The 122,108-nt window shown below is 40.7% G+C and overlaps 6 protein-coding genes across 13 annotated transcripts; 2 read left to right on the forward strand and 4 right to left on the reverse strand.

The window, feature by feature from the left end:
* Positions 1-32,454: 32,454 nt before the first annotated feature.
* On the reverse strand, positions 32,455-69,394 carry LOC144529471 (CCR4-NOT transcription complex subunit 3-like). Of its 6 annotated transcripts, none has more exons than XM_078268585.1 (20): positions 69,236-69,394; positions 65,654-65,716; positions 60,181-60,248; positions 59,299-59,322; positions 58,263-58,337; positions 56,402-56,491; positions 52,387-52,515; positions 51,433-51,528; positions 48,892-49,014; positions 48,582-48,672; positions 47,548-47,681; positions 45,622-45,678; positions 43,428-44,433; positions 43,223-43,328; positions 42,371-42,518; positions 40,422-40,518; positions 39,877-40,078; positions 35,817-35,949; positions 35,098-35,223; positions 32,455-32,892 (listed from the first exon to the last, which is right to left on the reverse strand). In XM_078268585.1, the coding sequence occupies exons 2-20, from the start codon at positions 65,676-65,678 to the stop codon at positions 32,794-32,796; spliced, it is 2,829 nt and encodes a 942-aa protein (XP_078124711.1). In that variant the 5' UTR covers positions 65,679-65,716; positions 69,236-69,394; the 3' UTR covers positions 32,455-32,793. The 6 variants fall into 6 exon arrangements, with proteins under 6 accessions (XP_078124711.1, XP_078124709.1, XP_078124710.1 ...); XM_078268583.1 differs by having other exon boundaries at positions 39,877-40,102; XM_078268584.1 differs by having other exon boundaries at positions 39,877-40,102; positions 69,213-69,394.
* Positions 69,395-70,877: 1,483 nt separating this feature from the next.
* Positions 70,878-79,457, reverse strand: LOC144529420 (coiled-coil domain-containing protein 106-like). 2 transcript variants are annotated; one of them, XM_078268500.1, is made up of 7 exons: positions 79,270-79,457; positions 77,574-77,690; positions 76,581-76,772; positions 74,740-74,892; positions 73,757-73,960; positions 72,242-72,402; positions 70,878-71,697 (listed from the first exon to the last, which is right to left on the reverse strand). In XM_078268500.1, the coding sequence occupies exons 2-7, from the start codon at positions 77,680-77,682 to the stop codon at positions 71,542-71,544; spliced, it is 975 nt and encodes a 324-aa protein (XP_078124626.1). In that variant the 5' UTR covers positions 77,683-77,690; positions 79,270-79,457; the 3' UTR covers positions 70,878-71,541. The 2 variants fall into 2 exon arrangements, with proteins under 2 accessions (XP_078124626.1, XP_078124625.1); XM_078268499.1 differs by having other exon boundaries at positions 79,064-79,457.
* Positions 79,458-79,492: 35 nt separating this feature from the next.
* tmem238a (transmembrane protein 238a) lies at positions 79,493-83,293 on the forward strand. The gene is made up of 3 exons (XM_078268501.1): positions 79,493-79,627; positions 81,904-82,061; positions 82,827-83,293. Exons 2-3 carry the CDS (start codon positions 81,911-81,913, stop codon positions 82,994-82,996), a joined length of 321 nt encoding a protein of 106 aa, XP_078124627.1. The 5' UTR covers positions 79,493-79,627; positions 81,904-81,910; the 3' UTR covers positions 82,997-83,293.
* Positions 83,294-85,550: 2,257 nt separating this feature from the next.
* Positions 85,551-91,118, reverse strand: LOC144529419 (major histocompatibility complex class I-related protein 1-like). Of its 2 annotated transcripts, XM_078268497.1 has the most exons (7): positions 90,983-91,118; positions 90,378-90,647; positions 90,021-90,299; positions 89,192-89,494; positions 88,686-88,787; positions 88,504-88,521; positions 85,551-87,551 (listed from the first exon to the last, which is right to left on the reverse strand). In XM_078268497.1, the coding sequence occupies exons 1-7, from the start codon at positions 91,068-91,070 to the stop codon at positions 87,502-87,504; spliced, it is 1,110 nt and encodes a 369-aa protein (XP_078124623.1). In that variant the 5' UTR covers positions 91,071-91,118; the 3' UTR covers positions 85,551-87,501. The 2 variants fall into 2 exon arrangements, with proteins under 2 accessions (XP_078124623.1, XP_078124624.1); XM_078268498.1 differs by lacking the exon at positions 88,504-88,521.
* Positions 91,119-97,611: 6,493 nt separating this feature from the next.
* Positions 97,612-102,096, forward strand: LOC144528973 (recoverin-like). Its single transcript, XM_078267880.1, has 3 exons — positions 97,612-97,992; positions 100,159-100,270; positions 102,011-102,096. Exons 1-3 carry the CDS (start codon positions 97,612-97,614, stop codon positions 102,094-102,096), a joined length of 579 nt encoding a protein of 192 aa, XP_078124006.1.
* A 6,326-nt stretch (positions 102,097-108,422) lies between these two features.
* On the reverse strand, positions 108,423-116,638 carry LOC144528810 (germ cell-specific gene 1-like protein). Its single transcript, XM_078267650.1, has 7 exons — positions 116,443-116,638; positions 112,871-113,065; positions 111,211-111,270; positions 110,898-111,056; positions 109,547-109,658; positions 108,857-109,095; positions 108,423-108,592 (listed from the first exon to the last, which is right to left on the reverse strand). The coding sequence occupies exons 1-7, from the start codon at positions 116,636-116,638 to the stop codon at positions 108,423-108,425; spliced, it is 1,131 nt and encodes a 376-aa protein (XP_078123776.1).
* Between the last annotated feature and the right edge of the window lie 5,470 nt (positions 116,639-122,108).

Raw genomic sequence — 122,108 nt, forward strand, 5'->3', positions numbered from 1 at the left:
CTGTAAAATACCCTTTTGCCATCTAGTGTTTCTTCTTTGTCCCTGTCATTTAATAAAAAGGGTCAATTTATGCTTAACATCAACTACGAGATGATTGTGTCTGCAGTCTGCAACCCGACCCAAAGATCTTAACAAATCTGACCTGAATGTGTCAGGCTGAACACAGCTGAATGATTAAATGGTCATATAAGGTATTACTTGCACACAGCTACATCCCCATTTACACACACACACACACACACACACACACACACGCAACAGGAGCGATACCAATAGATTCCTGTGTTAAAGGAGTACTGCTGCGTTAAGTTGGCAGACTTGCAAAACACAGATTTGTTTAAAGAATGGTTGAAATCAATGCAGCAGAGGCTGGGGCTACATTTCCCATAATGCAATATGATAGAATATTTTGTTAAATCATTCCTGTCTGTTAAATGTCCAAATGTCTATGCTCTGTTCCCTACTCCTCATGGCAAGTAAACTGATTAATTGTTGTTTAATCTGTGGTATGTCCCTTTAACATCTTCAGTTCACCAGTTACAGGCATGGTTGGTAATTATTTCCAATGTTCAATTTTTTATATATCGTTTGAATTGGTCTTTACACCCGGACAGCAATAAATAAGTTTTCGGCACTAAAAAAGGAGCGAAAAACATCTGTCATCTGAAGCTGCTGTAATCCTGTAAAAAACACCCACCAATCGCTGCCTCGCGGTCCGCTTGGAAAGAACCAATGAAATGCCTCCTTGCCCTGCTACGCATACTCTATCCCTCCCGTGTACGAGCCTGAGTTTAATGGCCGTTACAGACCAACCAGACGGCCGACCGTTGGCAGAAAAGGCAGTTGGACTGATCAGTCTCCCCGAGTTGGTCAAAAAAAAAGTGCCTCGGAACACACCAAAGCAACGAGACGTAATACGTCTCCATGACAGCGGGCGGCGCTAATCTGTATTGTTGCCCAAAAAATGAAAACTCATTCGACTCATTCAGAATACGATCTCATATTGTACTAAAATAGTTCACCGAAACGTGTTTCTGAAAACACAACAAAACACAACAAACAGAAATAGGCCGTGCAGTTGCTGAATCTGTCTTCATTTCAGATCGACAAAGGTCAGTTTAAAAGATTTTCGGCAGATTTTGAGAGGCTTAGTCACGGTCATCCCGCTCGCCATTCCCGGGTGAGGCCAAAATGAAGGCCGACAGCTCCTCCAACGGATGACAGCACGGAACACGCACCGAACAGACTGGAGTCACTGACCTCGCCAGAATGTCCAACGGCCGATTATCGGCCTGGCGTGTAGCTGCCTTGATGCGCGCCGTCGCTGCCAGAGTTACTGCATTACAATGTCACAAACATTCGGTATGATAATATTAGGTGTGTGCTTACCGGTGAATGAGACATGAAGTCAAATTGTGGTGCTCTCTCCGCTCTGCTCTGAGGCAGCGGTGCTCGTGCACGTCTGTGTGTGGCTCGGAGCCCCGGGGACAGGGGGAGGGGTAAGACCGAGATGAGCTGCTACTTTAAAATCTTCCTAGCATTTCAACATTTCCAACCCTGCCTTTAACACTGCTTCATCCTGGTGGGCCATTTCTTTTTCTACCCAACAAACATAAATGGCAAGCATTTCCTACTAAAACTGAAACTAGTGAGGAGATGAGGTCCCCATTTCATTGTGGTTACTAAATGTCTCGGCTTGTGCTAAATATAATATAATGCTTGCTTCCATAGTACGTTTACGAAATTAAAAACAGCAGCAGGTAAAACTCTTAGCATTATTCAGCAGTATTCAGTCCTTCCAGAGAAAACATGATTATGCGATTGCATAATTCAATGCATAATCAGCCAAAGTCCGCATATTTATGCGGGGGGGCCGCATTTTTTCAAATACGCCGCACTTTCACCGCATAAATTGCCGATTTCCGCGCAAAATATGCAGGGCTTGCATGATTTCATAATCCCCGCATTTTCGCTGCAAAAAAAGTCACATATATCTTAGCAGATGTTGAAAAATGTTGCGTTTACTTCACACAAGAGCAGCCATTTCCCCGTTGCCATGGGAACGTTATGCGGTGATGTAATTACGCGACGTGAACATCATCGAAAAGCTGCAAACCCCGCGATGAAGCCATGATGACACCGGTTTTTGCAAGTTCCCGCAATTTCATCGCATAAAACTGCATAAATATCCCGCATATTCCATCGCATGTTTTAAGAAAACGTGCCGCATAATCAAGGATTTTTGCCCGCAACAATCACAAAAAAAATACGCATTTTTCTGGAAGGACTGAGCATTAGCAACCAGACAAAGCCTCACAAATACCAATACCAAGTATGAACTGAATTGTGAATTCTTCCTCAAACCTAACTAAAACTGGTTTGTGAAAAACTGGCACTTACGCTTGGTTGTACAGCGACAAAGTAGCACTGCAATAAAATAACAGGGCAAACACAATGTGCAAAAAAAAAAAAAAAAGCTAATCATTACTCTGTAAAATAAAGCAACTATGAAAAAGAAATGTTAAATCAATAAGAACAAGGTGAATCACTGTTCGTGTGATATGTAAATGTTATTGACAGAATCATGCACTCTCAGTTTATTACACCATATGCTCTCAATCATAACTGTGAAGCAGATAGTGACAGTCACTGTGAATGACGACAATTGTGAGATATCACACAGATTTATTTGCCGTTAGTCGGCCTGCGAAACCACTTTGAATATTTCTCTGAAAGATTATCGACTATATCATTTGCCAATCTGATCTGGGCGATAATTATTCCCCTGCCATGGAAACAGTGGTGTCATTTTTCTTAGCGACAGCTTCAGAAGGTATAAATAAAACAAAAACGTTTTGCTGGAATGTATGTGCAGCAGTGGGATGTTGTCCCATCTGTTGGAAGTGGTAAATATGAGTGGGGGGAGGAGAAAGGCCTCACAGAGCTGCACCTCCCTCACAGCAAGAGGAAGGTGTCGGTCCAGCTCTCATCGCACTGGGCGTACACAACGCCAGGCCTGAGAGCGATGACTAACCGCTTGGTAAATACTTTTGGTTTGAACAGAGGGCACTTGGTGGCCGCTCTGCTTTGCCGAGACAGTGACACTGGCAAGCAGAATCAACAAAACAAGTCAACAAAAACAATCTTTGTAACAACAATCACTCCTGCCAAGAGTCTTCCCAGGAAAAGAAAAAGAAGTAGTGGCACTGTGTGTGTGTGTGTGTGTGAGTGGATCGGAAAAGGTTTTTAAACTAGCAATAAGGACACTGCACAGTGTTTCCTCTTATTGTACAAGCAAATTTTTAACATTCATAGAGTTTCCCCTATATTTATTCTGCAGTGATGCACCGCTGTGAGTCCATGAACAAGGTAACTGTCTGTGGTTAGTGTACATCTGTAAAAGCAGCACAGTCGAGTGTGTTATCTAAACTGTCTCAGAAATAATTGCGATAAACAATATAATTGTCTCTTTCCAGACTGATCTCATGAAGTTGCGTATGTATGACACGCCAATTGGTATGCCGTTATTGGCGTGTTATGAAGACGCACGCTTTTCAGCGTGTTTATCAACGCCGTTTGGCCTCCATTGACTTACATTACCTTGACTTCGATATACACGCGGATAGCTCAAAATGCGTGCAGATCACACAGGAAGTGGCGTGTATGTTTACGCATAAGTCATGATATCATATCGCTCTTGTTTAAACTAATGAAAGTTTTGAATGAATCCTAGGATACATCTTTTGGTTATATATCCCTGTTATGTGACCCAGGTAATGTAATAACACAAATACACAGCCCAAGTAATCCACGTCTCTTTATTATCATAAAACATTATTTTCCGACCATATATAGTCCGACCAATTATCACTTGTATAATTACAATTTGGCATATCTAAACAAAATCAACAATTACCAGTAATACGCCTTATGACCTTAGCTAAAGTTAGCAATTAATTGCGGTTAAACAAAGAAACCGTGATTATGTAAAAGAATTGACAAGTAGACACTTATATGTAATAATGGTTACAGGCCGATACAGGATGGCCTAATAGACTCACATGTGTTAAAGTGATAATCTCATACTATATGTTGTCATATCAAAGAAGCTGAAGCTACCTTCATGTCCCCTTCGACTTCTCCTGAATAACGATTATCAGAGGTGAGGCTGATGATTGGTGCTGCAGCTAATTAGCTTATTTCACAAGTCTAACTTAAAAGTCCAATAAACTGACTTTATCTTTTCCCTTTACTGTTAAGGTGCTTAATTTGTAGGTGTTGGTAACTCTTCTTGCGTTTTAATTGTTAGATTCAACAAGTATATAGTCTTAGTTGTCATTGTTTGTTTACATCCTGCTGCTGTAAAGATGACTTCTTCTTTGGTATGTTACAGCCATAGATGGTACTACTACTGCCCCTAGCGGTTAATTTGAAATACTGCATATAAAGTAGACAACTTTATTTTTCTGTTCTTTTTTCTTATTAATGCAGACTGGGTCCTGAGTTCAATAGATGGACTTTACCATCATATTTTGGTTTACTCACGGAAATGCTCCGGAATTGGTGTCTGGGGCTGCTGGGTTGTTTTGGAACGGTGTGGCTGTTTTGTGTTTTTTTGTTGGTTTCTTTTGTATGTCTATGTGCTATGTGTGTACCTGTGCTGCTCAAACTTGTGCATTATGGAACCGTTACAACCCTGTATTGCATCAGTGTATTCAATCACTTTCATATTTATGTTTGATAAGTGACAGAAGGCCTACTACTGGTCATTTTTGCACTTTCAATGGATGATGCTAAAGGATTAAAAGTTATTCACTTAAACATTAGGAGTCTTTTGCCAAAAATTGATTTACTTCGTGCATGGGTTGTACTTCATAAACCTAACATTATTACATTGTCTGAATCATGGCTTAACAGTAACATCTCAGATAACGAAATAAACCTTACAAATGATGTCTTATATAGATCTGACAGGTGCTCCAGGGGTGGAGGTGTGGCGATTTACGTCTCCTCTGATCTCGTTTCTGAGTTAATTATACCCACAATTGAGCCCCTTCATTTTGAATGTGTTTGTGTTGAGTTAATCTCTCACGCAAATAAATGTTTATTTATTTATCTATAGGCCACCCTCTTCACCTGTAGAGTCCTTTAATTGCCTAACCACTACTATTAATTCCATTTCATGTAGAAATGAATTTATAATACTGGGTGATCTTAATATAAATTGGTTAGTCTTCTAACAAAGAAAAACATATACTTAATAGTTTAAATTTTACTAAGGTCTGGTGTTATGTCTGACTGCTTTAGTGATCACTCAATTGTCTACTGCATATGGAAAATCAAACTTCCTAAATTGCCACCAAGACTTATTAAAATTAGACAACATAGGAAATTAAATTTAGATGTATTTATTAATGATTTGATTGCTATTAATTGGGATAGATACCAATTAATACCTGATGTACAAGATGCTTGGGACTTTCTGCATTCTGAGTTTATTGATGTTGTGGACAAACATGCTCCCTGGAGAATTACAAAGGTCAAGGGTAAACATCTTCCTTGGATCAGCCCCGAACTAATAAGTCTGTTTAGGCAGAGGGACAAAGCATGGTCAACATTCCGTCAGACAAGGGATGGTGCTGATTGGGAAATATACAGGCAGTTGAGAAATTTGAGCAAGACAAAAACTCGTAATGCTAAATCAAACTACTATAGAGAAAGTCTCACTAGTGATTTTAAGAATCCTAAGCAATTTTGGAAAACCATTATTAATACATCAGATAAACACTGTATTAATCGAATGAGAGTGGCTGATACAGTACTTCATGACTCTTTTTCTGTTGCTCAAGCATTCAATCAGCATTTCTCCTCGGTTTGTTCTAACTTATTACCTAACACTCATTTGACTACAAGTTCCTTTGGTAATACATCACCCCGCTGCAGTTCTTTTTCATTTAGGAACATTTTACCAACTGAAGTTCAGAATGCAATTAATGATCTAAATGTTAACAGTGGTGCTGGACTCGATGGAATAGAAAATAGGTTTATTAAACTAGCTTCCCATATTCTTATGTATCCACTTGCTGATTTATTCAACATGTCTTCGTCTACTTGTGAGTTACCAGCTGTTTGGAAATGTGCACGCATCACTCCACTCTTTAAAACTGGTGATGTACTTGACCCAAACAATTATACAATTATATGTTCTACTGCTAAAGTCTTTGAAAAATTAATTTATAATCAACTACTCCCCTACTTAAATTCACTAATGATGTATTTTGTGCTGCAGATAATGGTGAACTCACAAGTGCCATCTTTATTGATTTAACTAAAGCTTTTGATTTTGTTGATCGTTATCTCCTTTTAGTTAAGCTCCATGATATCAGCCTTTCTGAAAATGCAGTTTTGTGGTTTAATTCATACTTGCATAACAGAAACAATTTGTAGTCCTACAGGGAAGTAAATCAAATTTTTTGATTCAAGATAGAAGAGTGCCTCAGGGCTCAACATTGGGTCCACTTCTTTATTCTATTTAAATAAATGATTTACCATCAATTTTTAATAACTGCTCTGTTCAACTTTATGCCAATGACACTGTCATATATATATCTAAAGATAATCTACCACAAATTCAAGCTTCTCTTCAGTCTGACTTCATTATCCTTCAAGATTGGCTTTTACATAATAAATTACTGCTTAACAAAACAAAGTCCTATTATATTATCTTTGGTACCAGACAAAAACTCAAATCAAAACCTGGTTCCTGCATAAAGTTGATAAGATTAAATATCTTGGTGTATGGCTTGATACTGAACTCTCATTCAATTTACATATCGAGCAAGTGTTACGTAAAGTGAACTTTGGAATCAACGTTTTATATCGAGCTCGGAATTGCTTTATGTGCAGTGTTCGTATAAAACTTGCCTCTCAACTTATACTTCCAATTATTGACTATTGTGATGTTGTATATCAAAATGCATTTAACTCACACCTTGTTCCACTTAACACAATATATAATAGATTTTGCAGATTTGTCCTTGGATGTCCTTATCTCACTCATCACTGTATAATGTATAATGCTCTTAATTGGTCATGGCTAAGTAGTAGAAGACACACACACACTGGCTTCAACTTATATTTAAATGTATTTATTTCAATTAGCCTCCTTATTTAAAACAGTATCTTGTATTTTATACATCAAACTATGAAGTTCCTGAGAATTAAAAAAAAACAATTGGCAAAAGAGCTTTTAAGTTTAAGGCTCCAGCAGATTGGAATAATCTATCTCTGGAAATAAGATTTCTTTAGTTGGTTTGTTTAAACATGCCCTGTCTGCTCGCTTTAAGATAAACTGCCTCTGTTATTAAAAATGCATGCAATCCTTATATCTACTGTCTATACCTAATGTTTATATTTGACTGTAGTTAGAAATTCACTCATACTCTACTGTTTACTTGTTTACTTATTTACTTTTTATTGGCCATTTTGGCCTTTTGGTGGTTGTAATGTATTGATGAATATATGCAGGTGGTGTGGTTGTTGTTTAGTTTTTTGTCTTGTCGTTTTTTGTTTGTTTTTTGTTGAGATTTTATACTTCTCTGTTGTTATGTAATTACTGTGTTATATGTTGGGACCCCCTTGAAAACGAGATGATACATCTCAAGGGGTTTATCCTAATAAAGACATTTTAAACAATATCACATAACACTATTAGATGTCTTTGGTTGTTGTTAGAGACGTCTTGAGCTGATCAGATCGCTATATCTTGATTGGGACATTCCTACTTGTGCTTGACAGTCCCAGTTTAATTATGTACTACAGAGACTCAGTGTTTTTAAAACGGTCCTGGTTACAGAAGTGATTTTCCCCATTTCATTGCTCCATTTACGTTTCAGAAAATGCTTGTATTGGAGTAGGGCTGCACGATATTAGGAAAATATCTAATTGTGATTATTTTGACTGATATTGCGATATGATTCACAATATTGGAGGGAATGATAATTGTTGTATCATTATTTTCATTTTCATAAAAAATTATTGAAGTGTGAATTTTTTTGCGAGGATCTGTACCAAACAAAGATTTTTTTCTTTAGTCTGTAGGATACAATTTGTAGGCCGGGACGTCTCTGCAGCACCACAATACTTTATTTTAGAATGATTTGACACATATTTTGCCTTTAACAAATATCGCGCCCCCCCCCTGCGATTTGGATATTGCACTAGTCCATATTGCGATTTTGATAAAATTGCCATTAATTGTGCAGCCCTACATTGGAGTTTTAAGCCTGGAACCAAGCCAACCAGCTACAAGATAAATCGTGACCATAAAACATTTGATTCAGCGCAATAATTTTGAAAGCAGAAAAAAAAAGTCAAAAGATACAGGACTGTGTACATAAACGATCGTAGGCTTCAATGATAAAACATGTTTTTCTTAAAGCAAGGGTGACTTCATACGGGCTTGTGGCTTCTACAGGGACAATAAACCATCCTTTCACAATCTCATAGTTAGCGGTTAAGTCAAACCACTACCAGCTAATCGTGATTTATTATCCTGGACACAATAGCAGGAGTTTTTCTTATTCGCAGGAAATTACAGGCGCCATTGGCACAGGAGCAATGTGCCAGATTCAAACAATAGAAATCCACATATTCTGAAGCTGAGAGAGATTGGCTGAAAGCTTGTTTTTTTCCATTCAGTAGTGAGGTCGTCCAAAAATACAAACAAACCTACAGAGTCACTTAAATCCCAGGCAGTGAAAATAAATATTCTACTTTGCCTTTGCATAAGGCATGCGATTGACTCCGTCTATATAGCTTTAAGTCCAGTCATGCAGGCTCTGAATGTGCTCCACTGTTAATTGTCTACATTCCCAGCTGACATGGAGACAGCCAGCATTGAGCCCAACCAGGTCAGCCATATGTCATCAATAAAAAACGTCTGCTACAAATGGGTCATTTAAAAAAATGAGACAAGAAAAAAAGCATTTACTTTTTGCAGAATAACGAACGTTGCACATATCGTGTCACTTTGTGGAGCAGGTGAGCAAACGGCTTTGGCACTTTTTAGCAAGCATCGTCTAAAAGACACACAGGTGTTGGATGAGGCTTTTTCCACATCAAACAGACACACAATGAATGTCTCTCTCACATCAACGATGCCGTGGGGGAGTTCCAGGAAGAGGAGTCACTGTACAGTACAAATACAATTGTGTTTGTTCCTGAAGGTTCTTTGTGAGTGCCGAGAATACCGTCAGCCATTTGTACCCACGTCCCCGGTGATGACGTGAACACCTCAGACTCTCCACAAGCCGGCGGTAAAATCTCCCAACATCCGGGGCGGGGGTGCATCCAAGGCCATTTGTCCATGTGTGCAGCCCATTTCCAGCTCGTTCTCAGGGGTGCAGTAAAAGCCTGACCACCACCGATCAGATTAATCACAGCTGACTCATGAAACAACCCTGATGGATGGTGAAGCTGCGGACGATTCCACCTCCTCCACCAGATTGGGAATAAGCAAAGCGGGCCCCGCGTCGACTTCACCCATCAGGCAACAAGGTAACATCAAAGAATAGACTACACTGCTGACTTTAAAAACCAGAGTGTTGAGTACTTTGCTGAGATTTTAAAGAAGCAACCCCGCTCTGAGACTCTTACATCATCCACCTGTGATGTGCAATGCCTTTGTCATCAACTTAGTGTATACTTTTATTCCCCGTCTGCTTCCACTTCAGTCAGTGATTCCCTGCGTTCCCAGAATGCCTTTCAACAGCCCCCAGAGAGTGGGCGTGAACTTGTTGATTTTACTCAAAAGGTAGGCGTACACAGAAACACAAACAGCTTGAAAGTGTGATCATTCAGCTGTAGGGTTATACGTATCTATAATCGCAGCAATGCCCCTCACTCAAACACAGCATGTCCTGTGGCTGCACTGCAGTCTGGTCTATCGAGGCTACTTGTGGGTGTACAGAGTTCTCTCTCTTCCTCTTCTGTAAAGGGTGTTTACCCTCATGTTCATGTTAAACGTTGGTGTTGAAAGAGCTGCTCTCGGAAGAAGCTTCTGCTCTTTGACTTTGAGGAATTGACATAGAAATCGTACATTCAGAGTTGATTTATTCGATTAATCAAAAGGAAATCAATGTACAACAATCCTGACAACCGATTACGTCATTTATCAACAGAATGTGCAAAGTTGTAATTGGTTTCATTTGCTGCTTTACTCTCTCTCTCTCTCTCTCTATATATATATATATATATATATCTATATATATATATATATATATATATATATATATATCTGTTAATTGAAAATCGTTGGGATTTTGACTGTTGGTCGGACAAAATAAGCAATTTAAAGACCATGTTTCTTTTTTACAACATCTTATAGACGGAACCACTTTTACAGCTATAAAAGTGTTTGAGGCTGGATTTCAATGATAATTAGTCACTTTGCTGCAAGTGAAGTATCACACCAGAATTGTTTTGATGTAGCCAATTGTAGCTGATTCTAAGTGTGTTAATTATGGAGGACAGGAAGCACTTCTCCAATGTACCCTGACTACAGTAACCCGGTGAGGCAGGTGTAGGTGTGCAGCTCTAAAAATCCTGGTTAAAACACATCCTTAACCACACAAGTCCCTGCAACCATAATGCAAGGTGATATCATCCGCAAACACGCACCTACACAGACACCTACACACATGCATGCCCAAAACACACACACACACACACACACACACACACACACACACACACACAACAGCAAGTTAGGTAAGGCTAGCCTGAGCACCTGTGAGCCCATGAGGCAGCAGTGCAGAAGGGGTGCAGTTAGTTTGCATTGTTTCTCTGCATTAGCGTGATACATTAGCATGCATGAGGCAATTCTTCATGACTCTAATGAAACACACAAACACACACACACACACACACACACACACACACACACACACACACACACTGTTTTACATCCATACATGTACAGCTGCATGTATGGATGCAGCTGCTGCTGCTGCATTCAGGGCATTACAGTGAGACATATAATGGGAGGGTTTTGTTGCATTATGCCGAGGCGTTAATGTATTGTAGGCTACGTATATGGCACCAGATGAGACAACGTCCTCATGATAAAAACCTGTTCGCCTGTCTTAACACACTGCAGCACCACAACACCGACGAAATTAAGGCAGCAAAAAATACCTGTTTTTCTTTTACGCAGGGGCTCCACTGAGAGGATGCTGATCCTATAGATGCGGCACCCGTCACCATTTTCCCCCTTTTGAAGAAACCGACAAGAAAATAGTGCCTCGTATTAATTTAACTCAAATGCGGTGGAGATAGCAGTCCCCCCCCCTCAATAAATCAATGGAGGCTCAACAATAAAGCGCAAACATTGCAGTGCCACACATGCGCTCTAGCAGTGAAAATGTGGCATCAATGACGCTTCTAAGTTAACATTATCCGTCAGGTATTATAACAATAAAAAAGCATAGGGTCGACTGAGGATGTCATGATGTAAATACGACACTCGCCGACAATCTTTCCTCCTACAAATGTGACTATCTTTGAAGTTACGCACGGTTAATAACACATCACTTAAATTCACAATGTGTAACGTTACAGCTCTGCAACAAGCAGGGCTGAGAGAGGTTGTTTTTACCTGCTTTCTTCTTCGCCGTCTTCGCTATTGTGATTCCTGGATTGTGAGAGAAAATGTGTCACCTACATTTTTCATTGTAATTCCCAGGTCTGGAAGAGGAAAATTGATTAGCCGCAGTGAAGCTCCGTTCGTCGTTCCCCTCCAGTACAAAAAATATCATTAAAACAAAAGCGTATAAAACCGGTGAGAGGACGCCTTTAAAAAAATTATCTTTCGAGTATTGTCACGTTATTTCAGTTTTATCGTTGCGGTGAATGTCTGTGATGCTCAAACGCTCCACGTACGGCGTTGATGTTGCTCCCTCTGTCTCTCCGTCACAAACTGCTCTCACACAGGTCCGCTGTGCTCCGTGGCTAAGTCATTGATTGGACAATATGGCACTAGCCCACGTTTGCATTCTTCAAGAACTGGAAACGATTAACCAATCATGGAGCGGGTGAGAATCTAATCGTCAGTTCCGATTGGCTGAGTCGCGTTCGAAACCGTTGGTAATTTCCTGATACACGCGCACCTGTGACTGCTCACAGTTAATGCAAATATTAATGCGCAGACCAAAAGTATTAGTCATCCTTGTTAGCTAAGGAGCTACTTATATTGCACATCTTTTTTTTCTTCTTTTTTACATTTGACTGAACATAGCCTATATATTTTATTATAGGCTATATTTGCATTCTTATTAACAAGACCAAACCCTATGCTTTTCACTTGCTACCTGTTTGGTTGTTTAGCTAGCTACTATGCTAATTGTGTTTGCTTTGGCTGGTCGTTTTTAATTTTTGTTTTTCAGAAATTGCCCTAGCAACCTTACAAAATTCAGGATTCAACATTGGAGTTAACATTACATGGGTTCTTGTGATATTAACATTAGGAGAAGTTGATTGCTAGCTAACGACTAATAGGCTACAGTTTGTAGCTACAGCAGCAAGGCTAGACGATAACAGTTATTTTTTACAATTTGCTTCAGTAGCCCTTACTACTCTTAACATTTGTATTGTAGTAAACAAATAACATTGGGACTTGTGAGGCAGGCCTACATGAGATAAATGCATTTCCACAAATACAGTAAGGTCAGAATTTATTGGAACTACCAAAGAGTCTCTATGAAAAATGAGTTCTGTGGTTTAAAGCGGACACTGTTTTTCTGGAAAGACATGATTCTGTTACAATTTCTAAATGTATGTTTTAATGCTGTGAAAACCAGGCAGATGACTGGATGAACCATCTATCTATCAGGTCCACCTTCACACCTAAACCACGCTCGTAGCTGCCAGTGGCTCCTCACCGGACGCTAATTGGGTTGGGTTACTGTTGTTCGGACATAAACCAGGCCCCCACATACAGCGCTCAGCCCCTCTGCTAATTTTGTCTTGTGGCCACTCAAGGAATTGCAATGAACAATCCCTCTGCGACCAACCTGTGACGTCACAACACTGTAAAGTCTATAGCAGGAACTTGCGGGGTGGGGCCAGCGAGACAAACACTACTGTGCATAGTCGGTGGTCACATGTTACAGAAGTAAACTCGGAAGCTTTTTTTGGCAGATGCGCCACTGAGCAACTCTCATAGGAATGAACAGGGCTCCGCCATTAACATTGCATCTAGGTCTAATAATACATCCATGACACAAACACATTACTTGACAGCCTGACAAGACGGATTTTCGTGTGATATGAGAATCCAGCTGCCGTGCAAGGTAAGTGAACCGACCCTTTAAAAGAGAATACAGCGTACAGCGATAAAAGTATGGTAAATGCAATAACACATTATTTTCCAGGCCCACTACTCCCCATTGTAATGTGTAATCATCTGTTATGCTACAGTAATTGACTTTCCAAGATTAATGCAGACTAATAACGGTGTGTGAACTCTCTTCTGTGAATAAATCAGAGTTTAATATGAGTTTAGGTAGGGTTTAGAAGCTGTTCAATGTCTGCTTGATGAGCGGGAGGAAAGAAGGGAGGGTTGAGGATGCAGAAGCGCCAAGTGATAATGCAGTGTCATCAGTAACCTTGACAACCGCAGCCTCTACATCTAACGTGTTAATTATGATGTTTGGGTTTTTTTGCCAGGAAATTAGCAGAGGCTTGTTCCCTGTTCTTGGCCCAGCCTCTGTGGCTCAGGCCTTTTGCCTCCATCACTTACTGCTGAGAGATAATATAATATGCAGATCTCTACAGCGCTCTGCCTCAAGCCCTGGCTCATATTACTTGGCAATGAATAGGTCCTGATGCAAAAGCTACAGGCAGCACCATCTTAACTCTGCAAAAGCAACATTAGCTACAGTGTGAGAGGTGAAAATGCATGTTGTGTTCACATTGTAGCAGCGGCACGCCTGTCGGTTTTATAATATGCATATTCAGTGGAAAATAACATGGTGACATAGGTGACCTCACAGGTCAGCAGGCAGTAAAATAAAGTGTAAGATAAAGTGTCAGTGTTTCAGCCTCTTCAATGCCACGTGGGTTGGAAAGGTTCGGAGGGAATGGGATTTTAATGGTCCTCTATATGATTTTGTCCCTTAATGATATGACAAAGGTTCCTATCTGGCCTATTCTGTTCCTATCTTTGAGCATTTTATTTATTCATGTTTATGCAAATAAATTATTTATGTTGAGGCTTAATGTGTCCCTGAGTTTCTCTTGCAGTTGAATTGGTCTAACCTGGGATGTAGCAAGGAGTTTAAAATACTGTGGTCATAAGTACGACAGTACATGCTTTTTTTTTTGGTGGTGGTGGTGGTGGTGGTGGTGGGGGGGGGGGTTGTTATATAAAATATAAATTGATACAATCTGTCATTATTATACCGGCAGACTATTTCCACACATTATTTTATTACAAAAAGTTGAATTATTCTATTATTATTCCTAGTAGCAAGTTGCAAAAACCTCCACATCTCCAAAAATACCGAGGACATGACATGAGTGTCCTCAGTGGTTACTGCTATGCCCCGAACGCCTGTTAACCTGCCCAAAAAATGTCATCATGGTGGGAACATTTTGTATCCTGTGGTCTCTGTTTAAGAGGTTTTTTGACCCTGAATACTTCAGCATTTCTGGCATGAAAATCATAGGATTTAAATAAAGTATACTATGAACCTTCTGAAATATGTACTGCTGAAGAAATGGCAGTATGTGCGCATGTATAAAGATACATTTTCAGCCTGAAAAGTGAATGAACTCAGTGTTTACAGGTTCACGGCTGATGTTTTCTATCGAACCTCTCCAGTTGGACTCTTCAAGTTATCCTTCATTTCCATGCAGATGAACATTTTATTCCAAGTCTGTAGGTTTCAGCGGAAAGAGCGGCGCTGACCGAAGTTCAGCAGAAACACTGTGGAGGAACCGCAGATGCAGAAGCTACATGTTGGTCTCTGCAGAAATAGCCAGAGGAGTTGGCACACATCCACCCAATGTTTTCCAGCTGTTCCCTCTAACAAACTAAAGACAGCTCTGATAATCCTTTAATATATCTCACAGTATTATACACATATCACAGCTCATAGCAAGAATACATGACAGATTATAGTACGACATTAACATTAATTTCACTGTAAAGTCAGAAGGTCCCTGCAGGTGTTTATTGCAGTGATTCAGCTTTAGCTCGCCTGCAGTGGATTTTCATAACATGAGCTTCAAGTATCAATAGATCAATACCTTCACTAAACTTGCAATCATTGCACAGCTGGAGATCAATTCTGTGCAAGCACACTGAATTAAACGTGTGTGTGTGTGTGTGTGTGTGTGTGTGTGTGTGTGTGTGTGTTCAGATCTCACTACAGGGTGCACATAGGGAGATTTAAAGTCATTTAAAAGAAACCATTTCGGCAGATTTGGTTTCAGTTGTCAGCATTAATCATTCATGATTATTTATGAATAATTAATTATGGACTATATTTTCATTGGTGCATTGTATGGAAACAAAGCAGTCACCAAACCACAGAATGACTGGAAACCTTAAACTTAAAAACGATTAAAAATCTTTAAAGGTCAGCAGATCACTGAGTGTTTGCGTCCGCTTACTTCCAGAGGGAATAAAACATGGCAGCTGTCGAAGAGAAATGAACCAAATTAAAGCTGATTCAGGAAATCCATTCGTTCACCTTAAATGGTAAAAAAAGGCACTCAGATTACAGAAAACAAACGTTTTTGATTCTAAAAGAGAAGCTTTTCAAACTTTCAGTTATAAATACCTGTGCTATCAACCTGTAGGCTATCACCAAATGGCGTATGAATAACTTGTCATAAAGCATTTTTTTGCTTTTTTCGCGCCATTGAGTCACTACTTCAGGTCTAAGTAAGTTCAGGTTTTCTCTCTTTATTCACTGCAAGTCCAAACTGTTATAAAACAGCTTAATTCTACAGTTAGGCTCTTCAGTCTGTATATTCAAATTACAGAACTATAGAGCAACTATAGGTCCAGACTTTGGTCTTAAAAGTGGCTGGGGCATCTGTTTTTCCTCAAACGCTTCCTTAAAGCTATAGTGTGTAGTTTCTGCCTGAGGAATTCTAAGTAATGACAACAACACTGTCGGCGCGTCCACATGATACAAGCCTTCCGTGATCGCGCACCGCCCCCACTCCTCCTCTGCGCAGTTGCTAGTAGCCAAGGAGGACACGGAGGATTAAAAAAACATGATGGACTCTTCAGAGGAGGTCATTATCTTCACTCGGGTTTCTGCGCGGGGAAGTCACCGGACGACACAATCTTCTGGACACAGCCATTAGGGGTGGTACGGTTCATGAAAAAACATCCGAATCGCTCGGTTCACTTGTCTTGGTTCGGAGCGCGTGTGTGTCGCACGGTCCGACGCATGCGCAATGTAGCCTCGTGCCCGTATGTGACCTCAGACAGTGTGGCCCAATCCCAAAGTGAGCCCTGAGGACTAAGGACTAAAGACTCACAGACTTAATTGATCTCAGATGCTAAGTGAGTGAGTGTGTGAGGCCACATGGGCTCAGATAGGTACAAATGGGATTGGGACAGCACTTCACGAGATCACATGTTACCTTGGCGACGTTTAATAGCAAAGATGTTGCTGACACTTGCCGGTTTGGGAATTTTCATTTTAAATTTGTTGCTTTCCACACGGCCAAGGCACAGGAGACAGGAGAAGAAAAAAAAGTCAAACTCTTGTTTTACAAGCTGGACAACAGGTCCGTTGTGTTCCGTGGTCGTGTGTCGTGCTGTTGTCTATGCTGTTGTCTACCTCATAGACAGTATGGTTTACCTTTGTAATTTCCGGATTTCCCTTTGGTCTCTGCGGTAAACGTCACAACGCTTTGAACTGTGGGTAATTCCCTTCGGTGAAGTCTGCATCGATGCAGACTCACGGAAAGGGCTCGGTAAGTGTGTACTCAAACCCTCACGCCCTTTGAAATTCGACAATGGGACAACCCTAAGCCCTTACGAATTTCGCGAGAACGCGCACCAAAGTCCGTGAGTCTGTGAGTCCGGACTTTGGGATTGGGCCATTGTTTCCCTTTTGTGCGAAAGAAGAGGTGTGGAGGAGTTACCAACAAAACATAGAGCGAAAGACGGTGCAAAACATTTCAGACCGTCCTGCCAACCTGTATATATTTTAACATCAATGTACTGTAACGTGTTTTCACTCTAAAGCCGCTGAAGCGGCTGCTGTTTCAATCCTGTCGGCTCTCTGCAGCGGGCGGGGGCCGGGCTGCTCAGTTCCCCCCGCGACTGACGCGCGCACATGGTCTTTGGTGTTTTTTGCCCCCAATGGCTCCTTCCAGGCAGCGCGGCAATGGTTATGTTTAGGGTTAAGGTTAGGGTTAGCTGCCTGGAAGGCGCCATTGGAGGCAAAAAACACCATTGAGCCGCGCACACACACAAACACACACACACACACACACACACACACACACACACACACACACAAACACACAGGGTAGATGCAGGAAAAACCGGAGATGAGACGACATGATGACCTAAATTGAGGACAGTTATGCTCGTTATTGTAAGTGCAATGATAAGTTAAAGTCCAATAAGTACTTTATCAAACCGTATGAATGTGTGTCCCAGCCCAGGATAGGAAAATAACTAACAATGTAAAGATCAACAAGCCACTGACACATATGTTCAGATTTGATTCATTCAATAAATTATTATTTTTTGTCTTAAATCCACCAGCCATTTTCATATTATACCAACATTTGCAGCATCCTGAGCTTCTTTGGTTACTAATACTACTACTACTTTGGTAAGGTTACTAGGAAAACTCAGCCTAGAGTAATTTTATTCTCCCCAAAACAAGTTTCCTTTTAAAGAACTATACAATACTATAACGATAGTATTACTACTATAACAACTCTTTTTATTTTAAAGGATACAATTTTTGTAAGAGCTACACTGAAGTTGGCAGTTTGATAAATGTTATTTCAATTGCTATTCTGTAATATTTTAATCTTTGTGTGCTAAAAAGGCACATAAGTTCTCCTTGTTTTTGCCGAATAAATGAAAAGCATGTTGAAATCATCAATGTCTTCCCTCTTGCTGTATCAACATCTCACCTAGCTTTCCTCAGAGATGGCCCCAATAATTTTTTAATACGGTATCCTACATTGTGGATAATTAAGTTATATATCATACGCTGAAGTATATTTCTGGAGTGTTAAAGATTAAAAGAAAAAATAACAACAAGAACCGAAAACTGTGACCCTAAAACCGTGATAGGAACTGAACCGTGGGTTTTGTGAACCGTACCACCCCTAACAGTCATACTGAGAAACACAGAGAGAGCTGTGTGGAGCTGATCGTCTTAATTAGCTTTGTAGCAACTCATTTGGCAATGGCTTGAATGTAACGGACGTTCATTAATATCAAAAAGTTACACACTAAAGCTTTAAAATATCGATATTTGGCACCATCATCGATTCTCGTCCTCGTAAGGACAACAATTTATTGCCCTATCGATATTTTGTCCCCTCTATATGTCACCCCTATATGGAACATACAACAACATGTTTATAGATCGTCATCAGTAAAGAATTGTGGTTGAAAAAGATGATTCTTCTGTGGATAAAAATGCAATAACAGAAAACTGGAAAAGAAAGAAAAAGCTCAACAGAGAGAGAGAGAGAGAGATCTCTTCTTTTTTTTTTTTTTTCAAGAGCAAAATTAGAGCATGTGGAGGAGGAAGATATGGCCGAGCAGATATGATTCAGAGGGGGCAGCGTGATGTGAGGTAGCCTACTTCTTGAAGAAATGAACCTTTAATGATCCCCTTGGGGATTCAGTCTGCCCGTCAGCAGAGGATGAGGTGTTCTCAGGTCTCATGCAGCCGACAACAGGGCGTTAGTGGACCCCTGATTTGTTTGCTCTGGCCTTTCTCAACCCCCCCCCCTCTGTCTCCCCAACTCTCCCCTCTGGACCTCTGGACAGGAAATCAGTAAAACTCCCCAGAGGGTTTCTGCACTCAACATGGCTGCTGTCGGGTGTGTGTGGGAGAGAAAGCGCCGTTGTCTGCTAGATAAGTCCAAAGATAAGGGGATGTGATCTGGACTTAATGAGGCTCGTATTAGACTGTAATTAAATAACAGTCGTCAATCATAATGGAGGCTTTCTTTCTGAACACAAAAACTATGAACTATGACATGAGAGATTGTAGTTTACAGCAGTCCCAGACTATATTACTAGAAAGAATAGTTCGACATTATGGGAAATACGCACATTCACTTCTTTTGCCGAGAGTTAGACATGAAGATCGATGTTACTCTTATGTCAGTACGTTAAGTAGGCCTATTAAGATAGAGCCAAGATGCGATTAGCTTAGCTTAGCATAAAGACTCGGAGTAAAGGCCCGCAACCATCTGGGTCTTTTTTTGTGTGCGATTAATCCAAAAATTACGAGTATGTTAAAGCAGAACGCAAATGTATGATGATAAAGCGTCATTTCTTTTGCCGAAAAAAGGGAGTTTTCTAAACTTTTCTTCTCAAATATAAAACAACAACATGGAGGCTCCGATCCAAGACGGAAAACTTTATTACTCCTTTTAACCTTGACAAAGGCAATGTATGCCAGATCCATTCCTTTTGTTTTTACATTTCACAATAAAAGCCCAAGACATACACTACAATACTCTAACTCAAATTCAGTCAGAGCATTGTGCTAAAGGAAACTCAATAATAACTGCTGCTTTTCTGGAGAATTAATGTGCATTAAGACACGGCATTTACACAGAAAACAACAGGTGCTGCTATGCTTCCTTGAAAATTAAACCATAGAAAATGAATATGATTCTAAACTAGGCTTTGCCATGCACCACTTTAAATTATTCGCTGCTGTCGCTTGGTCAAACAAAGCTAAAGTTAGCTCAAGTTGAGTGAGCTTACATTCTGTAGCTCAGTTAAACAGCAACATTTCAAGTGACAGCAACCGAAATGTTGGTGGGACTTTTCCACCACGAAGCAAGTTCTGTAGTTAACATAGATTATTATGTAATTTTTTTCATATTTTTTTGGAATAAAACTAGTAGACGTGAAAGATACAATGCCAGTGTCACATATTTATTAGTGTTGGTATTAGCCATATTAGTTCTTAGTTCCCTGATGGGAAACCGAATGAAAAATGGGAAAACCAAGGGAAACCTGCCAGAGTTTATTCCAGAAAAAAAGCCATTATTTCAAAACCGCAAAACAATTTAAACAACTTTGCCAGCCAAGTCTTCAGAAGACTCAACTTGAACAAGATATACCACGTGTTTTTTATTTTGTGCTCATGTTGTCAGTGTACGTGTTTTTTAGAAATGGTGGAACCACACTCGGTGTATCTCAGATGTTGGACACATTAGTAGAAAAAGTTCTAATAATAATAATGGTGACGTAAATCTCGTCTTTGATCCGACAGATGTTTCATCTCTTGTACATGTTGTTGTTCGCAAAATCAATCAAGACAATAAATGAGTCGTGTTATCGAAGCGTCAGGACACTGTTGATTGTGGGACAGCTTGTTGCTGTCTCTGCTGTCCTGCTCTGAGGTGATGTTCTGTGATTGAGTCATAGTTTAGATTCCCCTGCAGGCTGTTTTCATGTCCTCCCTCCAATCAGAGGCCAGAGACTGGAATAACACAGTACGAGCTGCCATGGAGCCTTGGCGGTCTGAGGTGTAGACTGACTCTCTACCTGATCTTATACTTCTATCCCAGTGATTACCAACAAGGGGTTCTTGTACCCCAGGGAATACTACTGCAGTTGCCAGGGGTACGTGCAAATATTGTTAGAGTTGCTCAACTTATTTGTAAAAAATATAAATTATGATTTGAATAAAAGAATATATCCACATATTAACATTAAGTCAACTGTAACACCTGAACACCACATGTTGCAGTTATGTAGCCTAAGTGTGTAAAAAAACTAGTTAGAAAGCAAGCACAGAAGTTTAGCTAAAAGTAATGAAATAAATGGTAGAAATAACTAGCTAAAAGTAAGGACTGAACTGTTTGAATTATTAGCTACAGGAATAGAGAAATGGATAAAATAGCTAAAAGTTAAAATAGTTAGCTAACCGGTGAAATAGTTAGTTAAAAGTAATGGATACATGGTAGAAATAACTAGCTAAAAGTAAGGACTGAACTGTTTGAATTATTAGCTACAGGAATAGAGAAACGGATAAAATAGCTAAAAGTTGAAATAGTTAGCTAAAAGTAATGGATAAATGGTAGAAATAAATAGTTAAAAGTAATGGCTAAACAGTTCAAAAGATTAGCTAAAAAGTAATGAAGAAACTGATAAAATACCTAAAAGCTGAAATAGTTAGCTAATGATTGAAATAGTTAGCTAATGGTTGAAATATATTCAGCTAATAGTTGAAATAGTTAGCTAATGGTTGAAATATATTCAGCTAATGGTTGAAATAGTTAGCTAAAAGTAATGGACATATGGTTGAAACATTCAGCATTACTCAAAGGAGTAGCCCTAGGGTAGTAGTAGTACAATTGCTGAACAAACCGACCTTATTGTCAGTTCAATTGTATGAAAATAATAACAATATCCACTTTTATATAATGAATAGTGTTATACATTTGGAAAATACATTGGGAATCGATCTGGCTGTTGGGGTACCCTGGACCAAAAAGGTTGGAAACCACTGTTCTATCCCATTCCATCTCATCTCCATCCTGTCTCATAATATATAAAGCTATACGTACATTAAAACCTAAGTGAGAGGCTGCTGAGAGGATTTCTGGAGCTGTGGTTTTCGCAGTAAAAGCAACTATGCAGAGCCTCCGGCAGCTCAGAATGAAATCGCAGGGCTGGGAAACTTTCTCAGGGCATTTTCCAGTGTCTGCTTCAGCACCACCACCTCCAATGCTCATCTCTATAGTAACATGTATGAATGGATGAGTGTCAAGGCGGTAGAATGTAGGTCAAAGCAAAGATGGAGTCCTTTAGCATGCAGGAAGGTATGCATAAGAGAAATACTCTTGAAAATTAAGAGTTAAAGAGATTTCTTGAGGTGGTGTTTCATATTTTAAGACAACACAACATCTGATTATCTTTGTGTGGAAGGAGGAAAATAAATAGGTCTTTGTTTCCTTATTTTCTCATCTTTTTCTCATTATGGTCAGCCTTTACATCACTTCCTCCGGGGCAGGATGGATGGATGGAGAGGGTGTTTGGCGCTGCAGTCGGCGCAGCCCTGCTCTCAGTGGTGGACCTGCCAGACCTCAGTACAGTCAACAGACAGGGATGAGTCAAAGTGTCCTCTGGCCAGCAAAGAGTGCGTCACTCATACACATGAGCAAACACATGGAGACACACATACACACTCTTCCACTCACACTCACACTCACACGTACAACCCATATGCAAAGGTGCCAATATCGCCCAGCGAAAACCCTGTATCTCCAAAATGTCAAATATGAGAAACAAAAATGCTGCTGAGCATCATGTGAGTTCATCCTGTTGGTTTTATACTATACATTTCCCCTTAAGAACAGCAAATAGCCTAAACTTAAATTGAAGTAAAGAGATCTTTGCTTCTTATTTTTAGCTTTACCCACATTTCTAAGAACGTTAACATTTGACTTTGTCTCTGACTTTATAGCCAAAAGCTGACTGAAAGTTCTTTGACAACATTCAACACAACATACATCATGTCGGGGGACAAAGACAAATAACCAAGACTGTATTTGAAGCCATCGCTACTACCAACAATATGTACTGATTTGGCCAAAATGTAGCATGTAGTGTGCAAACAAAAGCCAAAATCCGCAGTATGCCAAAAATACCCGGATGTTGTAATGATTTGGAAAAAATCTCCAGTATGCATCGGACCAATATCTCGCCTACCATGTCCCACAATGCAAAGTAAATAAGTAAGTAGCAGTGTTGTAGTAGGCTACTCGAGATCGGCCTTGGGCTCTCTGAAGACCACTTTTTGAAGGTCTCTGTCTCGTCTCAGAATCAACCGCATTTTCTCAGTCTCAGATAAACAGGACTCTGGATTTTATTTCAAGACCGGTCAAGACTACAACTGCCTTTTGATTATTTTATCATGGCATTTGTCATTATGCACATATGGCAATAAAAGAGGTGAATGAAGAAGAATCCTAATTTGTTTTCTGTGGGTGGTTTTTATGGAAATTTGGATCTTTCAGATCAATTTGAGAACTCCCTATGGTTAGCATTGTTCACATTTCATCGTGCCATGCAGTGTGGGACTCGCACTGGTCTAGTCTTGGTCTTGACTCGGTCTCTACCCCTCAAAGTCTTTGTCTTGACTCGGTCTCTACCCCTCAAAGTCTTTGTCTTGACCCGGTCTCAACCCCTCAAAGTCTTTGTCTTGACTCGGTCTCAACCCCTCAAAGTCTTTGTCTTGACTCGGTCTCAACCCCTCAAAGTCTTTGTCTTGACCCTGTCTCAACCCCTTAAAGTCTTGGTCTTGACTCGGTCTCAACCCCTCAAAGTCTTTGTCTTGACTCGGTCTCTACCGCTCAAAGTCTTTGTCTTGACCCGGTCTCAACCCCTCAAAGTCTTTGTCTTGACTCGGTCTCAACCCCTCAAAGTCTTTGTCTTGACTCGGTCTCAACCCCTCAAAGTCTTTGTCTTGACTCGGTCTCAACCCCTCAAAGTCTTTGTCTTGACTCGGTCTCAACCCCTCAAAGTCTTTGTCTTGACCCGGTCTCAACCCCTCAAAGTCTTGGTCCTGCCTCGGTCTCTACCCCTCAAAGTCTTTGTCTTGACCCGGTCTCAACCCCTCAAAGTCTTTGTCTTGACCCGGTCTCAACCCCTCAAAGTCTTTGTCTTGACTCGGTCTCAACCCCTCAAAGTCTTTGTCTTGACTCGGTCTCAACCCCTCAAAGTCTTGGTCTTGACTCGGTCTCAACCCCCTTTAAAGTTTCGGGCTTGTCTCGGTCTTCATTCACTCTGGTCTTGGTGATGACTTGGTTTCGGTGGTCTTTCTTGCCTTCAAAGCTGAGTATTGCTTTATAACCCCGGTAACATTACAACAACATATGCATTGCAACAGCAGTGCACCTACTGTGTTCTTGCACACACCCCTACAATTTCTCACACCCACTCTCCTGCTTGACGATCACTTGAACCCATTCACACATTTACACAAACACGCTTCCAAAAAGCATGCATACAAAACTGCCAACTCCCCTTATAACCCCTCTTCCAAAAAAAAAAGAAGTAATAAAAACATCTGCAGGCAGTGACCCTGGGTCATGTTGTTATGATGCGGCATACATGCAGCCAGTCATCCAAGAAAAAGCGAGCGAGCGAGGGAGGGTGAGTCTCTGCAGCAAAACACGGCCATATGGCAACAACATCTCCATATGCCGCGGTTTACACGAGGTAAAACTGTGTGAGGAGTAAACAAGCGTGGCTCAGCCACATGAAAGCAGCCAGGGTGTAAATAAGTGGGGCGGTAGAGGCCCAGGGAGGGGGCAGCTCACCACCGAGATGCCCTTTAGCAACACAGCTAACTCCTGGTAGCTGTGAAGGAGCCACTCAGTGGACGACAGGGAAGCTGCAATGTGTTCTGGGAAAAAAAAGGAAGGTGTGAATGTGTGACTGTGTGAGGAAGAGTAACATCTCTTCAATGAATGATCCAAAAAAAATGATCAGAGTATCACTTTAATATTATTATTTAGTTGTTTTTTTTAAAATGATCATTATTAGCACTTTAATTGTTATCATTTATAAGCAGTGTAACGTTTAATTAATGGTTTAAAGCACTTCATATTTATCGATTTATCGATTAGTTAGTGTATTAGTGTGACATTAAACTGAATATCTTTGAGTTGTGGACAAAAACAAGACATTTGAGGACGTCATCTTGGGCTTTGGGAGACACTAATCGTCATTTTTCATCATTTTATTTGACATTTTAGAGTAAACAATGATCCACAGATTAATCAACAATGAAAATAATTGTTAGTTGCATATTTGTCAACAATTACAAAGACATATTTTACATAAATACAATTGTGTTTTACTGTGTTGTTATTCATTATCTGTTTACACAGCAGCCTCCATTTGTGGGTGTTGACAACTGCAATGACAAACACTTATATTTGCATTATATTATAGTGCGTTGTAAACCCTTTAGCAAATGTTAATGTGATGCATATACATGCTAAATTAGCAGGTTAAGTTAAGTGTGAGCATTATTATTTATATATTTATTTAGTTATGAATTTAGGAGCGTTTCCTCCTGTAGTTGGCTTCACTTAGCCAGGTGAGGATCATGGAATTTGAACTTAGATAAGACACGTCAAGATAAGTCTTTGCAGTGTTAGTCTATAGAGCTTTTTCACAGCAGACATGTTGACATGTCATTGTAGGAAAAGCACAGGTGTGTTCAAAACCATTAATGATGGCTGCATTCCACTTAGGAGAGGCCCTGGTGTTGTGCATGCTGACTCACTGAAATAGCTCACTGGGACACTTGATGGAATTGAGCCATCATTAAGGTTATCAATCTCAGCTGTGCTTTTCCTACTATGACAAGTCAAAATGTCTGCTGTGAAAAAGGTCATATCCACGACGTTGCACTTCCGGGATTGCTCTCGTTCTGCCAGAAATTCCGCCACGGATGTCCGTTTTGGGGTGTCCCGTCACCTTCCGCTTCCTTTGTGTTGGCGTTCTAACCTCCGGTGGATTTGTGAGGACTATGGTTAACTTCTCCTCAGATCTCTGCAGGGTAAATCCAGACAGCTAGCTAGACTATCTGTCCAATCTGAGTTTTCTGTTGCACGACTAAAACAACTTTTAAATGTACACGTTCCACCAAAACAAGTTCCTTCCCGAGGCTATATTGCAGCGCACCGGGGCTCCGCTCGGCGCTTAGTGCCGCCAAGACGATTGTGATTGGTTTTGAAACTCCTGTGCGTTTCAGAATCGATTTAAAGATTTTATTTGTTTTCAAGGCCTTAAATGGCTTGGCCCCGGAGAATTTGTCCGAGATCTTAACCCTGCGTGAGCACAACCGGTCCTTGCGGTCCTCAAATCAACTGGTTTTAGAAGCTGGCAACTGGCAATTTGAATGTTTTTAGATTCGAAAAAACAACCTCTGTTATGCTGTAACATTGTTTTCTGTGAGCTTTAAACATTCAACACAATTTTTATGGTTGTAAGATGAAATCAAAAGTCCAACGTGATGGAGTAAAAAATGACTTAAAGCCAGTATATGTGTAGAACTTTAATGTGATTTTAAATTTCTACATATTCTTTATTGGCTTCAAGTGAAATTATAGATTTAGAAACGTGTGCTTAAACTGTCAAAAGTAAAAGTAGCCAGTATGAAAAATGGTCTTTTAATGAGCGTTACATTGACATGAATGCATAACATCCTGTATAAGCACATTTACTGTACATTTTAATAATGTAGCAGGAGCAAGTGGAGCTGATTATATCTACTTTATATATATATAAATATTTTATTAAATATGTTTTAATGTAAATGTTTTACAATATCTGTAAAAGAACTAGTACCTACAGCCATCAAACAAATTGTCGCCGTCGGGTGAAAACCCTGTATGTCCAAAACCGTCCAAAAGCTTATTTGAAAACATTTTATTGAGCTATTTTCCTTAAGTTGAAGTAAGACGAAATCGCCTCGTCACTGTTTTAACATAAAGGGGGACCAATAGCATTGACTTGTGAAAAAAAAGAACTGTAATGATGAAATATGGAGATACGAGGTTTGGTAAGAAATAGAGTGTAGAATAGAATACAATGTTATTGTCCACAGAAATGGAGCAAAAGTATAAAGTTGCACGAAGTTAAAATACTCCGGTGGAATTCAAGTTTTTCCAAATTGTGCAATATTTACGTGAATGTAAATAAACTGTGAATGCACTTACTAATGTAACTTTCCCCCCCCCTCTGCTGACAGGTCATCTGTGCAGCAAAGATGGAAACATCTCCAACCAAACGCAGCTCCTGCTAATGTGTTTCCCTGAGCACAAGCGGTACGTTGCCACATTCTCCCACTAAAGCTTCATTAAAGCTTTATTGTTCCATACAGCACCGCATAATGCAGTCACACTTCCAGTGTGAAAGGTGCAGCGTAGCGCTCTGCCCTCCCTGCATGCTGCTCAGTGAAGTGACAGGTGCAGCAGAAATGTGCTGCTGCGGCAGCAGGACCACAGCTAACCAGTATCGGATATATTATCTACAAACTTCACACTTTAATTGGGACACTTTTGCTTTTGCATGCTCAGGCTTGCTAACAGCATCCTTAAAGTGCTCATATTATGCTCCTTTTCAGGTTCATAATTGTATTTAGAGGTTATACCAGAATAGGTTTACATGGTTTCATGTTCAAAAAACACCATATTTTAGTTGTATGTGTGTTGAGCTCTCTGTTTTAGCTACAGAGTGAGACATCTCACTTCTATTCCATCTTTGTTGGGAGTCGCACATGCTCAGTAGCTAGATAAGGACTACTAGCCAGTCAGAAGCAGAGTATGAGGGCGTGCCACGCTAACAGCTAGGTGAGCATTATTACAAAGTGTACGCACGTTCCTCACGGAAGTAAAGGCTGGACTACAATAGAGCTGTTTGGAGCAGTTTGTGAACAGTGTTTTCTGTTGGAGATGGTAAGTCCCTTTGGGGTGGACTTTGGGCTTTTTCACTTTGTAAACCTATAACATGGGTGCGAACTACGGGGGAGCTAGATAATAGAATATAAATAGAAACATAAACGTTGGAGGCCATTAATCGGCAAACAACGTCCTTAAAATCCATTCTGCAGTTAGCATCATATAGCCATGGCAAAAACAAAACAAGGCAGTTTCATTCATTTTTGGTTTTACTAAGAAATTGTGTAGCGATGACGTTAATAGTGCGACCGATTCACCTCCCGCCGGCGGGGGGGCAACACCAGAAGAAGCTGGAGGAATAACGTCATCTCTGGCTGGAGATGGTGGTGGCAACAGCTCGTCAGAGCCCGGACACCATCCTAACCCCTCTCGCTCCTCTCTCCCGTTAAACTGGAACAGCCAGCAGTGGAGAGACCGGTCTGTTAAGGATGGAAGCTTGGGGTGCGTCGCTTAGGCCTAATTGAACAGAGGAATAATGGTATTCTTTGGTAGCCTGAGTAACTTTAACCGTTGTTCAGTTCTAACCTTCGGAACAGACAGAAGGAAAAGATCCTGGGAACCAAGATTGGAACTCCCGATACTATTTACACTGATATAGGTCAGAAGGTAGGATGGAAGAAGACCTAAATATGCGAGTGTTTAAGTCTGTGTTGATAGAGAAGGCCGTCCAACACGTTCATACAGTTCATAATGGTGAGGGGTTTAAAACCAGTGATGAACCTCAGAGCTCCATGGGATACGGTGTCCAGTGCATGCAAACTGATTATTATTATATTATACTTCTGTATTTGGAAACTGATCACAAACCACAACAGTTTTCTGAAAAGTACTTTTTTTTTATTAATATTTTACAATCCTTTATTCATGGTTATGTCATTATTTACTTTTTCAGCGCCACTTTGCAAGTGTCATTATTCCATGCTGTCTGACGACAACAACAACAACAAAAAAAACAAAAAAAACAAAGGAGGTTTGAAGAATGAGAGTCTATACAACACTTGTCAAGGGGCAGAGAGAGATTCACATTTCGGCTCTCGGATTGACCTCTCATCCCTTCCGCTTGTCAAAAAAAAAGAAAGTAAACGAATCAGGTTAAAAGCAGGACTGTCAGTCAAGTGAATAAGTGTAGAGTTGTCTGTCTGTCTGTCTGTCTGTCTGTCTGTCTGGCTATAAAAAAAAACACCCCATACTTCTCTTGAAAAGTTACTGATCTTAAAAAAAAAAAAAAAAAAGAACAGGGGTCCTCGTTCCCCTCTGGGATTTCAAAATGCTTTCCCTAATTAATCTCTAAAAAAAAAAAAAAAAAAGAATAATAAACTAGAATAAATCCACCAAACACAAAATATAAAAATCGTCTCTCTTCCAGGTGCTGCTCCAAACATTGGAGGATAATATTTGCATTTCCAAAGAAAAGGGGCCACTGGCAGGTCTAGAGAGACATTCTCAAATGATTGATACAAATTAAATTTTTGGTGCGAATGTGTCGGGAGGGGGGAGGGGGGCAATTATTTATTTTGTTGCTGTTGTGCTGTGGCTGGTGGATACATTTCCTCATAAAATGATCTATCAAATACTTCCTGAGAAATAAAGGAAATATCTACCTGGCGGGGGGGCTGTGAGAGAGAGAGAGAGAGAGAGAGAGAGAGAGAGAGTGAGAGGGGGGGGAGACAGAAAAAGATAAAGCCAGTCCAAAAACTGAATCAAAATCAAAATGTTTGGGTGATTTAAAAAAATATATAACAAAATTAGGAAACAAAAATAAGCTGTGCGTTGGCAGCAGGATGTGGAAAAAGCTAAAGTCATGACTTGCCGGTAGTGAGACGCGGGCAGTGTGTGTGTGTGTGTGTGTGTTTACTGTGTGACCGGTCCGAGCCCTCGGTGTGTAAACATGCAGCAGAGAGCTGGAGGACAGAGGAGATGTGGGCAGCAGTGCTGGTGTTGCTCAGTTTGTGCTCTTGGGCACCGAGAGAAGAGGAGGAAGGAAGAGAGGGAGGAAGAGGGAGGCTGGTGGGAGACTTAACACACTGTCCATCCAGCCTGCTGGTAGCGTCCAACACCCACGACGCTCACGGGGGTCACTGCTGGAGCCTTTTTAGTGTTAAACCCATCGGTCCACCAAAAAACAAACCCAACTAAAAAAACATCTTCAACATTCTGGTGAAATGCCTTCATTTGCGTTCTTGCCGAGAGTTAGATGAGAAGAAGGTGGATACCGCTGTCTCATGTCTGTACGGGTAAAGATGCTAGCTTAGATTAGCAACAAAGACTGGAAACAAGCGGGGTAGATGGTACAGAGGGGGAAATCACGTTGGGTTAAAACGTGATTTTGACGACTATTTACAGGGAGTTATGTGTGGGACATTTTTTCCAGGAAGCTACTGCTGAGAAATAGCCTGACATATAACCACCCCCCCCGACACACACACCATAAAACGGCAAGCTCCTGTTTTAACACTGGATTAAACAACGATGTATAAGACGTGTACATTCACCTTGGACAGAGCCAGGCAAGGTGTTTCACCTGTTTCCGGTCGTTATGCTAAGCTAAGCTAAATGGAGCTCAATATCACTACATCGACAGATCGATATGTAATATGTCATCGATCTTCTCATCTACCTCGCTTGGCAAGAAAGCAATTCATCGCATTTTCCCCAAAAAATGACCTCCATTGTGTTGTAGTAAATACCTCATTCAATCTCTTGAATACCTCAAAATACGGGCAAATGAAACCAAATCTATATGTAAGACTGGATACCACATTTTGTTTTTCTTCAATAATACTTGGGTGAACTGACCCTTTAATTTAAAGTAACAACGCCTTGTGAACCACGGAGACTTATGAAAGCTCCAGGGCCAAAACAAAGAATTTGAAACACAATTCCGACATATATTCTAATGTTCCATGTATGATCCCTGTCCTCCCAAAGTGCTGTGACATAACACAGCCCACCAGGTAAAAAAAAGAAAAAAAAGTTAGTTACTACCGACACCGCGGCTCGATGGGAGGAGGCAGGGCAGGATATTTTTACACCACAGCAGCTGGAGGATTCACACAAATCAACCAGCGGCTGTTACCACTCCGCCAGAGTACAAACGAGAGGAGCTCTGCCACCCACGACCAAACATTTACCCACATTTTGGCTGCTGGCGCTGTTTATTTTCCACCCTGGTGGACAGACGGACGCGTCTACGGTGTTTGCGTCTACGGTGTTTACGTCTACGGCAGTCAGGTTAAAGCTGCAGTTGGTAACTTTCATAGAAAATAACGTTTTGTCATATTTGCCCAAACTGTCACTATATCCAGACAGTACTACGTGAATAAAAAAAAAATTCATTCCCTAAAAATCATTTTAGGGCACGGTGGAAACTTGCAAATGCCGTCAGTAGCAGTAGGTGGAGTCAGAGGAGACATCATTTTTTTCTCCAAGATTATCTGTCTAACGTGCTACTATCAGGATATAGCGACAGTTTCAGGAAATATGACCAAAAAAAAAAGTTGTTTTTTTTATTTTATAAAAGTTACCCACTGAACCTTAAAAGTCCAGTCGGAGCCACTGCACGCCAGAGGCAGCTTCACTGCTCCGAGGGTCAGCTGGTAAGGCTCGTCGGTGTTGAGGCGATGGAGCAGCAGCACCAGGAGGGCAGGAGAACAACAGGATTTAGCTACCAGAAACTCACATTTACCGGCCAAAACGGTGACGTCAGAGCCATCACGTTTGGAGTCTCGCAAAAACTCTCATTCCATTTGTGGACGATTTTGTGTAGAGGTGAAATAAAAAAAAATAAAAAACAACACTTACAAGAAGTTAACGACCCGTGGTTGAAATTGTAGCCCGTCGTCACAGGCCCTGCTTTTGTTTCCAGCGCTTTGGGGAGCCAGTTCCTGGAGCTACACTTCTGCACTGCTCGGGGAGGCGACGGTAAACCCGAGTTCAGGTACTCCCGAGGGCAGGGAACGTGTTTGTAACACGGCAAACGCTACAAAATAAATACCGGGAGGACACGTGTTTAGAGGTGGACGTTTAGGGGCGTTGCAGTTAAGGTCTTTTGCTTGCCTGGGGGGGGATGGGGCTCTTCTATTAACTGAATGAAACAGACTTTTAACAGTCACCAAACGTAAATGCAAAAGAAAGCTCATACCAGCGACTCTATCGTCACTGGGAAAAAACTCAGACTCGTGTCACTTTTTTAATAACGGGCACTCAGGTACTAGTTAATCAGCTAGTTGTACCTATAAACTGGCTGCTGAATGTATATCCAAAGGGTTGTAAAATATATATATATATATATTTATATAAATATAGAAAGTGGAAAAACAAGGCAGAGCCCAGAAACTCAGCATTTCTTACAGGTTCTGGTTCCGGGTCGTTAAGCTCCTGTACCGATCTCGAGTCAGCTCACATCCCCTCTGACCGCCGCCTCCGTCGACTTGGCTTCTCGCTGGATTTAAAACACTTAGGTCCGATTTCTCACTTGAATCCTGCCCTGCTGCTGGATCACTGCTCCAGACATGTTGCAGCACTGACACGACACGTGTTGCGGTTGAGGTCTACACTTGCTCCCTCTTCTAAGTCCGTTTTAGAGAGGGGACAAAGCCTGTACTGTGTGTGATTAACCAATTCTCTTTGGTTCTTAAAGGGGCCGATATATGCAAACATTTTTAAAGCCAACATAAGAAGATAACACAGAGGGGGAAAAGCACACGATAGTCTGATTATTAGGTGACATTATTTTTTTTTTTTTTTTTTTTTTGTCTTATGGGCCAAAACAAACCAAAGCCTTGTTGTTTTAAAGAGAGTTCCAGTTCAGGAAAAGATGGAAATAAAAGACCTGATGGGTGGAGGAGGAGGAAGAAGAAGGGATGACAGGGTGGGAGGAGTAATCACTGCTGGGGTGAGGATGCTGAGGCGTGGTTGGAGGCTCACGCCCCCGAGCTGAGGTCAATCAAAGGAATGTCAGCAGGTGGAGCACCCTTCTTCATGCGTTTGTTCTTCATCCGTCTGTCCCTCTCTCACGTCCTCAGCTGTCTGTCCGTCCGTCCGTCTGTCTGTCTTCCTCTCTGCGGGTCACTGGAGGTCTCGGTCTTCTAGGTACCGGTACTCAAACGTGAAGCCTTCCTTCTTCCGCTGGCCCCATTTCTCATAGTCAAAGTAAATGTATGTTCCCTGAAGAAGGATAACATGCAAAAGGCATTATTTAAAGACAAGAGGACGACCTGGCTGCCTCGACAACTGAACCTGCTCTGGGAAAAAAAAAAAAAGGTTTTAGTGTGTGCACGAATGCATCTTTTCCGAGCCCCTCCCAGCATGCTTTTGTGTAAAAAGCAGGGAAACATCCATAACCCCCCGGAAAGCCACCAGGCGCAGATGTGCCTCGGTCCTTTTGTTCTGTTGCCCGCCAGGCGTCGTACCAACCCCCAGGAGCGTCTCAGAAGCAGAGCGGTTTGCCTGCCCGACTCTCAGATTTTGTTGCTTTGGTCCTTTTTCCTGGACAGTTTCGCTTCTACCATAAAAAGTAAGTGGTCTACAGGGGTAAATGGTTTCTCCCATTTAGTCCAGTTCTAAACGACATGGGTCAAAGATTTGTGGCTGTGTCGTGGTTGTTAAAATGCAACTTTGTACAGCACTTTGGTCAGCTTGAGCGGTGTTAAAATGTGCTCTACAAATAAACTTCACTTGCTTACTAGTGGTGGGATATTTGACCGGGAAGTTTCCACAGGGCGTTTTATTTTGAAAATTGTCTGGATGCTCCACTTCCTGCCCGGCCTATTTTTAGCGGAGAGCCGCTTCTGGGTAGGGATCGACCCATACTGGGTTTTCAAGGCCGATATCGATACTGATTATTAGTAGTTAATAAAACCAATAACCGATTTAAACATTATTTAATAAAATTAGAATCTTTCAACATAATGCACAGTAAAAAGGTCCGATAGTGTTGTGGGATAGCCTAGAAATCTAGACGCACCCTAGCGGCAGCAAATGTAATTTGCAGCCAGGGTCGTCTAGCAACTCTCCGTTGGCTTGCGAGCTGGAAAAACCAAACTCTAGTCCGGCCAATCACATCGTGTATAGAGTCGGTGGGCGGGCTTAACATAATGACGGCAGAGTTGCGACGGTTCCGCGTGAATTCCCTGCTACTTGAAAACAAAGAAGATGGCTGCTGCTGCCGGTGAACAGCGGTCTTTGGAATCGGCTTTGGCCGCGACTCTGGAAGACTTAGAGTTAAGATTTTCATTGAGAAAAGAACAAAGAACGGCACTGAAGTCATTCTTAAAAAAGGAAGAAGTGTTCAGTGTTTGGCTGACCGGATACGGCAAAAGTTTAATCTATCAACTAGCGTTGCTCTGGTTGGTTGTAGCGCTATCCTATTGCGTGCAGAGGGAATTTGAAAAACAACCGTTTATCCCCGCCCCTCGGATTGAGCCCTGCCAATGGGGAGTTCCCAGACCCAACATCTGGATGTGGGTCTGGCTTGTCAGGCTACTTGTGGGCGGGACATTAAGTCAGACTCCGTGGTGAGTGAAATCGAAGCAGAGGGACGGACACAGAGCTGTAGCGGAGCCAACGTAGCACACTTCTTAGTCAACTAACTATTGGTTCTCAGGCAAATAAAACGCTGATGCAGATAATCTGCAAGCTGCCAAAAAACGGCCCGATAATATGCCAGGGCCGATAATCGGTCTATCCCTACTTCTGGGACGTGCTGCTGGTGGAATCACAAGCGTTGTGCCGGAACGCACGGCCAGAACGCAGCGCAGATGAGCCTGGTGGAATTTAAAGATGATTTTTTTGGGGCATTTTTGCTCATCTTAAAAATGTATCAGGACCCCGAACTGTATATCAAATACGGACTGAGGAACAAGATCCCTGTCCCAAAACTTGCCAAGCAAGTTGTCGTTTCTGGGTTAAAGCAGACATCATGACTACTGTACTGCAGATTACAAATCGGTTCTTTACAGGTTTAAGATCCTTCAATATAAAATCACGCATTTACATATTTCTGCTGATTATTTTCGACGTGACGCTGTGCAGGTTTAGGACGCATTTCTTTCTACAGTTTCAGGCAGTGCCTGGTTTCCATTCATGACCGCAGGGCATAGAAATCAATCAGCAGACTCTGGAAACTTCCCCTGAGATGTTGTTATTCATCTCAGTGAATATCAAGTCTGCATGAATTGTTAATTCATTCATTCTTGTTCTACCGAGAACAGCAGAAAGACGTCATTCGGATCTCTTAATAACTGCAGTATGCTTTTTCAAAAAGGGTTAGAAAAAGGCTAAAACATGCAGAACCACTGGTATGGGCCTTCAATCATCTTTCTCCTCTAAGATGTTAAAAAAAAAAAAAAAAAAAAAAAATGTGAAGCTGACCTGCTCAAACTCATCCGTGATGGTTTTGGGTTCTTCGTGCCTCTGAAACCACATCATGTACTTTGTGTGGAACCTCCACGACTGCTTCTTCAGGGCTTTGGCTGCCAGATACTGGGCCTTTGTGCCCTGCAGAGAAGAAAATAATGAATTAGCAGGAACACGTGCAGAAAATACAGTTGGTGCAGACTTCCATTGAGTTATTTGGAGATAGGATTGGGCATCGAGAACCTGTTCCAACTTGGAATCATTTAAAAAATTACAATTACAACTGAATCGTTTTTTTTGTTTTTTTTTTAAATTGGAATCTGATCATCGGTTTCAAATTTAACATCCGCAAGATTTGGTTTCCGTAGCGGCCAGGCGCACGGAGCACAGTAAGCGGCTCGCTAAAGTGTGGCTGAAAAAGGCCGGTAAAACTGTAAAACACCATTTGAATTAAAATAAAAAATCCTCTTATCTGTGAAAATAAGCATGTGACCCGTTTCAACTCCACCCCTCAAAGAATCGATAAGAACCGGAATCTAAAGGAAGAATTGGAGTCAGAATTGTTCAAATCAAAACGATGCCCGACCCTATTTGGAGATTAACCGTTGTATTGTACACCTTCGCCGTTTCTTTGACTGTGAATAGTTCTCTTTTTAAACTGGCAGATAAGACGATCGACATGTATCTACGGAACAAGAAAACGTGTGTTTCAGACACCGAATCCCACAGCCTACCTCCAGGTAGTAAAAGATGAAGAAGAGGGTTTCGGTGGAAAGCCTCTGGTAAAACTCTACAGTGTCGGAGTGGGGCGGTGGCACCTGGTGGTGGAAAGGCAGGGTGGGGCACGGGTTCCTCATCAGGTACTGCCTGTAACATCCACACAGAGGGAGGATTAGTAAGACAAAACGGATGCAAAGAAGGCACTTAGGGCTGAACCATTTTGGGGGGTATTTTTTCACCAAATCGTTCAACCCTAGTTCTCCTGCCAGATACTGCGATTACAACTCGCAATGTATTATTTTTAAACTACATATTGCACCTTTTACAATCATGTTAAATAAAGTAATACAACCTAAATGTAAGGTCCACTGAAAAATAAGTCTAAATCTGTGATTTGTAACATTATTCCAGCATTTATCTTATGAAGAAAAACGGTTAATATGATAATGAAAAGATGAATGAAAGAAATGTTAAATCGGTTACTGCGTATTATGTTGAAAGATTCTAATTCATTAGTCTCGCTTTGCCAGACCATCCACACGCTGCGGGGCGGAGGAGGGTCTGGTGAGTCCACACAGCCTTCCGGGATGGCAGAAAAACGTGCTCTGGTTTATTGCCATTTCTTTAAACCAATCGCAATCGCCTAGGGCGGCGCTAAGCGCCGGACGCAGCCGCTGTAAAATAGTCGTGCGAGAGAAAACTCAGATTGGACAGATAGTCTAGCTAGCTGTCTGGATTTACCCTGCAGAGATCTGAGGAGCAGTTAACCATAGTCCTCAGAAATCCACCGGAGGTTAAAATTACAACACAAAGAAAGCGGAAGGAAACGGACATCGGCGAAAAAACATTCGCCGGAAATTCCTGCGTCACCTGAGCAATCCCGGAAGTGGAACGCCAATGATACTGACTACTAATTCATTATATAAATGCTTAAGGCATTTAAACAAAGTTTTGTGTTGGCGTTTGTAACATTCCAAAATCTCAATTTTGACAAAGATTTTCATTTTCACTGTAAATGCATATTGGTTCCAAATATCGGTTATCAGTTTTATTAACTACTACTAATAATAATAATAATCGGTATTGAAAAACCAGTACGGGTCGATCCCTACTGTTAACATTCTGCATTTGCTGAATGCAAGAGACCTTGTTCCAATAACAATAAATATATAATAACTCTTGTATGTTGGAAAATGTTTATAACTTTGGACACCGTGATCATGGAGAGAGCTACAAGGTTGTGATTTCTGGCTGTCATTCAGAAATTGATCTTTCAGTTTTACGATGTAATCACGGGTTCGAAAATATAATTGAAAAAATAGACTACCGGTATTTATCAACACACTGACCTCTCATCTGAAGTAAAACAGAAACATTTAGTAATCGAAAGCCAAACGCTCATTAAATATCGGTCACGTTTTCGGGACCAACTGACTGATCCATCAGTCAGACCGTGCATTTTTAGATCCGTGACAGACCCAGTTTGTCTCCATTAGGCTGTTAGCCGGCTCAGTGTGTAATGATCATGTCCCCACTAACAAGCAGGAGGTTTGAGACTGGTAACTCATGAGTTAAAGTATCTGACTAACACACTACTCATGTACTTATATGATTACTCAAAGTGCTCATATTATGCTTTTTGGCTTTCCCCCCCCCCTTTCTTTTTATTGTGTTACATATCTATTTGTGCACGTTATAGGTTTACAAAGTGGAAAAAGCCCAAAGTCCAGCCCAAAGGGACTTACCATCTCCAACAGAGAATTTGCCTAGCTGCTAGCGTGGCACGCCCTCATACTCTGCTTCTGACTGGCTAGTAGTCCTTACCTAGCTACTGAGCATGTGCGACTCCCAACAAAGATGGAACAGAAGTGAGATGTCTCACTCTGTAGCTAAAACAGAGAGCTCAACACACAGGGTGAAAAGAGGAATCAAAACAATATAAATAATGTGTGTGGGTGCTGGAAATGAATTCTAGTTTCTAAAACACGCCGAACAATAGACTTTCCTGTCGTGTTTATTTCACTTGACTGGCGACGTCACACTCTTGTTTTAAACAGAAAAAGAAGTATATATTTAAAATAGTGTGATCAGAGGGAGCCGTTTCCAGTCTTTATGCTAAGCTAACCGTCCCCTGGCTCTAGCTTAGTACTGCACAGATATAAGAGGGCTACAAGTCTTCTCCTCCAACTCTCCACTAAAAAGACAATCGTTTTTGCTAAAACGTCAAACTATTCCTTGAATGCTTTACGACAACTTTTTAAGGCAAAATAAGTAAAAAATAAAAATAAAAATAAAAAAAAGAAGTCACCTCACATTCTCACCCAGAGACTTCCACAAAGCTTTAAACTCATTCCTTCGTAGCTGACGTAACTGTTGCAGAAATAGCTTCCCAACCACAGTGAGGAGTGATTAGGTGAACCCACATTCTGGCCTGTGTGTGTGTGTGTGTGTGTGTGTGTGTGTCGCTGTCCTCGGACTGTAAAACAACAGGTACTGTGAGAGTTTGAGTGTTTGGATTTAAATGTCAATTGTGCCTGTGTGGGCTGACTGCACTGTGGATAGAGAACCAGCATAATCTGCTCTCTAATTGTGCGTGTAGATATGCTACATTACTGCATACTGGGGTATTTTGAATACATATCAAAAACAGCGGTGTGAGTTCCATTACGTCCACGTTATTCCGTGCGAGCTGCAGCGTGATTAGCACAGCTGATTGTTAGATAATAAAGAAAAGCTGCAGAATTTGGACCAAGTTCTTCCAAATCTTTTTCTTTATAAAAGAACGACGGAAATGTAACTATTAAATGCAAACGTTTCTGCTCAGATCAGTGATTGAGGTCCCTTTGTGCTCTTTGATTTTATCTTATTTTCATAGATTTACAAGTAGAGGATAAATGTTTTGATTTATTATCTGCAACAAAATGGTATTGTATAAATAAAGCTCTCAGTAACAAAAAGGGCGGAGACTAATCGGAAAAAAATGCAACTAGGATATATTTTGAGAAAACAATCCACTTTTAGACTAGAGACAGTGTTTAAGCTACTAGTTTTGTTTTTAGAAGCTTTTCATCTGTATTTTGGAATTGAGATTATATATATATATAGATTCATATGTACTGTACTTAGAGTAAGTACCGTTTTGACGTATTTGTACTTGTGCTTTTCCATTATATGTCAATTTATACTACTGAAAACAAAGTGTAGTGGATTGAAAAGTACAATATTTTTCTCTACAATGTAGTAGAGGAGACTTACATTTTGCATACAAAATATTGGTATACATCAATCAATAGTATGTGAAATAGCTTTTTACTTATTAATGCATCAATAGTCCCAATAGTAAGATCGACGAAGAAGACGAGCCAGATCTGGATAGTCCACACAGCATTCCAGGATGGGAGAAAAACATGCCCTGGTTTATTGGCATTTCTTTAAACCAATCACAATCGTCTTGGGCGGTGCTAAGCGTCGGATGCAATAATGGCGGCGCTGCAAAATAGCCTCGGGAAGGAACTTGTTTTGGTGGAACTTGTGTACGTTCAAAGGTTGTTTTAGTCGTGCAACAGAAAACTCCGATTGGACAGATAGTCTAGCTAGCTGTCTGGATTTACCCTGCAGAGATCTGAGGAGCAGTTAACCACAGTCCTCAGAAATCCATGAACGGCAACACAAAAAAACGGAAGGAGACGTACAGAATTTGCGGCGGCACCGGAGCAATCCCGGAAGTGGATACGGACTAATGCATCAACAACATCCATCCAATAATATATATATATAATAATAAATACATTATACACTGAAAGGTCATCAGAGATATTAGTTCTTTTACTTTTGGTTCACTCTTTCTGATAAAACTTCTATACTTTTTTTGAACGGATCATGGCATCAATACTTTTAAGTAAAGAATCTGAGTACTTCTTTCCACCACTGCTGGCCAAAAAAGTACTAAAGGAAGTACGACGACTGATTTCTTCAACTATGCTGACTGGAGTGCAGAATGAAGGTTTATTATATATTGTATTATTGTTATTTCATTATCTGCGTGGTGGAAGAATGGAAAATGGTTCACTGCACCTGATCCTCTCGGAGTCGGACGGGTGGGGCATGTGCGTCCACGCCGCCTCTTCCATGGCCTGTTGGTAGAGCTGGTCTTTGGACAGGGGAACCGGCCCCAGCGGGCAGACGCCCAGTGACGGGGGGATGCTGACCTCTGACAGCGAGAGCTGAGGTGCCGACGGCGGGCCCGAGGGGGCCGTAGTGCTGCTGGGGAAGATGTCTGAAGGGAGACAGGAGACGGAGACTTGAAGTCGGAGGACAAAGAAGCAACAGAGAGAGATGAAAGGGCGACGGTGAAGGAAATTGAAGGATGTAGGGGAGTGAGAGAGGATGTGCGAAGGGGGGGGATTCGAAGTCAGAGAGACAAAGAGAGAGAAGTTGAGTCAGGGCTGATAATATCATCAGCACTTTTTTTGTTCAGGGGAGGCTGAGAGTGGGAGGCGAGATGACATTCTGTTCTGTTAAACTACAGCTTTTCTATTTCTGCACTGTGGCAACCCTCTATCTCCTTTTATTAAGGTAGTGTGTGTTAGAGTGTGTGTGTGTTAGTGTGTGTGTGTTACCTGGGGTGAGGTGCAGGGAGGACACGTCACTCTCCATCCCTGAGCCGAGTGCAGCTCGCTCGGCCATGGACTTCAGGCTGCTCAGAGGCTCCTGGGTCTGATGGGGACAGACAAGGAGACTCATGGGAAAACTTGTGTGTGCGCGCCCTTTATTGCACCTGCCCCTACGGAGCAGCTCGCACCAGTGATAATGCTGTCATGGAAATCACTTTGGCTTGGCTTTTTGTTGTTGCCGTTTGTGTACTCTTCTCCTCAAAAGATGCTTTCTTTATTATTTTGGGGCATTTTAGGCCTTTATTTGATAGGACAGCTGAAGACATGGAAGGGGGTAGAGAGAGAGACAGAGGGGGAATGACATGCAGCAAATGGCCTCAGGATGGAGTCGAAACCACGGCACAGGCGCCCCTCAAAGATGGTTGTGATGTGGGCGCCTGGGTAGCTCACCTGGTAGAGCGCACGCCCATATGCAGAGGCTCAGTCCTTGATGCAGTGGCCGTGGGTTCGGTTCCGACCTGCGGCCGTTTGCTGCATGTCATTCCCCTCTCTCGCTCCCATTTCATGTCTAAGGTGTCCTGTCAAAAATAAAGGCCTAAAATGCCCCAAAAAAAAAATAAAGATGCTTTTAACGGCGCTGCGGAGGAGCAAATTCCAGTCCCGAATGACAAGGGGATCAAAATAACTACACTGTATGGCCAAAAGCCTACAGCAAACAATTAAATTTTGGACAATATTGGGCTTCCAACTTTGTGTCCAAGTGTTTGGGGAGGGTCCTTTCCTGTTTTAACATCACAATGCTCCGGCTTCCCTAGTTTGGTGTGAAAGAACTTGACTGGCCTGCACAGAGCCCCGACTGTGAGTCAGACTGTATCACCCAACATCAGTGTTGGACCTAACTAATGCTCCCGTGGCTGAATGGGAACAGATCCCTGCAGCCAGGTTCCAACATCTTAAAAAAGTCATTCCCAGGAGAGTGGAGGCTGTTAGAGCAGCAGATTAATCCTCGTGGTTTCATAGTGAGGGGCTCAACATTCACACAGGAGTGTAATGTTCAGGTGTCCACATACTTTCTGTTCATGTGCTGTACCTGAATGTTAAACGTGCCAAATGCACAATTAACTCAACCTATGTCTAAAATGTTTTGAAATAGAGTTAAGCTGTCAGAGCTGCAAGAAACAACGTTAGTAGTTTGAAAAAAGTATTTAAGTATTGAGCTGCAGAAATGCAGAAATAAGCCTCTCTATTCCAAAAATGTAATTTGTTCTTTCGACCCCGTGATCTTCTTTGTGCACACATGAGAAGTCAATAGAAACTCTTACATGTCGGTCATATAAAGTGGCTTTAGACTCTTTCAATTTAGTGTGTTAAAGATGTAATTTGAAGATGATTACATTTTCTGTTTTGGGCAATTCATTCTTTACAGAAAAAACACTTTTGGATTTTTGAAAACTGAAATCTTTCATAACATTTACAAGTACTCAGACTCGTTGCTATGGTACTCCAAACTGGGCGTCCTGTTGGCTTTGATTATCCTTGGAGATATCTCTAGATTATCCAATTATTCAATTGATTAAACCGGATTTAGAAAAAAGAAAAAAAAGTCCCACAATTCACAGTCATGGGTTATTGTGTGTAGAACGAATTGCCTAAAAAGTAAATGTCATCGATTTTAAATGAATTCTATAACGCAATAAAGTGAAACGTTCCACCATGAATACCTTCAGACAGCAATGTATTACAAAAAAATCAGTAGAAGAAGTTAAAGGTGCTGTAGGTAGGATTGTGAAGATCCAGGATTTAGCCCAAGAATTTGAACATCAACAACTTCAGGATATTAAATCATACCTTAAATGTGTTACTTAATTTACACCTGCTGTTAAAATGCAATCTGTATGTGAAATATTCAAATATAGAAACATTTAAATAGAGCCTCTGTGTCGCCATATTCTCACCTTCATGCTGTCGGAGGACTGTGAGTAGGACAGCGGCCCGTTCAGCAGGCTGCCGCCGCTCACCGATTTAGCCTCGCTGTAGAAGGCCGGAGACGGGGAGCTGGACGACAGACAAATAGAGCCCAGTAAACTGGAACCAGTGTCCTTACTGGGGAGACAGGAAGAGAACGAGAAAACAAAGACACCCAACATTAAAGGTGCTGTAGGTAGGATTGCGAAGATCCAGGACTTTGAACATCGACAACTTCTCAGTCCCCCCCCCCCCCCCTTTCTGCTGAAGCCCAAAACGGTCTCCTAAGACCCTCCCCCCCCCACAAGGGAGAATGAATGCGTGTGCATGAGCAGTGACTGACACCCCCCCTGGCCCTGATTGGTGCATCTGAACAGGGAGCGGTGGATTTTTGCAAACCTCACTACAGGCTGTAGGTGGAGCCAGATGAGCCGGATTCTTTTTAAATGACCTGCTTCATGTAGTTCTACTGGAACATAGGGTCAGTTTCAGCAAATATCACAGAAAGGTAGTTTTATAAGTCTTACCTACTGCACCTTTAAGGCACCCAAATAAAACCCAAGAAGGGGGGAAAAGGGAAACTCGATAAGGAACGGTTTGTGTTTAGTAGGGCTGCTCGATTATGGAAAAAATAATTGTTTTTCTCGTCGTTCTTTTTTTGTGATCATTAGGAGCCAAAATAAAGCCGTAATCGTGATTAACATTCCGATCATTTGCACAGCCCTAGGGTTTAATTGTTGATGCTTTAGGGATTTGGGCTGTTCACTAGATTTCTTTCAGCATGAGATTTTAATCCCAGTTCCTATCATTCTACATGACAGAACCTGTTCCACCATACTCACGGCTGATTGGCTGCGGAGGTCAAAGACGAGGGTTGGCTGCTTTGTGATTGGCTGGCACTGGTGAGGGCGGAGTCTGTTGTGCTGTCTGCTACCACAGCGCTGTAACCTGTCACGTTAAAAAAATTAAGTAAATAAATGATGTCAAAGGCAAATGGAAAAGAGCATTGATCTTCCGCTCACTGGCTGTTGCCACTCGGATACTCACTGGTGCTACCGTTCTGCTTCTGTTGGCTCGGCGGCCTGACGGAGAGCGACAAGTTCCCTCCCACCACTCCGCTCCCTGCTGATCCAGAGCTGCCTCCGTTGCTCCCGATGACTCCCACTCCGCTACCCGGCGCTAAGCCTCCGACTGGGCTGAGTGACACCAGGGAGGACCCCTGCATCCCCGACTGACCAGAACCCAAACCCAGCATGCCAGAGCCGACGTTGGTCAACCCCGGCGCCGGGCCCAGCAGACCTCCCGTCGAGGACGTCGGCCCGCCGACCGTGATGCTCCCACTGCCGATGGAGCCCACTGTGCTGTGGGTCGTCGTGGGGCTGATGCCGATGCCGCCCAGGGAGCCTGGGAGGCCGGAGCCGATCGCTCCCGACGCGGCTGCCTGGGCGTAGGGGGCCGGGGTGGAGCCAGACAGGAGGCTCGCCATGCTGCTCAGGGACGCCGGCATCCCTGACAGGCCGAGGCTCCCGGACATGGGGCTGGTGGTGATGCAGCCGGACATGCCGCCTTTCCCCAGCGAGAGGCCGAGGCTGAGGCCGAGGCTGTTGGAGGTCGGCGCGGGCCCCGACAGAGACTGGGCCTGGGAGCTGGAAGTGAAGAGCCCCTGCGTGATGGCATTGGGGGGGGAAGGGGCGGAGGACACCAGGTGGCTGTTGGTGGAGGAGTTGGGGATGGAGATAGGAGCCGAGGAGGCGGGGCCAGCTAGGTGTTTGGACTGCTGCTGCTGCGCCGACGGGTGCGGCTGCTGCTGGGTGGCGCTGCTGTAGCTGCCGGCCGAGGTGTTGGAGAGGAGACCCCCCAAGCTGCCGTGAAGACTGTTGGCCCCGGAGCCGCTGAGTCCTCCCCCCGTGATGGTCGCCATAGAGACGAGCGAGGATGAGCTCAGGCCCGGGATGGAGGAAGAAGAAGAGCAGGAGGAGGATGAGGAGGAGGAAGACGAGGAGGAGGAGGAAGAGGATAACGAGGAAGAGGGGTTCCCGTTCTTCACAGGTGACTGGAAAAGAAGGACAAAGACTTTGACACGTTTGTCTTGTTGGAAGTGCTGCTCACGTCGTTACGTAAAAATAGTCGTTTATTGAGAGGAAACACGAGTTAAATATACAGTGTGTTTAACTCAGACTGCAAGTTTGACTAGTTAAAGGCTTTTTACATTGGCGGCTTGTTACAAAAGAGAAGAAAATCGCGAAAAAAAAACAAACAAAAAAAAAAACATGTCAACGTGACCTGGACATAAAATGTAATTTCAATAAAAAATATATACAAGTAGCATACGAAAGAAACAAAGTGTAAAAAAAAAAAAAACAAGCATGTAGGGGTAAAAACCTTCATAACTAATAACTATAAGAAGAATTCCAGTATATTATAGCATATTAGGGCTACTATATTAGGACAAGGATAGGATATTAAGATATTAGGACAATTATGTTTTGCTTAAAAGACCCAGTGAAATTAAAAAACATTTTCCCAGTTTATCAATCCTGTGTCTTCTAAGCCCGTTCACTTTTATTTGGGCCCAACAGCAGTCCAAACCCCCAAATAGATCCTGACACCAAGTAGCTCCCGTTATAATCTTAACATGCATGTATGAGGAAGAGCCTGGTGCTGGAAACACTCGAATCAGCATTACAATCCTAAAGCTACGTGGTGTTAGGGCTGGGCAATATATCAATATCGTGATGCGAGACTAGATATCGTCTTAGATTTCGTAAAATCTTAATATATAAAGTGTGGTCTTTTCCTGGTTTTGAAGACTGCATTAGAGTAGAGTGAATAGAGAATTTTCTGAACTCAACAGACTGTTCTAGCTGTTCTATTATTTGCCTTTACACACTTTGTCATTAAATCGACATTTCTGATGATCATTTATCAAAAATCTCATTGTGTAAATAATATTTTGTTAAAGCACCAATTGTCAATCCAACAATATCGTCGCAATATCGACATCGAGGTATTTGGTCAAGAATATCGTGATATTTGATTTTCTCCATATCGCCCAGCCCTACTTGGTGTGCGGATCTATTTGTTTCAATGTTTTTCAGAACTGACCTAATAAAAAACGATTACCAGACTTGTCGCTAAAACTTATTTAGCGGGATTTCCTGGAGCTTTCTGTATTTCTGGGGGTTGCAGACACGGTGATAAAAAGAGGGACACTAACTTGCAGTGTCTTCTTTAGACTCACCTGACCGACTTCGCTGTCTGTTGAACGTCCCCTCTTCTTGTCATCTTCTGAGTTCTCCTGAAAAAAACAACCAAGACAAATGAAGAACATTAGGCCACAGAAAAAAACCCAAAAGTGAATGGCCAGTGGGTGTGAAAACAAGAAATTAAAATAAAAGAAGACAAGTTCACGCCGATTTAAGATTTTTCAGAAGACTTCTTGTGACCAGAAGGCTGCAGGTCCAAATCGTTGGAATAAAAAGTGAAATCAACCATTTCCTTGGATAATTAAAAGTTGAACAATACCGACTGGAGTTCACATTTCCCAGGATTCACTGCGGCTGACATCCCATCCCTTTACATTCCCTTTCATGCCAACTTCATGTCAGCAGCATTTAATAATACCACGCCTTCTGTTCAGACACATCAGCCCTATAATAACTGCTCTCACTGCATGCTGAATGTGGGCGGAGAGGAAGAACAGATGATATAATGACAGCGGAGCAGAACAATAAGAGCAGATGGCAGCGATAGCACATACAAAAGGCAATTATCTTACATTTATATTTTAGTTATTAACCTGACTTGACTCAACGTGAATGCAACGACCGCTTTCATTTTCAGATACTACCTATATTACATCATTCAGAACACAGCAGCTAGACTTGTCTTCAACCTCCCCAAGTTCTCTCACACCACACCTGCGCTCTCGAAACTGGTTACCAGTTGCTGCCCGCATCCGCTTCAAGGCACAAGTACTTGCATACAGGGCCACGAACGGATCAGCCCCAGCATACATCCAGGACATGGTCAAACCCTGTACCCCAACCCGCCCGCTCCGCTCTGCATCAGCCAACCTGCTTGCTGCCCCCCCTCACAGCGAGGGACAACTAATCACTCGACGAAATCGCGACGGTTTGCTGTCCTGGCTCCTAAATGGTGGAATGAGCTCCCTATTGACATCAAGATGGCCGAAAGCCTACGCATCTCATCCGACTACACCTCGGATAAACATAAAAAAATATATATTTCTTGAAGCTGCACTTTCATATGGCTCTTTGTAGTTTGGCTTATTTAAAGCTAATGTACTTGCACTTACTACTTGTTGTCTGGAGTTTTGCACCTTTAAGGTTGAACGCACTTAATTATAAGTCGCTTTGGATAAAAGCGTCAGCTAAATGACATGTAATGTAATGTGATGTAACATCATTACAACTATAAGTGACAAATTCAGAAGGCCAATGATGAGCTACATAACCTGACAGGTTGTTTGTTTTCGGTGGAAATGCAGTGGGTCAAGGGGTTGTTTCTTTATTGATTTCTAGTATTTTGAGGATTTCTGTTTTTCAGTTAGGAGCGAAGAGAGCCGACGGCAAGACGTGGAAAAGCACAAATGACAAAGTCAAACTATAGTCTGTTGAGCAACCAGAAGGTCCAAATTACTCTTTAATTTGTTGTTTGCATGAAAAACTGTGTGACTCCAAATAAAAAAAATGTTACACCTACAAAATACTTGGGGTGTGCAAAAAAAAAAAAAAATCGATTCATATTCGAATCGTGATTCAAGCTGTACCGATTCAAAATCAATTCACATTTTAAACATTTTTTATAAATTGTATGTCTATTGCAATCACATGATAGATACTTTATTGATCCCCAAGTGGAAATTCAAGGTCCTAGTAGCTTACAGACATCACACACACAACGTACACATTCATAACAGGATGTTAAAATAACAAATCCACATGAATAATATGGACAATAAAAGACACTAAATAAACTAAATAAAAAATCCACATGAATGTACTAAGGGATGTATAAGATCCCGAATCGTACTTTCTGAATCGTACACCCCTACAAAATACACACAAACACTTTCTGAATGTAAGAAGGCAAATTGGCATGCTGATAGCAAGTGGAAAGTAGTTGTGCGTGTTGTTTTTCTTACCGTAGTGCAAGTGGCAGGTGAGGGGGGGATGGGTGAAGATGAGGTGGTGGAGGTGGGTGTGCTGCTGGAATTCTGGAAGATCTCGTCCTCCAAGTTGGAGTTTCCCGGCGGGGAGGTGGCGATCAGCGCCTGAGCTGGAGGTGAGCAGAGACACAGAGAGGGGAGGAGTTCAGGGTTATTATATTACACCTAGTCTATATCCACGACCTTGCACTTCCGGGACTGCTCCATTGCCGCCGGGAAATCCGCCGGATCACGCTCTTTTCCGCCGCGTATCAGTCACCTTCCGCGTTCTTTGTGTTGGCGTTCTAAACTCCTGGTGGATTTCTGAGGACTATGGTTAACTGCTCCTCAGATCTCTGCAGGGTAAATCCAGACAGCTAGCTAGACTATCTGTCCACTCTGAGTTTTCTGTTGCACGACTAAAACAACCTTTGAACGTACACGTTCCACCAAAACACGTTCCTTCCCGAGGCTGTTTTGCAGCGGCACCGTCGCTCTGTCCGGTGCTTTGCGCCACCCAAGACGATTGTCATTGGTTTAAAGAAATGCCAATAAACCAGAGCACGTTTTTCTCCCATCCCGGAATGCTGTGTGGACTAGCCAGACCCTCCTCCGCAGAGCTGTGGAGGACGAAAAAATGGGGTCTCTGCAAAATAGCCTCGGGAAGGAATTTGTTTTGGTGGAACATGTGTACGTTCAGAAGAAGTTTTAATTGTGCAACAAAAAACTCTGATTGGACAGATAGTCTAGCTAGCTGTCTGGATTTACCCTGCAGAGATCTGAGGAGCAGTTAACCATAGTCCTCACAAATCATCTGGAGTTTAGAACACAAAGAAAGCGGAAGGAAACGGACATCCGGGGAATCTTCCGGTGGCACCGGAGCAATGCCGTTAATGAATCGTTGTCGATATAGACTACTTGTGGCTTTACTTGTCAGAACTTTGCTCCAAATTTATACAACTTGTATTTGTAGTGTGTACTGTGCAAACAAACAAATTGAAAAAAAAAAAAACAGCTCATTCTCTACTTACGGATTTCTTCCAGGTCCAGGTCGTCGTACAGAAACTCATTCTCCTCAAAGTCTGGATCCTGCGACGAGTCCAGATAATACTCCACATCGTCCTTTATAAAGACAGAACAAATGAAAGAGGGAGATAATTAATCTGCAAAACACTCCTTGATATCCACAGATACAAGAATTCTTGCAATGTGACAGTGCAAGTGTGCGGTTGCAACAAGAAAGAAAGAAGGCACACATGACATGAGCTTTATGTACGAGTACGGAAACGTCAAAGACTTGGAGTTCCCCTTTAACTTTGTTTCATAAAGACGTAAGCGAACCTTGATCTTCCTGATGGCGTCCACCTGTATGGAGTCGTTGTCCAGCATCCTCAGGATGGTCTCCAGCATCCGGATGTGGTGCCGATGCTTTTCGATGAATGCCTTCAGCTCCTCAATCCGGTCCTGCTTCTTCACAACAAGAGCGGGCAAGGTTTGGGGAAACCAGGGGGAGAAGGGGGGAGAACACAATTCTGGTGTTAGTTAACATTTCCGGTCATACAATGTCTACAATAGAGCTGCACAGTACATTGTTTTTTTTTTTTATCGTTTTTGGAGCGATATCAACTTGGGCAAAAAGCCAGTTGAGGTGGTTTGGGCACCTGGGCGCCTCCCTAGGGAGGTGATCCAGGAACTTCCAGCTGGGAGGAGGCCTCGGGGAAGACCCAGGACTAGGTGGAGGGATTATATCTTCACCCTGGCCTGGGAACGCCTCGAGATCCCCCAGTCCGAGCTGGTTAATGTGGCTCGGGAAAGGGAAGTTTGGGGTCCCCTGCTGGAGCTGCTGCCACCCGCCCCCCCCTAACCCCGGATAAGCGGACGAAGATGGATGGATGGATGGAAGGAACTTGGGGGGAAAGAAAACCATCGCGACAGGCTGCAACATATCGCGAAACTGAGTTAGTTGAAAGGGAGAATCAGTAATAAACGGTCTCCTCTCTGAAACTGTGATATTGAGATACTGTCATAGGCCTATGTAGAGGTTTTGCTTATTGTGACAGGTGCAGATACATTCCTGGAGCTATAGGCTTGGGACCACTTATGGAAACCTGTCTCTCAACTGAGTAAACATATATGACAGCCTGCCATTGGTGAAGAAGACAGTATCTCTAAAGGACCATTTAAGGAAAAGGCTATAAGTAAATTGTATGCAGATACAAAAGTTTGCATTGTTTTGTTTTGTTTCTTTGTTTCAGTTCAGTGCTATATTTGAGCCACGAGGTATTTGGACGAAACTAAAAACATATCTGGATGTTTCTTTTGGAACAAACCTTCAGAAGAGAAACACGTGTAACTCTGTGGGGTCACTGGCTGAGCTGATGTGATTATAAAAACACTAACGGCTGTTAAAACACGCAGGCGGAGCCACTTTAGATGCACGCTGTTCGGCGGCTGCTGCTGGACTGCATGAGTGGAGGCAGCAGAGTGGAACATTTTAATGCGTTTCTTCATAATACATATTAATGCTGCACCAGCACATGTCAGGAACATGAGGACGTTTCTGTGCTGAGGGCATACTGTACAGGCGCTAAAAGGCTAAATGTAAACTCCTAATGTGGGTCCGACGTTAAGTACCGAGGAAAGTATGGAACTGCATTAAATGTCCCATGCAGGCTAAAATGGCATTCAAGGGGTTTGTTTGGACTTCAGGCCAAAACCCGGAAAAAAAAGCTTCTAGGAAAACTAACTTGAGCTCTAGAGATTAATTTCTCGCTGGTGTTGGACTTTTGATCACAAACTTTTTCATCCAGACTGAGCCAGTTCATCTGCTAACTCTAACTATGATTAAAGGTGCTCTAAGCGATGTTGGGTGACGGCACTTCTTGTTGACGTTCGAAGTATTGTCAAACAAAACGAGGCTAGCTCGCCCCTCCCTCCTACTCATCCCCCCCCCCCCCCCTCCCTTCTGTGCACTAACCCCCCCCACCCCCAAATCCATTTTGTCGTTTATTGGCTGGAACGCTGGAAGACTGTTATGTTTGGTGGTGCAGGTTGGCACAGTTTGTTTTTGTTACTGTTTGTGGAGCCTGGGCTGTCTACAGAGACCGCGTTTTTTTTTTTTTTTTTTACAGTGTTCAGGGGCCAAGCAGCTAGCGGATGTATTGGAGATGTTTGCTGTATGTGACAAAAAATGTTGTAGCCTAAAAAACGCTTGACATCGCTTAGAGTACCTTTAACTGACTCTAACTATGATTAACTAAAGGTGTTTAATTGTGAACACATCAGAAACAGCATGCAAGCTAAAACATTTCTCAGAGTCCAGTAAAAAAAAAAAAATCGCATATATCGTTATTTTTTTGTGACGTTTTTAGAAGAGGTGAGGTCAAGACTTTGGTTAACTGGTGCAGGATTTTTTTTTGGGTCCCATTTATAAAAAAAAACGTTCCTTTGCACAGATTTAAAATAAAAGCCAATTACAGAGAAAGTGATCTTGATGCCAGAAAGAAATCGGCTGTAAATACTTTGAGACATAACTATCTTTATAACATTGCAGGTATGAACGGCGTACGTGGGACCTTTTCCTCATGTTCTTTGAATTGACTGCCCTGTCGTCAATGATAAACCCAGAGAGGGGTTTCTATAAGTGAGGTCCCTGGAGAGGGGGAGTGAAAGAAGTGAAAGAAGTAGTGGTCAGCAAGATTAACGTCGTCAGGGCAGAGAGAGATGATGAATGTAGAGCACACTATCTGATCTCTCCAGCGGAGAGAGGGAGATAGAGAGACGAGAGAGGCCCCGGGGCCGACTGACCGACTGATCTGCGTCAGCTATGAACAGAGAAAAACAACGAAACGATGAATGGATCAGAGATGAGGACACACCGACCTCTTTGTCTCCTTTCTTTTTCCTCGTCTGCACTGAAAGAGACTCCACCTCGCTCTCAAACTGGTCCACCTGCATGTTCAACGTGTCGATCGTGTTCTGGAAGGAAAGACGGGGAGAAAAAGTTAACAGTGTGATGGGGTTCTAAAACAACTGTTTAAGTTAGATTTATCAGAAAATCTTTGAGATTTGCCGGTTTTCTTTATCACATGTGAAAGTTAACTGAAGGTTTCTGGCTTTCCGACATGTTGCTTGGACACAAGGGACCCTATCTGGCACCCTTTGTGGCGCAGCGCAAAGCCCGACGACAGTGTCTTTGCTGGTTTAAGACCGATGCAGTTGTCAGTTTCCTGTCCAGCGCCCACGTCATTTAAATAGCAAATCCACCTGCGCCCATGGGCCTGCTGGTCTTACAGGTAGGTGTGTTCAGGTGCATCCTTAGCGTAAGACTACAAAAGCCAAATGTAATCAAATAAGCAGAAATGCAACCAACAATTATTTGCATTGTCATTATTTTTCTGCCGTTTTTTTTTTTTTTTTGGGGTAAATTGATTCAATTTTTAGTCTATAAAACATAAAGGGGAAAACAGAAAAAAAGACACATTTATGCTTTAAAACAAAAAAGTAATTAAGTCCTGACTCTCCCATCACAATGTTTTCTCTCAACATATCACCATGGTCTTAATATTAAGTATACACTTTGTGGAGACAACACACAGCTGTGATGTATTAGTGTAAGTGGCTGCTGGTTAATGAGGTTTTTTTAGTCTTTGTTTTTGTGAAAGTTGAGACAATGTTTTGTCTTCATTTTGGTTTTGGTTCCACGATCACTGCCAGATTTGGTTTCTCAGCACCAAACTCCGTTACGAGTGAAGTCACATCTGATCTCAGACTATTTATAATAAAGTTATTCCAAGTTTACTCGCTTTTAGGTAATTCCGAGAGGATACTACTCACCGTTAACCACGTGCCGACCTCCTCCTTCTCTTTCTGGGCCGGGTCCACCTTTTGGGCCAGACCCAAACCTTCTTTTGAGTACGCCTTCGTCTTGGTTTCTCTCTCCACTATTTTGAACCGCTCCATTTGCTGCAGGCAGGCATATACGTACACAAAAACACAGACAAATCTCATATAAAAACCAGCTGTACTCGTTGATACACCTAGATCACATTATAATAAAAACTCTTATTTTCTACGAGTAGAAAAAAAACCTTCAAATCGCAGCAGATCTTCTGATAGTACAAAGATTCAGACGAATACGAAAGAAATCAACTTTCAATTGAATTTACAAATACCTTTAAAGGCTAAAAAAAAATAAAAGGAAGAACATTTTTTTTTCCTTTTGTCTGTTCTTAAATATTTAACAATGTAGGAGCTGTACTTCTTGATACACGTGGATAACAACAACAATCTTTTATATTCTACGAGTAGGAAAAAAAACTTAAATTAGCAGCAGATCATCTGATTCACATTGAATTTAATTTTAAATACCTTCAGAAAGATAAAGGACGGATGTTTCTCTTTTGTCTGTTCTTAAACAATCTTAACAATGAGGGAGCTGTAAAGTAGGAGAACTCAGCAATAATAAATGGAAGTCGGGCACTAGAGAAGCCATTCAAGCCCACTCAGCAGACCAGAAATAGGACAAGACCAGATAACTGTCTGTTACTGAAGGCAGTTACAGCCTCTTCTCTCCTGTGGAAAAACCACAGCAGTGATTTGGACACTTCCGAGGCCTTTAAGACCCTGAGGGCGAGGCTCATAAATGTTGTTCTAATTGTATATACACCGTATCTGTATCTCAGTGTACACACCCAGTAGATTGGGATATTCCTGTTTTGGTTTTCCTGGTCAAGACTAAATGTTTCTATCAAACCCAGAAATGCTGCACTTTAAACTTCTTATGCATGTCATGTATGCAACAGACTTGGGGGGGGATGTCTCCTCGGGATCTTTTGTCCTTACTCCTTTCCGACCCTTCCAGTTTCAAGATAACTGATGGACAAATGGTGTCCACACAGCTGTTTAAAAAGGAGACTGAATGTGATTAAGAGCGTAACGTTCAATCAGAATTACAACACAGCTATCAATGTGCGGAATATTGAAGTTTAACATTCCCTGCAGGAAGTATAATTTCAGGTCGACTAACTGAACCACAGGTATTCTTGGAGAGCAGCTTTGGGATGGAAAAAAACTCAATCAAGACCAGAGGGAGCTGGCGAGTCGCTCTGGTCTCTCATTGTGCGGGCAGGTGGCTCACATTCAGTCCATCTCAATAACCCTTTAATCAAAAGGCTCCTGTGGCTCTGCGGCCCGACGGGCGGCCAAGCTGCGCTACAGAACAGGTGTTAAGATACCCGACCAGCTCCCGTGTTCACCAGCTCCCTGTGAAGAACGCCATAATGAGCATAATAGCTCTTCATTTAAAAGGGGTAATCTGAGAAACTACTTTGGCGACATTATTGCTACAAAAAAAAAAGGTCTGGATACAAACCCCCCAGGGATTCCAAGCATAGACTTCATTTGATGATGCCTGATGTGTTGGAGCTTTTACAGTGTAATCCCTCTGAGTTTATCCCATTTTAAAACACACAATATGAAAGATTCATTGTATTCGAGTTGGAGTTGTTGATGAAGCTTCCACAGCTTTCGTCTGAGCTACGAGGAGGACAATAGCGTGACTTGGAAGCTGCGCACATAAACATACGGTGGACTATTTGGAGCATTCTGGTAACTAGATTATGCTGTAGGAGTGGTTTGACAGGTTTCTATGGATGTTTTAATATATTTTAGCTGAAAAATCGCTCCACTGATTAACAAAATGACTGATTAAATGAAAGTTTAATTTCTCCGTGAAACAACAAAATTACAGATTTTACAGCGGCCTGTATTCTCTTCATTTTAAGAATTTTCATTTAAATAAATATCTGTTATAGCTTTAGTGAGTAACTTTTTGATATTATTGAACGTCCGTTACATTCAAGCCGTCGCCAAATGAGTTGCTACAAAGCTAATTAAGACCATCAGCTCCACACAACTCTCTCTGTGTTTCTCAGTATGACTGAGTTCAGAAGATTGTGTCGTCCGGTGACTTTCCCGCACAGAAACTCGAGAGAAGATAATGACCTCTTCTGAAGAGTCCATCATGTTTTTTTTAATCCTCCGTGTCCTCCTTGGCTACTAGCAACTGCGTGAAGGGGGCGCGTGTACGGTCACGTAAGGCTAATATCATGTGGATACGTCGACAGTTTTCTCGTCATTACTTAGAATTCCTCATGAGGGCGACAGAAACTACGCACTATAGCTTTAAGTCGTTATCTATTGTCGAATGAGGTAACACAATGGAGATTGAGCCTATGGCCCACTGATGATAGCCCTTGCATTTGTAGTATTATGAACTGGGTGTCTGTGGAGGACATTACTATGGCCTCAGGATTATTTCATATCTCGCGAGCGCGATAAAACACGCTCAGCCCATACATTCTTTCCATCTCCCTATGTTTTGTTTTTGACGCCCCGCAGCTGCCTGTACACTCTCAACTCTTGTTGGGTTGGTGCGCGAAGAGTAATATCTGCGAGTGTGAAATTATAGCATTTGCTCGTGGGAGCATGTTTGTATATGATATAAATCGGATGGCATACATTACCGGGGGAGGGGAAAAATAAAATAAAAATAAATCACAAGCAGCGCAGTTAGTGATGTGTTTTCCATCAGCCAGCAGTGGTTGGTCCACCAGAGAGAGGAGGCGGAGCTAACACAGACAGACCTGGGGCACGTTTAATCTCAAAACGGTGTGCATCGTGTTGCTACGGTTTCCTGGTTAACGACAGGTTTCCTCGGAACGGTGTGCAACAGCTATTCCCGTTTGCTGGGTGTGTCTCTCATTTATTGGCTGTGTCACAGGTGATACCCAATCAGCAGAGAGACGTGTCTGTAAACTCGGGTAATAAAAAGAGCGCTTGCGCACACAACAGGATGTTCAACACCCCCCCGTTTCAGTTAAAAAAAAAAAAAATGTGTTGCTATGTTTTGTCGGGGCCTTTGAACGCAGCCTTGCTCTTCAACTGACTTGTGTGTGACGCACGGTACTGCTTTTTTCCGGTCTCCGCTCCGCTTTTTTCCGGTCTCCGCGAGGAAACGGTTACCGTGGCCGAACAAACGAAGAAAACGAGCGACGACTACAGACCAGGAAATAAAAAATAAAAAAACAACTTTGAACAAATTTCTTAAACCGTGTCTGCATCTTTTAAAAAGTGCAGTGTATGTCGTCATTAATTGTCTTGTGGTGTTTTTAATGCCATCTAGTGAATTCAGAGATCATTTTACACATTATGGCCATCAAAGTTAATAACTAACAATATCCACTGACTTGCATTGTTATTCGTGTATTTAGCTATTACAAATGTTTAGCTTTTGTTCAAAAGGACTTTTTTTTCTGTTCTGGCTGTTGCTACTCTGTCAACTCTGAGGCCTTGATAGAACTAAAACAATTACACACGTGAAAATTGCAGATATTCAGTTAAAAACATCAATAACTTTTATACTGCAAACATACTGTACATGTCGCGGTTTCCAAGATCAAAACTGAACTTCCCAACTCTGCAAAAATATCTTCTACAAAAAAACAAACGTTTCCTGAACATGAAAGAAAACATCAATACAATTAATCAGCGTATTGAGTGATATCAGTGTGTATATACAAAAAAAAAAAAAAAAACATTCAATCCTGGAAGTCAAATATTGGCCAATACATTTTGGTACACTGCTAATCTATAACCTGATATGTCAATGACAGAGATATGTAGAATTTAGACTTCAGTCAGTTATACGACCTGGAATTTGTCAAATACATTTATTCGACTTTTTTTTTTTTTTTTAAAGACTTTCCAGAGTTCGGAACAAACGCAATCCTCCAGCGTGAACACGGGTCCTGGTGGGAGTGTTATAATGAACATGATGTGTCCTACTTACCGTTTCTATGAGTTTGCGGTTCTCTACTAGCTGCCTTTTGTCTTTGATCTCGTTGGATGCCACCCACGTCTTGATCTGGTCTCGAAGACGCTGGGGGATCAGAAGAAGAAGAAGAGGGAGAGAAACAAAGCGGGGGGAGAGAGAGAGAGAGAGAGAGAGATTGAGAGACACAGAAAGGGAGAGGGATGCAGATCCATCAGTGGATACATGCAGAGACTCGTCCTCTACAGTCATGGATGGTCAACTTGGTGTCTACATGCGGCAAACAGGCTTGGCTTGGAGTTTGGTCTTCATGGAAACACCGAGATGAAGCGCACACACACACACACACACACACACACTCTGGCTGACTGTGATGATATTTAATACTCACACAATGCACGCACACACAATGCACACACACACACAATACACACACAATACACAATACAGACACACAATACAATACACACACACCTCTCTATGTGTGGCCAGGGTAAACAATATATCAGATTAGCAAACAATCAATGCCCTTTCATCCAATTTCAGGGCCCAAACTAGAAACACAACAGACCTCATCCTCTCATTTCTGTTTCTGTCTCGCTTGCTAATTGGCTAGAAATTAGACCCTTTATCCACCTGGTGTTAACACGTACTCTGTATGTGGATATCTGACGGGAAAAGAAACACGTTAATCCAGCTGTAAATTCACACAGAGCGCACTGCAGACGGGAGGTGGTCGGATCTCAGCTTGGTGCAAACGCAATCTACAGCTGAAAACAATTCATTTATTTATCGATTAGTCCATCCACAGGCAATGAATCGGCATCGATTTTGATTATTGACTTTTAGTACTCCCCCAAGCATATGAATTATGTAATAATACTATAATAACAATATAACGTGGTTTTCCTACGTAAAAAGTAAAAAAAGAAGGGGGCTGGAAGCACATCTTCACACACAAAAAGTTCAACAGCACATCTACACTTTCTCCTTCAGTGAGAAATGTGGGTTGTGGCCTTGCGCCCCGCCCACCAACGCTGCTTGCGCTAGGTTGACCAGTGAAAGAGCAGCGTGCATCGAGGTGGCTAGAAACAGAGATTCAGCCATATTTGTTTGAGCCTGAAGCCGCATTCAAAACCGGACGCGGAAGCGGCGCCCGCCTCCTTTCTGTGCCGCCCGCCTCCTTTCTGTGCCGCCCGCCTCCTTTCTGCGCCCATGTTAACCAATGGGGCTGTTCAGACAGGGCGTGCCGCAGCTTGTGTCGCTTTTGCGTATTGGACACGGATTGGCTTTCCAATCTGTTGCGTACCGAATCAAGCGTGCCCGGGGTACATTTGAATCTCAGATTTTAGGGAAGTGCACAGAGATCTCCCCCTTGAGGAGGGGAATGTGAAGACACCTTTCTAGTGTCAAACTTTTCACAAATACAAGTCAGTATAGACAAGGCCAGACATTTCTAGGGGACATAAACATAAGACAAACTAATTTTTGAGTGGAGGGGATCTTTCCCATATGCGTCTCTCTCTGTATTTACCTGTAGCTTTTTAATCTCTTTCTTGAGGTCCGCTTCATATTTCGGACCTCAAGAACTCAATATTACTTTGCATTACTGATTGCGTTATCGTGTTCTCACTCTGTATTGTGTTTCTTGCGTTTGTCCCTGTAAAGCACTTAGTGACTTATGTCTGTGAGAAGCGCATTATAAATATATATTTTATTATATTTTACTTACAGTCCTGCAGTAAATCCTTCATGAAGCTTGTAGTGTTTAGTTTGTGTTGAAACGGTTTCAGAGAGGTGTTGATTTAACTGTATGATCGTTTTGGAGGACGCAGGTTGTCGTACAGAGAGGTGTTTCTGTTATTAATCCTGTATTTACCTGTAGCTTTTTAATCTCTTTCTTGAGGTCCGCTTCATATTTCTCTTTCTGGTTGGCGTTGGCTGCATTGTGAAGCTTTGGAGGGGAAAAAAGCAAAGGAGGGTCAAACAAGTTCTGGTCCTAAGACAAAACGGCGCATGTTTCATTCATTCATGCTGTGACTAATGATAATGCAGTCTGTGTTAACAAGTTGCACCAGCCTGTCGAATACGTATTAGCTCATACTTGGTTAGATTAAAATTCTGTCATTTGTTTTTAGCTTTGTGCTTTAATCAATTCATTTCAGGACAATTCCATTGATCTCTGTGGGGAAATTAGGGTTTGTTGCAGCAGCACAGGAAACACAATTCAATTAAGGAACAAAGATAAAACATGAGAGAAAAAATGGATAATAAAAATACACTTTCAAAACAATAAATGTAATACAAATGAAACATGAACATTTGTGGGTTAAAAAACTAGTCTCTTAAGAGTCAAATAGGACTTGTAGTAATCAGTGGAAAACTCTGCCAAATAGAACCACAGCAGCACAATCAGTACAGGATATAATGAAGGAGGGGCAACTGGGATGTCGGGTAACTAAAACACTGACAACTTTCTGCCTCTTTATTAGCAGAACAGATGTACACTCTGGGCCTCTGCGCTGCTGTTAGCTCAGGGCCAAGCACTGTTTTAATAACAGCTCAGTTTATTATCAGTATCAGGAGTACTGTACGGTCTGTTGTGGTGATGGTAGAATATGCCTGCACAGTCAGAGAAGTTAAGCTCAGAGGCAGATAAGGAAATAAATGAAACTAATGCAGCAATAACAAAACGGACTGAAAAACGTTTCCTTCTCGTCGACGTCCTTCACTCCTCTAAATAAATGTTCCATCCACACACTACATTTGACCAGAGTTGTGTCAGCGTTTATTCCCCAATCACAGTGTATAGAATATGTATGTTAGCATTTATTTTACATTTATTGTTTAATTCCTTTCAGTATGTTTATGTATGCACCATCCACCAAGGCAAATTCCATGTAAGTGTTACTTACTTGGCAATAAATCCTTTTCTGATTCTGATAACACAAATAATAACAATTAGGGCTGGAACAATTAAGACGATTGGCAGACAATTAATCAACAACAATTGTGATAATTGTTTTAAATTGGGTTTTTTTTTTTTTTGACGCCACGATTCGCTGGTTCCAGCTTCTCAAAATGTGGACGTTTGCTGGTTCTCCTTACGTCTTCTCCAATTGTTAACTGAATACCTTTAGGTTTTGGACAAAATAAAGACATTTGAAGACGTCGCCTTGGAATACTTTCCTGACATTTTTACAGACTTCTGGGTCCAGTTTCTCTAATGTGATCTGCTTTTCTCGGTTTTAAAACCATTAATAATTGATTCTTTTTTTTTTTTTTTATTATTATTTCGGACTGTGGATCAGACAAAAACTAGAATTACCGCATTACGGTTAGTTGCCTCCGCTAGCCAGTCAAGTGCAGTTTACATCCATGTCTGTTCAGAGTCATAATATATGTAGTGAAGACTTAGACACAATAAAAAAAAAAAAGAGGTATTAAGTGTATTTTCTTAATGATACGTGTCTCCATTTTAGTATCCGACCAAATGTAAGATTGTGGTCAACCTCTCTAATCTCCCCTTCCGTTTCTGAGTTATGGCGTTTAATGATGGCTCCAAAAGTGTTCTTACAGAAGATTAGGATGTCACAGTGAAGTTGACCGTTTGGATATAAAATGTCATCACTTCATCATTTTATCCTATTAGACATCTCTGTGAAATGTATATGTATAATCATAAAAAGGGCTCTGGGAAACAGTGGATATGGGACTATATTTTTTTTTTTACTATGATTAATCAAAGCAATGATCAATGAACAGATAGTCAAGTCCCGATGACGATCCTTCCTCACCTTTTGCCAAATGTCTTCAAACTGTTCGACTCCTTCCGCTACTTTTTTCAGACATCGATCTATTTCCCCTGGAGGAGGAGAGAGGAGCACAACAACGGGAAGGGATTAGAGAAAACCGGGAAATGAAACCGATCATGTGACAGTGAATATAAACATCAACACACTCGGGGGCCGGTTTTAAAAAGCAGATTTAACTGATTATCTGACCCAGAAAAGTAATCCAGGTAACATAGTAAAACCCTGCTACTTATATCTCTCACACACACTCACACACACACACACACACACATTTGACATCCTCATTAAACATGCATATCTTAAAAGGCAACGCACAACACATATCCTGTGCACACCCAGCTGCCAGTTTATTAGGTACACCGAGCTAAAAATAATGTGCTCTAATACAACGGTATGGAGTAAAAACAAACCTGTTTAGACAGGCTGACACCTGGTCGGCACATTCAATATTACTTTGCATTACTGATTGCGTTATCGTGTTCTCACTCTGTATTGTGTTTCTTGCGTTTGTCCCTGTAAAGCACTTAGTGACTTATGTCTGTGAGAAGCGCATTATATATTTTTACTTACTTACAGTCCTGCAGTAAATCCTTCATGAAGCTTGTAGTGTTTAGTTTGTGTTGAAACGGTTTCAGAGAGGTGTTGATTTAACTGTATGATCGTTTTGGAGGACGCAGGTTGTCGTACAGAGAGGTGTTTCTGTTATTAATCCTATCCTTGTTAATATAAATGCTAGGGGGGCACGATTCAGAAAATGTCGCGATTCGTGTAAGTCAAACCAGAGGAGGACAGATCTATGTTTACGCTTTTCATATTACACACTATACATGTTTGCTATTAAATGTATACACGTAAAAGCTAATTTTTGTGTCTTTTTTTTATTTTTATGATTTCCGTCTTGGACCACATCAAGGCTGGAATTTTTTCTCTTTAATTTAAAGTGTGTAACATGGATATAAAAACACATATGGGATGTTAGGAGGTTGATAGGAACCAAGATCATTTTCATTGCCGATTATTGTCTTTAGCGATAAGTTGTTTGTCTATGAAATGTCAGAAAACCGTGAAAAATGTCCATCAGCGTTTCCCAAAGCATCATTGGCAGCAAAACTCTTACGATTATTTATATTATCATTACTATTTAACTAATTCATGAACAGTACAGAAGAAAAAGAAGAGAAAAGAGAAGGAAGACATATCAGCATATGAGAAGGGGAGATCGAAGGAGGGTTTGGTAGAAACTGGGAGTTGTGGGCAATAGAGACAGCGACGACTGGGAGCGTTATAGGAGACATGGAGGACGAAATGAAAGATTTCGGTAACACTTTACTTGAAGGTATCTGCATAAGAGTGACATGACACCGTCATGACACATGAGCCTTAGCCCTACCCATAACTTGTCATGACAAAAACCAAACACTTAATGATGGAAGCGTTCATAAACATTTATGACTTGTTTATAATGTTTGACACGTTCATGACAGTGTCATGTCACTCTTATGTAGATACCTTCAAGTGAAGTGTAACCAAGATTTCTTTCCGATATGCAACTAAAAGACCGAGTTCCTGTTTCGAGACACGGGAAAAACCCTTTCCAACTTACTAAGAACAAGTGAAATACTTCTAATAGGGAATGTTGTTCTGATAGTTAACTGATGGAGGAGCGGGGAGTGAGGAGGAGAGCTGCAGCCGCTGGTGTAGTCGAGAACAGACTAAGTTATGAGAACAGACTCTAGTTTGGCCTTAAACAGCCTTGACGTTAAGATTCTGCTGCGGGGTGTGTTATTTTTAGATGAAAGTCCACCTCAGTAATAATACATTATATAGTCTAGTCGGTGCTTGTGGTTGATCTTTTTCTTTGTGAGGAGTTTTGAGGGGAGATGCGCGTTTTGTTTTTTAAAATGTTGGAGAAGTCACAAGAGCACATATGAAAGGATGAGTGATGCTGGCAGAGACGCATCAATCCTGTCAAGAAAGTCTTTTTTAAAGCCTGCGGTGACAAACTTCAGGTTGGAAATAACATCAAAGTAAAGGAACATCTCTGTGGGACAGCGGAGGTTTTGGACGGGTTTAGGGCCGCACGGTATGAGGAAAATATCCAATTGTGATTCTTTTAACTTATACTGCAATTGCGATATGATATGGGAGGGAATGATCATTTTTGTATCATTATTTTCATTGAACAATATTCAAAATTAAAAACGATTATAGTGTGATTTTTGCGAGGATTCGTCCCAAACAAAGACTTTATGTCTTCAGTCTGTAGGATACGATCTGTAGGCCGGGACATCCATGTTTCGATTTGGATCCCATTTCCTGCATTTCTCCATACATTTAGGGACCAAAATAATACAAAATCCAGAAAATAATTAAATTATTAAAATTAAATTCTTCCAGAAAGATTAGGACTAAACTAGGTTTAAGAAAAGGATGTCTTAAAATAGGGGTCGATTACCGAGACTTATAAATAAAATATCAAACTCATTTGAAAGTAGAGGGGACACAAACGAGATTTTGAAAAGTGTCCCCTTTTTGAATAAAAAGCCTCGAGAAAGGAACAGAAGAGCAGCAGAGGACTCGGATCCTGACGGTTCTCACAAGAAAAAATAAAAGTGAGTCTTTCTGAAGCCTCAACCGAGCTCTGGTGTCTGTGAAAGTCTGTGAACAGGATCATGAGCAGACTTTTGCACAAATGTTTGCCAACACACGCGGACGCAACGTCACCCTGTGTGCACAAAGTGCCACATTTAACAGACCCAAAACGGGGAAAGAAAACAAACAGAATCCTTTGACTAGCAGTGATAGGGAGATATAGATATCATTTATCAAATTCTCATTAGATACTGAAATACTGAGACATACCATCATGTGGTAAATTGTTCACCTGACAATCGAGGTACTCATCACATTAATGCTACAATCCTAAAATGATGTCCCAACACACTCGAGACATCGAAGCGATAGCTATCTCAGTACAGTATCAATTATATAACTAAATGTACCATCGTAAAATAGGGTTACCAGAAAACCTATGCTTGGATCTTGTTGTCACGTTGGTCCAAAATGCTACTGGCTAGCTACCTGCTTAACTGACACACACACACACACACACACACACACACACACACACACACACACACACACACACACACACACACACACACACACACACACACACACACACACACACACACACACACACACACACACACACACACACACACACACACGTTACTAAACATGACATGTAAGTGTAGTTTCAGAGTTGTGCATGGTTGCTTTTCTGTGAGCTACATACAGTTATCTTGAAATTAAAAAAAGCTACAACAATTAGTCAACTAATCGGTAAGTCGATCGACAGAAATTTGATTGGGAACTATTTTTGAGTCATTTTGAAGCAAAACATAGCAAAAAGAGCGATAGTTCCAGGTTCTCAAATGTGAGCATTTGCTGCTTTCTTTGGCGTTATATCATAGTAAGCTGAATATTATTTGGTTTCGGACTGACATACAAAACAGGATGGTGGCCGGGTTGGCTCAGTGGGTAGAGCAGGCGCACATATACTTGGAGGTTTATGCCTCGACGCAGAGGTCCAGGGTCAGAATCCGACCTGTGATGATTTCCTGCATGTCTTCCCCCTCTCTCTCTCTCTCTCCCCTTTCTCATCTAGCTGTCCTGTCAAATAAAAGGCGGAAAAGCCCAAAAAATAATGTAAACAAAAAAAAAAAAAAAACACACAGGACATTGGATGAAGTCACTTTTGGATCTAGGATATTGTGATGGACATTTTTTAACCGTTTAAAGCTCGGCACAATAGACAAAAGTAGCACGAGGCGCAAAATGGGCAGAGTAAAAAGGCTAAAACACATTAAACAAAATGGTATAGACTTAGTCCTTCAAAAGATGCACTGATTGGAGCATCCCCCCCCCCGTAGCTCAGTGGATTTAGCAGGTGAGAACATATGTGGCCCCCTATATTCTAGCACACTGAAAATGCAAATGCAATTCTGACCGCTTCTAAACTAACTATGGTGCATTTTCAGTGTTTTCCCTAGCTTTGTGGAAGACTTAGGTGCAGGTATTTTGCGGGGGGGTTTAGGCATCCTTCCTCAAGAAAATGTTACGTTTTTTTTAAATAATAAAAATAAAAAAATGCTATTTCCCAGTACATGTTGTGTATTTGTGGGTTGTTGCCCCTTTTATGGGTTTTTGCGTCTCTTTGTAGTCGTGTTGTCTCTCTTTTTGGTCATTTTTGTTTTCTTTGGGGTTGTTTCGGGTCTGTGTGGTCATTTGGTGTCTCTTCGTAGTCGGTTTGTGTCCCTTTGTGGTAGTTTTGCGTCTTTCTTTCCACATCATTTTGGACCGTTAACGCCATATCTGTGTCTAAAACGTTTTTAAAACGTTGGAAAAGCTAAAGCAGATAATAAATAAATAAACACTCGAAAAGCTTAAAGACAAAACTCGCGAAAGAAGTCCAACTACAATCATTTGATCTTAGAAAAGTCTTTTAGTTACATCAATTCAGCTCAGGTGCTTCACCTAAACCTTATAATGACGGGGAAACCCCGGATTTTGTTGGGGGGGTTGAATATAATCTATCCAATCCAACTGCTGAAAACAATCCCAGAAGGCAATGTGTCCTCATTTGAGAAGGTAAAATGAGCTCAGGTTCAGGTAAATTCACCATGTTTGAGATGAAGCTACAGAAACCAAAAGCACGTTTGTTTTGATAAACCCTAACCTGGCAGGATGACAGCTTACACGACTCAGGAAACAAGCTACTTGTTGTGTGCATGTGACTTTTGTTTACAAGCCCTGCTCTTACAACCAAGCGTGAAACTAAAAGAACATTTTCCCCCTCTTCAGGTCGCTTAACAAAGCACACAATAACCCAGCAGCAGCAGGTGTGGTCCGGTTTAGCTGTAAACATTTGTTTTTAACCTACTTAAAGTGACAGATGGGTGGAGTTTATCCACAAAGATGCTATCAAGGGACTTTGTGAATTACACAGCGACCATGAAATGCTTCTTTGCGCGCCCCACACACACACACACACACACACACACACACACACACACACACACACACACACACACTCTTTGTGGGGACCCGTCACTGACATAATGCATTCCCTAGCCCCTTTACCTAACCTTAACCATCTCAACTAAATGCCTAATCTTAACCCTTACCCTCACGCTAACCATAACCCAATTCTAACCCTAAAACCAAGTCTTAACCCTCAAACAGCCTTTTAAACTCATTGGGTCCAGCATTTTGGCCCCACAAAGCTGTCGGGACCCCACAAGTATACTGTATTCCTGGTTTTTGGACCCCACAAATACAGTTAAACAAGAACACACACACACGTTTATCAGTGTTTTAAGCCCCCAACGTCTCCTTCTAGGCAGCGCTGCCTGGAAGGCACTAAGATTAGGCAATGGTTAGCCACACTCACCTTGAAGTTTCCTTTTATCGGCCATGACTGATGACTAGGATGATGTCTTCATGCCTTCTTTTACTGCAGAAAACAGAGACAAACAAGTGTATTTGTTGTCTTAATTACACAGGGCCAGTGCACAATAATGAACACTACTGCCAAATAAACAAGTGTTATTTTGCGTAACCCTAAGAATATAAAACGATATGCACTGAAGAAATGTTTACAAAGACAAAACACAGACTGGTGGAAAGATGGGGAAGAGGAGACATACAGGGAGAAATGTGGAGACCTTTTTCATTAATAAGTAGCTGCCCTGCTGAAGTGTCTTTGGGCAACACGCCGAATCCCTGATGACAGAGGTGCAGCTCTGCAGCTGAGCTTGGCCTTCATCCTCCAAAATGTCCTTACAGGGACTCACTGTGACTAAAAGAAACATCCCCCTGTATACCTTAATACTTGTTTTATTAAACTGTGATGTTCAATGTATTCAATGAGTAGTTTCAGGTGTTGCATAGCAACGGATTTGTTACACCTCCTGCTCAATGTCCACATCAGCTGATGATTTCGACATTTTTCTAAAATGTTTTTTTCCAACAACACCCGAGGAACAAGTTGGAACTTGTCGCGTTTAATGCTCTGTTCTCACTGCCTCGGTACAACAGGCTCCGGCTGCACCGGGACGGGCAAAGTTGCGATCGCATGCTGATGAGAATTGCTGATATTTATGGTTGATAACCCCTATTCTGCAATCAAACTCTGCTGTGGCGCCGGGAAATGTCTGAACATGACATACGTTTGACTAGTTTAAGAAAAGACATATCGTCCAACAACAAACTGGACCGAGAAATCAACTGCATGCTGCAAGCAGCAGCTGACGGTGTTTGTGTGGTTATTTTAGGGCTGCCGTTAGAAGAGGTTACACTGTCACCTGATGCTCCGATTCAGAGTAAAATTAGAATTAGGTGAGCAGGTAGGAAAAGGACGACAACTGTGCTTTTCGTGGACTTTTGCAGGATTCATGGCTTCCTTTAATACGTGACATCTAGGCATCAAAGCTCAAGAGTCTGCAGCTTTTTTTCTGACTGTACTTGCCAAAGTGAAACTAAAATCTCACTTCACATTTAGTCAGGGTCTCTTTTAAGATACAAATTCAACCATTTTAGTCTCAATAACTTCACTAGAGCGGATAAGGATAAGGACAAACCTACATGCAGGCCTACTGTACATGTGGCCTGGGTACCGTTACACTGTATACATACATATTTATCTTCTGCACTATTTTGTGTTGTGTTCACTGTGCGTTTTTCTTTTATATATGTTGTAGTAGCATTGTTGGAGGGAACCTGAGAACAAGAATTTCATTGCCAAAGACTGCTCCACTGTAATTGTTGTGCATATTATGACAAAAGACTTAAAAATATGTCAATGCTGGCTGATATGATAACCTGATATGATAACCTAATATCAGCAGATAGTATCATTGGGTTGGATAGATTAAATTGTCGAGTTTTACAAGCTGGACAACAGGTCCGTTGTGTTCCGTGGTCGTGTGTCGTGCTGTTGTCTATGCTGTTGTCTACCTCATAGACAGTATGGTTTACCTTTGTAATTTCCGGATTTCCCTTTGGTCTCTGCGGTAAACGTCACAACGCTTTGAACTGTGGGTAATTCCCTTCGGTGAAGTCTGCATCGATGCAGACTCACGGAAAGGGCTCGGTAAGTGTGTACTCAAACCCTCACGCCCTTTGAAATTCGACAATGGGACAACCCTAAGCCCTTACGAATTTCGCGAGAACGCGCACCAAAGTCCGTGAGTCTGTGAGTCCGGACTTCGGGATTGGACCATTTTGATCATGATCGTGTTCTGATGGACCAAGCTTGCATTTAAGACGCTGACCAGGTAATTGCAATGTCCCCGGTTCAAGTCTGGCCAGGAACTTTTGTTTCATGTCATCTCTCCTCTCTAATCCTTCTTTTTCCTGTTGGCACTTATTACAACCAAGTTAAGCAGAAGAGCATCTCTGAACGCACAACACGGCGGACCTTGAAGCAGCAGAGGACCACACCGGGTGCCACTCCTGTCAGCTGAGAACAGGAAACTGAGGCAAGAATTGGCACGGGCTCTCCAGAGGTGGACAACAGAAGAATTGGAAAACGTTGCCCGTTCTGAGGAGTCGGACTGGGGGTGGAAAGGGGACGGAGTACACAAGGCCGGTCTTTGGTGTTTTTTGCCCTCAGCGTCTCCTCCCAGGCAGCGCGGCAATGGCTATGTTTAGGGTTCGCTTCCTGGAAGGTGCCGTTGGAGGCAAAAAAAAGCACCGCTTTTTTTTTTTTTTTTTGCTTTGTACACTTGGGTCCCTTAGTACTAATTGAGCATTGCTTAAACGCGGCCTGCCCGAGGATTGTTGTTGCTGACGATGTTCAAATCGTCTCAAAATGGTTTCTTGAACATGACAATAACTCTACTGTTCTCAAATTAACTCCAGTCACCACATCTCAATCCAATAGATCCCTTTTTGGGATGTGGTGGAACGGGAGATTTGCATCATGGACGCACAGCCGACTAATCTGCAGCAACTGAGTGTTACTATCATGTCAATATGGACCAAAAGCAGAATTAAAGCCGTATTAAAAAGGGGGCTCAACCAAGTATTAGAAAGGTGTACCTAATAAAGTGGCCAGTGAGTGTATATAAATATATATATTTTTTTTTTTTTAAATGTGACATATAGTATCATTGTGATCTATAAAATCGATAACATTGCAATATATGATAAAGGAATGTATTCCACTATCAAGTACTTACTTTAAATATTTGACCTAGATAAAACCTCGGCCTAAACTAACGTTACCTTTATATTGCACCCATGCACTTGTGTTTCTGTGTTGATTATTTATGGTTTAACTGATGTTTAACTGACTAAATGCACTTGCCCTAAAAGACACATTATTTCAGCTTAACTATATTTTGGAGAAATAAAACTTAAAATTGAAACTAAAGACACAATTTTGTAATTAAAAGTATAACACGACTTAAATACAGAAGAAGAAAAAAAAAATAAAGTTAGCTTTAGCATTACTTTCCCAAACAGGTGCAGTGCACACAACTGTACACAGGCCCTTGTGTCCTGCTAACACACGTTCACACTGGCCAGTTGAGTTAGGACATACTGAAGACACTTCTACCCTCTGAGCATGTTATAGTCAAATTTAAAAACTAAACCGTTGTCGGGGCTAACGTTAGCTAAACCGAAGGTCCATGCCGTGTTCTCGGACCGAGGGACAAACATTTGTTAGCCCGGGATGTTTATAAACAATGCGGGCATCATTTGTGCCAGCAGCAGTCTGTGGGCACCAACATCCGAGCAGATACACTTTAAAACTAAGTTTACACACCGCGACTCAGTGGAGGGAGTTGTGCGTTTTCGCTTTAGCAGCAAAAACACAAGTTGATGTCTTGTCAGTGTGGAGAGCTGCAGCTTCCCACCGGCTACGCTGTTTGATGTGGGAGACACAATTTGGAAAGGAGAGAGGCAAAGAGAGAAAGGGGTGAGAAGGCACATAAATGCATCACCTTTGAGCCTGCGACCAATTTACCTGGATCTTTCCGAGTTACGATTTCTTGCCTCAGTCGATCCACTCCCGTAAATCTTCAACGATTCAGTATAAAGGCTATTTTTCTAAAATAAAAAATGTCAATTCTTCTCGCTAAACAATCACTCCGCACATCCAAGATGGCCACCAGGAACACCTCCTCCTCCGATGCCGTGTTGGACAGGAGTCCCGCCTACCTCTTCTGTGATTGGTTCGCTGTGGTCGCTCCTGTACTACTATTCGCCGAATCACGCTGTCGGTCACGAGTGGCTGATTTTACTACATCCGGAATAACTCCCGCTCTGATTGGACTGTTTGGAAAGGTCAAAGTGTACGTTTGGTTTCACGCCCCCCTCCACTACTCCACCCCCACTCCCTCTGTCAGACGCAGGGTGTTCTGGGAAATTGAGTTCACCTAAGCCTTTTCTTAGCAGCTAAATAACACCAAGGATTTGTTTAAGTAGTAGCTAGCTTATAAAAGGACGTTATCGTTGCTTTTTATTTTATTTTTTCAAAACTTTAGTTCACATATGCTGAAAATCAACATTGTAACAATTTTTTTTTTTAAATTAAGAAAAACAAGAAAGGCTGCGACAACAACAAAGTGGATGATTACAATAACATTACACAGATATAATAGAAATAAACTCACATTCAGAGTGTTTATAAAGACATTTATATTAAAAATGTAAAAATAATCCTAAATCATTCAATCATTAAATCACAAAGAAAAAAAATAGCTATATGGATATAAGAAAGATGTGCCCCTATGGAATTAAAGAATAAATACATGTGTTAAAAGTCTGTTTTAAAACATGTAGCCATAATAGGTTCTTCTGGCTCATGTCTCTTGCAGGGATATATGAACATGCTATGACCACTTGTACTGAACTTGTTGTTTATGAAGCCAAATCTGTTTTTGGTCTCAAATCATAATTTCAGAAACCAGCCACTGGCTTATTCGATCCTGTAATATATGACTTTATAAATCACAGTTTATCATAACCATAGACTATATAAAACATAACATCGTAACCTGTGGACCTTTGCATTACTCCTTTGTTCCACCAGTGGGCCCTACGGTCTGCAAGCTGCTGTAAAAGTACATGCTACAAACCTATAGGACATACCAGTTATTATTATAAATAAGATATTTTCAGCAAAATCTGTAAACCTCATTTATTTCTTCAGATTTTGATCATAAATAAATATTCAATACGTAAAGTCTGTGGTCAGGACGAATCATTAACACATATCTTGGTCTATTATATTGCACATACTGTATGTTCTATTCTGTATAGTTTTGCACATCCTGCACTAAACTGGACAACTTACTCATTCTAAAAGTTATATTGCATATTTCTTGTAGTAGTATATATATATATATATATATATTTTCTATTTTACATGAGTCCTTGACTGTTGCAGTGCTTAATTATTTATTTTTTCGTCTCAATGTGTTGCAATGGGCAAATTCCTTGTGAGTGAAAAACCTACTTGGGAATAAACCTTTATAACCTTTAATACATTTTTTTTTAATTGAATCATATTGTTGCAGTCAGCAAATAAATGTGAAAAATGAGAAATAGAGTTTAGTGTATTGCAAAGTGCGTAACTAATATATAACTTAGGTACGAGACATATGAACAAACAAATGTTTTTATTTTTCAATAATACAGATTAAATGTACATATTTTAGAAAACAATAATTGTTTATACACTTCAAAATGCTGCGTCAAACATAAATAAAGCAAATAAATATTTCTCTATTTTTTATACAAAACAAATAGTGAAGGCCAGTCATTTTAGTTAACAATCATCTGGGGTCCTTAAATAGAGCAAACTTTTCAACAATCTTTGACACATTTACATTGATACTTGCTCTATGAAATGATTGCAGTCACTCAAAAATCAGTCGGTACGCTGAAATGTTTTCAAGGCCTATAATTCACAATAGACTGTGTCTTCTAACTGATGTATAACTTCAGTTAATTCCTGAGGTAAAGAAAAAGTAACTTCATGTAACTTCAACCTCCAATGAAAATCACAATCTTCAATACAACTGACATACAGAAAAAATAAATCCTGCCCACCATAACAGCTGCACAACAAATAAAAGTCACAAATATAAATGAATCAGCATTTTGGTAGAAACTGTTGTCAAACTAAATGGATCCTGTAATGTGGCGTCTAATCTTCACATCCCCAAATTTCCTCTTCTTACTGTAAGGTGCAAGAAGTGCAAAACAAAAATGAAAGTAAACCTGCTGTCTCTTCCAGCCTGTACCCTTCCTCGTCCTTCCTGTTGGTCAGTTTCGGAACCTGTAGGAGATCGGCAGCAGCTTGTGAGTCTTCTTCATGCTCTGGACCTTGGCGTGCGTCGCCTCGTCCATGGTCTTGTAGCACCGCCGGGCGTAATCCAGAAGCTTCTCCTTCGACGCCTCAAACTCTCCGACCTCCACCATCTGCAGGTACATCAGAAGTCTTCATTAATTTAGTGAACGTTTACATCAATGTGTGTAAAAAAAGTATTGTATTGCAATAATTTTACCATTGCTCTATTTATACCAATAGAGTTTACAGACAGTCGTATATTTCAGAAACCGTGCGGGAAAACAAACAACCTCTGACTGTTGACAGTTTCTTTCACAAATTTGACTCAGTTGGTTGTTTAGGAATCCTTTTTTTAAGCATCCGCCTGTGATAGAATAACTGATTGTAGTTTTTTTGATTCATTCTACACCCTTGGATCAACTAAATGCCTTAAATGTCGCAAAAGCTAACACAGAGCTTACATCAAGTAACAAATCTGCTCCCAAACTATAACAAAACTACACTTCTCAGTGTGTACCCTTGAATTATATACACACATTGAAATATACAGCAGATTTTTTTTTACTAGCGCAGGTTGTTGGCATTATAAAAGATGAATGACTGACTTTGTTTTCAGTGCATCACTGAGTCCAGATACATGCCAACTATCATGAACAGGAACATTCAAAATCAGACCTTCTCTTCAGCCACCAGCAGCAGCTCTGCGATGGGGGAGGTGGAGGCCATGGTGTTTCTGTCCACTCCGTGGATCTGGAAGGCTCGGGACATGCTCCTCACCCGCTGGTAGGTCGTCAGGATCTTCTTATAACGAATCAAAACCCCCTCTGGGTCTTTAACTGGGGAAGGGGAAAGAGAGAGGAGAGAAAATGGAGACTGAGGAACACACAATGTTTGTGATTTGGACCTAAAACAAAGTATTTTTCCTTTTCAAACTTGTTTTCATTTCTTAAATCTGCTGAATTGACAACATCCGGACAAATGTCCACTGGTATCTCTTTATCTATCTCTTTGCCTTGTTGGAAAACTACCATCTTACCTTACAGAACTTCTCGGTCACTCAGAGGGACATTATCAGACTCGCTCTGCTGACTGGCTTTTGCTTCATGTTCCACGAGCTCGCTCTGAACTTGGAAAAACTGCTTTAAACATTAGTAGCCCTGACTCCTGGAACAAATTACAGCACTTCCTTAAAGGACAATTCCGGCGCAAAATGAACCTAGGGGTTAATAACACATGATTACCGAGTCGACCGTTCTCTGGGATATGTTTTCTACTAATCGAATGTGACCAGTTTTAGCTCAAAATGCTTATTATGCTTATACTAGCTTATAACGCTGGTTGTCGGGGCACGGGTAAAGGAAAAAGAAATCACTATTTCTACACCACTAACAAGGCTCAAAATAGCACCACACGTCCACGGTAGCATGATGAGGGTCCCTACACGTAATCGAAGCATTGAGAACTTTGTAAGTGTACGGACAGTTTATTAAAAAGAGAGTTTAAGACAGTACCGTTCACGTATACAAGCGGGCGCCATCTTGGGAAAGCAGTCACGACGCGAAAGCTACTGTCTTTCTAAACTCTCTTTTTAATAAACTGTCTGTACACTAACAAAGTTCTCAATGCTTCGGTTTACATGTAGGACCCTCATTACGCTACCGTGGAAGTGTGGTGCTAATCTGAGCCTTGTTAGTGGTATAGAAATAGCGATTTCTTTTTACTTTACCCGTAACCCGACAACTAGCCTAGTTATAAGCTAGTTAGCGGTTTGAGCTAAAACTGGTCACATTCGATTAGCATGAAAACATATCCCAGAGAACAGTCAACTCGGGACACGTGTTATTAACCCCTAGGTTCATTTGGCGCTGGAATTGTATCTGGATTTTAAACTCGCAAACGTCTGTATTGTACTTTCTTTTGCAACTGTATTATCCTAATTTATTTATCAAACTATTTTTTCCAATTCAGAAAGTTTGATTGCCTTTCTATCTTTCTTATGATGGTGTATTCTTTTCTGTGTAGTTGTTTTGTAGTTGTCTTTGTAATTACTAGATGACGTCGCAAATGAGGGCCGCCTCTCAGTGATCGAGGATGATTCGAGGATAAAGAAAGGTTGAATGAATGAATGAAAAATGCATTCGTGCATCAAACAATAAAGTACACAGTGTAGTAGTCTGGTAGCCTACGTACCTCTCTGTCTCTCCCTCCCGTGGGTGATCCTGAAGATCCTCCTCATCTTCATCCTCGGCTCTCCGCTGTCTCGCCCTCGGCCCTTCTTCTTTGAGCCCTGCTCCACAGACGAATCGTCGTCTTCCTCCTCCTCCTCCTCCTCTTCCTCCACGTACTCGTCCTCAGTGTAGTATTTATCCTCCTCAAGGTGAAACTCCTGCTTCACTGCAGCCGTGAAAGGAAGAGCGGAAATGAACTTAACATCTTTATCATGCATCAAGAAAGTCTCCATTTGATTTTTTATTTTTTTTTAATTGGTCCAGTATTAAGCAAGACAAGCTGCAATGTAACATTTAATGGGCACTTGCGTACCTTCAATTTACGTTCACTAAAAGTGCTCGTTTTGCCACTACAGACAAGTGTCTGACAACATTATGGAAAGGATCCTTACAGAGGTCGACCCTTTTGTTAAAAAGGAAGACCTATTTTGTTTAACATGAAACTGTGAAAAATCAATATCGCCAAACCCACCAGACTCCATTCAAATAAACAGTACTTTTATCATCGTAAAACACTTCAAAAGCCGTCTTGGTTTGTCTTTCCACTGTTCCAACAATCACCGCTTGAAATAAACCCTTAATACACCCATTTACATGGGGAAATATGCTACACACGCTTAAAGTATTGTTTATTTACATGGAGTCTGGTAGGTTTGGCGATGGTGATTTCGGGTTCATGTTAAACAAAAAGGATCTTAGTCTTTAACAAAAAGGGATCCTTTCCATAATGTTGTCAGACACTTAGAATAAAAATCTGAGCAGCAGCGGTCTGCTCAATACTGCACTACTTTCAAAAATGTTGTTCGCATTAGTCACTTAGACACAAAAACGTGGGAAAATAGGGTGAGGGTCCAGTTTAAAAAAAAGTTATCCTTACCTTAATATGCATGTTCCAATGTCGAAGTTTAACATTTCTAACACATTAAAGTGCAGCAATTTGCTCACCAGGGATGGCAGTGCTGCGACGGGTCCGAGGTCCTGGTCCCTGCAGGCGTTTGAGGGTCATCCCAGACCTGGTCGTCATGGGGGAGGGAGGAGAGGGAGAGCTGGCAGGCTGGACCTTCACACCACGCTGGGAGTCTCCACACCACTCTGTTACTGCACGGGATTAGAATAATACTGTCCAGGTCCAGGAAAACAAGCAAAGACCCAAAAATAGGATAACAAACTAAATACACATTTGATTTTTGGGGATTAAGGAAAACTGATGGGCAAATGTTTGGTAGCCTTTTAAGGGACAGTTCACCCCAAATCAAAAATACATATTTTCCCTCTTACCTGTAGCACTATTTATCAATGTAGATTGTCACTCGGCTTGTGGTGCTTAAAGCGCCAAAAGCTACATTTGAAAAACTCAACAGCATAGTCTCTTTTCAGAAATCATGACCCTGTTACTCAAGATAATCCACAGACCTGGTTGTGAGCAGTTTTATGTACTGTAGGAACTATTTTCTTTCTACCGAACTACACCCGCCAACTGTATCACCATGCAGAAGGAATCATGGACGAGATTTTGGGGTAAACTGTCATCCAAACATAAACCACATACTTTCCTCGCTTCCTTAACCCCAGAATTTTTTTTTTGAATTTCTACTTTTTCTTTTTAAATTTCCCCTTAGTCTTTCTTAGAGTAAGTTCAGTTTTATTGTGCGTCTTTTGAGTTGGACATTGGTACACAAATCTGAAGACTTTCACATCACATCTGAAGTCCAGACAAAGTGTAAGTTGTAAATTCTTATTTTAAAGCAATAGTGCGTAGTTTCTGTCGCCCCCATGAGGAATTCTAAATAATGACAACAAAACTGTCGGCGTGTCCACATGATACAAGCCTTCCGTGATCGCGCACGCGGCCCCACCCCTCCCCACGCAGTTGCTAGTAGCCAAGGAGGACACGGAGGATTAAAAAAACTCATCAACTCAGAAGAGGCCATTATCTTCACTCGAGTTTCTGCGCGGGAAAGTCACCGGGCGACACAATCTTCTGAACACAGTCATACTGAGAAATACAGAGAGAGCTGTGTGGAGCTGATGGTCTTAATTAGCTTTGTAGCAACTCATTTGTCAATGGCTTGAATGTAACGGACGTTCATTAATATCAAAAAGTTACGCACTAAAGCTTTAACTCTACTGAACTCTGACATTTGTAGTGCACTAAAAGGCTGCTTCTGGAACTCTACTTGAGTATTTTAAGCTCCTAAATGTCACTTCATGTTGTTTGACGGCTGTAGTTATTAGTGACTTAGCAGATAAATATTTTACATTATTATTTAACACCTGCGTTCATACAATATGAAGCACTTATAATTCAAATGACCGACTAGTGTAATTCATAAAAAGGTTAGACCACCTGCGACACTAACATACTGATTACATTTTAGTGCATTAATAATATAACACTTTAAAATGAGACTAGAGCATTTTAATAGTACTAGTTTAACACGGTTATAATCTTTTGTTGATTTTAATAAAGAATGTGAATAATTATTTTAAATTGAGTTTTTGTATGTTGTCTTCATATTGTAGCTACGTTTAATGATATTAATATACAGATATTAATTCAATTTGATCCTCGCTCATCTGTTATTGCGCTGTGGCAGATATTAATCCAGTACACTGAACACATATACTTCATGTAAATCTTTGTAAGCATGCATTATGTTGCTTTGGAGAAATCCATAATCATAGAAAGTTGTATGCCTTTTTCCCTTCACGTGATGATTTAGACGACTTTTTGTATTTCCTCGTTAACAAACTAAATACGACAGACGTGTTTCCCGGCTGCTCACCCTCCGGGCCCCTCATGCTCACGATGAAGCGGTCCAGCTGACAGCGCAGGAAGTTGCGTTCCTCCTCCAGCTCCTCAATGCGCTTCTGCAGCCAGGCGTTCTTCTCCAGGGTGACGTACAGGTGTGCTCGCAGGTTCGACACCAGGATGAAAGGGCTGTACTGGGAGTGAGGAGACTCCTGCACCACGGGCTCTGCAGGAGGAGGAGATCAGAGATGTTGGAGACAAGTGTTTTCTTCCAAACCTCAGGGACGGCTTCAACAGAGTACCACAATGTCACAGCATCATCGTGTTGGTATATGATTCCACCAAGGGCGTACCTTTGGGTTTGACATTGGTGGGGGAGAATTTATTTTATAATTAAAATTTATTTATTTAAAAACACTTTATTTTTTGCATTCTGGTGAAAATTTCTGCCAAACTTTGTGCCTTTTCTAAATCAATTCATGGTGCAAATGTCTTTATTTATGTAAAGGAAATTATAATAGTTTTTTGGGGTGGGTTGCATTGGCCCGTTTTAATTATTGGGGGGCAGTAACCCCCCCCCCCATGCCCCCTGTAAAGTACGCCTATGAATTCCACTGAAGGAAATCGCCACTGAGCACATCTAGCAGAAAAACCAGCAGATAAAACTAACATTTGGAGATTGTTTTTCTACAAAATCTACCTGGTTTGACTCTCTTATGTTGGACAGCAGTGAACACGTTATGGTAAGCTGCATGCTGAAATGGGATTGTGGGGGGGGGGGGGCAAAACGAGGAAGATTTATGTGGGTTTTAACACGCGTATCAAAGCAGGTTAACTATCTCAAAAACTATTTCCACTTGGAATTTCCACTTAAAGACACAACCCATTTAATCACATACAACATCTGTCGCACGCAGCGTGAAAACTGCGACCTGCAGAAAACTAACTATCACAGTATGTTACTGCTGCATTATAAAACTGGTCAAAACTAGGAAAGCAGTGGTCATGTGTAGTAGACGTGGCGTACCGTCAATATGCTGATATACAGGCGGCCTCTCATTACTTTCATCCAGAGGGAAAGAGACTTCGTAGGCATCCAGGTACAGACCTCCTCCTCCTGATGTGGACTGGGGCATGTAGTGCCCTGACACACACACACACACACACACACACACACACACACACACACACACACACACACACACACACACACACACACAAACAGAACATTAGCAAGTTAAGTCTACCACAACTAATATATCTGTATCAGTGTCTCTGTGTCCCAACCGGCAGCTGCAAATGGCCGCCCACGGAAGTTTTTCCTCGCCACTGTCGCACCAAATGTTTGCTCTTTGGAGGGAATTGTTGGGTCTCTTATATTATTATAAATAAATTATAGTGTGGTCTAGACCTACTCTATCTGTAAAGTGTCCTGAGATAACTCCCTTTATTAATTGATTTAGCTCTTTAAAACATTTCCCACTGTGTTTTAGAGCATGAAACAAATTCCACCTGCTCTATACTATCTTCACACAGCATGTATTTAATGAGTCTGTCTATTGTTTAGGCTAAAATTAAATTAGTCATAAGGCAAGATGTGTCAGGACTCAGGATCTACACAACCCTATAACATGCCCAAATATGAGCAGAAAAGAAGGCCATCACAACTTCCCAGAACCCAAGCTGATGTCTTCAAATGTCTTGTTTTGTTCTTCCAGCAGTCTGAACCTTAAAGATTGTCAGTTTGCATTAACGTAAAACAGAGTAAAGAAGAAAATCCTCACATTTAAGAAAACTGGGAACAGAGAATGTTTAGCATTTCAGCTTTATAAAATCAATGATTTCAACAATAAATCAATATCTAAAGTGTTGTAGATGAATTACTGTTGACTGACTGATTGTTTCAGCTCTTATAATAAAGTTCAAACTTATTCGTTATTCGTATAGTGCTTGTGCTTTACATTAAATACACAATAAAAGATAGATAACAGAATATATGATATATAGCGAATATAAGCTAAAATATAAAAGTGTAAATATAAAAATATTAATAAAAACACATATATGTATATATATATATATATATAGGCTACACAATGCCAAAAATAAAGAAAAGTATTATTTTGTTTTTAAAAAACAAAATACTTTAATTTATTTTTGCGTGGAAATAAACCAATAAAAAAAAAAACATCAGTAAAATAGTCATAACGTTGTTAATGTAATGTTCAGTATAAACAACTAAATGATATATTAGGGCATAAAAACGTGGCCTAAAAAGGATCAGCTTATCAATAATAATGACTTTTAAAAGGCAGTTTAGAGCCAGAAAGTGATTTGTTGAGGCTGAACTGCAGAAAAGCACAACTTTTTAAGTTGTTTTCAAGTCCATGAACAGACGTTGCATTAAGCTAATTATTACATGTATAAGGCATTTAAACGCAAACATGTGAATCTGAATGATTCAGTACGTTTGGAGCACAAGGTGGATACGCCATTTAGCCTAAATGTTGCAGTTACCTGGCGGGTGTGTATCGTCTCTGTTGGTTTGAGGATTCATGACTGAAAGCTCCGTCAGGTGAGCGCTACTGATGAGTAATAACTCAAATAATGTGATCAACTTGTTATTATTAGTCTTCAGCAGGTCTGTGTGCAGTTATACTTCTGTAATACAGCCTGAAAACGACCCACAGCTGCTGCTCTACGGCCGCGCGAGCTGCAATTACCTGATTATAAGTGGCTTCAACAGGTGTACCACGCTCTGGTATGCACATGCGCACAACGATGGTGTTCCTTCGCTCTAGAAAAAAAAACTTTTATGTTCTGCCCCAAACGACTTTAAAACTTGTTTTCTGGCACACGGAAGTGTGTGTAGCCGTTATTGTTCATGACGAGGTCGGAGGTATTGAGACGGGTCCAAACTCAGACCGGAAACGTGTCACCTTAGGGGCGGGACGCAGGTAGGTGGAGAATCTTCTATCCGAGAAGGTAAACGCGGAAGCAAAGAAAAACTGAACGAAAGAAATTTCAGAAAATAACCGATAGATAAGGATTTCATGCTGCTGGACGAACAATAAAAAACAAGTGAGTTAACGCAGAAGTAGACCTGTTGACGGTGTGAAATTAAATGTTTAGTTTAATTTGATTGCAGAATGAAGTCAGTCTTTGTCAGAACTGAAAGGCTCTCGGCTGTGATTGAGTTCATGAAGCAACATGAGAGAAAACAAACTTTAGGTTATTCATTATTTGTACAATAAAATCAAGATTGAATTTTGTTTTGTTGTTTAGGAAACTTACAGACATAATAACGTCCTGATAGAATCATATTATACCTAAAAAAAAAACATTTCAAATGGACGGAATCCCATCAGTGTTGATAGCTTGTAGGTGGCTAATATTGACTAAATATTGATCTGACAATTAGTCAGACAAACTATGTTACTTACTTAGTTAAGTAAAAATATGTAGGCCTAATCAGGAAAATGTACTAAAAGTAGAAAAATGGCCCATGTGACTGTTCTACTGTTAAATATTATATATCATTATAACAAAGGCATTCATGTAAAAGCAGGATTTTACTGTTGCTGCTGGTTGAGGTGAGCTAACGTTTACGATTATTTTCTGCTGATATTTGCTCCAATAATTGATTGTTTGTAAAAGAAATGCAAAAGCCAGAACATCCTCACATTTAAGAAGCTGCAACCATGACATGTTTTACGGTAAACATGACTTAAAACATCAAAATGGTTGCCAATCAATGTTATTGAACTAGTGTGTTCTGCTGAAATATGACATTATCATGCAAACTTTGTGTTTCTCTGATCAGGGTGAAGACACATACATATGATGGAAACTAAAAGCTAGGGCTGGGCAATATATCGATTTTATATTGATAACGTGATATAAGACTAGATATCGTCTTAGATTTTGGATATCGTAATATCGTAGATGACTTAAGTGTTGTCTTTTCCTGGTTTTAAAGGCTGCATTACAGTAAAGTGGTGTCATTTTCTGTTACCAGACTGTTCTAGCTGTTTTATTATTTTTTTTACCTTTACCCACTTAGTCATTATATCCACATTACAGAGGATTATTTATCTAAAATCTCATTGTGAAGATATTTTGTTAAAGCACCAATTGTCAACCCTATAATATCGCTACAATATCGACATCGAGGTATTAGTACAAGAATATCGCGATATTTGATTTTCTCTATATCACCCAGCCCTACTAAAACACTTTATAAGCATCTATCGAAGTCAGGATGAGGCAGATTGAATTGAAACATTAGCACATTTAAGTGTTTTGATAAGCTAATATCAGCCTATATACTGTGTATATTATTTCTATATATATATTGGGGCTGTCAAACGATTAATTGTTGAATTTCTATAGTTAATCACATGTTTTATCACATGATTAAAATTCTATTATTTTTCATTTCAGAACTGTTTTTAAGTCCATATTAACAATGGAAAGCAATTCTTACAAGTGTGACTTGATTGGGAATCAAATCAATGCAAAGAAAGTGACTTTATGAACTTGATTTTAAGTATTTGTTTATTATTTATTTATTTACTGTAAACAAAAGAAAAATGTGTGAATCTAGTCACACATTTGAATCTAGAGTCAATATATGGTGCAGTAACTCCTAAATAATTTTGATTACTCACTGACGTCCAGTGATCACCTTGCAGCAGTTCCAGTTTAGCTGCTTTCTCCGTGTCATACAGGCTGTGTATGGTGAAACTACTGTCCTCCTCGATGGCAGTGTATAAGACGGGTCAGAACACGCCAACCGTAGCACTTCTTTAAGACCCGAGTCCTCTACGATGCTGACAGGTCTGCAGTTAGTTGCCACCCATTTTATAAGAGCTGTAGTAATTTTCTTGGATTTGGTTTCATCCACAGGTCGGCGAGTAGCACTCTCCAAAATACTGCTTTGCCTGAGTCCGCTAGCATCAACCTGAGTCACGTTAACTGTACTACTATGCTTAGCTCGTAGGTGGTAGATCAAGCTTGACGTACTCCGGTGATATTTTAATTCGGCTTTACACAACGTGCATATGGCTTTCGACCCATCCGGGGAGTTTTGGAAAATAAATATATATATATATATATATATATATATATATATATATATATATGTATATATATATATATATATATATATATATATATATGTGTGTATATATATATATATATATATATGTGTGTGTATATATATATGTGTGTGTGTATATATATGTGTATATGTATATATATATGTGTGTATATATATATATATATATATAATTGTCATGTTTTTTTGTTTCTGCTGATGTTCAGGTTTCTTACTTTTCTCCTTCCTTCACCCACAGTTTGATAATGGGCCTGTGTGACGGCCTCTCCCACTGTAAACTGGCCCTGGCCTTTGCTGTGTTGATGGACTTACTGGGAGGAGCCGCTCTGCTGCTGGGAGTCTTTGCCCCCATGGAGATCAAAGGACAAGACTTTGGAGACTTACTGGTCTATACTGGTATGATATAACGGGTCAACACTAGTGGCAGCATGATGTGAAATAGAAATGATGAGTTGCAAATGCGTAAAGTAGAAGACAGAGATAAAAGTAGAAAAGATGACCATGTTCCATTGTTGGAGGATGAGTTGTACTCTCAATTATGTTTATCTGATTGACTCATGGTTACTAAAGTGTGATTGTTCATTCACAGACATTTTTGTGAGTAGTTTGTTCTAGTGTTTCAATTTAAAATGTTACAAATCTAAATGTAATTTTTGTAAAGACATAAAACAAACATAATGCATGAATGAATATATACTGTATCTATACACATTTTGTTTCTGGGTTTCACACCTTAACAATAACATTGCAGCAACAGGTTTGTGTAAACAAACAAGGAATTTGACTCTGGTTAATCTTTGCTCTCAAAGTACAACACTTAACATATAAAGAATAAAAACAGAAAGGATAGTAACAAATATAAAAAATACCGTTAAGTATACAGTATAACAATACAATAGAATTTATACATTTACAAAAAATATACAATAACAATTTGAAGAGAGGTAAGGAATAGTGCAATATGAGTATAGTCTGAGATTTAAGATTTAAATATATAGTGCAAGGCAGTTCAGTGCAATGGGTACAGTATACCCACTACAATCCATTAGACTACACCACTGTGCAGATGCAACATGATAATATTTCTGTGTGACCGTGTGACGTTCTCCAACTGTCTGTGTAGTGCTGATGTATAAATCCTGACGAGTGATCTGTGTGCAGGAGCTCTGTTCGTGCTGATGTCTCTGGCCGGATGGGTGCTGTGGTACAGCGGAAACATCGACGGTCTGACGTCCAAGAGTGAACTCGGACACATCGGCAGCGCCGTCGACCGGCTGGCTCGAAACCTGAGCCGCAAGATCCGCACGTACAGGGCCAACACTTATTCGTGAGCGGGTCGGTACCCGGCGCTGAGACACGCAACAGGAAGTCTGAATACATTTCAGTTTAAAAGTCTTCTGATGCCTGTGTTTGTCGGTATTCATACGAGATAAGGACACTGAATCAAATTCTTCCTGTCTTAGTGTTACAAGCATGTCGGAAACATTTTAATTCCAGATGTGCACCTGCTTCTGTTACATAGTTTTGCTATTTGATGTTTTATTATGATTATCATTTTTTTATATAGTGTTATAGATTCAGTATAGCAGTGGCAGCTTTCAATAAAAGCCATTTGTAAACATTATAAATGTATGTTTTTATAATTTTTTCAACAACCAAGTGTAATGTAATGGAAATAGACTTTCAAAAATAGACAATGTATTATTATTATTATTATTATTATTAGCATTTTATGGAATTATATAAAAGAGTAACATTATTACTGGTTGACTGAAAACATAAAAAAAGAAACCATAAATCATGAAAAATAGACAATATTGATATACCAGTATAAGTAGATATACTCTGGATCAACAGAAGCACATTTTCAGGATAATTGCCTGACATCCCTCACCTTCCGCTCTCTGTGTGTTGCTGTTCTCAAACTGTGAGCCAGCAAGCTACACGCTGAAAATGGCAGTCTGCAACATTTTGCAGACTTCCAAAAGTCATTTAGATTTGTTGTATTGTAGTTTATATCGACGACGTTCCACTTCCGGGATTGTTCAGGTACCGCCACAAATTCCGCATGATGTCCCTGATTTCGGCCGGATGTCCGTTACCTTCCGCTTTCTTTGTGTTGGAATTCTAAACTCCGGTGGATTTCTGATTTTCTGACTACGGTTAACTGCTCCTCAGATCTCTGCAGGGTAAATCCAGACAGCTAGCTAGACTATCTGTCCAATCAGAGTTTTCTGTTGCACGACTAAAACAACTTTTGAACGTACACATGTTCCACCATAACAAGTTCCTTCCCAAGGCTGTTTTGCAGAGGCACCCTGGCTCTGTTCAGCGCTTAGCACCGCCCAAGATGATTGTGATTGGTTTAAAGAAATGCCAGTAAACCACAGCATGTTTTGCTGTGTGGACTAGCCAGACCTTCCTCCGCAGTACTGTGGAGGAAGGTCTGGCAATGTGAGACTAGTTGTATTGAAAACCACTGATGCTGCTGCACATCATATTTCATTAAATGTCATCTTAAATTGTACACAAACAGTATCAACACCACAATGGAAAAATATTTCCTGAAAAGTTATACAGAGTGACATAAGTTCACTTTTTAAATGGACTTACACAGAACACGGGCTATTTATTTATAAGAAAAGACCAATTGTGTTCCAAGATTTGCAAAATGTAAATAAGGAAACCCATTGAAATGCTGGAGCTGGTGATAATGTTCTAGCAGCTTGTTTCTCTGTGCTGACTTCTCTCACAGCTGACTCAGGTCAGAGTTCTGTTGCTCTCTAGTGGTAACAGAAGGAAAGACACTCTGAGCCTCAAGACTCACCTCTCACTGAACCAACCAAGATTTAGGGTATATTTTGATTGCTGTGTTCTTGCATCCTCACTGTTGCAAGGTGAGGTGTGTTGTAACTCAGAGGAACCATGGAGCAAATAAACATCACGCTGGCAGGAAGGTTTGCTGGGAAAACTGGTAGACTTTTATTTTCAGTCTTCAAAACAACCCATTAACCATCCTGTTGTCCCATTTTCAAAAAGATTTTATATCAGAAATGTGGGTTTCTTTCAACCAACAAAATAACGTGGATGGTTCCATACAACGCTCTTCACAAGTTAAATAAATGACCAGTTCACTACTTTGTTTTATTCAAAGTTATAGCATGTAAAGAAAAATTGATAATAGAACGTTGAAAAACGTAGGAAAAAAAAAAAGTCAAAAACATCGGAAAAAGTGACAAAAACATCGGAAAAAGTGACAAAAACATCGGAAAAAGTGACAAAAACATCGGGAAACGTGACAAAAACGTCGGGAAACGTGACAAAAACATCGGAAAAAGTGACAAAAACATCGGGAAACGTGACAAAAACATCGGGAAACGTGACAAAAACATCGGGAAAACGTGACAAAAACATCGGAAAAAGTGACAAAAACAATGGGAAACGTGACAAAAACATGAGAAAAACTTTTTAAAAAAAGCGCAGAAAAATATTGACAGAAAATTCGAAAAAAGTGTGTCCAAAAAGACGACCAAAACGTTGGAAATTTTTTTACATTTTGACCCAGAAAAACAAAAGGTTGCATGGTCGACGGGGAAGACAACACAAGGGTTAAACACAGAGGGAACTCCTCTTGACTCTGCTAAAACGGTTCTGGTGCTGCTCCTCAAACAAAACCAGTCACAGGAAAACGCTAACATTCTACTAGCACATGTATAGATTAGAGCCCGCCTCTTCAGTTCAAACTGGCCAATCAGGTCATTACTCAGGTCAGTAATCAGGTGTGTTACATCCAGTAATTAACATTCATCTAAACTAAATCAATCCTTTGTCTTTGTTAATTAATGTTGGACATTTAAATAAAGAAAACCTAATTAAATAAAAAGGTGGAGTTGAATTACTTTTATTGTTGTAATGTTTAAGGCCTGATAAACTTCCACAAATCAATTCATCAAATAAAAAAACATGACAAATCCCAATATTTCCAATGTGACATTTAAAAGCCGACATGACAGATCTTTAGTGAAATACTCATCCTACCATTTTATCTTCACGACAACCGCATCCGTTTGATCACTGATATCTGTATTTTTTAAACGACAATTATCCACACTGACATGTCTTATATACACATATGAATGATGGAAACGATGAACTGAGGTGAACGGGGAGTAGGGTCGCGACGATTCACGGTGAAAGCGACGAAGAGGAGAACATTTAAATATTGACAGCAAGAATGTGATAGGCTGATAGAGATTGTAGCTAAATCTGGTTGGTTTAAACTAAAAGACTACACGCTCCCAATCAGCTGATAAGGGGAAGCAGGAGGAGAGGGAGGTGAATGAGAAGGAGTAGGAAGCATTAGATAGTCTTCCTGACTCAACTCATGCTAATCTTCATGTGGCTAGTTTCCAATAACATGACCTTTTTTGTTTAATCAGTAAATAGTTTATCAAAGCCCTGTTCACATTTGAAGGATCATTTATGAAAATGTGTCTTAAACAATGAACATGATGTGGCCAGTTTCCAATTAGGCTACTTTATAAAAAGATAGCAATCACAGGGCACACCTCATGAAGGTATTCCTGAAAAAGCACTTACTTCCTTATTTCACACCTCAGCTCACACAGCAATATATGACATGTCCAAGACATGTTAACTTAATGAATGAGTCTCTCAGTGTAACAGAACAAGGCCGTGTTATGAAGTTATCCAGCTCTACAGGAACTGACAAATGGTTTAATGTCATCTTGGAGATAAAACATAACACAAGAAGAACAAAAAATACTATAAATACATATTGTTCTGAAAAAGAAGTAGAGCTGGAAAGCTCAGCTCATCTTCATTCCAAAGTAGTTTCCTGGTTTATGAAATGTGAATGTTTCCCCTGCAGTATGAGGTGTGTTTCCCTGTGAATGACTCCTTACAGGTAAACAAGGACTTAACTCTGACCAAAAGAGATTTTATACATTCATCTGAGTCTCTGTTACCTGTTCCTGCCTGCTTCCACTAAAGCTCTTTGTTTGGGCTTGTCTGCTGCTAAAGTCCAAAACACATTGTATCATGTAACACAACATTTAGCTTGCTTCTGTTACGAGTTCACTTTCATTTAGTTGTTGCTCCTGTAATAAATAAGTCCAGTGTCAGACTCTAACAGCCTCTGTGCTGCTTCCTTTCCCCTACAGAGACCTGGGTTGTAACAAAGGTTTAGTGGACTGAAAGATCAGACAGTGAGTCCAGAAAACAGCTTCTGACTTCTGCCTTTAGTTTGACTAATAAAGTTCAAAATCTTATAAATCTGAGTCAGAAGTTTTCACACTTACTTACTCTGACAACAGTTTCCTCTCCATATATATATAATCAGAATATTTACACAACATTTTTCTTTTAATTAAGCTAAATAATCAGGATGTTGCTGTCAAGTTGTCAAACACCAGAGAGGACATTTTATTGATCTCTACTTCATAATGATGGTTCCATACATGTTACAGTAGTTTATCTATAGGACCCAAACTATATGCATATCTAGAAAGAGTACACATAGAGTTATATAGTTATATAGTGAGTATATGAACTGAATATAAACCTGTAATACAGAAAGGATATTAATCACACACACAAACATATGCTCCATAGCGACAAACTCAACATTTTGTCAACTCCTAATACATTTTGCTTCAAGACTCTTTCATGTTATAGTTATATTCAAGATTTGAAAGCAAGTTTTTTAGGGTCTTTAATATAAAGGTTTGTTGTAGAAGCGTATCATTTCAGGTATTGTGAAGAGCTGGAGATGTGAAGAGTTTACTGCTTTACCAGTACAGGATGTGTTTGTAAATCAGGTCTCTGGATTCAGTTTCTCAGAGAGCTCAGAGCTGTTGTCAGGAGCTGTAAGGAAAAAGACACTGTTACTGAGCTGCCTTTAATAAACAGAGGATGATGCAGCCTGTCGTTCAGATTAACTCTACAGATCCACCAAAAGGTGTTCAGTATTTCCAGCCTCTGAAACAGGTTTAGCATCTGATGTTTTATCCAGAACCAAGAGACATGCTCCATCTGTCAGAATCAATGACCTGACTCAACACCTTGAATGTGATATTTGCAACCAGCAGCCTCCAACCCCAAGAGCTTTTTATATTTGCTTCTATACATATGTTTTCATCTTTGTGAAGCACTTTGGTGCAAACTTGTTTGATTTTAAAGTGCTATATAAATGAAAAACTAAACAAAAATAAAATTTTCTTTTTCAGTTCTCATTTTATTTTATTGGTCATTATATATATATATATATATATATATATATATATATATATAATGACCAATAAAATAAAATTTATTTATATATATATATATGGAATTAAATTGAAAGGAATACAAAACCAGAAAAAATACATGAAAAGATTTAAGAAATAATGATTATTATTTGTGTGAGAGTAATAACAGATTATTGAATTTGCATGCATGGATTGTGGATTCGGTGGTATATATATATATATATATATATATATATATCTCTACCACCGAATTCAATAATCTGTTATTACTGTCACACAAATAATAATCATTATTTCTTAAATCTTTTCATGTATTTTTTCTGGTTTTGTTTCTTTCAATTTAATTCCATTTTATTTATTCCATGTTATTTAGTACTCCCATCGACAGTAATTCCAGCTCATGTCAAACAGTCATTGTTTTTGGTCTCTCTGTTAGCGGAGAAATCCCTGAGTGAGAAAATAATTTACTAATTTATAATGTCTTTACTCAAGTCTGTTTTTCAGTAACACATCCTGGTAACAGCATGTCAGACCAGATACAATAGAATAAAAACAGTTCTATTCACATTGTAGAGGGAGTTTGGCTGAAACAAGAAGAGAAGACAAATCATTTCAGTTGTCACAGTTGGAAATGCCAGAACATAATTTGTCACCTTTTTGTTTACTTCTTTGGTCTCTCACTTTTCTTCTTTTTGTAAACTGCAAATCCAAAAGTAGGCTAGATAACTTTTCCTTTCTCCTCTCTCACCTTTCTTGTTTTTGTAAAAAATGAATCCATTGGCAGCGGCGAGGACGACAGCAAGAACAGCCACTCCAGCAGTGATGGGAACGGTCATGTCAGAAGGCTTCTCTGTTGAACAAATAACAACAATATGTCAACAACCAGATAGACAAAACAGGTTAGAACAGAAGTACATCCATCTGTGTATTATACCTACTGTACACACATTACTTATGAATTAATTGCATGTTGGTTTGTCCTGCAACGGATTGAGTGCATTGGTTTAAAATCAAACACAAAAAATGACTTGCTCGTTGTACTGTACAAATGTGTCTCTGAAATAAAGGGTGACGGAGCTAGCCCGCTAACTGGCAGTTGAGGCTTTTTTGTGTGTATGTGGTAGTATGGCCACAGATATCAAACAGTAGGCTTACACACAGCATCAGAAAGGTGACAAATCAATAAATCATGAACTTCAGGACAACTGAAGTAACCTAAACACATCTTTCAGTCACTTCCTAGTCCAGTCTTACCTCTGTTGGTCCTGATCTTTGCTTTGTCCAGTTTGGTGATGATGTCGTCCTCCACACCAGAGAGATGAAACACACAGTCGTACCTCCTCCAGTCTTCAGCTGGGACTGATGAAAGGTCCAGGTCAACACTCATCTGGAAGGATCCATCGTGGTTGGGGAGGATCTCTCCGACGTCCACGTCCTCATGATGCTCCTCTCCATCTTTCCTCCAGAACATCATGGCTCTGTCAGGGTAGAAACCTGTAGCGTGGCAGCTGACTGGAGAGGAGGGAGACTTCTGGAGGAGAGACACTGAAGGAACCTCTGCAGAGAGAGAGAGAGAGAGAGAGAGAGAGAGAGAGAGAGAGAGAGAGAGAGAGAGAGTACACAGCAATCAACCTATACAATTTATTTTATTACTATATAGAACTACTATATAGAACTACTAGTGGTCAAAACCTATATAGTGTACCTTTAAGTGAAATCCAGACTCAACAGATGTAAGTTAGGCTTACACCATGTAAACATTACATTTTCTTTTAGGTAAATGCACTACATGTACAGGCCCATACAATCTTATGAGCTATAAAAACATCTGACAGGGCTACATAACAACTCATCAGTTACATAATCTCCACATCATAGACAGAGAAGGAAACAATAGTCAGAGAAGCTGACATTTTTTACAGTTTAAAGCAACAACTATGTTAATTTTCTGTAAAACATCAACGTTTCAATTTTAAAACACTGACACTCACTGACTGCACACTGGCACAATGGCAGTTCAGTCTGAGCAGACTGTATGGACATTGTTGGGTTCATCAAACTACATCAGGAAATGTGATTCTACCTTTTCTCAGCAGAGAGCTCTTGCCGTAGTCCAAATACATCTTCAGCCATTCAGGAAACGTCTCAGTGAGGATAATCTCATTGTGTTTTATTCTAGATTTGTAAGCATCCCAACTCTGTTTGATGATGACAGCCTGTGGTTTTGCAGCGATCCATGTCGATGTCTTCAGGTCGAATGCTATGAAGTCTTCTCCATCATATCCAAACTGCAAATAACCATTGACCTCTCCAGTCTCATCATCCCACTCACAGCCAGTCATCTCCTGGAGAATGTGGACATCTGAGAGAGAGAGACTGTACCTTTTAACAATGCAGTAAATAATTACAATATAACATATAACACTCATAAATACTGTACCTCCAGTTTGGTTGAAGCGTTGCTTAAAGTTATCCATCCAGGGTTTGAAGTTGTTAGGCAGAGTATCAAAACATTCTCTAGTGAGCATCTCCAACTGCTGAGGATTGTCTTTTAATACATTTTTCATCCAGTCCTGTTTTGGTTCTACTATCTTTTTGTTGCTGTCACAGTAAGAAAACAGAAGTTCATCCACCAGTGCAGAAGCCACAAACTCTGGGAAGTTTGGGACTCCAGATGATGCCGTTACGAAAATCTTGAGTGAGTGTTTCACTGCAGGACAAACAAGGTTTATACATTCAGTATAAATATAAAAACATCATCATCACACTCATCGTGAATATGAAGTATTCAGTATAATTCCATTAAAAACCAAATAGTCTCATCATGTTGAAGCTAAAGTGAAACTAAACCACAGGTGTGTCCCGGAGCTACACAGGAACAAAGTGGAAAGTGAAGATTCATATATAACCTTTATTTTAAAATCTGGGATATCACTGAGGTCTCCCTCATCTTCAGTGATGTCTAGATACAAGAAACAAACACGAGCAACTGCACACTGAGGTCAAATGATTTGAAATAAGAAAATAATTAAAATGTGATCTTACCTGGAGATGAGACGTGACAGAAGAGAAGCAACAACAGGAACTTTTTCATCTTGTTTTGAGAAAGACGTAAACGACTGAGCTGGTTCATCTGTTTTGTCTTCTGTGCTTTTTGAGGGAAGGAGGAAGTGTCTCTGTTCTGATGAGAGATGGACGGTTGATACAGAAGTTGAGAAACTTGTTTTACTCCTTTTACACTGTGCTATGTTGTGCTTTATAATTCCAATCTATCATCCTAATTATTTTCTCCCTTTCCCTTCCCCGTTTGCATACAATGTTATTTTATTGATGTATTTTTATCTGGTTTGTTTCTTGTGCTGCTGTAACATCTTATTTCCCCTCGCTGAGGATCAATAAACAGTTATTTCTTCTGATCTTACATTCAGAGTAATTAGTAGATCTGTAACCTGTGCTGACCTCTACTGGTGACCAGCAGGAATTACAACAACATCAGCAGAACACTTTCTATCTGCGGCCTGTATCAGAAAGATTAAAGCAGATATGATATCCCTAATGTCAGGGGGAAAGGGAATATATCATCTTGTAAATATGATGCTTACACAACGTGTTTATATTCTATCTGAAAGTGAAAATCTTCTGTACTGCCCCTTCAGAATGGTTTAGAAAAAAAAAACTTTTTTTGAGCACAGGCTGATGTACGGACTCCACCTGAACTCACGATTACAGCTACACCCACACAAATAAGCGAGTAAAGAGAGACAATGACCTGGCAGCAGATTGTCTTTTCACCAAGAAGGAAGTTTCCCTCATCACGACTCTAATAATAGCTAAACTGATTCCCCTGAAGACAGCGGCCACGTCCGGGTTAACAGGCCCGTTAATCCCAAAAACAAGCCATCAGAACCATTACAGGGTTTGTAAAACAAACTAAACAGAAAAAATAGTTTCGCTGTAGTTGCACTAGTTTTTTGAAAAGGGATGCCATATTTAGATTTTGATAAATTAAAACATTGTCATTAGTTGTAGATGAAAATTAAGACTTTAAAAAAAAATAGAAACATTTTCAACACCACAAACAAAGTAAAACTTAATATAATTTGTAGTGGGAGTATTCATGTGAAACAGAAAATGTATCACAACTTTTAGTGAGTAGATATGTTTAATTTATCATATATGAAAAGTAACATTGAGAATCCAGAAAGAACAGCTGTAAAAATAAAAAGACTTCCCATTTAGGAACAAAAAATGTTATCGACATAGATTATTTGGTGTAATATGTAACTCCTGCAACCACCAAAATAATACAGATCTTGTCCAGAATGGTGTCAGATTTGAAGTTTTGGGACGTTATAAAATCTAAACTAGTTACAAAATGAATATATGTGCATCTATTTCTGTGAGCTTTCAGTCAGAGGCCTTCTTTGAAGTCTGATACAGAAATGCAAACTGATATTACATTAAACGTTGTGTGTTTCTCCACAGTTTACCTCTGTTCATTAAACTCTAGCACCGGTTGGGTTCACTCACAGTCATCAAATCTAATCTCGGGATTCAGTTTGACTTGTTTTCCCGGGTCTGACAGCTCAACAGACTCTACCTGCTGAGTCACCCTGATATGTTAAATCCGTCACCATGTGGTACACCAAGTGGATTAAATCCAGACTCCAACAAACAGTTTCTTTTATTTGTCTTTACTTTTATTAAATCCAGGTTTGCTCTGAACTCAGATCTGTCTTTCAGGTTCTTTACAAGTTCCTGGTCATGAAGACTTTGGTATCGTTCCTCGACAGCACTGTGATACACAGTATGTAATACCTCCTCCTCCCCCCACACTGAATAACATCAGATGGACTTATGGAGTGTGAGCAGGGTATTCCCCTGCAGACAGTCTTTGTGCAACTACTAATCACATTACGAGGACAGTTAGCATGCCTCAGAGATGTCACGTCTCAAATTCAATCATCATGTAGCCTGAAGAGTGATGATTAGACAGTTTTACGCAGATAAAGTGAAGACTGAGCTCACTTGGAAAACATCATTTAGTTTTAACACTTAAAATGTTCACGTTTTTGCTGACAAGCAACCAGAGGTGCAATAAGTACTCACATCTTGATTAAAACTAGCAATATCACAGTGCAAGTAAAAGTCCTGCATTCAAAATCTTACTAAAGTAAAAATACACAAGCATTAGCATCAAAACATACTCAACATACCCTAAGTGAAAGTACTCATGAAGCAGAAGGCCTATTTTATAATTATGTATGCGTTCATCACTTTAATTTCAGCTGGTAAAGGTGGAGCTAATGTTAATTATTTTATCTTGGTTGCTTCTATAGGCTCCTGGAAACTGCAGCTTCCTTTATTGCAGAAACGTGCAACTTGTTAAATGAGCAAATAACCAAAGTTAACTTTGAAATGGCCTTTGGGAATCCTGTATCGCTCCACGTTTGAGATGGAAGCGTCCCTTTGTCCACATGTCATTTGCTTCAAATATTACCAAATGATGAACAGCCAAACCCTACGTTATGAAGAAGACCGAAGTAACGTTTTGTATTTGTTTCAAACATCTACTCTGAAATGCTGGTATTGTGACTCCAAAGTCAAGAAGATTTCTGTGATTTTCTTAATTTTTCTGGCTGTTGACCGGAACTCCCTCTGCTCCCTCGACTAGTACCCACACTGGAAGCCATGATGCCCCTAAGGTGTCTAGATTAAACGTTCCTATTCTGTTAATAGATGCCTCAGATCTGGGCCGAAGAGCTTTGATAATACTTATCCACCTCGTTCTGGTCACCACCGGTTTTCCAGTCTGCTTTGCATCACTGCCAAATCCTCCTTATACGGCCTAGCACCACCGCCTACATGCTTCTCTCTCTCTATCTCCTTATTTTCCTCCATTTTTATCCCCCTCTCCTTTCAATTAAAGGATTATCTTTCCTACTCTAAATCTAGATCAAAGGATCAAAGGTTGGGGGTTAAAGGTGAGATTGCGACAGGTAAAGGTAAAAACAGTCCCAAGACACCGACCACGTCATCACAATGTCCTGGGTTTGAGTCCGGCTGGGGAACTCTGTTGCCAGATTGGGTTTTGTTTTTTGCTCAATTGGGCTAGCTATTTTTTATTGGATTGTTTTGGTATGAAATGGGTTTGAGTGACTTGTGAATTAGAGCAAAGTTTTTGTAAGACTAAGCAAAAATATACCATAGAATATGACCATAAGCAGAAAAAAAAACCCTGTGTCTCCTGGTATTTATTTCCTGATTTATTTTTGTGATAAAACCTAGTTATATACAGTCTGTATAGTGTCTAGTGTTTTCTTCTTCATTTACAAGCAACATTGTCTCACTTAAAGAAGCTATTTTACTCTGAAGGTGACATTGGTTTTGCATGGCCTCCGGCAGAGCTTTCCAAAGCCCCGGCAACCAGATGGCAAAATCCAAATCACCTGTGGAGCCGTGGCCAACGGTGCCAAGAGAGAGACACGCTGCTGAGGTGCACGTCAGCAGAGGAATTAAGTTGTTTTATTTAATACAGAAGAGAGATCAGCAGTTTGCCAAAAGACAGATTACTGCAGCGAATAAGAGGGCTGTGTTTCCTCACGTAGGGTTTGGTCTGAACTGGTCAAAACAGTTACTTCATTAGTACAAGTGTTTCTGTTTAATATGTGACAGTGTTACTGCTCTAAACTTGTCCTGAGATAAAGAATCGATGAAGCAGTGGGTGTGGAGGATGTCTGCAGGCAGTTATGTCATCTTAATCAGGTTGAATGAACTTCACATGTCTGGGTAATCAATTAGCAGTCTACTCTACGACCATGAGATACATTAAAGTGAGCTGGTAGAGAGGTAAGGAAGGGGAGAGGGTCAGAGGTTAAATACAACTCCAGTCTTGACCCCTGAGTCCTAAATAGCTCAGACATTTAATTCCTGCCGGTGCCTCACACCTATCGAGGGACCACCCTATAGATAGATAGATATATGTTCTTGATGTTGATGATAGTTGTGGAAGTTGATGTGTTTTCTGTATAGACTGGTTTACAGCGGAGCAGATGGTGGATCAGCAGTTAACACTCAAGTTAAGCACATTTAAATCACAGAGCCACTCGCCACCATTCGCTGGATTTAACCAATTAACTCGTTGCCTGTGTGATGTAGGGTCAAGGTAGTTTGGGGAAGGACTCACTTTTACTTTGTCACATCCCTTGATCAAGTTTTTTTTTTTTTTTACAGCAGATAAAGCCTGTGGCATGCTCGTAATCAGGCATGTCAGTGCCAGGTTCAGTCAGGTGACTTGTTTTCACCTGCAGGGCGATCCTTGTAGTCCGAAGAGTTTAGTCCGACCTTTAAAGTGCTCATATTATGCTTTTTGGCTCTTCCCCTTTCCTTTGTGTTATATATCTTTTTTGTGCATGGTATAGGTTTACAAAGTGAAAAAGCCCAAAGTCCACCCCAAAGGGACTTACCATCTCCAACAGAAAACTCTGTTCACAAACTGCTCCAAACAGCTCTATTGTAGTCCAGCCTTTACTTCAGAGACAAACGTGCGTCACTTTGTAACACACGCTATAATGCTCACCTAGCTGCTAGTGTGGCACGCCCTCATACTCTGCTTCTGACTGGGTAATAGTCCTTATCTAGGTACTGCACATGTGCGACTCCCAACAAAGATGGAACAGAAGTGAGATGTCTCACTCTGTAGCTAAAACAGAGAGCTCAACACACAGGGTGAAAAGAGGAGCTGCAGTACAACAAAAATATGGTGTTTTTTGAAAATTAAACCATGTAAACCTTTTCTGATATAACCTCTAAATACAATTATGAACCTGAAAATTACGTTTAATATGAGCACTTTAACCTGTGTCACATCTCAAACCTCCACCTTTCCTGTCACTCTCATTCCCCTCTTCTCATTTCTCAGTTTGTCCATCTTTGAATACTTTCCTTGCCTTCTCAACTTGCGTGTCCTAGTCCCCAAAAACTTTTCTTCATGAACTGGTCAATTTTGACATTTTGCTATTTTGCTTCCATACAGTAACATGTCTTCTTACAGACTAATGGAAAGAAAACCTCCATAATACACTTTTAAATTTTGTTTTTTTTAACTACAATTTGTGTTAGAAAGAAATATCCAAAATCCCATCTGTAAAAACCTTTGACTCTATTGATAATGTAGTTATACATACTAAAAAGTACATTGACTTTTGGTACTTCTAGAATATTTTGATGCTAATGCTTTCGCACTTTTACTTAGGCTGAGTAACATTTTAAATGCAGGACTTTTAGACTATTTCTACAGTGTGGTATTGCTACTTTAACTTAAATAAACAATCTAAGTACTTCTTCTACCACTTATAGTTGGTGATGTGCCTCTTGCTGTGTCTGTGTCTTGTGTACTCTGCAATCTGTTTGTGAAAAACACCTTGTAGATAGATGAGACTCGGCTGGTTGACTACATAAAGATTAAAAAAGAAGCTCAGTAATAGTAATCTCTGAGTAATCTCAGGGGCTCACCTGAGTGCTGCTGTGGCTCCGCCTCAGGGTGATCCAGTTTAATTGACTTATTCCAACAGGTTGAGGCTGATTTCCTCTGCAGCTCACAGACAGATCATCACTGATTGCCCTGGACTTCTCAGCCACTCACACAGGTAGGAAACAAACAGAGCTGCGCTACACAGACAATATGAAATATCACAAATCTTAAACCTCGAGAAACTAATCACTATGAATAGCCATTTGACCTTTTGATTTTCTCATAAAAAAACACATAATGACACATTTGTCATGATATGAAGCGTTCAGAGGCAAGACAAGGGAAGACTAGACTTAATGAATGAAAAGTAACTATGTTTACATTCATATTGTTGTTGCTGCATTTTGTTGATTGATCACATTTGTTTTCTATCTACAGCAATGTACCATGTGGAACTTTTTATTACTTAGACAATGACATCATGCTAAAGAAAATACTAGAATCCCATGATAATCTTAATCACCTTCTGTTAAACATAACCTATTACATTTTTTTTTAACAATTCTTATTTAGGGTTAGGGTTACCCAAGACCTTTTCTTGGGTTAGGGGGGATTAGGATTAGGGTTACCCGAGACCTTTTCTAGAGTTAGGGTTATCCAGGACCTTTTCTCAACTTCTTCGGCCATATTGCACAAGTCTGCTTTGATTGTTATCACAGATTATGTCCTCTGCATTTTTTATGTTGAATTTGTCAAAGATGTGTCAGGAAACATCATTTAATCGTTTATAGAAATTTACTCTATTTGAACCATACTGCAGTCTTCTATTTTTAAAATAGCAATGGGGTCGAAAATTGCTAAACTAGCATCACGCTTTAAATGCCAATAAATAAACACCACAGCCTTGACCTGGGTTGAATCTTGTCGTGATTTCTCTTGCGGGTATTACTGATGGTTGATCGGCTTTATGAGCTTACCCAGCGGCTTCTGCTTTTTTCACAGCATTTGCTTCTTTGACCAGGACCAGGATCAAGAAGGATACTGTAGCCATACCTCAGACATAGTCGTCTGTTTACCACTTTGACAGAGTAGAGGAGGCAACTCCCTAGGTTGAAGCTGTGTGTTAATTGCCCTTAAAAAGCTCAAGTGCCACAAATTCCCATTTTGATTTGGCTCTAAAACATCACCAACACCATCAACAATGGGTAACTCCAAAAGTGGCGCTGTGTCCAAGGAGATCCTGGAGGACCTGAAACTCCACACCAAGTTCACAGAGACTGAGATTGCTCAGTGGTATGAAAACTTCAAGAAGCAGTGTCCAGAAGGGCGCATCACAAAAGAGGAATTCCAGAGCATCTACACCAGGTTCTTCCCGGAAAGTGACGCCCAGACATACGCCCAGCATGTCTTCCGCTCCTTTGACACAAACGAGGATGGAACACTGGACTTCAAGGAGTACATCATTGCTCTCCACATGACATCAACAGGGAAAACCACCAGCAAACTGGAGTGGGCCTTCTCGCTGTTCGACGTGGACAGGAATGGATACATCACAAAGTCAGAGGTCAAGGAAATCTGTACGGTGAGTTTTGGAGAAAGGGAAGTGATGCAGTAGCCTTGCAAACAACCAGTTGCTGTAGTTTGCCAACTGTTTAGCTTCCAGTTGTTGAGTGAATTGTCTGAAGGAATAGTTGAGTGCTGTGAGTAAAAATTAAGTATAGGCAACAGTCTCATCTGTATAGAAGTTGATATTAGACCATCCTGTACTGTATCTGTTTGCGGCTTCTAGACAAAGGTTAGACATTGGCAGGTTTTGCAGACCTAACGTCTGGTTCTTCTCTATACATTAGGGCACTTTCACAACTATAGTTCGTTGGACTCTGTGCCACTCAGGGGTGAATTTGCAACATTGTTGCATTTTTATAATATTTTAGAAGAAGGCAAACAATTTGAGCAGCTGACAGACTGCAAGTGAAAGAGAGACGATGATGTGTTATCGCACAAACAACCAGCGATGTATGGTCAGAACAACTTATGGATCTGAAAGTTATCCCTTAATCATATATATGTCTGTACATTGTGTGCAAAATTGAAATTTAAGGCTAGTAAATGCATTGTTTTTGGTCCACTTCTTGTATTTGGGTCGGACCGCATTCTCACCTGAAGTCAACCAAACTTTAGTTCACTTGAAAGCAAACCGAGAACTCCGTTTTCAAGTGCACCAGAGTTTGTTTGTTTGATCTGCAGAGTTCGGATGAGCTTTCACACCAGCCCAAACAAACCGGTCTATGAGAACAAATTCTCCAGGGTATATTTTAAATGGACCAAATGAGGTAGGTGTTAAAGCAACCTTGGAAAGCAACGTAATAAAAAATCTGGTAGAATGGACAGTTGACAATTGAGTGGTAGACATAAAGGTAAGAAAGATCAGTAATTGACATTTGCTGAGCAGTGAGCTCTGAAGGAAGCTATATGTACAACATCTATAGACACATGGAGATCACAGGAGCATGTTCTGATCGAACATATGATCGTATGAAAAGATGTTGCTCTATTTGGATGTGCAACTCTTTTTAAATGCAGAGTCCCATTTTCTGTCATTTGTGATCTCATTTCTATTAGCACCCACTCAATAATAGTACCGATTTTCCTGTCACCAAATATATCTCTATAGCATCTCATGGTGTTACTCTTGTTATGTAACATTTGTTAAACACAAGATTACACTTGATTGATTGATGCTGATAAACAGTTTAGGATGAATTAAGGGCTAAGCCTACAGAGAGCAGAGAGTGAGGATGGGAGGATATATAAATATAGAATTAAGAGAATGAAGAGTGGCCAGGTAACATGTTCTCATCTTATTTTAACAATTTTGGATCAAGATAAATGAGACGTGGCAGTATGGTTATAAAAACTCAAATTAGAAATGAAACCAATATAGACTCAGTAATCCATATCATTTTGAGTAAACTATGGCAAGTATAAACAACAGTATCATCTGCATACAGGATGATTTGGGACTGTCACATACTGTATATTTTGGTGGCTTCTAGACAAAGGTTGGCAATTTCACAGAATTCAACAATACAGTGAATTATATCAATTATAACCTCAAACAACTGCACTTTTCAGTCTTTAAACTTATCTATTGTCACATATAAATGTAGAAAACATTTGAATTTAAAATGATTCACCACTAATGCCACTATTTGGCTAGTTAAATATAACTGACTTACATGCCCTTCTCTAAATGCTTTAGAGATGATCTCATTATATGTATTTCTTTATGTTTATACTGCAAAAATAGCCAGAAAAGACTATGTGAGGTTAACATTAAAAAGCCAAATCCTTCTTCAGTCTGACTGCAGTATGTCTGAATAAAACAACTTGCCACTCTGTTTATGTTCTTCAGTAATCCTTTCTTTAAGCCCCTGCTAATTACAGCAAAATGTGAGTTAGTAGTTTTAGTTTTTATAGTGCTGTTAATATTCCATAGTTTTTCCATATGTGATGAGATTGTTAAGTGTCTTTGTTGAAATGTAGAATACTTTACACTCTGTTGGTGTTCCAGGAAGTCAAAAGGAAGTCACTGTTTTAAAAGGTTTATAAGAAACAGGAACCCAACAATTTAAAGATCATCACTATCAAAGTTTAATATTTCTATGAAAGGCAAAATGTGTTATACCAAAATATAATGCTTTTCTCTCTTTGACCAGTCTGTGTCTTCTATTTTGGCTTCTCACAGGCAATTTTCAAGCTGATTCCTAAAGATGAGCTGGCTGCCCTGGCTGAGGATGAAAACACAGCTGAGAAGAGGGCAAATAAACTCTGGAAGGTCTTTGAGAAGGGCGATAATGGTGAGATACAACAGTGTCAATGGAGAAATTAATGAATAAATATGAGACTTGTAGCTAATAAGAACTGGTTCAGAATGCAGCAGATAGGCTTCTTACTGGTTTCAACAAACGACATCACATCACCCCAATCCTGGCTTCTCTCTATTGGCTCCCTGTTCGATTTAGAGTTGATTTTCAACAGTTTACTGATCACTTAAAAAGCATGTCTGGGTCTGGCCCAAGCTATATAGCAGAAATATTGATTCCATATGAGCCAGTTTGCAGCCTCAGATCTTTAGGTGGGTATTTCTGGTCGTTCTAAAGTTGAGGCTTAAAGGGGTGATAGAATGCAAAACCAAGTTTACCTTGTCATAGTTGAATAACGACAGTTCGGTGGGTAACATGGACATACAGAGAACCTCAAAATCCCATTGATACCTCTTTCCTATGCAAATCTCACAATTTGAAACTGCCTCTGAAAACGGGCAAATCCCAATGAAGCTAATAGTTGACATCAACTCGGTGGCTGTACCTTAATTGGCTCTGGTCGGTACCTTTGTCATGTAGGTCACGTAGATGTACAGCCAAAACAGTCAACTCTCTCTTCTGTTCTGTGACTGAGCCTGAGGAGCAGAGGAGCCAGCACCGTATGCTGAGAGGAGCAGCCCCTCCCCTCTCTCCATGTGCAGCAACACTGCGTCGTTGTAAACCAACCAATCAGCGCGCAGCTCATCTAAATATTCATGAGCATACCATATAAAACCTCTTGTTTCATTCTAGGGCTATTTCACAGGGTTGCATTAGGGAGCAGCACCCGGGCTGTTTTCAGCCCAACCAATGTTACATACCCTATTAGGAGACCTTAAGGAACAGTGTGAAATACCCTATATAATCATTCTATCACCCCTTTAAATCTAAGAGTAACCATGCATTTGCCATCAGGACCCCTTGGCTTTGGAACAACCTCCTAAGAAAATAAGGCTGGCAGAATCAGTGACTTTGTTTTTATTATGATCTTATTTTATGTGAACCCATTACTCCTTTTTATTGCTCTTATCGTCTTTTTATTGCTTTTCTTGTTTTATAATTATTACCTTCAACAAAGGAGGTTATGTTCGGTTTGGTTTGTTTGTCTATCAGCAGGATTACGGAAAAACTAACTAATTAAATTTTCAAGCAGATTCGATTCACAGGACGGCTACACACATTATTTTTTACTTTTGTTAACATTGCGAGATAAGGCATGTCCTTGGCAGAGGTCTGCACTCTCCGAGTTCAACCTTGGTGCTTTTGCTTCTGACTGATTTTTTTCTGTCCAATATTTAGTCAAACAGAAATAATGTATTCTTCCTAAACAGCTGTCTCTGCATCGAAAACAGGAAATGCATTCTACAGCTCGTCCGTTCCAAAGGCTACAGTTGAAATGAATGAAAGCGAAGCAAATATTTACTTTCAGGATTGGGCCTGACCGTTGCCTTACATCTGTTTTACCTGCAAACCTTGAATAATTCTGCTAGAAAAAGGGCTCTCTGCGACTCTTCCAGCAGTATGCAGCGGAATCAGATGCTTCTCAGCTTGTGGACAGCAAACATGATTCATTTGCACAGAGTTGTGTCGAAGTGTTCTGGTCTGTCTGCACTATTAAAGGCTGCAAATTAATCAGTGTGCTCCAGTCTTTTTTATTCCCCCTTGGAACCTTTGTCTTTTATTTCATTAACCTGAACTTAACTTCTTCTTTTTCTATTCCTTTTCTCCTTACAGAACGAGTTGCAGAAGGAGAGTTTATCCAGGGAGTGTTGGACAATGAAGACGCCCTTCGTTTGATTCAGTATTCGCCTGCAAAGTAACTCTTCCACAGATTCATTGTATCTCTCTCCAGTTGTGTCGTTTCCAATTCACCCATAACTCTGCTAATACTGTATGTACACACCGCCGCCGACTTGAGCTGCAAAAGAAGCTCTGGCTGCCCTGTCAAGGACGCTTGTCAAAAAGTACAGGGAAGCTTTTGACGCTTTGGCCGCTCTGACTTGGCAGGACATTCACATCAAGCAAGGAAGACGTACTTAAATAACAAAAACATCACGCACGTACTTCACCAACTCACCGGAGACACCAACTAGCCCAGCTATTTTATACCATGCCTCGTTTTTTTTTTTTAACTGGTCCCTATACGCAAACGAAGTCATATCATAAATTATAGGGAACCCAGTAACAGCGATGATGAGCTTTTCCTCCATTTTCTCGGAACTAATCTTTTGGTAGGAACGAAAGTATGTTCTCTGGAATCAGCCAGTGCGAAGGGTGTCTATATTCCGATTGGTTGCTGGTCGTTTGCTGCTGAACTGCGTCATAGCTCATTACCATAAAGTTGACCAAACTTCAACTTTCTGCTTGATGCTCTGGTCGCTCACCATGCCCAAAACGTGACGCAGACGGATTTGCCGCTTCTTGCAGCTGAGAGAAGCCAGCTTCCATTGAAAATGGACTTCCTGTAACTTTGAACTGAAGTCGGCAGCGGTGTGTACGTACAGATACAATGACACCTGACAGCACCTTCACAACACACAGCCAGTGTGACGTCAGTTTTTAGTTTACATTTCTTGAGAAAATGTAATTATGGGTGTGCGTATTAGCAACTCAAGCACACATTTTAATATGATAACATGTCACATGCTTTAGTTAAAGTATCATTACCATGAAATATGTTGTTTTTTCTCTTCTGGACAGCCAATGCTGGTGTCTGTAGTCTCTCATTCTATCATTCATGTTTTTTAAAACCCAGAACAAGATGTAATTGCAGCAAGGTCAACACATTCTCCCTCCCACCGCGTCAAAAAACGACGCTTTGTCAGTTGCCTTTGGTGTTTGTTAGGGACGCAAAAAGTCTCCTTTGGCAACTCAGTCAGCTGCAGTGGGGCTTTCCTTTTGGCGTCATTTTACGACGCACTTGGTCTGGATTCTTGGCTTCACATTTTGACACCCTGGGTTGGGACCGATTTAGCGTCATTTAAAAATTGTACGTTTAACTGACATGCAGCAGTAAGGTTTAGGAAAAGATGGTGGGTAGGGTTACAAAATGTACGTTTCAGTGACACGCGGGACAAAAATAGAACACAAACCCCGGTCTCCTGGGTAAAAGTCCTGTGTTGTTCCAGCACCCCAACTTACCTCGGTCTTTAATACCACTCGCTACCATTGTCGCTCTTAATATTACGTCATCTTACAGCGCCACGGTCAAGCTGCTGCTCTGCCCAGTGCATTCCATACAGACGCTAAAGGGTGATTTTTGCGTATTTTACGAGTTGGGAATGAGACCGGGTTGGCAAGGTGTAACTGTACCTGGGCCCTTGTTATTGTCTAACGTTGTGTCTTTTATAGTGTTCAATTCATCCGACAACAAAATTAAAACCATGAAGTTGTATCTGTGAGGGTTCTCAGTCATCCAGGTCATAGTATTCGTTTCTCATCTGAGAGACTTCTTCAGTTCTGAAATTGTATGAAATGCATGAAATTGTAATAAAACTTATGTCAGAAGTCTTTTCATTCTTCTCTCTTGTCTATACTGTTACTGGTAATAAAAACTAGGAATGTGGGACTGTGTGTCAGTAATGTGTTAAGAAGTGTTGTGTTAACGAATCAGCAGAACTCTAAAAGAAGAAGGAAGAGTTTACAGCCTTGTTAGTGTCTCTTTGCGGCTGAACTTGAGTTTGGGCGAAATGCTAACATCAGCTTGATAACATGCTCATAATGACAATGCTAACATGCCAACCCAGTCTCCTAAAAATTAAGTTCCCATACAACGAAACTGCATTCTCAGTTACATTTTGAGTATTTTCCAGCATCCAACGCATGTTGTGATACTGTTTTAACATGTGGTTAATGTTATGAAATGTGGTTAGAAAAAGATCATGGTTTGGGTTAAAAAAAAAGCACATTTGTCACGTAATTTGAGGTACGTACAGAAGTTAAGTATGTTACGTATACAAGTCAACATTGACTTTTGCTTTGACACAGAACACGGACAGCGGTCTTCTCCTCCCTATGTGGACTTCCATGGACTTTGATTCGAAGCATAATTGTGATACACCAAACACAAACGTAATCAGGGGGCAAAACATGTTTCCCTCGAAACGTTTTTAAATGCAATTTTGTTGTATTTGAATGTAAATTTTAGGAGCCAGGGCTGAACATGCTGATGTTTAGCAGTTAATGTTTTTAATGTTTACCATATAGTTTAAAGCTATAGTGTGTAGTTTCTGTGTCCCCCATGAGGAATTCTAACGTTCTAATGTTCTAATGAGAACAACACTGTTGTTGCATCCACATGACGCAAGCCTTTGATGATAGCTCGGCAGATACCCTGCAGAGCTCTGAGGAGCAGTTAACCATAGTCCTCATAAATCGACCAGAGTTTAAAATACCAACACAAACAAAGCGGAAGGTAACGGACATCAGGCAGAATTTCCGGCAGCACCTGAAGAATCCCAGAAATGAAACGTCGTTGATATAGACAAGCTTTGTATCAACTCATTTGGCAACGGCTTGAATGTAATGGGCGTCCGTTAATATGAAATAGTTGTGCACACTATAGCATATAGTTGTCAAGAAATTTGACTCAAAGCCACAAATGTAAACCTCATAGTGGCATTACATCAGATTATCACCAAAGTCATTGAGATTCATCTTCTGGTAACCACAAATGCCTGTTCAAAATTCATGGCAATCTATCCAACAGATATATTTTAGTCTGGACCAAAGTGGTGAACCAACATAGAGTTTCCTACTGCAAGCGTGTCCACAAACAGCACAAAGGAACTGTGCTTGGGTTCATAACTACGGTGCATCAACTCTGCCCTCCGTACATCACCAATCCCCCTTTCCACAGGTGCAAATGACGTTGGTCTATATGTGCTCCAGTCAACCCACTTCTTGACCTGTTTACACAGCGTAATACTGACTGTCACAGGTTAATCTCTATCAACAGAGGGATTACATAAAAAAAACTGTTGTCCAAAGGATAATCCACATACCCCACAGCTCTGATTGTGAGCAATTTTCCCTGTGGGGTCTGTAGATTATCCAGAGTAACCTGTAGATTATCCAGAGTATAGATAACATCCTTAGAATTTTCTAAATAAAATATAAAATGGAAGAATGCACGCTGTTTAACAAACATGGTGACAGATACTGAATGGATAAATGAACTAACCACTGCATGTTCCATGGGGTTGTTTTGAATCTTACATAAACTGTTGTATAATTCAACTTAGTTTACATTTTAATTACTTTCAGCATACTGCTCGTTGACCTGACAAGCCCGTTTATCTCTGCCTCACTGCCTATATGATGTCAATCTCTCGCTCTCTATCTCAGTCTTATTTCCCTGACTGGGGAGATTATTGACATAATCTTCTGTCCAGCATTTGAAAGCATCTGTCTTAATGTCCAAATCTCTCTGTTGCTGTAATCTTTCATTCTGGCTTTTCCTCTTCTCTCCTCTCTTTTTAGAATTACTGGGTATACAAACTCAGGTTGCAGGTAAAACAAATCTGAATAATGTTTTACTCTTCGTATTTGTCCGGGGTTGTAAAGAGTCTTGAAATGGTTAGGAATAAGTAATACAATTGTTGGGTCTTTGCAAATTACAGAGTGTGGTCTAGACCTACTCTATCTGTAAAGTGTTTTGAGGTAACTCTTGTCATGATTTGATACTATAAATAAAATTGAATTGAATAGATGCAAACTAGAGACCATCTTGCGATGGGATCACACCAGTCAGAACGCCAAATCGGGCCAGAGGCGTAAAGTCAGGGGGCCAATGGCCCCTTCCTTAATTCGTACCCCCTACTTGTGGCGCCCTTGCTCGGACCACACCCATCTTCGAACTCTGCCTTCATTTTGATCTCAACTACACACATCTTGCTGCAGATTGACAGACATACCTGGCAAAGTACCAAACAAATAATAACAAATCATTTGTTACCACATTGCTCCTTCAGAGTCTTCCCTAAAATCTTGTGCACAATGTGTTGTACCTTTTACATTTTTAATTAATCAAAGCAGTTTCTTAATGTTCAAACTGATGACTTTGTGAGAGTTTCATGGGCATCTGAGTGTAGATATTTTCTGTGAGAGAAATGAACAGAAGTTTTACTTGTACAACACATTCTTACTCCCATCGCATAAAATACGGACGCTTGGTCAGGTGCCTTTGGCGTTGTTATTACGATAAAAGTCTCCTTTAGCGTCATACCTAAACGCGCTTTATCTAAACGCGCTTGGTCGGGACTATTGGCGTCACTTTTGATGCAGTTAGGTTAAGGAAAAGGTCGTGGGTGGGCTTACGTTTCCTTGACACGCGGGACAACAACAGGACGGGCGACGGTTGGGGTTAGGAAAAGAACAACGGTACAGTTGGGTTCAGCCCATGACACGTGGGACAACAACGGGATGGGCAACGGTTGGGTTTAGGAAAAGAAGAAAGTGACGGTTGGGTTTAGGAAACATGACACGCGGGACACGATCCCTAGTCTCCTGGGTGAAAGTCCTGTGTTGTTTGACCCATCCACCACCCCAACCAACCTCCCTACGCTGATTTTCGGCCTTTCATACTACTCGCTACTGTGGTCGCTCCCAGATTCGTTCTACACACACGCTGAAGGTCACTTTATTCGTCGTATCTGACGCTGACAGCCACTGCCCAAACGTCCGTATTTTACGAGTTCGGAGTGAGAACGGGTTGACTTGCAAAACCTTGGATTCCCAAAATTAGCTAACCCCATTTTAACATTTTGAAAAAGCTAAAACTGTTCCACATGATTATGCTTTTCAGACAACCTGAATATCATGTTCTATTGCAATTTCAGTTTGACACTTCTGCAACAAAAAATGTGATTTATCATTATTGTCTCAACATAAAGTTGATGATAACATGATCACATGGAATCCGTGTATTGATAAGACATCATCAGACAATGTGGTTTGTTTTTATTACATCACCTTATACTGGAGGGGTTTTTCATCCATTCATGCAAACAGATAAAAAAACTAAAAATAACATCATATACTAATCAAACCTTTTGAGTTGACACTTAAACAATCTCACATCCTCTTACACATCTTGTAAATCATAAAACGACATGCAATCCCTGAAGAAGTCACTGTAAGGCTGTACAGAGAAAACTGAAGTTTTACTGATCTGTTTGTAGCAACATTTTCCTGGAAGATAAAAGTCATTGCATAGTGTCACAAAACCAATTTCTGTTTTATTCTCTGTGTTCTGTGTACATCCAGCCTGAAATAACTGAAATAGTTATTAGCTGATTTCTTATTGAACATATAGAACAGCCACTCCTAGACATTATTAAAAAAATATTATTAAGTATTAATTATTAACAGGATTTTAAAATATTATTAAATTATAGCAGACACAGCTTTCTATTGACATGACCACACATTATTGCCTTTTGGTTCTTTTAACATGTTTAAAATAACTACTAATAAAACTACTTTTTGTTAAAAAAAAGAGGCAATAGTTCAAACATTTCATACACTCATTCCAACTGCAAAATTCTATAATAAATAAAAAATTCTAGGAAAGGAGTTTCAAAACATTAACAGGGGTTCACGGGTGCTACTGCATGTTGAACAGAAGTTCACATTAGCAGCAAAGTCATTGTCCGAAATAAGTCGCTACCAGTGACCTGTTGAAGTTAATGAGAATCAACACAAGACTCAATGTAGCTTTTGGCCTCTTTTAGCCAATTGTTTTGGTTCTTCTGCTGCACATAGATGTCCGAGTCTCACCGCTCCAACCTTCCTCATAAAAGCAGAGGTTTGCAATGGGACGATAATGTTGGTCCGTGTCTGCTGGACGTGTAAATAGACGATTCTCTGTTAACTCATTAGCTGTAACAACGTGATGAACCAACAGTCCATTGGAGCTGTGAGTCTGTCAGTCAGTCTTTCTGCCGTCAAATCGAATCACAACTTGAAATGACCATTGCGTGACTAAAAATGCTGTAATTATCATTTGAAACTGCACGTATACAAAAAACAATGAATATTTCTGGAGGTATTTGTTCAAATCTTGTTATCTCGGAATGCAGTTTCAAATACAATGTGTCAGGCAATCCCGATCAGCTATTGTCACAGTCCTCGGCCCCCTAAAGTCTTAGCAGAGCGAGTCCTCTCTCTCCTCCTGCAGAGCGTAATCTATCTCGTCTAACTCACGTTCACAGTCTTCGCATCCTTCAGCTCCACATCCCTCCACCACCACCATACCATGAGGGTCCACCAGCCGCCCCCCTCCCATTCCACATCCTCCCACTCCCCCCATCGTTCCCAAACCCATTCCCCTAACTCCTCCTAATGCTCCCATTCCAACTCCATTTCCTCCAACACCAACTACTCCAACCCCCATTCCCCCAACTCCTCCTACTGCACCCATTCCCAGTCCTCCCATTCCAACGACATTCCCTCCCACTCCAACTCCTCCCATTCCCGTCCCAACAGCTCCCATTCCTCCAACTCCAATTTCCCCTCCACCAATAAGCAGCGCTCCCCCAGCGCCGCACGCCAGAGGGCTGACCGCTGGTTCCATTCCTCGGGGCCACAGAGGGTCCATGAGCGCCCCCTGCTGGCCGAGCTGAATCAGTTGACTGACAGAGTAAACGCCCCCACTGCCGGCTCGAACAACCTCCTCGTAGGAGGGGGCGCAAGAAGCAGCGCGCGCCTCTTCCAGCCTCAGCCGGGCGCGATGCTTCATCTCGATGAGGGTCTTGGTGTAGGAGTTGAGCGTGGCCACGGCGGCCGCCATGCAGCAGCTAAACGACAGCCACGCCATGCTGGTGAGGGAGGAAAGAGTTGGGAGAACAGGTCAGGCTAACGGTTTGTTTGTTTGAAAGCCCTGTCACACCACGAGTGGCACAGCAAAGTGCATCCACGTGTCATTGTGAAATATTTGGTGCTAGAAGTTTGGTGACGTAGTGAAATCCTGTCTTGTTATTGTCTCAAAACTCCACTTGAAGTTGTGATGCAGTTTATACTCAGGCAAATTAAATAAAATGATGGTGCAACACAGATAATGAGCTACGATGGCTTCCTAGAGTTTGGACTTTCCGGCTCTCAAAATGGCTCAAATTAGTGTGAAAAATTTCACCCAGAGAGCAAATCTTTCCGCAGCAAAACCTTTAAAATGAATCACTTTGGCTGCAAAATTTCACAGTTTTAAATGCGGTTTGTGACCAAGCCTTAAATCAGATTTCCAGAGAAGGGGTTAAATTGAAACAAACTCACGCAAAAGACCATCCGTAGTCCCAGGTCTGTGGCCTCCAGTCTTTGGGCCCAATGCTCACGGTCATCTGAAACACTGTGGTGTACATCATGTGTGCTACCATCCCCATCAAACCTGGTAGAGGAAGAAAAGACAGCGATAAAGTTAAAAAGAGAAAAAGAAAAGAGGATAAGTCTGATCTTTTTTTTTTAAACGATGAGAGATGAAAGACAGAGGCAGGAATAAAGAACATTTGAAAGTATTTACAAAAGTGGAAATGAAGGAATTATTTAGCATTTATCATATTTATCACATTAGTACTCATAATTTCAACAACTACCATCAATGGTATTTGCGGCTGTGTACAATCACACTTAAGTGAAAGAGTGACGTTTTATAGAGAGGCTAATGTTCCATTCATGCCACCTGTGAATATCAGGGACGCCCCCGTGATTACGTTGTTTTTCCAACTGCCAGCGTTCATTTGCTTCACTGTCTATGCGTGTTCTTCTTCTGTTATATTGGCGTTTGGCATAACAACTTGTTGCATGACTGCCACCAACTGTTAGGCGTAGCCTAGAGCATCAGGTGTGTGAAAAGATGAAGGCCACAATAATAACCTAAATCGATAGCGCATTGTGGACGTTGGCAAAATATATTACATGCATGCGTCAATTTCCTGTATTTAGGAAAAGTTTCTCACCCTTCAACACATTTGAACGATCGTCGGCCATGTTTCTGTACGTCAGTTGTCAACAACGCGTCACCAACTGGGAAACTCTGTTAGCAAAATCTAGCCCCAGTTTCCCACCTCCGATTCCCACATGAAGTGACGTGAATGATGACGATGCCCATGAACGCACGGAAAGTCCCTTCCCCTTCTGAGACGTTAATTCGGAAAAAATATGTATAGTAGTGAACGGGGAGAGACGCATTATTTTTGGATCCTGTTTGAATTGAGCAATGAATCACACATATGATGTTTGTCAATTTAAAAGATAATTTTGCTAAAAAAGGACCAAGATCTGTTGCTGATGTGAGTAACTATACATCCTGGTACGAAACACACAAACACTGTAGCTTCAGCGCGACATCACCGATGCAACTTTGAAGTGAGTAGTCTTTCTAATTATGTCATTTCACAGTCTTATACTTCAACAGTTTTACGCCAAACTGAAACTTTCTTGACTTGGAAAATTGACGAACATCATATGTGTAATTCATGGCTCAAAAACGGGATCAAAAATAATGAATCTCCTCGTTCACTACAGTACATACTTTTTCCGAATTAAGTGTCCCATGGTGGTCCACCGGAAGGGGAGGGACTTTGCCTCTCTATAACAACTCAGCAGAGAGTGTCTCCCCCCTCCTCACCTGAGAGGACAGTGCACATGGCGGCGTAGGCGTTGATCTTGAGGGCGTTCATCTCCCTCTTGGCACAGAGGCAAATCGCTTCCACACACATCAGCAGGAAGCCCATGGCCAGAAGACTGATGTACGTAAACTCACTGATGACTGAAAGCCAGAGGACACCTGTGGGAAAAGAAAACATTTTATGAGTTCTCAAAAACTTCATTTAGGCCAACAAAAGCGAGGATATGACGCTGAGTAATTTAATAAATATACAATATATTTGCCGTTGATTAGATGTGTGGCTGTGGGGATGGAAATATTTTCTGTTACCGACCTTGTGTTTCTCCTGGCGTCAGCTCAATGAAGCTGCGACACTTTTCTACCTGATCCCCACCTGGAAGAACACAACAATCACAACAGAGTTCATGTATCGACATCCTGATGGTCATCAGGTCATTTGAGTTATGTACTTATTGTAATAAAATGCTATATTTCTGTCTTTAAATCTATATTGCGTAGTTTCTGTCGCCCCCATGAGGAATTCTATGTAATGACAACAAAACTTTCAGTGCGTCCATATGATACAAGCCTTACGTGATCTACCCCACCCCTCCTCCACGCAGTTGCTAGTAGCCAAGGAGGACATGGAGGATTAAAAAAACATGATGATTCAGAAGAGGTAATTGTCTTTACTCGAGTTTCTGCTCGATTGTGTCGTCTGTTGAAAGTCACCAGACGACACAATCTTCTGAACACAGTCATACTGAGAAATACAGAGAGAGCTGTGTGGAGCTGATAGTCTTAATTAGCTTTGTAGCAACTCATTTGGCAATGGCTTGAATGTAACGGACGTTCATTAATATCACAAAGTTACGCACTAAAGCTTTAAGTATTAACCATGTTGAATCGTATTAGAATTAAATATCAACCATCGTTCAGGGGATGAAGGCAAGACATATGTCTGTCTTTAAAGCCATAACAAAAGCACGAGGATTAGAGTTGTACAACAAATGAGCAGCTGGCCAACGCCGTCCACTACATCTGGGAGACGGGCGAGGATAGTAGTTTGTTGGGGTTAGTAGTTTGTAGTTTGTTGGGGGCAGGATGATATAAATAATCTCTTGCAAATGCTGAGAATGTACTTCTATTGTATACTCATTATAAATCCTGAAAATCTAATACAAATAGTTGATTTAAGCCCAGTAGTTCACATTCCCATGGGGAGGAAGAATAAAAAGGTCAAACTGCTGAAATGTCAAGCAATCACTGTGTCCTCTGGTGGAACAATACAGGCCAGTGATTACATTTTCTTTTCAGGGTACCTAAGCTTGCTCTGTGCATGCTTTCTCACATACTGTGTGCTAGTTTGGAGGAGGGTCTGAATCATGGATCACCTGCCATTTAATAGCTACAGTTATAATATATTGTGATCAGAATTAAAGAACAGCCGTAAACCAACGAGTGGCAGTGACTGAAGAAGGTTTGATGAGGTTTGATTATTGGTGTTCTCTCTGTAGGAGATGATGCAGTAGCATCAAATAATAAAAAACATGATATTTGGAATAGCAGAAAGAGCATTTTTAATAAAAAAGGGAATGACAAAAAACCTGTTTTCCTATAAACAGACGTTCCCTGCAGTGCAAACCTGCAGTCTGAACCAGTACCACACAGTTACTGTATTTACTGTATTTCTGTGGACACAATAATCCAGGTTTGTACAAATTATCCTCCTTAGTGATTACTGAAGAGAGGCTTAACTGTAAATAATCTATGTTGACTAAAACACATTCTTATTGGCAGCCACAATAGTTCCACTGACAGTGGCTTTCACACTGGCTACGTTTATGTAACAATGATTGTTGATACTTGTAATGGTATATTTAATCCAAAAATTTAAACATATTTCAAGTACCGCGCAAGTGTTTCCAAGTATGATCCTCTGATTAGAGACTCAGTTGTTTAACCACAGGGCTCGTGTCATGTTGATCACAAACCTTCATTGTGTTTCTCACAGGAGAGCCAGAAGCCGGTGTGGAAGTAGCGCAGCATGTACTTATCCTCGCCCGTCTCCCAGATGTAGTGGACGGCGTTGGCCAGCTGCTTTCTCTGTGTCCTGGCCAGCTCCTCCTTTTGCAGCGGAGAGAGCGTCACGTTGGAGTGCGGTTGCCCCGGGTCCGGGGTGGGGGTCTCTGGATGAAGTAAAGAAAAAATTAAGAAATAAACTCAGGAGGGAAATGTATCCAAAGGTGCAGAAAGTAGAGTTCAAGTTCAAATGTATTTATGTAGCACTTTTAAAAACAACCATAGTTGACCAAAGTGCTTAACAAGCCGAAAAAAACAAGATGGATAAAATAAACAAACCCTAGCCTTAACTCCAGGCCTACTTATATATATATATATATATATATATATATATATATATATATATATATATATATATATATGTATATATATATATATATATATATATATATATATATCTCCCTAACCCTAACCCTAGGCCAACATATAGATATAATGTGTGTATATATATACATATATATATATATATATATATATATATATATATATATATATATATATATAAAACCCCAACCCTAACTCTATTCAAAATGCACACTTATAACGTTCCTTTTAAATGTGTTTTATAATCCTAATACATTTTCATGTATTCATTATTTATTGTTGTTTAAAATTGATCGTCATATTGTAGCGCCAGGGTATTTTTTAAATCTAGCTGGGAGAGAGATTTGGGTAGATTGGGGACTTTTTTTTTTTAAAGGAATATAACTCCTGCTGACTGTCCTGTCCAGTGGCTTCTTTAATCTTTTTTTTAACACCTTTATGCCTTTTTAATTGCTTTTCAACTAACCAAATCTGTTTTTTTACGTTTATATTTATATTACGTTGTTTTTGTTTTTTAAATCAATTGTCCACTGGTGCTACGTTTTAACCCAAACCTAACCTACATCAACAGTAGAAAAGGTCAAGGTATCAAAACTAAACTCGAATAGAAGTGGCTCTTAACCAAGGACTTGAAAGTTTCAGTGGACCGATCAGTTCTTATTTGAATAGATAAACTATTCCAGATTTGCAGCAGCTATTGAAAAGGCTTGTCCACCTTTAATTTTTAACCTGGATCTGGAAGCATTGAGGAGCATCTGATTAGACACCCTCAGTGCTTTGACAGGAATGTGAACATGTAAAAGCTCTAATAAACAAGAAGGCGCTAACCCATTCAAAATCTTAAAAACAAGCATTAAAAAAATAGAGAGAGCAGAAAGAGGAGGAACTGTATGCAGTTTGGGATAGGTTCAAAAGCCAGCATGCCAAGAAACTCTGACATAAATCCTTAGAGGGGTTTCCAGTGGATCACAGCGTGTAACGCAATCCTGCCTTGAAACACTGTTCTTTAGGTAATCTGTCATTTTCTACGGAGTGAAAATTGAATACTACATGGAAACAAATAGGCTTAGTGCCGAGCGATAAGACAGCGGGTCAGGGAATCCAGATAACATGCAGTTGCAGATACAAAGTTCTGAGATTAGCAAACAAAGCCGGGATTATATGAATCTCTGCCGGTCAAGTCAAGTGTAAAATACTTAAATATGAGGTGCAAAAAAAAAATCTCGTGGATGCCATAAAATCCTGCAGTAGATTAGTGTTTACTCTTTCTGGAAATATTTTCTTACATTGTCAAAATGCTGTACGTTCCCTGTGATGAGATGTTCTTAGAAGTGAAATATCAAATATAATTTAGTGTAAACAGGCATACACATACAGGTTATACGGTAACTATACATATCTATACTCTACATGTCTAAAAACATGTTGCACAGGAACCACTGTGCAGGTTGTGTGGTGGGAAAGGAACAATGGCGCACATTCTGTCAGAGTGTAAGATCGCATTGACACAGGGGAGATACAGGTGGCGCCATGACAAGGTGTTGGCAGTGCTCTCAGACATCCTGGAGCAAGAAAGGAGGAAGAAACAACCAGCCAAAGCAAGACCAGTGCTGAGCACCATCATATTTGTGAAAGAGGGCCAAAGACCTGTCGTCCTCAGCCAAGCCAGGCACAATCTCCTGCAGTCAGCCCAGGAACGGGAAATGGAGGTTGATCTCGGGAGGAAACTCCACTTCCCCGAGGTGGTACTGTCCACAACTCTAAAGCCCGACATCATCATGTGGTCTCCAGAGGGAAAGAAGATCATCCTGGTGGAGTTGGAGTTGGTGCCGTGGGAGGAGGGCTGTGAGGAAGCTGCAGAGAGGAAAAAAGACTGCCGGGACAAGGGGTGGGCAACATGGCTGATGACGGTGGAAGTCGGCTGTCGAGGAATCTATTGACAAAGGTTGGACTGAGAGGCTACTTAAGGAAAGCAGCCGTTCGTAGGCTGGGAGAAGTATCAGAGAGAGCCTCCTGTTGGCTCTGGCACAAGAGAGAGGACACAAGTTGGAAGAGAGGAGCAGTGACCTGGCCAGTCACTACTGACCCGCCAACTGGAGGGTGTTGTGGTTAAGGGTCGAAACACCCAGAGAAGGTTGGGGGCCACCTGACAACCTCTCTTCCAGGCCAAGGCTTCATCCATTAGAAATGGGTATAAGTTAGCAACGCCGATTTATTGTACGACATGCAGCTTTGTGTAAAACATGATGGCAGCATGTTGGTGCATTTTTCATGTTGGTTTCATTTACAAGATTTAGAAACAACAATAATGATAAGAATACATTATTCATATAGCACTTTATATAATTAAGTCAATAAAGACAGATACATAAGGAAAAAGTAAAAAATAATATGGTAATAATGTGATTTTAATGTGCTATAAAACAAGAGTCAAATATCTCCAAAGTCAGGCAACAGGTAATGTAAAGTGGCATTTGTTTGGATTGTTATTGCTTATTTCCTGGTGAAAACATGATCGCTGTGGTAACAGTGGCACAAATAATGCAAATAAGCTGTTGTGAAATTCACTAATAATGTTTGGATATATCTGAGATGTTTTTTTACTTTACAACACGGTAGGCTAGACAAAATGCACTCATAGGACCAATTCAATGCACTTCAGTTGAGGGAAAACAAACAATCATTAACTAAGTAGTTTATATCCTTGACGTTCCACTTCCGGGATTGCTCCAGTGCCGGAGGAAAATCTGCCGGAAGCATGTATTTTCGCCCATTTCCATTTCCTTACGCTTTCTTTGTGTTGGAATTTTAACCTCTGGTGGATTTCTGAGGACTATGGTTAACTGCTCCTCAGATCTCTGCAGGGTAAATCCAGACAGCTAGCTAGACTATCTGTCCAATCTGAGAATTTTGATGTGAAGCAATATGTTGAAATATGAACATTGAGATGCTGTCGAAACAATGGTTGTGTGTAATCCAGATGTGTAAAAATCCTTTACTTTTATACTAAATGTAACCCAGTTTAAACACCAGTATTTGCAAGATGCTTGCAAATCACCAAATCAATGCCTATTGGGTTTTGTCAGTATCTGGTATATGGACACTATACACCAGAGGGCAGCCATACCGAAATAATACCTGAATTTTTTCCCGCCCTCACCTGTGGTGTACGGCTGGCTGTTGTTCTGCCCGCAGTTCTTCAACTTGACAGGTGACAGGCAGGCAGGCTTCACCACCTTGTGTGTTCCTTCGCACCAATAGGAGGTGCAGAAAGCCCAGACGGACAGGGTGAGGGCCAATGAGGTGAGGGTAAGTGACAGCAGGGAGCGGTTACGTCTGGACATGTTCTCCAGCATTGTTGCTTCTGGGCTCAAAGGAACTCAGAGAGAAATTAGTTAACTTCACTTTGAGGGGGTTGATCCTGGTTCAAAAATGGCTGCAAGAGCCTGGCAGGTTCTGTTGACCAATCAGGATGAGGATGAGAGGAGCGAGGGGGGTTTCCGTGACACCACAGTGCTGAAGCGTGGCGGGTTGTTGTGGCGACTGAGATTGATTCATGGAGGATGAAAAGGAGACAAGAGAGAGGAAGCTAGGAGAGGGGATTAAAGTGGAACAAAGGTCAGAGGTTGAGCGATGGAGGGAGGGTGGGTGGGGGCTCGAGGAAGAAGAACAGTCGATGAGCGGAGGTCAGAGGTGCTGGGATTTAATCCCCTCCAGCGAGCAAGACAGAGACAGATGTGGAGGCAAGAGGTTGCAGGAGGAACTCCAGCTCTCCTCCTCTTCCAGTTTCAGCAAAGCAGTTCATCAGATTTAAATTCCTTTCTTCTTGATGTTACGGCACGAGCCAGGCGGCACGTTTGACTACACACATTTCTTCTCACCGAGCTGCGACTCTACCCCATGTTTCCCACTGCCATCACGTCTCAGATATTTCTCTATCGTTTATGACTTTTGCTCCCCACGGTTGAAGATAAACGTCGTAATCTTGTCCTGCGTATTTTGAGACTAATCAGAGGAGCTCTCAGGGCACATCCTGTTCTTCAACCTGCTTGTTCACCTTTCCAGGAGGGATTGAGCTTCCAAGGGAGTGATTAGTCTGGTATCTCAGGCCTACCTCTGAGCCTGGTAATCTGTGGTAATCTTGCAGGGTTAGGTGGATGAGATTAATGCCAACTGACTCTTATGCTTTCTTTGTCTGCATGACCACCTAAAAATAAAGAAGGGAGACAGAGGCAAGCATCTGGATTAAGAGACGAACAGTTGAGTCATCATGTCTACGATGGAAGGCTCGATGGTGTTTTAAGCCCACACCGTCGACTTCAAGGCACCTAACCCTAACCTTAACCCAATGCCTTTCATGCAGCGTGGCCTGGAAGACGTTGTTGGGGGCTTAAAACACCAAACACCTGATGGAAGTCTTTGTTCAAGTCATTGATGTTTCACTTTACTTTGCCATTCTTGTATGCAGTTACTTCAAAAACATGTTAACATGGTCGCTGGTCAAAAAACTTGAATCTGAATTATTTCTGTTTTGGCATTTTCAAAGGATGTTTAAAACACAGAGGTTTGTAGGAAGTGTTCTAATTTCTAAATACCAATTTCAATTATGTTTCATAATGTGGGTTTAGTTTGGATGTGGGTACCAGGTGAGACTATGTGAGAATAGGTCAAAGAATTTGAATGCATAGGCAGTACTTTAACATCCAATAAACCCAGTAAGCATAGCACTCAGACTCATTGTCATTTCTGTCCTTTTTTTGTCCTTTTTTGTTACTCTGCGTCAGTGCAAACTAGGCCCTGAACACGCATACAGGTGTTTTCAATCAATGTGGCTGATTGGACTGTGTGGGTGTGGTTAGACTGATTGAGTGGCATCTTCCTGAGTCCCCTGTTAGTGTTGTTGCACCTGTTAGGGCGGGACAAATGACAGCTTCATCATTCTTATTGGCAGAAAGAATTTTTGACCTAATGGACCTTTTTCACAGCAGACATTTTGACTTGTCATAGTAGGAAAAGCACAGCTGAGTTTGATAACCTTAACGATGCCTCAATCGTGTCCCAGTGAGCTATTTCAGTGAGTCAGCATGCACAATACCAGGGCCTCTCCTAAGTGGAATGCAGTCATCATTAATGTTTATTTTTATTTATTTATTTTTTTTTACACCTGGGGCCTGTTTCATAAAAGCAGAATATATAAATCCAGGATAACTGATAAAGCGAGGCTTGACCTAGTCTAATCTGTGCATCCTGGCTTGGTGTGTTTCACAAAGGCCAAGCCAGGCTGAGGAGGAGCGACTAGGTCGAGCCAGGCTGAAGTAATTCAGATAAATGCGCGTCCACGGCTTTCCTCAAAAGACCGCAAGGTCGATCACAGATTTACTGATGCCAAAACGGAGAATACGCATTGTACATACTTTATACAGAGTGAGCAGCAGCTTCTTGTGGAAGTATGATGACGTGAAACACTTTATTTGTATAAAAATAAAAGAAACAGCCGCTGTAATGAAACAGAGAGAGAAAGCGTAGCAGACGATCACGGACCGACTGAATGTGTAAGCAGCCTAAATATATACATTAACTGACCACTGTTCTGAATTGAAACCGTCATAATCATACCATTCAAGGATTAGGCTACTAATCATTTGCACAAATTAACAGTTGTACTCTTTACCTTCAAAGTAAGCAGAAGATAATGTTACTTAGGAAATTTACCATGAAGATCAATTTTCTACAACGCTAGAATATGAAGCGTAAATATCTCTTTCACTCTGTTCCTCCCTCTCTCTCTCATGGGCTGAAATATAAATTTCCTAAGTCATATTAACTTCCACTGCTCGCTTTTAATGCAAAGTGTACAACTGTTCGTTTTTGCAAATGACAAGTAGCTCACTGAATGGTTTCAGTTAAGAGCAGTAGTTCATAAATGTATATTTTTAGACTATCATTCAGTCTGTCCGCTAGCCTATTATGTGCCACGCTTTTTCTCGCGTTTCTTTTATTTTTTATAGAGGACGAGTTTCCTTCTCTACATGTTATATGCCTTGTTCCCTTGTGTATATATGGACATAGACATGAATGGAACAGAGTATATTCATCAGTTATTTCCCCCCCCAGCAAAATATAAGGTCAAAAACCATTAAGGTGTCCTCTCCCTGTTGTTACATGAATGTACAGTAGCCTACATCACTAGATAGTTACTGGTCCAGTCAACTAAGACTATAATTTGGGAGGATTGTACAATTAGGATATGTTCTTTAAATTGTACAGTCCTCCCAAATTATAGTCCCAGTTTACTGGACAACACACATTGTGTTCTAAGAATGCCAAATACAATGTACATGGAAGCTGAACAAACATGATCCTTACTGTTAAAGAATTTAAATAAAATGAATCAACCCAACTAATTCAAGGTGCATTGGTCAACTATAGAAATGTACATCATTGTATGTGTTGCCCTTAGTAACAGACTTCATTTAAAACACATTTGAAATGTTATCAGCCTTTTCTACTTATCTCAACAACTGTCATAATATATTCATCGAACTTCTAACAACAATATGAACAGCAGTCTTCATACAGCAATATAACAGTAACAATGACTGTCACATGAATAATTATTAAAAAAAAGAATGGTCACAACTTTAAATAGGCTAATAACAGTACTTAAAGTAACAGCAATATGCACCAGGCTGATAACAATGGGGTAAAACCACTGCTGGGTGATCAGAAAAGGCTCCAGGATTAAATAAATCATGGCTGTTAGTCTGGTCTGGAGCAGGCTAGCTGCACAGAATAAATCTCCATGGTGATGTATGCGCCTCCGCTTTCGTGAAACAGAGTCAAGGTTAAATTCATCCAGGATAACGAGGAAATCCCGGCTTAATCCCTTATCTTGGTTTTGTGAAACAGGCCCCTGTGCTTTTCCTACTATGACATGTCAACATGTCTGCCATGAAAAAGGTCTATAAGTTCCCATCAAAGCTCCGATCAACCTGAGCAGAGTCTAAACACACAGAATAACTGAAAACAGAAGAGGCTTTACAGGTGATTTGTCTGTCTTAAAAAATATAGTTATAGTTAATAATGTCAGAAGGATGTCATTCTCCTTTTATCTTGTGCTATTTTTTCCCCATACAGCCCTCCTCTGATTTGTGGAACCATAATCCGTACAATACACTGAATACACAGTTTTAGTGACTGTACATTTGTAGACGTAACGTCTCCACACAATGCTCCATGTTAACAACAGTTGACGGATTAACTAATGCAGGCAAACAGTTTTGAGACACAAACTCAATGTACTATCCCAGCTAACGGAACATTCATATTCTATTGATTTTAGTATGACATTTTGTTGGGTACATGCATGTTTTGAGTGATCTAAATTCCACTGCAGAGACACTAAACTCATTAATATATATCCACACTTAAACAGCAGGAGATTCACAGTTAATTAAAGTAGAATATACACTCTGTTTCTTTGCCTGTATCTGTATCCTCTCAGCATGATAAGCTGAAATCTCTGCCTTCATTGGAAAACTCCAGCTGCTGATCACGCTCAACTTTTGATCAGCTTACACTCAAAATAAAATACAAAATAAAAAAAACAACTCAAACAAACATCTCGACTCACCGTGTTTGAGACTCTTTGTGTTTCCTTCACCTCCCCTCGAACAGGAATTTGGTTTTCCTTCACATTTTCCTCTGCGCTCACTCATTACTCCCTTCTCCGTCTTGGGTGAGTTTCCATCAGAAACACACCCAGATTTCTCTAATCCTCACAAGTCCATCTGTTACTTTCCCTCCCCTTTGCTCCATATACAGTGTCTATTCATCCACAGCTTTCTCTTTCTCTCTCTCTAGTTTTCTTCATCTTTCCCCCTTTCACTCATAACCCCCCTGACCTCCGCTCCTATAGTGATTAATCTGGTACGGTGGTGGAACAGCTTGGATTGAGATAAGTGTGATAGTGTTGGTGTTTTGAGGTCTCATGGTCCGGGCTGCTCTCTAAACTTCAACCCTTCTTAATAACACAAACCAGTATACAGCTGTACAGTATACACAGCAGCTGGCTTTAGGCAATCCCATTACTTGAAAGTCGTTGGTTTGAATCTCTGATTGGAAAACAAGTGAGCCGCCAGGAACAGCATGTTTGGAACAGTTTATTCCAACTTTGTAGGTTTTTCTTGCTTGAGTTAAGTTTGTTTGACTCTGTGAGAACGACAGAGGCCTGAAACAAATATATTATTTATTATTATTAATATATATTAACAAGTCCTGCAAACCATATGGCGATATAGGTCGTTTATTCCTACACTCCAATACTACCCATAGGAGCGTTTCATAAATTAGCACCCATAGGGATGGCAGGAAATAACAAGAGTGTTTTTACGTCTTCATATTGCCATTGGCAGGGCTCAATCCGAGGGGCGGGATAAACGGTTGTCTTTGAAATTCTCTCTGCACGCAATAGGATAGCACTACAACCAGGCAGAGCAACGAAGAAGGTAGCAGAGCTAGTTGATAGATTAAACTTTTGCCGTATCCGGTCGGCAAAACTCTGAACACATCTTCCTTTTTTAAGAATGACTTCAGTGCCGTTCTTTGTTCTTTTCTCAAAGTTGAGAGAGAGTTGCGAACAAAGCCGATTCGAAAGACCACTGTTCCCAGCACCAGCAGACATAAGCCCGCCCACCGACTCTATACACGATGTGATTGGCCCGGCCAGAGTTTGGTTTTTCCAGCTCGCAAGCCAACGGAGAGTTACTAGACTCCCTGGCTGCAAATTACATTTGCTGCCACTAGGGTGCATCTGGATTTCTAGGC

This window comes from Sander vitreus, chromosome 14 (assembly GCF_031162955.1).
Source record: "Sander vitreus isolate 19-12246 chromosome 14, sanVit1, whole genome shotgun sequence".
Taxonomy (NCBI): Eukaryota; Metazoa; Chordata; class Actinopteri; order Perciformes; family Percidae; genus Sander; species Sander vitreus.

Bases quoted from the DNA above. Each gene is read 5' to 3' on its own strand.
- LOC144529471 (XM_078268583.1), bottom strand. From the start codon at position 65,678: ATGGCCGATAAAAGGAAACTTCAAG. The intron at 58,338-59,298 runs GTAAGTAACACT...TCCCCTCCAAAG, and splicing joins AGAAAAGGATTTATTGCCAA to CTTCACAATGCAGCCAACGC. The intron at 48,673-48,891 runs GTTCGCTTACGT...GTCTTTATAAAG, and splicing joins ACGCCATCAGGAAGATCAAG to GACGATGTGGAGTATTATCT.
- LOC144529420 (XM_078268499.1), bottom strand. From the start codon at position 79,103: ATGAATCCTCAAACCAACAGAGACGATACACACCCGCCAG. The intron at 72,403-73,756 runs GTACGTAGGCTA...CCCCTTCCCCAG, and splicing joins CGGGAGGGAGAGACAGAGAG to TTAAAGACCCAGAGGGGGTT. The intron at 71,698-72,241 runs GTCTGATTTTGA...ATGTACCTGCAG, and splicing joins TGCTGGTGGCTGAAGAGAAG to ATGGTGGAGGTCGGAGAGTT.
- tmem238a (XM_078268501.1), top strand. From the start codon at position 81,911: ATGGGCCTGTGTGACGGCCTCTCCCACTGTAAACTGGCCCTGGCCTTT. The intron at 82,062-82,826 runs GTATGATATAAC...ATCTGTGTGCAG, and splicing joins AGACTTACTGGTCTATACTG to GAGCTCTGTTCGTGCTGATG.
- LOC144529419 (XM_078268497.1), bottom strand. From the start codon at position 91,070: ATGAACCAGCTCAGTCGTTTACGTCTTTCTCAAAACAAGATGAAAAAG. The intron at 90,300-90,377 runs GTACAGTATTTA...TCTCTCTCTCAG, and splicing joins ACGCTTCAACCAAACTGGAG to ATGTCCACATTCTCCAGGAG. The intron at 89,495-90,020 runs GTAGAATCACAT...CTCTCTCTGCAG, and splicing joins GAGCTCTCTGCTGAGAAAAG to AGGTTCCTTCAGTGTCTCTC.
- LOC144528973 (XM_078267880.1), top strand. From the start codon at position 97,612: ATGGGTAACTCCAAAAGTGGCGCTGTGTCCAAGGAGATCCTGGAGGAC. The intron at 97,993-100,158 runs GTGAGTTTTGGA...GGCTTCTCACAG, and splicing joins AGGTCAAGGAAATCTGTACG to GCAATTTTCAAGCTGATTCC. The intron at 100,271-102,010 runs GTGAGATACAAC...TTCTCCTTACAG, and splicing joins CTTTGAGAAGGGCGATAATG to AACGAGTTGCAGAAGGAGAG.
- LOC144528810 (XM_078267650.1), bottom strand. From the start codon at position 116,638: ATGCTGGAGAACATGTCCAGACGTAACCGCTCCCTGCTGTCACTTACC. The intron at 109,659-110,897 runs GTGAGGAGGGGG...TTCCTCTACCAG, and splicing joins CATGTGCACTGTCCTCTCAG to GTTTGATGGGGATGGTAGCA. The intron at 109,096-109,546 runs GTGAGTTTGTTT...CTCCCTCACCAG, and splicing joins GACTACGGATGGTCTTTTGC to CATGGCGTGGCTGTCGTTTA.